At 40.3% G+C, this 144,179-nt stretch overlaps 2 protein-coding genes across 2 annotated transcripts; both read right to left on the bottom strand.

Annotated features, from left to right (window-relative positions):
- Window positions 1-75,779: 75,779 nt before the first annotated feature.
- Window positions 75,780-91,628, bottom strand: Pou6f2 (POU class 6 homeobox 2). The gene is made up of 3 exons (XM_074058080.1): window positions 91,556-91,628; window positions 83,711-83,879; window positions 75,780-80,283 (listed from the first exon to the last, which is right to left on the bottom strand). Exons 1-3 carry the CDS (start codon window positions 91,626-91,628, stop codon window positions 79,779-79,781), a joined length of 747 nt encoding a protein of 248 aa, XP_073914181.1. The 3' UTR covers window positions 75,780-79,778.
- Window positions 91,629-91,707: 79 nt separating this feature from the next.
- LOC141418072 (POU domain, class 6, transcription factor 2-like) lies at window positions 91,708-132,574 on the bottom strand. Its single transcript, XM_074058074.1, has 4 exons — window positions 132,482-132,574; window positions 105,188-105,394; window positions 92,289-92,451; window positions 91,708-91,838 (listed from the first exon to the last, which is right to left on the bottom strand). Exons 1-4 carry the CDS (start codon window positions 132,572-132,574, stop codon window positions 91,708-91,710), a joined length of 594 nt encoding a protein of 197 aa, XP_073914175.1.
- Between the last annotated feature and the right edge of the window lie 11,605 nt (window positions 132,575-144,179).

Raw genomic sequence — 144,179 nt, 5'->3', positions numbered from 1 at the left:
TTCCTAGTTATTAAAGAAGAAGAGAGGACAGCAAGCATTTAGCTTGAGGCTGATGTGTTCTGTAAGAATGTATATTCTCAGCAAGTTGTTTGTGATATTTTTTCTTCTGTACAGCCAGAGGAGCAGAGGGACATATTTCAAATTTCCATTGGCAAGGAAGGGCTCCCTGTTCTTTTCTAAGGATTTGTAAAATTCCATCCCTTTGAAACTTGTCAGTGATCACTGGACATCCTCCAGGCTTTCTTTCATAAAGCTTTCAACGCAGAGAGCTGAGTGGGCTGGACAGAGGAAGTATATGTGAGTGTGTGCTTGCCTGCACATGTGTGTGCGTATGTGCCTATCTGAAGCTCCTTGATTGAAATGCCAATATTCTGTCACTTTCTTGTCTGAATTTACTACAGCAATAAAATGGAAGCATCCCCTGGCATAGTGAAGAGTAGCAGTTGAGCTCACCATTTATTTAGTTGGGTCAGCTTAAAAGCCGGTCAATGCTCAGTTCTTTTTGGTTCCTTTCTTGTTTCTCTTCTTTAGAGCTTCTCATCAGCTGTTGAGTTTAGGAGAAAGCACTTCCCTGGGGCTGTGACAACTTTCCATGTGGGGAAGGGCAGGAATTGCATTCAATCTTCAGGGATGATAGATATGAGCAGAACTGGCCAAGATTTTATTGTTTGAAAGTTTGAAAGTGTCTGCATTTTTCAACTTCTTTGGGAAAGAATAAATCACAAATATTGGCAAGGCAAAGTTTTTACTTCTTCCCAAATCATCAGATAATGGGTAATGGAGGATGTCAAATTATACAAGTTGGTTTGGGGTCTGCAGGTTCAAAAAAGCACTTCATAATTGCTGTTAGATCTTTGCATGGCCTCATGCTTATGAGGTTTGAGAGCAAATGACAGAAAAGCAATATTAAACTATAGTCATCTTACTAGGAGGAAAGGTCCCAGCTATATTTTTTTCTTTGGGGGTTGATTTGGATTCAAAAGTTGCCAGATCTGGTCAGCCAGAATTCTTGGCAGAAATATAAATTCAGTGAGAGGCACATTCAAATACAGTCACCCATCATATAATGATAGTTAAATCAATGATCAATCACATATATGATAGTACTCATGTAAGAGTAGAGCAAAAGATCACTTAGTATTTTCACTGTACCTTTTCTATGTTTAGATATGTTTAACTATACAAATACTTACATGGTGTTATAATTGCCTACAGAATTCATATAGTAACATGCCATACAGGTTTGTAGTCTAAGAACAATATGCTCTACCATAAAGCTTAGGCTAGGTTTGGATAAGTACACTCTATGTTGTTCCACAGTGACAAACTTGTGTAATAACACATTTCTTATAATTTATTCCTGTTATTAAGTGACACATGGCTGTAGGTTTGATTTCCCTCAGGGCCTCATGTATAAAGGAATAGAGTTTTTCTATTCCAGTTAGCAGATTCTGTACATGCTCACTTCAGGGGTTAATTTTGCTTTTTTTTTTGGCAGTACTGGAGTTTGAACTCGGGGTCTCATGCTTGCTAGGCAGGCCCTCTACAACATAAGCCATTCTGCCAGAACCTAATTTTGCTTTTGAGGCTGGTAGGTTTCATACAGCACCATGGCAAAATTGACTTATTCTTGTATTCATTCAGTGAATAGTAAGTGCCAAATACCATACCAGAATACGAGTACAAAGGTAGTTCAAACATATGCCCATAATTTGACTGTGAGCTCCTTATAAGTAACAGGATTATAATCTACTGGGGAAAATGCTTGTAAACATCAGAAAACCATGAAACAAACAGAAAGTGAACTGCCATTAAAACAGATGAAGAGCGGTCAAAAGCTGAATTGTTCCAAGAAAGGAAAGATGATGTTTAGCAGAGAGAACAAGGAAGATTTAAAAAAGGCATTTGAGCTTAATTTCAAATTTATCAGAAAAGAAAGCAAACATATTCCACGTGGTCAAAAACATACATAAAGAAAAGCAAAAGAGAGAATTGTATATATTTCTTGTGGGTGGTGGGTGGGGAAGGTGAGGGAAGGAGAAAGGGCCTTTTTGAAATTAGGATTTATGGGGTTTATGGACAACCTCTGGGGTCCAAGGAACACAATGAGGGTAACTGGCAGGTGGCAGTGGTAAAGAGTTTGGGTCTCTGTGGCATTTTCTGATACCACTTCTGATACCAAATGTGTGTCATTTTCTCACACCAATTCCCTGACACTAACTGGGTGTCCAGCAATTCAGCTTAACTCTGATACTATCTACCTGGAATTAATTCCATATCCCACAATTTAAAGGGCTCAGTTCCACAAGACTGCCCTTAATTTTTTTTCAGCTACCAGCCACCACAATTCTACCCAACCATCTATAAATTTGGTAATTCCTCTGCCCTTCAACCCAAGCCTTGGTTTGAGCCAAAATAATTCAATACTTTTCTAGAATGACTCACAAAACTCAGGAAAGCTTACCTGTAATTTACCATAACAATTTATTATAAAGGCTATAATTCAGAAATAGCCAGATATAAGAAATGCACAGTGGGGCAAGGTATGAGGTTGGGGGGTTCAGAACTTCCATGTCCTCTCCAGGTGTGTCACCTTCCCAGCATATCCATGTTGCTCACCACCTGGGAGGTACCAACCCCTGTTTCTTGGAGATTTTTATGGACGTTTCATTGCATAGGTATGATTTGTTAAATCACTGACTATTGGTGACTGAACTCAATCTCCAGCCCCCTCTCCTCCCCAGAATGGAGTGAAGGAGAGGGAATAAAAATTCTAACTCTTCAATCATGTAGCTTGTTTTTCTGGTGACCATCTCCACTCCGAGTTAACTCGTAAGCATATAAAAGACAACAAATTCCAAAGATTTTAGAAGCTCTGTGCTAGAAACTTGGGACAAAGACTAAATATTTATTTATTTTTATTATACCACAGAGATAGAAACCACTTAGTTCACAATCTGACCGAGGAGGAGGGCAATGGTGAAACCAGGCTTGAGTGATATGAGCAGTTGCAAGGTCAGAGGTACCACCAGGTAACACAACTTGGTCAAGATTGAGTGTGTGATGTATGTAAATGGAGAAATGATACCTGTTGAAACTATTCCAGGAATAGAGGGAGGGCAGATAAAGGAGAATGGTGGAGGGGGTGAATTCAAGTATGATATATTTGATACATTATAAGAACTTTTGTAAATGCCACAATGTACCTCCACCCAGCACAACAACAACAACAACAATAATAAAAAGAATACCTAGAAAAAAAAATAAGATTGAGTGTTCGAATGGCTGTTCTGGAACAAGGATGGGTGAGGTGAGGTAGAGCTGATGTGGCCTTGTTAAAGATTTTTTCACAATGTCAACTCTGCTTTGGAGCTCTAACATAAGGCAAGTTAGAAGTGAAAATGACTTTATTCTACTTGTCTTTCTTGCTGTTTTTAACAGATCATTTCTATGGTTGGAGTGATGCTCTCACTGAGAGATAAAACTAGGCCCAGCTAGTGTCAGTTCTGGGATAATCATGTACAGTAATTATTTCTCTGCCTGGCTAAGGATGATCCATCTTGTTAACAGCTGAAGTGTAAATATATGTGTAGAAAGATTTGGAGAACATGCCAACGAGCTGACTTGAATCATTTAAAATGTTCACACTTTTTCTTACTGATGCTGGCCGAGGCATCTTTGAAAGCCAGGACTTACTGGATGGTCCCAATAGTCAAACAAAGAAGCCAACTCTGGACTCGACAAAATTGAAGGTTAGCCTTGTCGTTTTGTCTCACAGACTGCTAAGACATCAGTAAGTGTAGCACCCCTGGAAGCCCCAAGGAATCAATCTTAGAATCTATTTTGCAGACACTCAGTGTCTTCAAAATATAGTTCAGGACAAAGAGCTGCCTGAAAGAAAAGAAAGCCACCTCCACAGGAGCAGCATAGCAAGAATGAAAAAGGGAGAAGGGAGTTACCTACCACATGCCAGGCTTCAGGATGGGTGTTGACTTATTTTATCTTTTTAAATTCACCCAAGAGCCCTCCTACCTATGCCTCCCTTGTAGCTGGCATTATAGGTGCATACCACTATGCTTTGCTTATTTGTTGAGATGGGGGTCTTGTTAACTTTTTTTCTGGGATGTACTCAAACCATGATCCTCCCAATCTCTGTCTCCCAAGTAGCTGAGATTACAGATATGCACTGCCATTCTTGACTGGGACTCTGACTTTAAGAAGGACTTTTTTTCCAGTACTGTAGTTTGAACTCAGTGTCTCACACTTATTAGGCAGGTGCCCTACCACTTGAGCCCCACCACCAGCTATTTTAGAATTAGGGCACACAACTAATATTGAAAGAGACTAGAAAACTATATTTAATAATTATCCACTCACACCTATCTGCCCATGTGGTCATTTGGTTTTGACTTTACTTCCAGTCAGTTCAGAGGGTCAGCTCAACTGAGAACTGATTCCATGATTCTGAAGTTCTGCAAAAACAGAGCAATGAGAAGGAGGGTAGACATGGGCAGAGTATGAAAAAGAAGATTAATGGAGGAGGAAAGACTAATGTTATGAGATATTTAGAGTATTGTAAATCTACAGTAGTTAGCTACTGTGACTCAAGAATAGAAATACAGATCAATGGAGAGAATATATCTCCTAGAAGAAAACTCTAAAACTTAACGCCTCATAAAGGAAGCATCATATGTTATTAAGAAAATTAGATTATTTAATTAATATTCTTGAAAAATTTAGGTAGCTATACAGACAAGAATCAATAGAAATCATGAGCTCATGTAGGATGCCAGGTGCATTAGTGAGCTATCTTTAAAGAGTAAAAATACTAGAAGAAAAGTAAGAGAAATATTTATCTGAGCTCTGTGTGGGAAAGGGCATTCTAAATAGAAAACCAGAAGGAGATATTACAAAAGAAAAGATTTGTGTCTATTAAAAATATCATAAACAAAAATTTAAAATAATTGATAATTTGGATAAATGTTTACAAGAAATATGATGACTGATCAATAACTTTAACATATAATGTTATGACTTGAATATGAACTGTCCCCCAGAGGCTCATGTGCTGAATACTTAGTATGCAACTGGTGGTGCTATTTTGAAAGGTTCTGGAAACTTTAGGAGGTGGGGCCTAATTGGAGGAAGCAGGTCACTGGGGGGCATGCTTTTGAAACTCCTTTTTCTCCTTCTCTCTTTCTCTCTTTCTTTCTTTTCTTTTTTGTGGGACTGGTGCTTTAACTCAGAGCTTTGTGTTTGCAAAGCAGGTGCCTACTGCTTGAGCCAACTTTGGAGATGGAGTCTTGTGAACTATTTGTCTGGACGGACCTTGAATCACAGTCCTTGTGATCTCAGCCTGCCAAGTAGCCAGGATTACAGGTGTGAGCCACCAGCACCCAGCTATACTTGCTCTTCAGTCTCCTCCTCACTCTCTGCATCCCATCTGCCATGAGGTAAAGAACCTCCTCCACCACACTCTCTTACCACCATGATGCTCTGTCCAAACACATAGGATTAGGTAATCATGGACTGAACCTCTGAAAACAGGGCCCAAAATACACCTTTTCTACTTTAAACTGTTCTCTGGTATTGTGGTCACAGCTATATGAAAGTAACTAACATGGAAAATTGGTACCAGAAAGTCTGACTAATATATAATGTACCTGCCCAAATCAATAGCAAAAATTATTAAGGTCCTGGAATAAATGGGTCAACTATATGAAGAAATAAATTATAGAAGAGAAATTATAAATAACTAATACACATATATTTTAAAATATTCATCTTCACCAGTAAACAAAGCATTGAAAATAAAAATTCTCAATCATTGAGAATAATAAAATTTGAACCTGGTGTGGGGCATGTGTGCTCCTACATTGCTTGGGGAAGCAGCTTATCAAACTCTGACATCAGGCTCATCTCTGACATTTTGGAGCCCAGAACATAAGAATAAATGTGAATTCACGTACCACTTATTTAAAATTTTAAACTACATAATAGAATTCAAGGAACTGAGCATTCGAACATATCCCCATTAGATGTGTAAACTAGGAGATAAAAAATTAAGATGCTGTCATATATGTAGATATAAATGGCTATTCTAAAGTATTCAGAATTATCTATTAAAAGGTAAATAAAATTATAGTTAATGAATACAAGAACTTAAAATTATTTAAATAAAAATGTAAACATTTAATGAAACGATCAGCAATTCATATTTCCTAAAAACAAAATTCAGAAGTTGTTCAATGCCAATGTCCATTTAGTTGCTAACTAAAGGAATTGTGATCACACTTTTGCATGTTCTCTCTATAGCTACAGAGAAACAAATTTAAGATTAGGATAAAGTGGTTGATTTTACACGGTACTCCTCAAGGTATGCAAATACAGCACCACTTCCTGGGTGATGTAGGAGCCAGGAAATGGAGCCCAGAGGAAAATCAGAAAACAGATTCTCAGTACTCCTAGCAAATACTTTTTGTTTTCTAAGAATGTAAGAGGAAGGGCTTGTCAGGTTAATTTGTCATCCCTTACTTAGGTACTTCCGGGCTCTCCAGAGTTTGTGTTTGATGTGGCAGTGGCATAGCTCAGAAACTTATTCAGATGCAATTACTTTGTGTTTTAAGGACTTCAGGAAAGAGAGGTGAAGCTATGTGTCCTTGGGGTCTTAGTGGTCTCATTCATGAAAGTGGATGGTTAAAGTTACAGATTGATAAAGTTTGGACATTAAATGTCCCAAAGGCCCTTGTGTTTCTTGGAGTGACACTATTGAAGAGGTGGGACCTAGAGGGAGATCTTTGGGTCGTTGAAAGTGTGTCCTTGAAGTGCCTTCCTCTTTCTCTTTTCTTACTTCCCATCCATGAGGTAAGTGGTTTGGCTCTGTCATGAGCTTCCTGCCATCACGTGCCATCTTGCCTCAGGCCCAAAACAATAGGGCCACAGACCACAGACTGAAGCCCCTAAAACCGTGAGCCATTTCTCTTTATAAGTTGATTACCTCAAGTATCTGTTCCAGTAATAGAAAGCTGACTAAAATATACATGATGCTGTGCCTGGTTATCAAGGCACCAATGTCTTCTTAACAAATGCATTTGTGTGTGCATGTGTGTGTGTGTGATAGGTAGACCTCTAATGTGTCAGGCTTAGCGCAGGATCCCCTGATATGTGGGATCAGAGGCAGTATTAATATATATCAAAAACCTTAAACTATCCCTTTGAGCTGGAAGTGATAGAGTGCTTGCCTAGCAGGCACAAGCACCTGGGTTCTATTTCCCAGCTCCACAAGAAAACTATAATGATACAAAACAAAACAAAAGTATCAGTTTGACACAATTATTTCATTAAAGAAATCTACCCTAAGTAAATAATGAGTGAATACTAGAAAATATGGACAAAGATTTATATGCTACATTGCTTATTATAGCATTATTTAAAATGCCTAAGAAGAATGCCAGGCACTGTGGCCCACACCTGTAATTCTAGCACTCAGGAGGCTGAGGCAGGAGGATTGTGAGTTCAAGCCCAGCCTGGGTTACATAGCAACACCCTGTTTCAAAACACACACACACACACACACACACACACACACACACACAGAAAGAGAGAGAGAGAGAGAGAGAGAGAAAATGCTCAAGAAGAAGGGAATGACTAGACATGGTGTAATATCTAAGTGATGGAATTTCATGTTGATATTAAATATTTCTGAAGATTGGTCTGGCAGAGTGGCTCAAGGTCCTAGCAAGCAAAAGGTCTTGAGTTCAACCCCCAACAGTCCCCCCAAAACATGTGGGAAAAATCCTTATGGTTATAGTGTTAAAAGGGAAAAGCAGTATACTAAACTGCATTAGATAAAGCAGGATACCCTTTAAAAAAATTATGTGCATAGAAACAAGGACAGGGAGGATATTCTATAGTGGTTATCTCTCAGTTGTGGGAGTATGGTTGTATGTGGATTTTCTTAGTTTACTACCACAAGCACTTACTTCCATAATAAAAGACAAAAAGCCACTTAAAAGAGAGAGAGCTTTGCTGTTAACAAAACAGAGCCTGCACAGGCTGATGGGAGTCTCAGACACATGCTTAATTAACATACATGGGGAAGACTCTAGTCTTTTTTTTGTTCATGATAAAAAGGAGACTTGAGATTAGTACAAGGCTTTCTTATTTATCTGTAGTATTAAGTAAGTTTACCACATTCATGCTAAGCTTTTTATTTTGTTTTTTTGTTTTGGTGGCACTGGGGTTTGAACTCAGGGCCTCACACTTGCTAGGCAAGCACTACTCTACCACTTGAGCCACTCTGCCAGCCCTTTTTTATAGGGTTTTTTTTTTTGAGATAGGGTCTTATGAACTGTTTCCCCAGGCTGACGTCAAACCGAGATCCTCCTGATCGCTGCCTCCCAAGTAGCTAGGATTACAAGTGTGAGCCACTGAATCTTCGGTTTTGATTAGGGCACATTGTTTTTGTTGTTATTTCTGTTAGGATGTTTTCAGGAGATGCCTTAAAATCCCCCAGAAAAAACCCAAAAAGGTGAAAGATCCCGTTTGATAGGTCAAGTAGGCATGCCTGAGGGATGATGGAAAAGAGCTTCTTAGCTTGGCTTAAAAATTGGAAGGCCAAGATGGCTTTAATTTTAGCACTGACTAAATATTATACTCCACTTTAGGGTTAGGACAGACATTTGCCTCTAACTGTTACATCAACACTTATGTAACAGTATTAGAGAGAACTAGAGACCTCACAACTCCTTTCTCTGACCCTAATTTCTCTTAACAGAATTGACAAGGCACTTCTTCATAGCTGGTAGATTGATTATGTTCTGTTTTCTTCTAGGCCAAACCTCTAACATGTAGAGGAAGCACAACCCGAGGGTTGAGAACTTATGCTTGAAGACATGCAAGTGAAAACAGGAAGTCAAAGAGAATAATTCATAGTTTAAACCAATTGTTGGAAAATAATTTCCCACTTTGTGTACTATGTTAAGCAGTTTAGGTTAGGATATAATACAGTAATGAACAGCCCACAAATCCCAGTGGCTTAAAACAGGAAGGTGAGTGGATTGCTCATGCTGCACACTGCCTGTAAATTACTTGTAGGTCTGTTTTACATCTTTTTTTTTTTTTTGAGACAGGGTCTTCCTATATTACATAGTCTATGCTGGTTTTGGAACTTGCTTTGCAGCCCAGGCTGCTCTCAAACTTGCAATCCTCCTGCCTCAGCCTCTCTAATGCTGGATGCCTGCAGTTTTAAGTTTGTTTCAAAGCAATGTACTGTGTGTAAGATTTTAAAAACAAAAATATATATTTTTATTTCTTAAAGAGGACATCTGACTACCGGGCTCTACTCTGTTTCAAATATATAGAAATAATAGGTAAATCATTTTAGATGCTAAAGTCAAAAGCAGTAAAGGAAGTAGTTTGATTTCAGAGGCAGGTAAGTTTAAGGTAGAATGTGGCAGAAGAAACTAAGAGGTACACAGGGGACCTGGACTGAATGCAGGCCATAGGGGCTGGAGTTTCAACACACAAACAAGACTCAGTGGAGAGGACTTAGGCCTGTACAGAAGAAAGACAAGTGGATTTCCCTAATGGGTCAGAGGTAGGAATGTGCTATTTTTTTGTGAAATGGCACCTTAACATCCTACCTACTAGCACTGTGTAGTCACCAGATGTCTGCCTCATGATAGGGGTGGAAAGAGCAACTTGAGAAACTAGAACCATAAGTCCTTATTGGTGTGAGGTGGGAATCCCAAGCTGAGGGATTGGATTAACAACAAAACCCTGTGGGGCCCAGATAGATGCCACTCAGCATCTCCTTGCCTCTCTCACGGCTTCTATACTCTAAGGCACTGGAGAAAAAGTTTCCACAGGCAAACATTTCCATAGAGATAAATTCATAGAAGATAAAATTCATAGAAGAAGCTCCAACATTATATCTACTAGGATTCTAGTGTGAGATAATAGTTGGAAGAAATAGTCAAGGATATAATTACTGAGAATTTTCCAGAACAGGAGGAAAAAAAGACTCATTAAAAAAAAAAAAGAAAATACCCATTAACTAGGCACAGTGGTGCACACCTATAGTCTCAGCTACTGAGGTGGAAGGATCACTTGAGCCTAGCAGTTGGAAATCAGCCTTGGCAAAATAGTGAGACAGCATAGCTAAGTAAAAAGAGGCACGTGGGGGTGATTTAAAAATCTATAAGGCAGCAGTCAGTCGGATGATACATGCCTGTAATCCCAGCACTGCTGAGGCAGAGGCAGTAGGATCATGAATTTGAGGTTAGTTTGGGCTATACAGCCAGACCCTGGCACAACCAAACAAACAAAGCAACCACATGACCTATCACAGTGAAACTACGGAGTGTGATGGCAGAGAGCCATGGACAAAGAGAAAATCCTAAAAGATAAAAGATAACCTATAAAGAACAGCAAAGACTTAGAGGAATTTTTTAATTGGCAACAGCAGATTCCAGAGACAACAGAGACGTCTGTGGTGTTTTACTATAATAGCTCGTGCTTCAGCTGCCCTAAATGCTTAGGATTACAGATATGTTCCATCATACTGGTTGAAGAGTCTTTAAAGTTAGAGAAAACAATGTAGGAACTAGATTTTATACCTAAACAGAGACTTAAAACACACACAAGAGCACCCCTTCACACACGCACACATGCTGGAGTCAGACAGACCTGTCTGAAATGCTGATTTTTGTCACTCAGTAGTTATTCAACCTCTTCACACATTTTCATCAGCAGAGTGCTGTTAGAATATTATCTTACCTGTTATGTATAGATGTACAAATGTTAGAGAATTTTACTGGGAATTCCATCCAATGTACTTAACAATCTATTTATATATTACTTTGGTGAAGAATGCCCTCGAACAGGGACAGTGCCAGGTTTAGCGACAAAGTAGAAGAGAAAGGAAGCCAATAGATACAGAATTGTTGATGTTTTACCAAGGAGGAGTCATCATAGCCAAACTTCCTTTTAATTTAAGAATCACAAAAGTAGGTCTTATTTTAAATTATTTAAGATATTTTGGCAAGCAATTCTAAAATTAAATAGTCCCATTTAGCATTCAAAAAAGTTAAGTTATGTTTAGTTATTTTTGGTGAATAATTACACGTCCCTTCTAGTTTTGTATCCGCTTTCTCACGTAAGCATTTCAACAGTGTACCTAGGGACCACCGTCATGTCTCACTTGCTATGACCAGTTCAACTGGGGCTGGCAGCATTCTGTTAGATGTCCAGCTTGTGCTGGTTTGGAGCTTGAACTTGAACTTCTCACTCTTTGTTCCTGATTATGCATTCAAGATCTAAAGGCTGAATGAATTTGTTCATTTAGACTGATGAAGACATGAAAGATATTGCCAAGTGTGAGTAATAAGGTTCAGTGGAGATGAAATAATTTTTCAGAAGTACAGAACAATCCATTTCAGCAAGGAATGTGTTCCATTGAGCTCCTGACTTTAAGGACATTTTATTTATTTTTAACCCTAATATAGTTTGATAGGTTACTATGTAACATTATTCAGCCCACTATTCAATTTTCTGTTTCATGTGGGATAATACTTGAATTTTCCTCCCTTTAATGAGTAGCTAGGGATAGATTCCCATAAGATACTTTTGATAGCTTCCTAAGCATACATTTCTTCAAAAATACCCTTTAGATAAAGATGTTGAGGAGAGCATAATTTTATAATCAAATCAGTCCATTGGTGTACAGGTCCTCACTGGCATAAGAGAAGTGAGGACCTGCCCAGTTGGTCAGGGAGGGAAGGTAGGTCCAGGAGTAGGGCTGGAGATCAGGTCCTAATAGGTTTTGATCATCATCTTTGGGAAGTTCACTCACCTTCTCTCTGCCTCAGTTATATCAGCTGTAAGGTATCTTCTCTCCTTTAGAGGGCTCTTTGGAAGATCTTTTAAGATCATGAAGGTAAAAACACACTGTAAACTTAAAAAAGTGAAGATTATATTTTGGGTCACGGCATAACTTTTGCTTTATTATTTAGTTGAAGGTTCATTTTCTCCCTCTCTTGAATGATGTAGATATTTATCTCAGCTCTTAAGTTCACTTGATGTAATTGTATAAGTATAGAAAAGATCCTAGCAACAGTAGCTTCCTTGAGAAATCCTGTTTGGGTACCATGGTCATTTGAGTAAGCAAAAAGGAATGCTTTCTTTAAAAAGTTTTTTTTTTCTTTTGTTTTTTTGAGGCAGGGGCTCACCATGTAATCCACGTTGGCCTTGATCTTGTGATCCTCCTGCCTCAGCCTCCCAAGTTCTGGAATTATAGGTGTGCACTAACACACCTTGCCTTAAGTTGCATTATATAGTAACAATAACACCTACAGGAAAAAATTAATTCAATAATTGTTAAGTATTTGACATTTTGTCCTTACATTGTCCAATATAGCAACCACTAAGCACATGTGGCCATTTGACTCTAAATTAATTAAAGTTAAATAAAGTTAAAAGTTGAGTTCTTCAATTGCTCTGGCCACATTGCAAGTGCTCAGTTGCCACATGTGGTTCATGGTTATCACCATGAATAGCACAGATTCTTTTCCATCACGTCAGGAGATTTTACTGGAGGTCACTGGTACAGAATGACTATCTGGATACACAAATACTTTTGGAGGCCAGAAATGAAAAAATACTCATAATAGATGGTCACATCCTCTATAAGGAGGTCTCAGTATTCCCCTCCCTGTTCCATTGTTTAGAAAGCCAAACATTAACCTTGTAAATAAATAAATATGTAGCAAAAATAGTGAGAGGTGCTTGTTCACAAAAGTGAACAAGGGGATAGGGCATAGGGCATGAGGGATTCTGGTGTTAGCTGGAGGCTGAGAAGTCCGACAAACCAGTTCCTGAAGGATGACCATGAGTAGCCAGGTAGCCTAGGGAAGGGTGACAGTGGGGCATTTTGACAGAGGGAGCAGAGGGAGTGAGTGTGTAGGCAGGGCCTGAGTCAGGAAGAAGGGGTTGGTGTATTCTAGGACCCGAAAGTAGGTCAGTGGAACTGGGATTTGATGAACCTTGTTGTGACAGCAGGTGGACTTTCAGAGATAGGCAGGGCCATGTCTCATGTAATGAAGTGTCCCTGGGTACGAAGTTTGGATTTCATTTGATTGTGTAGAAAGTTTTTTAAGCAGAGGCATGAGGTGATCTCCTTCCCATTTTAAAATACTATTCTGAATACAGTCTGGAGACTGTCTTAGAGGGAGGTCAGTAGTGAAAAGAAATGGGTTAGGAGTCCTTCTGGCATTTTCCTGCAACACCTGGTGCTTATTTAAGTGTGAAGTACAGTTGGTCCTTCATATCTGTGCATTCTACATCTATGGATTCAACCAACCATGGATGGAAAATATTTTTTAAAAATTGCTGAACATATGTAGACTTTTTTATCTGTTCATTTTTCTCTAAATAATATAGTATGAGAACTATTTACATAGCATTTACATTAAATTAGTATTAAAATTATCTAGAGGTGATTTAAAGTATACGGGAGGGTCGGTGTAGGTTCTGTGTAAGTACAACACCATTTTGCTCAAGGGTCTGGAGCATCCTTGGACTTTGGTATCCACAGCGTTCTTGGAAACAGTCCTCTGTTAATACTGAGGGACAACTGCACTTATTAATTATGATCACAATTTTCTGTTTGCTTGATGTTACCTCCATCAGACTAAGAGTTCCTTGAGTGTAGGGATGGTGTCTTTTATCTCCATGCCATATAATAGGTGTTCAATGGATATATTTTTTGAGACATAAAAACCAAGAATCACGTTCAACTTTTCTTCTCTAGGTCACTCATCTGAAAAAAAAAAATCTCCATTAAGAAAGTATCTAAGCTTGGTGTTGGTGGCTTGCACCTGTAATCTTAGCTACTCAGGAGGCAGAGATCAGGAGGATTGCGGTTTGAAGACGGACTGGGCAAGTAGTACATGAGACCCTATCTCCAAAAAGCCTATCTCAAAAATAGGGCTGGTGGAGTGGCTCAAGGTGAAGGTCCTGACTTCAAATCCCAGTACTGAAAGAAAAAAAGAAAGAAAAGAAAACATCTAGCTATAAAATTCTGTGAACCATGTTTGGTGGAGAAGAAAAGAATTTATTTTATTTTATTTATTAGCATATTATAGTTGTACAGGGAATACATTGTGACATTTACAAAAATTACTTACAATATATCAAAGGATACTTACAATAAATCAAAGGATTTACCCTCTCCATCTTTCTCTTTACCCTGCTCACCCACTCAGAATAGTTTCAACAGGTCTTGTTCCATTGTCATACACGAATACATAAAACTTCCACCATATTCACCCTCCTGCACCCTGCCTTATGCCCTCCCCACTGGTACCAGCCCCTGACAGGATCCGTTAATCTTCCCATCCTTCATTTTTTTTTTTAAAAAGACACTTTTGTTTGTTTATGATAGTTACACAGGGGGCTTCATTGTGACAGTTCCATGTGTATATGTATATATATATAGATATGTGTATATATCTATATCTATATATATTTTTTATACCCCAAATTGGTTCATTTCCTTCATTATTCTTTCTACCTTAGGCCCCTTCTTATGGTGATTTCAATAGGGTTGAATGTTCCATATTCATACTTGTACAGAAAGTACCATATGAAAAAAGGAAATTTTAGATGAGATTTCACACTAAGAAGTCTGAAAGAGAGCAGGATGAGCAGGTACGTACATGATGCATGTGAGGTGTGAATGTTAGATAAAGTAAGAATTGCTTGTTGGCTCAATAACAATTTTTAATTGTTGGAGTTCTTTTTAAATCATAAAAAGACTCTAAATGTTGAGAGAAAAACAGCCAAATCTTCCCCCATTCATCTGCATAGAAATAAGGCACATATCCTCTAAGACAACACCCCTCTGAGAGTCCACTTTGACGTCTCTACCTAAAGCAAGGTGCTAGCAAGCTCTTAGCTCTCTAAAGTTTGTGCAGTGAGAATTTATACACCAGGCATCTGTTTCTGCAGAAGAGCACAAGATGTAAAATACGAGTGGGGGGTGGATGAAATTAAAGATACATATGGTAAAATAAATTTGGTGTTTCATAAACTCATTTTGGGGGAGGGAGAACTCATTAGATTGTAAAAATGAATCACAGTGAGAGCAGGGTCCCATTGGCAGAGCAGCACTCACTGCAGAGTAATTCTGCTGTTGTCGTGGGGCTCTGCGTGGAGGGTGGGTTGATGATGATCCCTTCTTTATTGAGATTTGGGCTTACGTCTCATTTAGGTGTAGGCCTGCCACACAGCAGTGCCCTTCCCTGTCATTGTATTTCTTTGCTGTTTCTTGATCTCTGAGACTCCAGTGCACAGAGGCTGAAATGGTATGGTATGTATGTGCCGGAAATGCATTGATAAACACTACAAGAAAAAGATGATGCCAAGGGCAGGAGTTTATTCTACAGGAGAACGGGGCTGCAGCTAAGAAAGGGAAAGATTGATGTTCAATATCAGGAAAGATAGCCTGAACATTCAACTTCGTGAATAACCTCCCAAGGAAAGCTTGAAAATCCCCCTGCTCTAGGCATTTGAGACTAGATTGGATAAGATACTGAAACTTGTCTTGCAGGAAGTTAAACGTACTGTGGCCCAGGGAGTAAACCAAAATAGCCACAGGACTTGCCACAAAATTTCAGAATGGTCATGTTCTGGAAGTCCAACCAGATCTTTGCTTTATTGAATCCTTTACTATAACCATATGGATTTCCCCAAGGTGAATTGAAGGTTTACAGTTTTGGATGCAGACCTGGGTGGGCTTGATTGCCCATGGCCTGGCAGCTAAGAGGCTAGTCATTGTGGCATGGTTGATAGCTTCACCTTCCTTCCCCCATTCTTCTTTCTCAGCCCCAGAATGTGTCATTCTGGTATGCATGTTGGAGCACTTGCCCTGTCACTTACTGCATTGTGGTTAGGCATTTGGGGAAATATAGGTTTAAGCCCATCAGCATCAACACAAGGCATGGAAGATACTGAGGTTTGCAGGCCATTTCACAAGTGAACAAGCCCTGTGATATTGTAGATTTGCTGTGAAAATGCCCTCCCTGATTCTGCAGCAGAGTCCCAGAGTTGGTCCTGGGGATCTGGGTCTTCTCTGTGTTACAGTATTGTTAATGGTTTGATGTCAGTAGAAGGAAGTTTTAATTCTCTAAAGACATATGAAACCTGTCCTTCAAGGTCTTCTCTAGGAAACCCCAGAATGAATCTGTTCAAAGACCGCTGCTCATTCTTCTTTCCTCTCATTAATTGCAATTGATTTACAAATGTGTTTGAGGAAAGTCTGAAACTGGAGCCAGGACAAGTTGCTGAAATGATCACAGATCTGAGTCTGAGGCAAATACAAGGGCAAGTCAAGAAGCTGAGAAGGGCTTGAAAATCAGTTCTTGTGTGGGGAGGTTCCTCCTCATTGGTTGAATTTATTTCATACTTTCTCATTGGATTGGGATGTACAGAAATTCCTTACCTCTAGTAGATTCTAGCCATCTATGGTTGAACGTTTACAGTTTCAACTACTTGAGCATGAATCAGAAGCCCATTCTCTAAGGTCAAGTGCATACTTTTGCCAAGGCATGAATTTGAATTGTCACCACTTCAAGGGAGTTGTGCCTGAGAGTGTTACCTCTTAGACAGACCCAACTTGTTAACCAGGTTCTCTCATATAGCAGCCCTTTCATTCTTTCCTCATTGCTCTGTGTGAGAAGGCTTGGTGGCAAAGCCTTGGTATACACCATGTTTTTTTTTTTTTTTTAGATGGTGCTCTTGCTATGTGGCCCAGGCTGGCCATCGAACATACTTCAGCCTCCTAAGTACTTGGAGGATAGGCATATACTGTCGTATCAGAAACCATGATTCTAAATGCCTTCTGATTGTAAACCTACCCTGCTCAGCCTTCCCAAATATGTACATATAAAAGACCCAAAAAACAGTAAGAACAGGGCAAATCTGAATCTATTAAACATTATGTATTCTACTTTTATTATGAGTCAGACCCTGTGTTTGGTGTCATAAGAAATACAAGATAACTCCATTCTTGCCTTCAAAAAATATAACCAAGTAGGAAGAAAAAAACTAGAACACAAATGACCATGTTAGATGATAGATGATAAGGCTAAGTGACCACTCTAGAGTACTTTCCAACTCCAGCAACCAGTTGTCTGATTGGCTGGACACTAACTGGATGTTCAACAATTCTCTCCTGGTGTAGTTTGGGTGTGCCCCTCTCATTGCACATGGATGCATTCATCAATCCAGAAGCTCTGTGAACCCCATTATTTAAGGGTGTGTGTGTGTGTGTGTGTGTGTGTGGTGGTTCACTATATAAGCATGAATGATTAAGTTACTATCCATTGGTGGTCAACTCAATCTCTAGCCTCTCTCCCTTCTCTTTAGGTTGGAGGGTGGGGCTGAAAGTTCCAAGCTTCTAAGCAAAGCTTGGTCTTTTTTTGACAACCAGCCTCGCCCCTACCCCCATTTTTAGTGAAAATACTAAAGAGTGATTTATTAACAAAGCAAAAGTATACCTGGAGGGAATGAGGTAAGCAGTTCAGGTGAGGACTGTGTGTGGAAGCCTTTGGGGGTTGAGGTTTTATACAGTAGGATGGGTTTACTAGGTTGTGTGAAACTGACGGCCTCCACTTGTAGCCCCTTGCCAAATTGTTTGACCACTATGCAGTGACTGCTGGGGTATGGAAAGATAAATGCCTGCACATTTGATCCTTTTTGTCCTTCCCATTTGACCCTCTTTTGCCCTCCTGGTTTAGCTGCCAGTGGAAGGACATATGTCAGTCATTATGCCTTCAAGTTCCAGCTAGGAGCATAACTCAAGTGGTAGTGTGCCTGCCTAGCAAGTGCAGGACTCTGGGTTTGAACCCCAGTACCACCAAAAAAAAAAAAAATTAAATCCAGTTGCATGCCCAATCTTGGTAAGGGAAGTATGATCCATAAGGACATCGGGCTGTTAGCTTCATCATTGGTCCAGGTGTGGGCCATTTAGGGTTTTAGAATGGAATCTTACAGCCCAGCCCTCGTTCCTGCTCATGCCTACCTAGATACCTAAACTAACATTCCCCCCTTATGAGTTTAGGATTCTTTTTAGATGTGGGTGGTGAGGTTGATCTCACTGCTTCCTGCTGACAGGAAATGACAGGGGTACTCAAGGTCTAGAGTCTTGCTCTCTGTCAGGACTTGGGAAAGCTGATTAGGGTCAAGAGGTGAGGGGTGCTGAGAATATGGCATTTCTGTTGTTGGCCCATCAGAACTACGGTTGCCATGAAATGAGGAGGCCATTATATCTAAGGGTGAAAAGGTATTACGTAGTCTAGAGGTGAGAAATTCAGTTTTTTGCACATATTACCAAGAGCAAAATAATATTTTTATGACAGCCTTGTTGTAGTAGACAGAGAATTAGGTTAAAACCTAGGAAGAAAGCAATCTTCACTGCCATGCATGAGAAGAGGGAAAGTAAACATTTTGACTCATCTTTGGGGTACAGACACGAGCTTTATGTTTGATTAGAGGAAGAATTGAGGTAGGGGATCTACCTACCTCTTGAATGAGGGAACTAATTTGTCTCTGTGAAAGTGGGGGCTTCTCATATTAGGAGGTGGTGAGCATGTCAGATCTGAGAGAATGGCCAGATTACACCATTTCTTTTTTTTTCTTTTTTGCAGTACCGGGGCTTGAACTCAGGGCACCTTGAGCCACTTCACCAGCTCTTTTTCTTTTTTGTGATGGGTTTTTTTGAAATAAGGTCTCTTACAAAAATCGTATATTCTCCCTCATATGTGGACATTAGATCAAGGGCAAACACAACAATGGGATTGGACTTTGAGCACATGATAAAAGAGAGAGCACACAAGGGAGGGATGAGGATAGGTAAGACACCTAAAAAATTAGCTAGCATTTGTTGCCCTTAATGCAGAGAAACTAAAGCAGATATCTTAGAAGTAACTGAGGCCAATAGGAAAAGGGGACCAGGAACTAGAGAAAAGGTTAGATCAAAAAGAATTAACCTAGAAGTTAACACACACGCACAGGAAATTAATGTGAGTCAACTCCCTGTATAGCTATCCTTATATCAACCAGCAAAAATCCTTGTTCCTTCCTATTATTGCTTATACTCTCTCTACAACAAAATTAGAAATAAGGGCAAAATAGTTTCTGCTGGGTATTGAGGGGGTAGGGGGGAGAGGAAGGGGGCAAAGTGGGTGGTAAGGGAGGGGGTGGGGGCAGGGGGGAGAAATGACCCATGCCTTGTATGCACATATGAATAATAAAATAAAAAAAAAGAGAAAAAAAAAGAGAAATAAGGTCTCTTAAACTATTTGCCTGGGTTGGCTTTGAACTGTGATCCTTCTAATCTCTGCCTCCTGAGTAGCTAGGATTACAGGCCTGAGCCAACAGTGCCTGGCTTGTTTTTTGTTTTGATGGTACTGGAGTTTGAACTCAGGGCCTTCTGCTTGCTAGGCAGGCATGCTACCACTTGAGTCATACTGCCAGCCCTTTCTTTTGGGTTTTGTGACCTATTCCTGAATAATGGATATTCTATCAACCTTCTATAGGATAGGGTTAATTGTAGGGTGGTGTTCATATCCAGGGACCCATTGCTGGACCAGGACATCCCATCTGCTAGGGTAAATTGGGGCTGAGCCAAACAAGATATTTTTGTCTCAGGACTGCAGGTTGATTTTTTTTCCAATGATATAAAATACAATCTAGGGGTGATTCAAGAAGTGTTCCCCAATTTTTAGAAGAGGGCTTGAGAATATTCCCTTAGAGGTAACCTCCATATAAACCTATCTATGGGGGAAGCAGCCTTTCTTCCTGTAGTAACCTGAGGCTGGGAGGCATTCCTCTTGGTATGACCCTGAGGCTAAGCCATTAGGCTAGGGTCCCTCTTTTGTGATCTTTCTCCATCTGCAGATTGACCACTGAGTGTATGTTTTGTGGTCCACGATTATTCTTGTCACCCCTGGATGCACACCCTGCAACGGGGCATCCTTAAATCCCACTGTCCCTTTGAATAAATGACCCACAATATTTGTTGGGAGACCAGGGCTTCCAGTCTTGGAAGTCTAGGGAACCTGTCTTGGGTCTCTTAGATGTCATCTAATTTGTATTCAGTTCAGGTAGAACTGAAATGTATATTTTCCTCATATATTCTCTTAGTTTCTACCTTGTCACCTTGGAGGAGATGCCTAATAGGACAGATAAATATTAAGGAGTCTGATTGCATGGGGTTCCAAGTTAAGGTTGAAAGGGGGTCACAGCCTATGAAACCTGCAAAGCATTGACACATGGAGTGGGAATAGTAAGTGAGGTCTTGACAAGTATTGAGACCCCATTGCTATTCCAGGAAGCTAGGAAAATATTGGTGTTTAGTTCCCACAAAGACTAGGCAGGGAGGGAGACATGATATAGGCTTGAAAGGAAATAGAAGTGCAAGAGATCAGAAAGCATTCTTAAGCCACCAGAGGGGTAAGAACAAGACTTACCCCTTTAGCAAATCCAAGTCACAGTACCAAAACATTACCAGTGGTTGGGTTGTTCCAGATTTTCTTGTGTTCTTAGGAACAATATCTAACCTTAAATATTGTTCCAAGATTAGATGCTGCCCCAGGTACAACAAAAGAATCACAAAGAGTAAGAAGATACTAAAGAGTAATTTATTAGCAAAGCAAAAGTATACCCTAATGAGTGAGGTGGGCAGTTTGTTTGAGGATCAACTGTCACCAGCTCCAATCTCGAAGCTATCTAGGGATCTCCAGCCACCAGCAATCTCATTAACCTACACAAGACACTAACCACTGTGGAGACAGCGAGGGTTTTAGGAGTTGTATAATAGGAATACAGATAAAGACCAAATATTTATTTATTTTTATAATACAACAATAAGGAAATTACAAAGAAAGTGTTATGTGGTTTCAAAGAGAAGAAAGAACCCATCCATTTTAAGACCTCATATTGTAATGCTAAAGAATGCAGACTCTTCCTGTCCAGGATTTGATATTGGGGTGAATCTCACAGCCAGTTTTCTGCCTTCATTGATCTTCTCAATTCATGAATAGAACATCAGTTCCCCAGAAAGAGACAGGACTGGGGCTTCTTGCTGTAGAGTCCTGTTTTATTTGCCTGTCTGTTCAGTCCTTCATAGAGCTTAACTCCATTGCCATTTGTTTTTACTTATTTCCAGAAACCACAATGAGATGAGAAGATTACTGCTTGAAACTTGCAATCCCATTATCTGTCAGCCTAGGAAAGATAAAAAGTGCCACCAGTGTATCCAGAAAGTCATTTTTCAGTAGCCACAGGTGACAAGAATTACATTTCTTTAACCAGGACATCTTGATGTGGCATATCATAAATATTCAGGTTCTGTAAACTTTAAAAAAAATATATCTCATTTCTTGTATAATACTAGCTTCAAAGTCAGATTCAGCATGACTCAGAAATAGGAACTAAGAATTCTTATATATGAAAAGAAAGAGCAGTTTGGGAGTGGCTGAAGGAGACTGAGGAAGTAGAAACTGAAAAGTGAAGTAGGCTTGGGCTCAGAAATCATGTGCTGAAGGGTATCACCCTAGGATCCAGGCAAATGGAGCCCTGGTTCTAGTCCTCTTCCAACTGTGCCTTATCTGTGGCATGAGAAGTTCATGAGACCAAGAAGTATACTCACCTGGAGCCCATGTCCCCCCTATTCTAGACCATGCTCCAGGGATCAGGCACTTGGAAATTCCTTGTCCAAACACCATGGTCTGCATGAGTTTCTCCCTCAGGTCTTCTTTTGAGGGCTAACAGCGCCAACTGTATGCTCAAAGAATGGCCAAGGGGTGGCTGTTTGGCCGGGACAGGTGAAGGGGTAGATAGAGCTTTGATGTGTGAGAAAAAAAAGCTTCAATGTGAGAGCTAGGTTGGCCATAAGCATATGGAAAGTTCTTTTATGATCTGGGAGGAACCAGGGAAGGCAAGAGAGGAAGGGGTAAGTTTTGGGCCCATGTATTGTTATACCAGGATGTTTGGGGTTGACTTGTATGGGAGTCCAGGTTTATAATTTTTCCAAGCAAAAGCACTGAATTTGCAAATGGTGCCTGTTAGGAAAAATGCCCCTCACAAAGAAAGCTCACAAGAAACTCTCACGTCCAAGGGCAGGATTTAATGACAGGCAGGAGCCATCTGGCTGACCTAGGAAAGATGGCGCAGGAAGAGATCGAGTCTGGGCCAGGCATGGCTTTTTATAGAAGAGGGAGGGTAAGAGGTTGGCGCATGTGCAGGGGTCCCTAATGGGGGTGGAGCTTGGGTGGAGCTTGTCTTGAAGCAGGGAAGTTTTGCTAAAGGGCTGGGCTGTTATTGGGAATGGCTCCATTTTCCAAGAGGTGAGGCCTGAGGATAAAATGGCCACTGGTTTAGAAAATGGTGGCATTATTGTTCTATCAGTGCCTAATAGAATTGAGCTGCTTGCTCCTTTGCTGCATTTAACTCGAAGAGTTTTTAACCTCTCTAGCTTTTGGTAATAGTACTTGACCCTCTAGTCTACTGAGTAACAAAAACAGAAAATGACTGGTCCAGAATTTAGGAGAATTCCACTTTGTCCACATACTGTGGGAGGAAGGAGTGGTGTTTCTTCTGAGCATGACTCAGAGACTCAGAAAGCCTCCTTGTGGAGGCTTTTAAATCAAGGAACAGCTGGGCACTGGTGGCTCATGACTGTAATCCTAAGCTACTCAGGAGGCAGAGATCAGAAGGACCACCCAGCCTGGGCAAATAGTTCTGTGAGACCCTATCTCGAAAAAAACCCTTCACAAAAAAGGGTTGGTGGAGTGACTCGAGGTGTAGGCCCTGAGTTCAAACCCCAGAAAAAAAAAAACTCAGTGAACAAACTGGGCCCCTGACATGGGCTCACACCTCAAGGCACTTCACTCTTTGGAATCAGCAGTGCCACAGGTGGACTCCTCAGTCTGTACTGGGCTGCATGTGAATCCCATGTCTCCACTTTGGGGAAATCTCTCATCCTCTACTGCTCTATATGTAGGTTCACCAGATGCCCCAGGAGCTCTGAGTCTTGTGCCCAGTGTCCTCTTGGGCCAGTGGCCTGGAAAGCAGATAGCTCCTGTTAGCTGAACAGTGTTTCTTCATATTGTGATCATACAAAACTGTGCTGCCAGACGGTGTCCATGTTTTAATTTTGGTAACTCAAATAGTTTATAGAGACAGAAATCCTGAAAAACAACAACAACAACAACAAGAAAATGCTTGCTTAGTTCCCACACACTCTAGAAGCATCCCCTATCAAACACTTACACAAATGTCAGTCTCCTCCTCTAATATTCCTTCTAAATCTATCGACCCTGATACTCTGTCACAAAGACTCAGATTCTGTATGGAGCAAAAACTAAGAGCCAGAGGAAAGTGTTGGTATGAAATGCGCATGTGTCTTCTTTGATAGAGATGGCATAGCACCCTCACTTGAAGGCTGCATGGGCCTTGCCTCCAGTTTCCACTTCCAACAGTGGCCTGGTAGAACTCTACAGATAGGAAAATGGTGGATGCCTCCGCAGTGTTGAGGGTAATAATAGTAGCTTTACAAAAGACAATGTCTTGGGTGAGTGTAATGGTGCATGCCTAATTCTAGCTACTTGGGACGCAGAGATTGGCAGGATCATGGTTTGGGGTCAGCCTGGGCAAAAAGTTAAGTGAAACCCTCATCTCAAAAACAACCTGTGTGGGAGATTCAGGCAAAAGGGTTAAGGTCCATGGTTGAACCTCGGTAAAAGCAAGACCCTACCTGAAAAATAAACTAACAGCAAACAGGGCTGGGGGTGTGGCTTATGTGGTAGATTGATTACCTAGCAATTGCAAAGGCCCTAAGTTCAAACCTAGAACCACCAAAAGAAGAAGAAGAAGGAGGAGGAGAAAGGGAGGAGGAGGAGAGGGAGGGGAAGGGGGGAGGGAAGGGGGAGGGGGAGGATGTCTCATCCCTAGCAGAAGTGAGGAGAGGGCTGACTTGAAAAAGTGCTTCTGTCAATAAAACTGAGTTCCCAGCACATTCTGCTATGTCCAGAATGAATCCACCTCACCACCCAAAGCCTTGGTTGTTTCTGCTCTTAGAAAGGTGTTATGGTTTGCATCTTAAGTGTCCTTCAAAGGCCCATATGCCAAAAGCTTGGTTGCCTACCTGTGGTGCTATTGAGAAGGGTGGAACTTTTAGGTGGTGGGGCCTACTGGAAGAAAGTTAGGTCTTTGGGGTTGTACCCTTGAAGGGGATATAGGAACTGTGTCTCCTTCCCGTCTCTTTTTTTTGCTTCCTCTTTGCCATGTGGTGAAAAGACCTTTTCCACCATGCCCTCTTGCATGGTGCCATAGGCCTAAAGTGATGGACCAAACAACCATGGATTGACACCTCTGAAACTGTGAGCTAAAATAAATCTTTCTTCCTTATAAAGTGATCACCTCAGGTATTTTGTTGCAGAAATGAATAGCTAGATAACACAAAAGGGCACATGGAAAAGAGAAGATGAGAGATTGAGTAGATGATGTCATAGTGATCCCTAATGTGGACCGCTAATAATAGCTCACATTTTCTGGGCATGTTATGTTCATTGTCCAGTTTAGTCCTAATGACAGAGTTTGAGGTTGATACTGTTTCCATTTCACAGGCAAGGGACTAGAGGCCAGCTTGGGAAGTAATTTGTTTAAGATTATTAGTTAGTGGTGAAGTCAGGATTTGAACCTAGGTTCATCCAGCTGTTTGTGAGTGAAGGGTCATTTCATGTGGGTTGAGGAAGATCTATCAAGCAAGGGAAAACCTAGGGCCTTGAGGGCCTTGCTGGGGCTCAGGAGAGAGCTCTCGGATGGGCTCCTTTAGCAGTTTATAAAAAGCTTTGAAGTACTTTCAGTGAATGATTTCTCATTCCAAGTCAGAATCACTGAAGTGATTCTTAAAAGGTAACTGAAAAGTGGGTGCGAGGTATTGACATTTTTTTTTTTAAAGGTCGTATTAGGGTTTTTTTTTTTTCACCCAAACACTTCAAAACCTTTCTAAAATTCCTCATGGGAAATCTTGTTATCACACTTTACAGAGTGACTACTCACCATGCTCATTCAGGAAACCCAGGGCAGATTAAGTTTGACTTGGAGAAATTGAGAGACCTCTCATGGGGCAGGTCCAAACCAACCCACAATCAGCTGTTGGTGTTACAGTCAGGTGATTCAGTCTGGTGTTTCGCACATTTCTTTTTAATTAACTTGCTTATATATGCATATAATACATATTTAAGAAGGCTTATTTTAAGTAGAGATTTATAGAGTCTTAGAAAAGAATACTTAAAATTGTCTAGCTAGCATAGGAGCATAAGAAAGAAGTACAAGAGAGGGAATGAAATGGAATCAATTACAAAGTAAGCAAACAGACAAACTTGGGAGCTTGTTTTTCTGGGGTGAAGTCTCAAAGAAGCCTGCAGCTCATCCAACTTCTTCCAGGGAATGCTGTGTTCAGTAGCATCTTTATATTTAGAGATAAAAATTAGTATGCAGTTGGCCTACATACTTCTCAATTCCAATTTCAGATGCAGGCAGGTCTGCTTCAGACTTAGGTTTAGGGCTGGGGGCTTGGTTAAAGTGGTAGAGTGCTTGCTAGCAAGCATGAAATCCTGAGTTCAAATCCCAGTACTACCAAAAAAAAATCAAATCCAGGGTTAAGCTTTACCGTGTACTTTTGAACAAATTATTGAAACTTTCTGAGCTTCAGTTTCCTTATCTTTAAAAGAGGAATAAAATTCCACTGCTTTATATTGTTTGGAGGCCTAAATGAGAGGACAGATGTAAAACACTTAGCATTTGTTTGTTTGCAGCTCTGAGCAGGGTTCTATGTTTCCCTTTTTCTGTCTTTCTTCCCTTCTCTCTTTCCTCAAGTTTTTTTTTTTTTCTGGGCTTTAATCAAAGTGATTTCATCAATTTGATTTTTCTCTTAAAAGTATTAGGGTTTGAAATCAGGGCCTCATGCACTAGGTACCTCTTGAGCCACTCTGCCAGTTGATTTTTCTCTTAGAACTAGTTGAAATTTAAACTGTTCTCCCAGGAGAGTACACAGGACAGCAATACTTTCCTGGAGACTGTGTGTGTAATAGTATTTGAATTCCTAGGCATTGGCAGTTCCTGAAAAACATAAGTCCTCAGGTGGACCTCTGTAGCACGTTGCCATGCAGATGCTTAAAGGGATGGGTTTTGGTGGTACCCAACGAGTTCTCAGAAATTGTGAGCAGTAGCTCTTCTGGTGTTTGCTGACCTGGACCCTTGAGGTTAAAGGCTAATGGCTTCATTGTCTGAGAACACTGAAGCTTATGGATGTAGGCTCTAGAGGCCAGAGACTTCTAGTTGCTCAGGTTGGAGGCTTATTTCTCTTGGCTTTGATTGTCAGTGGCCTGGCACTGGGCAGCTAGTGTAATCCTCAGCTCTTAGCAGCAGCTAGAGGCCCCAGCAGTGAGTGTCAGTTAGTGTTATAGCTCCAAGCCTTGGGTGTCAAGACCTGTGGTCCTTGGGCTACTGGGTGTTGGGACTCTCAGTCTTATGGTTTGCCAGCTCTCTGGGACTCTTCCAGTGACAAACACACAGTCTCTCTTTAGCTGTGTGTTTGTACCAATCACAGCACAGTCTTTCATGAAAAATGAAGGACTGTATATACATCTATCACAGACCTTCTGCTGGGCCACCAAGGGAAGTGCACCCCTTCTATTCGGGGTGAGAATAGCCACTGGATAAACAGGGTCATCCAGAGTTCACCCAGGCTTGTCTTGCTTAGAATGCTGCTTTCCACAGCTGTGGCAGGCTGTCTGGAGTGATCACGACTGGAGCCTATCTTTAGTCATGGTTGTAATGGTCTTCTGCAGCAGTTGGATGTCCTCAGAATGACTATAAAGTGTCCAAAACTGTGCAGTGCCATGAGGGCTGTCTGGCCAGGTGCCAGCAAAAGGGCTGCTTGGCTGACAGTTTCCTGCTCAAGACTTCTGGACATAAGGGAAGGGCCTACAAACTACCTGCTCAGTTTTATTATTTATTTTTCTTATTTTATTTTCTACTTGCTCAGTTTTGATCATTCATGGAAAGCATTAAAAGCATTTTATTTTATTACAATAAAAACTTAAGGAAAGCCCAACACAGAACTAACAATTCTAATAGCATTTAACAATGCTTAATAGTGCTTAACTCCTGCCCCAGAGCAGCAGCAGGAAGAGGTGAACCCCTCTCATATGTTGAGAGGGAGAGAGGGAGAGACAGAGAGAGAGAGAGAGAGAGAGAGAGAGAGAATCAGAGGGAAAGTCTACCTTTACCATAAGACTTGCTGCTCACTCTGAAGGTTAAGAAACTAATTGAGAGAGACTCCTCAAACTTTCGGTATTCATTGAAGACCAGAAGAGCTCTTTACCTGCTCAGAAATCCCTTGTGGGGAATGAGGCTATAAGAGAAAAAGTGTACAGGCTTCTTCGAGAAAGACCCTTGTTTTTCCTGCGTGAAGGGCTCTCCAGAAGTCCCTGCAAGAACTCAGGCCTCTCATTTCCCTTCCGCCTCTTCTCCTTCCTTTCACCTTGATCTTTGTTCTCCAGCCTCCCCCAATCCCCGGCACATCACTTCTCTTGTTTCTGTTTCCTTTCACTCTCCTCCTCCCTTTTCTTCTTCGCTTTCACAATTCTTTGCTTTTCATGCAGAACAGAGGATGCTCAACAGAACACATCTCTATCTCTCTTTTACTCATATTCCAGCATGGCATCTCGGAGGACACTGAGACACATCTGTTTCTTGGTCTCCTTTTTCTGGAAACCATTATTTATTTAATGTTTTCCTATGACTTAATGAGGCTCCTCTTCTGTGGAATGGGCTCACAGACAGAACTTCAAAACCTACTGTTCTCAGGTACTATGGTTTTCTTTTCTTCTATTACCAGACAATTGTCAACTTCCTTCACATTAGCAAAAATGTGAAAAAAATACCAGAAGAACACACCTACAACCAACCCACAAATCCTTGCATGACACAAGGGTGGTTTTAAAACTTAAAAAAAAAATTTACACAAGGTATTATTTTCATTCTTGTTAGTCATAGTCTTTATATAAACACATCTCCATTTTAATAAATATAAGAGGAATTAGAGTCCAAATGGTCTAATAAGGATGGACATGGATTCTACTTTTAAAATTATTTACAGTTTGTCTGTGCCTGAGGCATTCAATTATTGATGCCATGATTGCTACTGTGGGTGAGACAAAGTCCTTCTGAGGAGGCAGAGGCATTAGTAGCAGCTGGAGGGTTCAGAGCTTGGTTCAGTTCCCCAAACCTTCTTTGGCAGGGGAGCGGTGTCATTGCCACCTTCTATAACACTAGTATTTCCCGGTAGAAGCATTCACACAGTGGGCTTCTAGAAGGTTGTTATGTTTCTTTTTGTACAAGTGGGTTTAGGGTTAGTAACTCAGCTGCTCTAAATATAAGTTTTCTTGTCTCTAAAATATGGAAAGAATCCTTACACAAAAAGTTGCAACTTCCTTAACTATGTGCTTAAGTACAGAGCTCAGTGCAAGCACTTAGAAAATGTTTAATCGTAGCTGTGCAACAGAGGGAATGCATCTGAAGCCAAGGTCTGCACCTGGCTCTGGGCTATGGTAAGTGTTAAGGCAAATTTTCTTAATTGTGTCCTTTCATCTTTCTTGAGATATGATGAAACCTACTATAAGGTTGGTGCTGAATGGCTGAAGAGTCTCTTAGTGGCTCTGAATCAGTAGTAGAGAGTGGATGCTTCTGTTAAGGTGGTAGGCAGCACACATCCAAACTGTTAACCCACAGAACGGGGAAGTGTCCCATTCAGTGTACAGCCACTGAAATCCCTAGAGACCAGGCTTTTCCTCCTGTCCATTTATGTCCTGCATGAGGTCATTCATTAAGTCCTGCCTCTTTTTTCTTCACTCAACATTGCTTGAATTTTCTTCTTCATTCTGTTTTTGCATTTGGCCCCTGCCCTTATCCCTTTCTGAGTTATTGACAAAGACTTTTCCTCACCTTGTACCACATTTAATCTATAAAAAATTAAAGATAACTTCAATTACTTTTTATTATATAAACAAAAGATTCATTGTTTATATTTTATTATATAAATAAAAAAGATTTATTTTCATTGGGACAATAAAGAGAAAAGGAAAAGATGCAAACAAACATTCCTCTTAGTAATATCTGTGAATTTTTCTATATACGCACAGATTTATTTACTTATTTATCTGTCTATCTGTCTATTTTTTGGGGGACTGGGGCTTGAACTTAGGGTTTGCATTTGCACAGCAGATGTTTAACACTTGAACCACGCCTCCAGTCCATTTTGCTCTGGTTATTTTGGAGATGGGGGTCTCACCAACCATTTGCCCAGGCTGACTTCAAACTGTGATCCTCCTGAACTCAGCCTCCCAAGTAGCTAGGATTACAAGCGTCAGCCATTGGTGCACAGATGTCCTTTAAACAGAAATGGAATCATAGTGTGCATAATGCTTGGCCCTTGCTTTTTCACTTAGCAGTATTACTATTGTGGCATAACAAATTACCCAAATCTTAGCCTTGTCATCTCACATGATCTGAGGGTTGGAACATTCAGGAGTGACCTAGCTAGTGGTTCTGGCTTAGGGTGTCACAGGGAGTACAGTTAAGATGTTAGATGGGCAGCAGGAGGCTTGGCTGGGATTAGAAGGATCTGCTTTCAAGATGACTTCCTCTCATGGTTGTTTATTGGAGGTTTACTTCTTTCAATATGGCAGCTGACTTCTCCCAGACTGAGTGATTCAGAAGTCAGGAGGAGCAAGGCAAAAACCACATTGTCTTTTTTTAGGACATATTTTGATACATGATGATTCACATATCATTCAACTAACCCATTAAAATATATAACCCAATGCTTTTTTAGTGCAGATGTTTCTTGACTTACTATGGGGTTGCATTCTAATAAACCCAGCATAAGTTGAAAATGCATTTAATACTCTGATAAATAATACCCCGGATAAAGTCGAAAAATTTTAAGTCCAACAACCATAAATACAGATGCCCCAGAGCTATGTCCAGATAAACCCATCATGCAGTTGAAAAGTCTATAAGCTGAGCCATCGTAGTGAAAGGGTCACCTGTATATTCATAGGATGTGTGATTCATATGATTCATATGATGTATGATTATTTGGTCACCACCGCTGTCTAGTTCCAGAGTCTTTTTTTTTTTTTTGTCATTTCAAAACACAAAGCAAACACTTCCTATTCTCTCCTGTTTCTACCTTCTGGCAACTACTAATCTACTTTCTGTCTTTATAAATTTGCCTATTCTGGACACCTCATATATCTAAGATCATGCAATGTATAGCCTCTTGTGTCTGAATTCTTTCATTTATCATAATCTCTTCAAGGGTTATTCATGCTACTGCATGTACAAGACTTTGATTGCCGAATACTTGTTCATTGTATGAATATATCAATTTTGTTTATCCATTCACCAGTTGGTGGACATTTGGGTTGGTTCTACTCTTTGTCTATGATTTCTCTTATTCCCTTCTGTTTCAAGGCCTCTATGAGACAAAGGAGAAAAGGCAGTCAACTGTCCCACTGTCTTTGGTTTAGAGCTATGAACATTATGTACAGATTTTTGTGTGTACAGATTTGCTTTCATTTTTTCTAGTTATAGACCTGGAAGTAAAAATTTTGGATCATATGATAACTCTATGGTTAACATTTTTAGAAACTGTCTGTTTTCAAAAGCAGTAGAACCATTTTATATTCCTACCAGCAGTCTTTTGTTATTAAGTGTTAGGAGTTCCTTATGTATTTGGGGTATTAATACCTTATTAAATATATAGTTTGCAAATATTTCTCCCATTTTGTAGGTCTCCTTTTCACTCTGTCGCTTGCTTCCTTTGCTGAGCTGAAGCTTTTAAATTTGATGTAGTCCTATGTGTTTTATTTTTGCTTTTGTTGCCTGTGCTTTGGGGTTCATAGCTAAGGAATCACTGCCAAGATCAGTGGTTATAAAGCACATCAGTCTCTACCTTTTGAAGGGAAGAGAATCAAAGAATTTGTGGATATATTTTAAAACTACAACATCTGTTAATACTTACATTAATATTTAAATATTTGTATATTTAGTGCCTATGGAGTAATCCATCAGCTTCCAAAGTAACTAGAATTGTGACTTTAGCATGTGATTGTGGTGTGATCTTGGAAAGATTTAATTCTTGACTCCTTAGTTGTAAGGGATTATGTTCCTTAGGGGTAATGATGTATGTTTCTGTTATAACATCACACTATGCATTTGTAAAAATGTGTACATTCTGCAAAATCGTGCACTAAAATTAATAGGCCAAGTGGGATAAATAGGTTTGGGCATGCCATATAAAGCCTAGGGAATTCTATAAGTAGAGTTCCAACAAAAACAGCAATAAGCCAGGTGTATTGGTGCATGCCTGTAGTTCCAGCTACTTGGGAGGTGGAGATAGGAAAATCATGAGTTCTAGGCTGGACCTGGGAAAGTTAGTGAGACACTGTCTCAAAAAAGCAAAATACAAACAAAAGGGCCAGATCATAGCTAAAGTGGTAAACTACTTGCCTAGGAAGGACGAGGTCATGGGTTCAATATCCCAGTACCACAAAAAACAAAACACCCAGTAGAAATTCTTATGAGGGTACTCACATACCTCACTCACATACGGGGATTGGCACCTAGAATTTGCAAACTGTCATACACAGATCTTTTGTAGCCTTTGACTCTGGGGCTTGTGTTACCTCCTCCCAGGTGTAAGTGTTGGAGGGCACTGATTCTAATCTTCATTGATCTACCACTTGAATAGGAAGATGTAGTTTCACTACCTTTCATTAGCACTTGTAACTTTGTCAAAGGGATCAACAAAAGGAAAATTCAGTGATTTTTGAAGCTCTACTCCAAGAGTCATTTGAACTAAAGAAAGGAACTTTTATCTACTTCAATATCTTTTTTCTTCAAGTCTTCCCTTACTGCTAAGCCTCCTCTTTCATTGCAAGCAAGCTTGTCCTGATCACCTTAAAACATGAATATGTTTAAATTAATACTTAATTTAAAACATTCAATGAAATATGGACTATTACTCTCTTGTGTACAGTTATGTGTGGATTAATTCATAGAAAGGATCAGGCTCTGTAACAACCTTGTGAGGTCATGAAGATTAAGTGAGATGGTGCATATAAAACAGCACAATGCAGGGCGAATAGTAAGTGCTCCAAAAGTTCGTTATTTTGATCACAAAGATATTTTATTAACCAACCCCCCTTTAGTTTTTCTGCTGTATTTATAACAGTGCACCACCAAAAAGTTTATTTTTCAGAAGTTGTGGGTATCACCATTGGATAGTTTCGAGCCTTCCTCAGTTTCTTCAGACTTTGAGTGCTTGGCACTGGTTGTGTGAGAATTTACAAGTGTATTTACAAAATGCATTCGTATGCAGCACAGTCTGGCTTTTATGAATAGAATTACTTTCCTGCACTTGATTTTAGGGAAAAGTATAATGATAAAACACCTTAATATGCATCTTGAATTCTGTTTCTCAGGCTTTTTAATTATTAGATATTATATTTTCTTAAAAATAGACACAATTAGGTTTTAAAATAGCTATATTTTTGCCTAATAAAAAGTCAATTCATTGAAATAGCTACTATATCTTAGATAAGTTTTCCTACATTTACCTCTATTGAACTTTCAGTAACAATAACCATTGCAACAATAACACCTGATTGTACTACTGTTGTACTTGTGATTCATGAATGAACAACATGCCGAATTGTCTTTTAGTCTGAACTTTACCTACATCTACGAATTTGGCACAGGTGTTAATTACACTTTTGTGTAGTTCGAGCTTTGAAAAGTTTTCATTTGGTTAAAAGACTGCTTAGAGTAGTTAACACCAGGTGGCGCTAAAGGACTGAACTTGGAACGGGCCCATTTTATCCTTTTATCTGTGCTCTGGGGAGAGTGAGGATCTTTAAGTGACGAAGGTCAACCATTGCCCTGGCTATCCCTGTAACCAGTGGAAGCTAAGGACTTTCCCTGTCAAATTCTGTGTTCCACACATGCATGGATCACATAGTAACTTTACTCGTTTCAAGTGGCTAAAAAATATTTGTGGTTTTTCTAAGGGAAAATGAAAATAAACCTTACATGCAGTTGCTTTTGGGAATAAACTCAGTGTTGCTCTCATTATTTTAGGTATGCAAGAATGCATATTAGATAAAGGTACCAAAAGAAGAAAACAACTCCAAAAATACCTTCATTCAGAAGTAGACAGGGTAAAATCTTTCCCACCAGCTTAGGTTTCATTAGTGCAATTCCTAGAATTCCTAGAATTCTCCAAACTGCTCATAAGTATTTTTCTCTAGGGCTGTTACCAGGAGAATAAAACCTCAAAATGGACACCATAGATTTAACAATGAAAGAGATCCTTCTATTGACCTTCTAAGGGGATAGAAGAAAGAGCAGGAGGTGAAGTAAAAAGTCCCGCTACCAGAGAATGTAAACCCCATGAGTCAGAAAAGCAGAGGCAACCAAATTAAAGAACAGCAAATACTCCTGGAAGGAGTTAGGTATACAGGAAGCTGCTTCTCTGGGCTGAGTTACTGAAACATTAAAAAAGAGGACGTATGGGAAGTGTCTTTTGGGGTGGATGGGAAAAGGAAGAATATTTAAAATGTGCCCAGTGTTTCATCATCAGCTCTTCCTTTTCTGAAAGTCAAGTCTACTTAAAACATAGGCCAATAGTTGAGCATCTTACAATTACCTTAAATCAAGTTGATCACTTGATTTGCATGAATCTCTTACAAAATGGCAAAATGGGGATGACTACTCTCTTAGTGAATTAGAATGCATCTCTCTGGCGAGATATATATTTACATATATTCATTTATATGTGAGTTAGAGGTCAACCTAGGCTATATAGCAGATTTAAGGCCAGCCTGGGCAACTTACCAAAACCCTGTCTCAAAATAAAAAAAATAAAAAGGGCTGGAGTGTAGCTCAGAGGTAAAGCACTTGAGAGGGCTTGGATTTAATCTCCAACATCACAAAAAAGGTTGAATCTAAAGTTAAGCATATGATTAAGATGACCTTCTCTTCCCATGTGTAGCCAGTGGTTTTACAGGAAACATACCTCTGTCCACATTGTTAGGTTATCTTTTATAAAAGTCCTCGAAAGGGTTCTATAAACATGTGCTTATAGAAGCTGAAGTATATGGTAGATTTAAGATGAGAAAAATCATATAGAAAAGGAACAAGTATTTAGAGTCCAAAGCAAAAGTCTTGGCACTAATTTGCAGTGGTGCAAACTCTCCAAGTGTCAGCGTGTAATGCAATGGAGGTATTCCCCTCACCGTGGTCATCCCTCATTGATCACTCCTGCTTCTCTGTTCTGAAATCCAGCCTTTTTAACACACAGGGAGACTTTCCACTTACCATTTGTAGGAATTACTTCAACCTACTGGGGTTGATATTATCTAGTCATTCTATTCCCCACAGACTGCCATTTCTCTAACAAGGAGGAGGAGCTACCCAGACCCTACAGAGAGGAGCTTGCAGGTCTTCTCTCAGGGTGAATTTTCAAGGATAAGCAGTAGCTCCTTTTACCAGAGGGGCCTGAACCTCCAGAGGAATCCCTTCCTCATTGCCCTGATGCTGCTCTCCTGGTGGCCTTGGTGTCTTAGGTTGTTAACTTTAGCAGTTAGTCCTTTCAGATTTTGCACAATGATTTCCACTGAGGCAACTTACTATTTGGTGGTTACAAAGAAATGATAAGGCAGGAGAAGCCCTCTCTATGTTGTCCTGAGGTGGTTATGATCAAACACCCTCTCTAAGAAAAAGGTACCCTAGGAAAGGCACGTGATCAGATTTTGTGTGTCTCCTGGCAAAGCCACCACAGATAACATTTAGAGGAATGTCCTTCACTCTTATTTCAAAGGTACCCGGGTTCTTCAGATTTCCTAACAAAGGCCTTGATTCTTGTGGGAACTTCTCCCTGAATAGATTTTAGTAAAGGTATGACACCCTCCCATACAAATTAATACTGTACTACAAAACTCCATCTCTCTGGAGGAGATTTGGACCTGGAAGTCAGGCAGGGAAAACCAAGAACTCCAGGGACTTGACTCTCTCTTCTGACCACTCACAGTCCAATGGAGTGACAGCAGGTACTATACTCAGTGCACAGCACAGTCAGCACTGCATGTGTAGAGTTAAACGATGTTCCTGAAACATCTAAGATCACTGTATTTTTGAGCAGTATTCTAAAGTGATGCTTTTGATAGTTTGTGTACGTACTCCAGGTCTGTTAATAACTATAAAGTCATAAATACAATGTGCTATTTGAAAGTCGGCCCATTCAAGCTACTCTGTGCATGTATGTGTGCCTGCATGCGCTTATGCTCATGCATTGCCAAGCTGTTTGTATTTAACGAGTGTATTCATAATGGCAGGGGCCATATTACAGATGCATTTTTTTTTCTTCCATCACTGGAAGCTTTTAAGGAGTCAGAAAATTTGAACTAATAGAGATAATGTCTTATGTAGTCCCTCAGTGCATCTGTTGAACATGTAGTCAAAGGAGTTCATTGAAATAAATGCTGCAGTTGAATTTTTAACAACGGCTGCATAAATATGCAGCCATCTATAACCTTCATGCCCATGGGAGCCAGGAAAATGATCTGTATAATTAACCCCTTGATTGATCTGGTCTTTCAGCTGTCAGGGTGGAAAGTCTGATTTTCCACATGGAGCAGGAGGTCCCAGTGAAGCTCAAGGTAGAAGAAGGAGGAAGTTTATTTTAGGCACTAAATAAATATTCACTTGACAGAACTCTTTTCTTTTTAGTTTATGGTGCTGCAGATTGAATCCTGGGACTTTTGGATGGTAGGTAAGCGCTCTACCACTGAACCACATCCTGGCCTTGACAGAATTCTTGAATTATTCTATCTCCTTAAACTTCTCAGCCTACATGGAAGAGTTGGGAGGCATGGGAGACTCATGTGGGATCTCAATAGCTATGGCAAGTAGAATTCAGAGATGGCCTCTGTCTTAGTCCATTTCCTTTTTAGAGACAGTGTCTCTCTAGGTAGTCCAGGCTGGCCTTGAACTCACAAGCCTCCTGCCTCAGTCTCCCAAGTGCTGGGATTATAGGTACGCACTACCATGCCCAGCTTCTTAGTCTATTTTGTTCTGTTACAACAAAACACTGGAGATTGAGTGTTTTATAAAGAATAGAAGTTGATTTGACCCAGTATTCTGGAGGTCTGTGCTTAGCATTGGACGAGGGCCTTGTTGTATTGCAACATGGCAGAGGGTGTCACATGGTGAGACACAACAAGTATTCTAGCTCAGGTCTCTCCTCCTCATGTTATAAAGCCACTAATGCTGTCATGGGTGTTCCCACCCTTGTGACCTCATCTAGTCCTAATTTCCTCCCAAGGCTCCACCTTCAAATACCATTACATGCGAATTTGAGGATAAGTTTTCTCCACATGAACTTTTGAGGGACATATTCAAATATAGCAGCCCCTAAGATTCCTACCTCCTGTTGCACACATCTGGTGTGATCCCCTTTCCTCTAGTGTGGATAGGTCCTATGAATATGATGTGGTGTTAGTCACTGGACTGGGTTACATTGCAATGGTGACGAGGCCATCATCATCACACGACCTTACAGTTGCATTGTATTGTCAGTGGTTTCATCTTGGTAGATTGGAGAGATATAAAGCAAGAGAGATCTCCTGCAGGCCTTAACAAACCAAATTCCTATGTGGTAAGTGATGGTGGGTACCCTCTAGGATCCGAGAATGGTCCCTGTCAACCAGCAGGAGAGTGAGGGCCTCAGACCTACAACTGCAAAGAACTGAACTTGGAAGAGGACTCCAAGCCTTGGTGAAATTGTAATCCCAGGCATCAAACAACATGACTTCAGTCTGGTGAGGGCCTGAGCAGAGGACCCAGCATCCTGTGTCCTGACTCCTAATCCATGGAAACTGTAAGGTAATGCACATGTGCTGTTTTGTGGAATCTTGTCATACCGAGATAGAAAACTAAAGCTGTAAGCTCAGGATGGAATCTGAGAATTCCCACTTGCAAGGTAACACTGAAGCTGCTGGACTGGGGCCAACCTTGGAGAACCACAGTGATGGATCATCTCCTCCTAGCAGGTGATTTTATCAGTGATGTCACAAATGCACACTCACTGGACTACAGCAAGGGTTAACCAGAAGGGATTTTGTAATATGTTTTAAGCCACAAATAAGTGTAAGCCCTACAGTTTAAGCCTTTAAAAATAACTTATATGTGGTCAACAAAAATAAATACAAAATAAAATATTGAAGAAAGCAATTAGGATCAAGGCTGAGGAATGAGGGTAGGAAGAACATGTACTGTAAGATGAGGTGTGAGGCTGCCACACAAGAATGTGTGCTCCATTGTTAGTTCACACCTGTGTGGCAAGAAGAACAATTATTTATCCCTTGTTTCTTGCAAGCACTTATAAAGTAGGTACTCTACCACTTGAGCCACACCTCTAGTCCATCTTGGTCTGATTATTTTGGAGATTGGTTCTTGTGAACTATTTGCCTGGGCTGGCCAAGAACAGCATCTCAGCCTTCCAATTACAGGCGTGAGCCACGGGTGCCCAGTATTACATAAACTTTCTAATGTCTACTATGATGACAACTATGAAACATGGACTACTCATTTGAGTTTTCTAAAACGTTGACAAATTCTCTGGCGTTGCTGAGCATATATGGTTGTCAAAAGCATTTCAGTAGTAGGCCTGTAACTCTGTACAACTATCTTTCCACCTATTCTGTAACCAGATTCTCTGTCCCCTCTCTTCCCTGTTCTTTTCCCTTGGTCCTCTCTTGTTTTTGTTAAGTAATTTTTGAGGTTAAGAACATTCAGCTCCATTGAGGTTTTTCTAGTCGACCAAAACAGCCAGAGCCTTGCTTAATCCTGGGGCATTTTACTTCTCTCTTGGTAATCTCAATCCTCCCCCTGCCCCCACATATAATACAGGCTTACTGCTGTGACTCCATTAGCTGAACCATCTGGATTGTTGTTTAATACTGTGCCTATCACCCGAATATGATGGTTTTGCTCTCTTAGGCACTTCTACATTTATAAGATATTTTACATAGCCATGCCAAGGAACTCCAAGGAAAAATATTGAACTCGATTTCATTGTTGCTTGGTCTAATGACTGCCCTGCCCAGATCTGTTGGAACAGGAAGTAGGAGTTGTGAGTGTGTGTAAATTACTGTGACTGTGAGTGTGTGCCTGGGACAGGGTAAGGATCAGCCAGGAAGTGGAGGGTAGCAGTAACCACTTGTGGTGGGAGAGAGCGCCTGAGTAGCATTGTGGAGTTATTTATACTTCTGGGATATATATTACATCCTTGTATTCAGAGTCAAAGGCAGGCTAGCTGGTTACGATATTCGTTCAGCCCTCTTATAATGGTAACTTTATTTTTATAAATTGTGTTTGAGATACAGACATTCTTTTCTGCAGCTCAGATGCAACACAGAAGGTAAGAGTCTCTGGGTCTTTCATCCCACTGTGACACCCTGAGATTTTATATGTACCAGCTGTCTCTCTGGAGCTAGCATCTAGTTTTAGTCTGTGTGTTAGATTAAGAATTAAATTTTATGTTTCTGAGTGACATGGGAGGTAGGGAAGAGCTTTTGTTATATAACTTTCATTGTCCTTCCCCATTAATAAAACTGTACAACAAAATGATTCTGTGTTTGGGACAACTCCTGGGGCTAGGGAATCATACATAGTTGCTTCTCAGTACCCACAAGGGATTGGTTCTAGGACCTACACAAATATCAAAATCAGCGGATGTTTAAATCCCTTATGTAAAATTCTGTATTTGCATATAATCCACACAATCCTCCCTTATGCTTTCAATCACCTCTAGACTACTTATAATATTGAATACAAGGTAGATAACTTCTATACTGTAATGTTTAAGGAATAATGACAAGGAGAAATGTCTGTATGTGTTCAGTACAGATGTAATTTTTTTTTTGAATCTGAGGTTGGTTGAATTCATAGATGCAGAGCCATGGATATGGACTGCTGACTGTCTAAACTTGTTGGGCGTGGTATGATTCATCTGTATAGAACCCATAAGGCAGTTGGATTGCTTGTGATGCTCTTTGTTTTGTAGGTTAGAAATGGAGGCATGGATGGATTATTAATTTCCAGGTTAGTGATGGAGACACTGGTCCACATTGCCAGTACAGGTATTTGGAATCAAATACTGGATTTCTGTATTTTGTTGTGAATTTCAGTATAAGCATGTAAGATGGATGACTTATCACGCTATTTATGGCTTAAGTAATCTGAATTCCAAGCACTATGGTTATAGTTCACTTGGTAGAGTACTTGCCTAGCATGTGCAAGGCTATGGGTTCAATTTCCAGCACTGGAAAAATAAATATGTAAATAAATAAACAAGTAAATAAATAAAATAGAATTCCATTTCCAATTTGAAGTATGTATTTGTCCCTAATAATCATGCTTTTTAATAGGAAAATTTGTCTGGAGTGTCTACATTAAAATTTCAGAATATTGTGTCCAAACAATTTGCTTGCTTAGTGATGGTGAGTTGAAGGCAAGTAGAGTTAGGTTGTAGGTGGTGGCTAATAGAGATTTTAAACTTTATTGAGCTAATTTGGGTTGGATAAATCCACTCATCTAATGGATGGAGACCTATTCTCTGTAGGAGTAACTTCTCTGATAATGTCTCTTGTCACTGGATATTGGCTTGTCAGTCAATATCCACTGGAAATATATAATCTGCTGACCAAGAAGGTTGATAGGATATCTGAGTTGTGAGTTGACTTTGGAGAACAGATCTGAGGTTTACGGTGTAACTGCTATTTAGTCTCGTGAATGGTGCATTGATACCTGGCATACACTGTTTTTAACCTTCAGCTGCTATTAAAAGATATTGGACATTTATCCAGAAATAGCTTTAAGAGTTTTCTGGCTGCTAGTTTGGCCGTGGTTCAGCCCAGAGATAAGCACTGTTTAGAATATGTCTGAGCTCCTTCTGAACGAATATTTGACAATGTGGAGTGGAGCAAGGCTGCTCAGGAATTCCTAGGTAGAGGCAGACATGATCCAGCCTGGGCTAATCACCTAGAAACTGAGGGCAAGAAGAATGTTGGTATTCAGTAAAATAGCAGGGAGATGTAAGGTCATGAAACCAGCTTGGAATTTCAGCCCTGGCCCATGATGGTGCTGATTGGCTATGAGGGAGCGAGTAGGCAGAGAACGGACAACTGACATCTCATTTGAATCTTTCCCTAGTCAGGTTTCTTGAACTGTGCTCTGCCAGACATTAAGGTTTCTCAAGATATCAAGATTTTTCCACTTGCCACTCTGTGTAATGTTCCCATTTTTAAATTTATAATGAATCATTTAATGATTTTTGACAAGATTCTTCAGAATAAAAGTCTATTTTTTTTAATTGACCATTCACTTCACTTATTTAACCATGAGGATACCTTTAGCGCTTAGTCCATTTGTAAACGAGGAAGGCCTATATTCAATGGGTAAGTAGACCTTTCTTAGCCCAGGTTTATAATCTTGTGTTTTACCACTCACCATCTCTAGATGAGTCTGGTTACCTGAGGAGCGTGGGCTAATTTACATTTTTATAAGAGCCAGTTAACATTAACACTGACAATCACTGTTCTTTCTTTCCCTTCCAAGCTTACAGTGACTTAAATTTTTGCCAGTCTCTTCAGGTCCCAGCAATTAAGAAGATGAGTAAAATATTCTCAAACCCTGGAACTTTGAATCTTTTCTGTCACATGCTACTCTAAAATGCTGAACAAGAACATAAGGAAGAAATTATAAATACCATTGTATACATCTAGAAAGAACATTTTAGTTGGGGAAGAAAGCAATTTCTATCCATTTTTGTAATTTGTCACATAAAATCCAAGTTATATATTACTCGTTTATATTAGGGATGTCTACTGCTTAGCAACATTCAGTCCCCTTTTTCTTAGGGCACACTGATGAATGGTATTTCCCTGCTTGCAATGAGCGATCCACATGACTGCTTCTGGCCAAAGTGTTATGAAGAGAAGTGGTGTATAATTTCCTAGCCGAAGCATGCAATTGCTGGTGTGAAAGCCTACAGCTCTCTCTTCCGTAACTTCTGTGTATGTGTGTGTGGATCCCTGGGTCTCTTCGTGGAGCATGGTGGCCCTGGAGAATTCCCTGGATTCATAGCTGAATTTGTGTGAATGAGAAACATTTTTATTCTGTGTGTGTGATGTCAGTGATTTTTGTGGGTTTCAGCTATTGAAAAACCTAGCCTATCTTGAGTTATTGTAAAGACCAAATGAGATAATCCAGTTCTACTTTTAAGATAGTCTTTCTTTTCATAAAATGTGGCAAAATATTTCCTAACTACAGGGATCATGAGGATTAAATACCACAGAGCATGTAAAACATTTATCATGTAGGTCCCTAAAAAAATCTCCATGACAATTAGTAGCTAAAGTATTATGATTCTTATTGGTTTATTTTCTGTTTTTTTTTTTTTTGTTGTTGTTGTTGGCTTATTTTCTGGATACAAGTCTTTTATCTTGTAATTATATTATAGTATAGTTTTATTATGAAAGATACATGGAGGGCCAAGTCTGAGAGGGATTGCAAAACTCCTGAGTCTTCTTTCTGTGGAATTGGGGTGTATTACCCTCCTAACAGGCCACATTATTGTGTTCCCCAACCAGGAAGCTTCACTGAGTGTCAATGTCCAGAGTTTTTACTAAGGCCTTATTACATAGGCATGATTAATTAAATCATTGGCCATTACTAATCAACCAACGTATCTTTTATGTTATCATAAATAGTAGTTTTCGAATTTCAAGTTATAACTGTTCATGGCTAGAATGTAGAAATAATATTCATTTGTATATATTGATGTGGTACTTTGCCACTTTGCCAAACTCATTAATTAATTCTAGAAGCTTTTTTATAGAATCTATAGGATATTCTATTTATTATATATTTTCTCTGTATAGATACTCTATGCTATCTATAAGTAAAATAGATTTGATGTATTCTTTTCCAAACTGTATACCAAATATTACTTTTCTTCTTGTATTATCGCATTGGCTAGAACCTTAATCCAGGAAGTCCATTGTCATGGCTACCACACCTTATTTGATCATTTGTAAAAAGGAAAGTATTGGATTTCAAGGTTTGAACTGATAGCCTAAAAGTGTGTTTTATTTGGGAGTACAGTTCTACATTCTGTAAAAATTGTTTTCTTGTATTGAAAACTATTATATTTCATTTAAAAATTGCATGTGTAGATTCTGGTTACACTGATTCATATTTCTGCATAGCCAGAGTCAACCAGAGCTGCATAGATGTTGTGCTATTTAGATTGGTCTCTATTTTGTCACTATCCTAACCCACCTGGTTTCTTATTTAAATGTACCAGCTAGGTTTCTTTATTTGAACTCTAGGCACTCATTTAAAGGAAGAACTTGAAAACCAGTCTGATAAGGGATTATTGGGAGAGTGCAAATATAGAAAGTTACGATTAGGAAGGGAACAATAAGAAGTGGTCAAAGGACATGACTAGATTGTTCACAAATGACATGCAAACAGCTGTACAAAATCTTATAATTAAATTGTATAAATACCCTCAATTATATTATCTAGAAGTTAAATGGTGCATCTTTGAAAAGATGACTTACCGTCTAGAAAAGTTTTGTCAGTGAGGTTAGCCTGGCTCAAAAGACCAAAAATCGTATGTTCTCCCTCATATGTGGACATTAGATCAAGAGCAAACACAACAAGGGGATTGGACTATGAGCACATGATAAAAGCGAGAGCACACAAGGGAGGGGTGAGGATAGGTAAGACACCTAAAAAACTAGCTAGCATTTGTTGCCCTTAATGCAGAGAAACTAAAGCAGATACCTTAAAGCAACTGAGGCCAATAGGAAAAGGAGACCAGGAACTAGAGAAAAGGTTAGATTAAAAAGAATTAACCTAGAAGGTAACACCCACGCACAGGAAATCAATGTGAGTCAATGCCCTGTATAGCTATCCTTATCTCAACCAGCAAAACCCCTTGTTCCTTCCTATTATTGCTTATACTCTCTCTACAACAAAATTAGAGATAAGGGCAAAATAGTTTCTGCTGGGTATTGAGTGGGGGAGCGGGAGGGGGTGGGGTCAGGGGGGAAAAATAAACCAAGCCTTGTATGCACATATGAATAATAAAAGAAAAATGAAAAAAAAAAAAAAAAAAAAGAAAAGTTTTGTCAGTTTACACTTCCAATAGCAAGGTATGAGGATATTATTTTATTGAAATTGTGCAAACTCTGCATCATACCCTCCTCCCCAATCTTTGCCAATTTGAGAGGGGTCAGGGCGTATTAATTACTTTTGCAAACTTGTGACCAAGTACTTAACAAAACAATTTAAGGGAAAAAGGATTTATTTTGGCTTACAATTTCAGAGGGGTTAATTCTTTGTGGCTGCCTCTATTGTTTCTGGGTCTATGGTGAGGGAGAGAATCATGGCAGTGGGATTGTGTGGCAGAAGTTGTTTACGTCATGGTGACAGGAAACAGAGAAAAATAGGGCAGGATTCCTCCAAGGACTCTCCCATTTCCTCCAGCTAGGTACCAGTTCCAAAGTTCTAGATCCACCCACTTGCTGAGAACTGAACTGTCAACACCATATGAACCTCAATGGAGGATTCTTCATGTCCAAACCATGGTATTCTAACACTGGCCCCCAAAAGGCTCATGCCCATCTCATAATGTAAAATGTATTTAGTCCATCTCCACGAATCCCCATAGTCTTAACCATCCCACCATTGTTCAAAAACTCAAATTCAGTCTCTTCTGAGATTCAAGGCAACTCTTAGTTGTGAGCCCTTATAAAATTGAAAAGAAAGTTATATGATATAATGTCACAGAGTAGACAGTTCTATTCTAAAATGGAGGAACAGGGGAAGAGCCAGGAAAGATTAGACAAAAAAAAAAAAAAAAGCAAACATTAAATCCTATAATACCACCTCTGACATCCAGGGCATGTGGTATTGTGATGTAAGTTCCAACAGTCTTGGACAGTGATTGTCTCTATGGCGTTGCCTTTTGTAAATCACATGGCCTCTTTCTTGGGAAGTTTCATAGCTAGTTCTTGGACTTTCCTCAGCAGATGTTCCATGTTCCTGGCATCTCCAATATTCTGGGGTCCCTAATGCAGCTTAGACTTTACCCTTACAGCTTCGAACCTTACTGTCTTAGAGACTGCCTGAGGCAGCTGACCCTGTCGCATATTGCCTGCCTCCAAGACCTTCATGCAGGAAGCATCTTGCAGGAAGCCTTCAAGACCCTGTAGCTCTTGCTTTCTGCATGCCTGCAAAACCAACATCACACGGATAACAACAAGGTCTGCCGTCAGCTGAGCAGGAGCCAGATCACCTTGGAGCATGGCTAAAGTGGCCTCTGAGTTCCTGGGGAACAGAACGTGGGAAAACACTTCCCTGGGCAGCTCAGTGCAAGTAGGGCATCCTGGAGTCTCTCTCTTCTCAAAGGAAAGTCTTTCAGATGAGTTTACAGTTTTGCACCCTGGAGCCTATAGTGGCCAAATTCCTGAGATGCCCTGAAAGCATCTTTCCTGTTGTCCTGGTGGAAAGTTCCTGGAATCTTTTTAATGACATTATTCTCTAATAACCACCCTCCTTCTCCACAATTTTAAACTCTCTCCTTTTTCTGGCCAGACTACACTTTTTTTTTTTTTTCAAATCTTTTCACTTTGCTTTTTCCTTCTGATTCTCACTGTAAATCTGGCTAAAAGCACCCAGCAATAATGCTATGCTGTCTTAGAATTTTCTTGGCCAAATTAACTCATCTACATTTTAAAACTTGGCCTTCCACAAATTCTCAAGGGACAGACACAAATGTAGACAAATTCTTTGCCCAGAATATGACTTGCATAGTCCTAGTCTAATTCCTGACAGAGTCCTTGTTCCCATCTGAAAGCACATGAGCCTGGTCTTCACTGTCTGTAATTCCTATTGGCATTCTAATCTTTTGAGCTGCTCCCCAAGACTCCCCATTAAGTTTTGCTTACAGCATTCTAGGCTTACTCTAGCTTTTCTGAACTTTTCAAAATTCCCTGACAAACCTATTTCTAAGATTTAAGAATCATGTGGTCAGGTTTAGTCACAGCAACAGCCCCATTGCTGGTTCTGATTTTCCTATATTAGTTACTTTTGCAAAGATGTGATCAAATATTTGACAGAAGCAACTTAAGGGAGGAAGGGTATATTTTGGCTCATGGTTTCAGGGGGTTCAGTCTATTATGGCCAGCGTCATGTTTCTGGGTCTGTGGTGAGGCACAGCATTATGTGGTGGTAGGAGTGTGTGGCAGGATTTGTTTTACATCATGGTGGACAGGAAGTGGAGAGAAAAATAAAGGAAGGGACCAGAGACAAGATACTCTTAAGGATCTACCCTCCATGACCTACTTCTTCCATCTAGGCTTCACTCCTAAAGTTCCCAGAACCTCCTAAAGTAGCACCACCAGCTGGGGACCAAGCTTTTAACACATGGGCCTTTTTGGGGGACACCATAATCAAACTATATTATAAGATATCTTTTTATTGCTTTAATCTGTACTTATTCTGTTACTGAAAGTTTGTTTTTAGTTGCAATGAGCCTTATTCTCAGTATCTCATTGATATTCTGTTATTATGGGTATTTATTTGGGGAATTTCAAATTCATGATGTCATAGTGCTTCCCCTGACTCATAGATTTCTTACTTTTCTCACTAAATATTTAGTAGCAGGGCATGTTAGTCTTTCGAGAGCAGATACTAAGACAGGACTAAAAGGATTATGACTTATCAGGCTGAAACATTTGTGTGAAAGGAAACAGGGAAGGTGCTAGACAATGCTGAGAGGGCCATCAGATCACAAGTCTTTCTGATCCTGTGTGAAGAAGAGAAGGAAGGAAGGAAGGCCAAGTAGAAATATCCCGAACTGCCATACAATCCAAGGAGAGATCAGTATGGCTGTTTGGGCCAAAGGTGTTTTTTGCAGCAGCCCTGTATTTCCCAGGAACAGACTTTCCTTAGTATTCATACTGCCCTGGGTTGTTGGCTGGGGGTGTGCCAATGAGAAACATGGATCTGACAAACACCATGATGGATTCCATGTGCTTAGGACACTTCCTATATGAAGATCCATGTGGCCTCTCTCAATTTTTGCTTAAATAATTCTTCTTTCATAGGAGTTCTCTTCTAGTGGAGCAGACTTATTAGAATACTATTTGTAGAAGTGATTAAAGAACCTCTTGAAGAAGAACTCATCCTAAAGGAGGAGACAGCTAGCTCCAGTGAGCTGGGCACAGACATACTTGTGATGAGGGAGAATTTTGAGTATGGCCTCCTACCTAGCTTTTGGCTCAGACCAAGGAAGGTATAAGAAGGGCTGAAGACCATAGGTACTAACCAAAAGAGTTGATCCAGCTAAAATTTCTGAAGGACACAGCAGTACCAGTTTTTTTTTTTTTTATTCTAGTAAAGTATAACACAAAAAGACAGAGAAAGGTTTCTTCCTTCCTTATGTCTCAGAATCCTGAACAGCAGCTGCTGTGCAGGGCCTGGTGGAAAGTGGTGATGTCCAGGGGTATCATCCCTCAGTCCCAGGGGGACTATCTGGCCAGTAGAGAGAGCCCGGGAGAGTCTAGAGATGAGGAAGAGGGGAAAACCGACTCCTGCTAGGACTCTTTGATGAGCCACAGAACCAGGAGAAGGAAGCTTAAGAGTGATCTTTCCTGCAGGGTGACAAGGTATGTGGAAATAGGAAAAACAACACTTTTTAAAGAAGTGTTACTGTGTGTGGTAATGTTCCTTGAGAGATTCAAGAAACACTTAAAATTCTCTTTAATTATTTTGATTGCTCCAATGTGTGTATTTGAGCATAACACCCTATATTGAAAGTAGTCTGGCTTTCACAATCCTTTTTAAAACATTGCCTTCTGCTGAAATTCTGGTTGTGTTTGTTACTATTCATAAAGGTAATCCCTAAAATAATACAGAATGACTTTTAGGCCACTACAGATGGGGAAGGGTTTTGAAGATTTGAGAACAGTCCTTCATTCTGGTGCTAACAAGGCCAGAACAATACTTAGCACATGATGGACACTGAAGAAATCTACAGTGAATTTATAGTGTTCATGAGCCAGGTAGGGAAATGATGTGTTGGAGAGGTGGGAAGGAGGGGCTTTTATTTAAATAATTTAAAGTATTAGTTTTGTACTTGTTCTTTTTGGAGAATACAGTGGTGGGAAGAGAAAATTTTAGAAAGTGATTGTAAGAATAGGGACTGAAGACCTGGTCCTACCCTTTTTCTCATCTTTGTAGCTTATGAAGTCATAGGTTAATCTGTTGGCCTATGAATTGTAAGGCTATCTAGGACATTTCAGTGGTTAAGTGTTAGGTAAAATGTCTTGAAGACTGCAAATGGGTTTTTAAGAGGCATGTGACGAACAGCTAGATAGATCTCAGACTGAGAGCCTCATGATGAATGAGCACCTGCTTTGGCAGATGGCCAGGGAAAAGGGTTCAAAGTCTGAGTGTCCTTCATAGGAGCATCTCATTGTTTGAGTTCAAAATTTCAAGTAGCAAAACTTATTGGTGACCCCATTTGTGTTCCTGGTTGGAGCAGGCCTAAAGACAAGCAACTTTTATCTAAACCATTTAAGCTTTCATTGCCTACCTTTCCAAATGACTTTTTTTTTTTTTTTTGAGACAGGATCTCACTATGTAGCCCAGGCTGGTCTTGAACTCATGATCCTCTTTCCTCTGCCTCCTGAGTGCTGAGATTTCTGGTATGTGTCACCATGTCTGGCTCCTCCAAGTAATCTTGACTCAGACCTGATAGCATATGGATACCCTGCTGAATAAGGAAATCAAGGTTGTGTGTATGAGTGAGAGCATTTAAGACATGACCAGTCATGAATACAGTATGCAGATAAAATCGTATGTTGAATAGTTGAAGGAAAATTTTATTTTAAATTCTTTTTGAATAATAGCATATTCTCAAGACATCCCTAGAATTAAGTATTTTTGTCAATTATTTAGTAAGTGCCTAATTTGCTCTTGCTAGGGAAGAAAATTACATGGTTGTTCTTAAATTATTAAACAATATTTTGATGGCATTGACAGAGCAAGTAGCAAGGTATTGACCAATCTTCCTGCTATAAGGAAAACTCTGGTACAGCTCAGTTTTGTCTTGCGAGGTGAAATTGAAGAGAAAAAAGTCATTAACTCTTGTGAACTACATCTGCAAACTGATGGAAAGTCACACATAAAGTTCATTGTCCTTCATGAGACAAAGTAGAAAAGCTCACAGACTAATTCTTTTAAGAAATGCCTAAATGAACTTTAAAACTGAAATCTGATTACTGCAAAGTTTTATGTCTGGCTTCTGCAGGGAAATTTAGGTTGAGGGGTAAGATCTCACTCAAATTCTTCTTTATGAAATTTCATAATCCAGCCAATATTTAAGTTCATCTCTTCATTCTTTTCAACAGCTAGAACAGTAAATAAGTTATCCTTTTCTTAAGATTGTCTTCCTTGCTGAATCCTCTTAGGAGGAAGAGTTTGGGGAGAAGAGAAAGATAGAAATTAGGATTATAGGTAAACCCTGAAAATAAGTCTTTTGACTCAATGAATTTCTCTAATAATTTGGTTTAGTTTGATGTATGGCTCACCAAATTGTCCTCCTTTGGGTCAGGGACTTGCAGTATTCAGTGAATGAGAAGACAGGATATTCTGAGAAAAGTCTTGATAAAAAGCCTGGAGGATGGCCCATTCCTCTTGGTATTAAGGGAAATCCAGAGCATTATTTGGATACAGTGTGCCAAAATGAAAGGCCCTATATTCAGAAAAAGATGATTCTTAGTGCTTTTGCTAGGTATTTATGTTTTTGGTTTTCACATAAAAAACCATGGGATGATTGACTTAGTGAATTTCAGCCCCAGTTGAGGAAGTTGGGACTTTAAGAGACCAGATAACCTGTTCCAACTTTTACAGGAAGGGAAGGATTGGTGGACAGAGGGAGTTAGTTTAAAAACAAATTTAAAAGCTGTTATCTACTGCATCAGTTGCCTTAGAAATACCTTATAAGAGGTGTGGTCCCCGCATTTGAGGAGCTCATAATGAAGTTAGAAAGAAAAGAAATAAGGACATGGAGAAATGTCCAAAGTGCTGGATTCTATAAACCAGTGCCCTCACTGTTAACCTCTTTATCCTTTTGAAATAAGATCTCTGTCTCTTAGATAACTCATGGGCCAGGAAGATAAGCTATGTAAATTTAAGTCCTTTTACTAAAAATTTCTCATTCAGATTTGGTCTCAGTTCAGTTTGATTCCAAATCTTATGACTCCCTAAGTGCTTCATGCTTTGACTTAGAGCAAAGACCTCCAGAATTTATTGTCGGGGGCAACGTATGTCAGTGTGCTATTGAGATGGAGGAAGGGAAAGTATATTCAGATGATTTCATTGACAAAGGTAGTACTGTGTGAGCCAATGTAGTATGGGAGGTATAGGGTGGGGGCACAGCCTGGGTTTTGGCTCTGAGGCCAGTGACATAACTATGCTTTCTGTAGTTGAGGAAGCATCTTAGAAGGTGTGCAGGGCCATGTGTGCAGTGTGCACATGGTGTGTGGGGTTGGTGCTCCCAGCATGCGCTCTGTGGAAGCTCTTCTTCACAGTTCCGTTGTGGCTTTAAGACCTCTAGCCTGTAAGTGTGCACAAGAAGTGAGAGGACAACAGAAAGTTGGACACATGGAGGTTACCCCTTTATGTCATTTTGGGCTGTGTGCTATTCTGTCTGTGCCTATCCTCTCGGGGTACATCTCTGCAACCCTCACAAAACAATGCCAAATATGGAACATTCCAGATCTAGTTCATGGTAATGGATGGCTTGCTAAATTTTACTGCTTTCCTTTGAATGCAGTTAATCAGGCAGACACTCATTGAAATGACTGAATATGAGTGCTTCAAACAAATCAGTAACTTTTTTCTGATGATACAGATGGAGAAGAGTAGACAAGAACTTTTTCCAGAAACAAGATTTTCATCTTGCTAGTCTTAAAATTTCCACATTCTCTCTATATTGTTTGGGAAGAACAATCAAGAATTCTCTCCTTTTAGGATATTTATGGGGACTTTTTTGAGTTAATGGCAGTTACATCTTGAATATCTTCTTTCGCTTTCATCACAGTTTCAAGGTAGGTTTGGTTCAGGTTATCTGAGTCTAAACAAAGGTTGTGTGCAGGCACTGTTGTTTAAGCTCTGTCAGCAAACATTATTAGTCAATTGAAAATCTGGCTTTGAGCTAAAAAAGTCAGAGGAGAGAGACCTAATCATTGCTTTGGGTAATCACTTACCCTTCAAGAGCTATCATACTTAGAAACCCACAGATTTTACCTCAAATACTTCTCCTCAATAAACAAAATACAATATCCTCATTGTATATATGTGTACAAAAACACTTTTTCTTCAATGTGTCTTCAAAAGGAAATACCAAGAGTTCTGAGAACACAATCTTTCTAATTATCTATGGTTTGGAAAAGTCTAGAATTCATTAGAAGACTCTAGAATTCTGGAGCTTAGTGGAAGACTTGGTCAAAGGATCCAAGTTTCTAAATTCCTTATTCTGGGTCCTATTTTCTATATTTTACTGTGGTGAAGTTGCACATGGGAGAGCAACATTCTAAAATAGAAATAAAAGAGTGATTTTCAGCCACTGAACCCTAGTGTTTAAGACCTTTGTATGAATGCAGAAATAACTATAATGCTAGATTCTTTAATACTGTGGTCTTAATTCCATTTGAATCTGTATTGTCAGGTTTAGAGGGGAGCTGGATATTGACAGTTCTCTTTCCATTATTCAGAAATCTTACTTTTGCTTTATGATACTTCTGGCTTATCCGCAACCATTCCAAGGATTAAACGTGATTGTTATTTGTTACTAGAACATATTGGTGTTTCATGTAACTGATATATTCCTCTTTCTATTTGCAGGTAAGAATAAGGGAACCTGTATAACATTGTATAATCATTTAGTTTAGTAATGAGACACACTTTTGAAAGCATGAAGATGTATAGAATAAGATTCCAGGAATAATCTTAAATAATCATAGAAGATTTTGATGTGGTCACACCCTGGGATGACTAATTCAGTTGCCTAAAGGGCTTGAGCTACTCTAGCAAAAGGAAATGTTGGAGTCACAGGCTCATGTTGGATCTTGGGCTGGTGTGCCATGCTTTGGTCCTTTTTCTTTTGAACATGGACTGTTGTCAACAAAAGCTGTAGTTCAGAAGACAGACAGTTCTCTGTGTCTGGAGCACTCATACCTACACAGCAATTTTGAAGCTTTTCTTTTCTAAATGCAGGTTTCAAGATGATCTCCTGCTGTCTCCATTTATTCCTAAGTAAGGATTCTAATGAAGTCACCATGGGTGATGAGGCTCAGCCCTGAGGTCCTCTCCTGCTGTTGCCTGGTTGTAAGCTGTGTGACTGCTGCTTTTGTCTTTGGTATCTGCAGAGGGAAGGGGCTCCAAGAAGGAGGTGAGCGTCACCTTGGCAATTTCTCTCCCAGAGAAATGAATACAAACATGGAATGTCATGACCCCCCTCCAGTTCCACGCATTCAGCATGTTCAACACTGTTTGCAGCCCTGGTATGGGCCCAGAGAACATCAGCAAGTAGATTAAAATGTGCTTTTCCATGGAGAGATGAAGCCTGGGTCTTGGGCAGAGGCAGGCAGGAGCTGGAAGCTTTAGTGAGGATGGTGCAGGACCAGGCTTGCAGGGGTATAGGCATGTACAGATGATCAATATGTGAACTTGTCTTCGTCTTCCTTTAATTTCCCTTTTCTCTTCCAGAGAGTGAGTGGGGAATTTATGCTCTCTTGCCAAAAAGGATGGAAAACACCAATGGGTGTTGGAAAACAACTCCTTTGGGGTGGGGATGTAGCTCAGTAGTAGGGAACTTGCCCAGCATGTGTGAGGCCCTGGCTTTGACTCCCAGCACTGGAAACAAAACAAAACAAAAACCATTGCTGAAAACAACTCTTGTTCTTTGTGCTGGTTTTTGCAATGATGAACATGCAAAGAGAGACTCAAGGCAGAGGAGAGAGGGTAGATGTGTGGAGACATGTGGAGAGCACACAAGAAAGGGAAGCCTGAGCCTTGGGACCAGAACTCCAAGGTTGACAAGGTGTTTTGTACCTGAGGAAGATAGTGGGTCCACTGTCTTCAAGGAACTATGTGAGCTTGGTCTTTGAGGCTATTGGTGATAGCCAATGTGGATAGAACATCTGGTCTGTCATAGGTCCTGGGGGCCTTTTCCTCACCTTGGGGAAGGTGAAGAAATATTCTTGGAGAATATTTCTTTTTTCTTTTTTCATTTTTCTTTTATTATTCATATGTGCATACAAGGCTTGGGTCATTTCTCCCCCCTGCCCCCACCCCCTCCCTTACCACCCACTCTGCCCCCTCCCTCTCCCCCCACCCCCTCAATACCCAGCAGAAACTATTTTGCCCTTATTTCTAATTTTGTTGTAGAGAGAGTATAAGCAATAATAGGAAGGAACAAGGGTTTTTGCTGGTTGAGATAAGGATAGCTATACAGGGCATTGACTCACATTGATTTCCTGTGCGTGGGTGTTACCTTCTAGGTTGATTCTTTTTGATCTCACCTTTTCTCTAGTTCCTGTTCCCCTTTTCCTATTGGCCTCAGTTGCTTTAAGGTATCTGCTTTAGTTTCTCTGCGTTAAGGGCAACAAATGCTAGCTAGTTTTTTAGGTGTCTTACCTATCCTCACCCCTCCCTTGTGTGCTCTCGCTTTTATCATGTGCTCATAGTCCAATCCCCTTGTTGTGTTTGCCCTTGATCTAATGTCCACATATGAGGGAGAACATACGATTTTTGGTTTTTTGAGCCAGGCTAACCTCACTCAGAATGATGTTCTTGGAGAATATTTCTAATGATGACCTAATCAGGTTTAATTTGATTTAAGGGGATATAGGGAATCAAATTCATCCTCTGCCAATCTCACCATACAGGTCAGGAAAGGCCCTGAGGCCAATGATACTGGCACAACTGAAGAGGTGGTACTTGCCTCTTGCCAAAGTTTTGAGTTGAAGAAACCTAACAACAAAGAGGGGTGTGAAGAGAGTTACTTTATATACGACAAAGAAATTACACTGTCATTAATATTGCAGGCCACTGCTTCGAGGGGGGAAATACCTTTGTTTTATTTTAAGATTTTTAGGAGGGTTTATTCTAAGGCTTTGAAAACTCAGGAGAGTCGGGCCTTCCAGACAAATGCATTTGCCTTGATGAAACACATTTGCAATAGCTCTCCAACAATGGCCTAGAGACTACTCCCAATTCACATTGGACTTTAAAAAATATATTTTTTTATCCTGGTTTGAAAATGGACCAGGTTTGGGGCACTAATTCACACAGCTACCACACCCACTCTTTCTGCCCAGACACAGAGGAGAATGAATGGGTCAATCAGCTGACATATTTCCATCCAATTTCAAGGACAGAATGTGTTCATTTTCTGACTAATGGCATGTCATTTTGCAGAAGCCTTTGGTCGCGAATTAATCCTGGAATCAAAACAGATTTTCCGGGGAGCAATCTTCCATCAAGTATTGATTTTTTTACACTCATGGAGTCTGTACTCCCTAATTTAACCTGACAATGATTCTGCACAATGGCCTGGGAGCACCTTGGCAGCTCACTGGAGGAACTTTTACTGTCTTTTCTTTCTGCAAAGTAAAAGGGAAAAAAAACCCAAAACTCCATACCAGCTAGCCCACTCAGTCACTTGTGTGCACTTAGGACTCGATACTTCACTTCTGGTGATTTGAAATGGGCAGAAAGCTGCCTTCTAACTTTGAAAGCAGTGCTTGGAGGAAAAGCTGTGCCTTGCAGAGACCCTGCTCCAAAGAATGTATTTTTTTAAACTATCAATATTACATAAAACTGCAATATGTCCTTTAGTCATGGCCAATGTTTTCAAGTGCTGCCACTTTGCTCTGTCCACCAAACACAAGAATATGGGAGACACTTTCTGAAGAGAAGTGCTGGCATCTAATTTTTAAAAAATTTTTGCTTTTTTTTTTTTGGCAGAACGGGGGTTTGAACTCAGGGCTTTGTGCTTGCAAAACACTCTACTGCTTGAGTCATGCCACCAGTCCATTTTGCTCTAGTTGTTTTGGAGATGGAGTCTTGCCAACTATTTGCCTGGGCTGGACTTGAAGCAAGAACCTCCCGATCTCAGCCTCCCAAGTACCTAAGATTACAGGCGTGAGCCACCAACACCTGGCTTGTTGCCTTTTAAAAAATATTCTATTTTGTTTTTGGATTCCTCCATTCCTTGATCCTTTTGAACTCAGCAAACATTCTTGAGCTGGTCTAGGCTTTAAAGGAGGCCTTCAAGAGTTATCAAATAAGACAGTCCTATACTTCAAGGAGCTTAGGGTTAGGAAAACCAAGATAAAACAAGCACGTCCTGGATAAAAAAAACATGGTCTGTATACATGATGGAATATTGTTCAGTTACAAAAAGAATGAAATATGTCACCTATGGCAACATGGATGGAACTGGAGAACATTGTGTTAAATGAAGTCAGCCAAGCACAGAAAGAAAATACCACAAGACATTACTTGAATGTACAAACTAAAAAAGTTGACTTCATAGAACTGGAGTAAAATAGTGGTCACTGGAAGTTAGGGGGTAGGGGGAAAGGGAAAGAGGGAGGTCAGATAACAACTACCAAAGCACAATTATATAGGAGGTGTGAATTCTTGTGTTCTTCAGCACAGTAGGGTGGTTACAGCTCACAATGATTGTTATATACTTAATAAAGCATTAGAAGAGAGGAGTTGTGTTGAAGGTTCCCAACACAAAGAAATAATGTGTGTTTAAGGAGAAGGAAATGTTATTTGTCCTGATTTGATCATTACCAGAAATACATACAATTATTTTATGTCAATTAAAAATAAGCAGACTCCATCTATGTCACAGAGTATAAAGCACAGAGGACATGGACATGGGCCAATGAGGAGGCGAGAGCTTGGAGTGAAGGTGTGGCCATATCTGTTTGGGGAAGATTAGATAGAACTTTGTGGAAAAAAGTCAGTTGAGTTGGATCTCAAAAAGAGTAGTATGTCAAAGACCATTTCTAAATGCATACTGAATGTCTGTATGTTCCCCTATGCTTCCCAGCTCCCCTTGCAAATGGGTTAGGACCATGTGACCAGTTCTGGCCAATGGACAGTAATGGTAGAGACAGGAGTCACATTCAGGTGGAGGCATTTTTCCTCTTCCATCTACACTCTTCTGCCACAGTAACTGGACAGAGGAAAACCTTGCTCTCTGAAGTCCAAGCTGAACTTTGTGTGAGCAAAATATAACCTTTTACTTTACAAAATTTCTAAAATATTTGGGTTTACTTGATAACACAGCATAGATTACAGAAATGAATACAGATGGTAGGATTACTTAATACAGAATGATACCAAAATCCTAAGTCAGGTAATTACTAAGGTTTATTTATAGATAAGAATTTTGATGGACCCAGGAGCACTGGGCTCATAAAAGTATTTAAGTAGATCATAGAAAGTACTTGCAGGTTTTAAGTGAAGTTGAATGATATTGTACTTATTGAGATATTATTTGGGAGGAGGACATGCATATTTATTACTGATGGAGAAAAGAATCAATATACTGGCTGAATAATGCATTGAGCAGCTTAAGTGAATCCCTGAGTCATGGGTTCCCTGATAGATTAGTGTAGTTTGGAAGTTATTTCCTTTGGGTTCAGTATCGTCAACTGAGATAAGAATAAAATGATCATCAGTGCATTAACTTAACAGGAGAACTGGCAGTAGAATTTTGGTTCTTGAAGAACTGATGGTACAAGCACTATACAGAGTAAGGAAAGAAGGCAAGTGAGGAGTAACCAGCAAGAGGGAGGAGTGTAGCAGGCCAGAGAAGATTTTCTGAAACCTGAGAGCTGGATTCAAGAGGAAGAAGAGTTTTAGGTTGGTGAAAAGGAAGTAGACAGATTGTCACATTGGAGTGAATGAAGGAATGAATGGCTAGTATTGCTGATGGACAGAATCTAGGGAAAACAATTGAGATATCCTAATCAAAGGGGAAATGGTGGATCTAAGTGGAGCAAGAGTGAAAAACTCTCCCAACATTTTCCTAACATTAACTGTTTCTTGCTAACCTGAAGAACTCATGAAATGGGACATGTGGTGGCCATTACTTTGATGAGTGGACACCCTGCCTATTAAGTCTTTTTTACTTTCTCTCCCTTTGGTTATGTATCAGATTGTTATTGCCTGTGATAGTCACAAAATGATTGCATAAGGCCAATTACACATCTTAACCAAGCCAAAAAGATGGCTGTAAAAACTCATTGCACTGCGGTCTTGTGGTGCAACCCTCAAGAGCATTAGTTTCTTACCGAAGTGAGAATTAAATTACAGAAGATAATTTGCATAATGTAATTAGTATAGTATCAGCCTTTGATAGATTCTTAATCATTGCTAACATTATTACCAGTCGTTTGATTTTAATCATTAAGTTAGAATACATTTGTATTCATAGAGAAAGCTCTTTGAGTTGATGATAAAAATGAAAACTCTGCTTTAAACTATTTCATGTTATGTTTATTTGTCCTGTTGGAAATCCAAAGTTCCACACTATTGAGGACAAGGTCATTGCTAATAATTATGACTTTCAACGATTCACTTTCCTTGTTTTTTTCCCACGCATTTATCAACAGAGTAAAGAGCCTGTTTCCATCTGTTCCACAAAGGAGCAATGAATATACCAACTCAGCTTTAATAATTATTTTTGGAAATTACAAATTTTCACAAATAGGCAAAATACATCAATTGCTGTTTGGGATTCTCAGAGATCTCCATCTTCCTGTGTGCCTTCAAGGTGAGAGGCTGTCCAGCCTTTTCACCTCAGAGGAATATTGCAGTTATTATACCTGATTCTCTTGTATTCTTAAATTTTCAGTTTAATAGCAAAATGTTCCATTAAGAAAAATAGATCAAATGTCATTCAAACAACTTGAGCAGTATAGAATGAGTGTTGAGGAGGTTAAGCTGTAAGTTGTAACAAATGGGCATATTAATCCCTTGTGTTTGAAACAGTGATTGGAAATAGCACATTTCAACAGCGTCACACAGATGTTTCAGAAATGAAAGAAAACTCCTGTTCAGTTGAAATAGTACCACCTTTTCTCTTCCATCAAAGTGTGCCTGCACATTAGTGAAGCATGTTAACAGCCTGCACTACACATGAGCACGAAGTGCTCTATTCTACGCAAGTGTAATGGAGGTAAATAGCACTTTTTATGAAATTCAAAGCTTCCCCCTTTAAAAACTTATCAATGTTTCTACTGCACAGTACAGACTTGAGTGAAGTAACTTTCACATTCTCAAAAGATTTTGCATTTCATTGTATTTGTGATTTGAGCTGCATCTATGGAACCAATCTTCCAAACAGCTAGAGTAGCTAATTCTTCCTTTTTATCTACAGGGTAGGAGAAGTTTGCATAAGCACTGGTTAGCATCATTTTACTTCTTTTCCTTTAACTCCCAGATTTGAGTGATTGTCAGAGATTACATCTGAAGAGTCCTCTTCATTGTCCATGTTGACCCTCCACTTTGGGCAATTCTAGAAGCCTCTGAAAAGTCAAAACTTAAGAAACATATTCCTTGAATTTCAAGTAGAAAGGACAGTGGTGATTCTGGGACAGAGGCCTGTTTTGTTGGGTGAGTAGCAATAGAGTAAGAGTGTACAATAAATGCAGTGGGTTTTAGGCAAAGAGATTCAGGGCCTGGACTGTGACAGGGTCTTGGTACATTGCCCAGGCTTGCCTTAAACTCCTAGATTCAAGCAATCCGGTACTACCGCCCCAAAGTGTCTGGGATCATAGGCATGTGCCAAGTGTCTGGGACCATAGGCATGTGCCATTGTGCATGGCTACCTGGACTGCTAATCAGATAGGCCTGGATTTAATTTATACCTCTGACATTTTTCTTGGGTAAGTTACTATGCTAGTCAGCTTTCTGTCACTGTGACAAAATACTTTAGAAAATCAGCTTAAAGGAGGAAATGTTTCTTTTGGCTCATGGTTTCAGTACATGTCCATGTAGCCCTGTCTCTTGGGCCTATGATGAAGCAGAACATCATGATGGAGAACACATGGTAGAGGAAAGCTGCTCATCTGTGGCAGCCTGAAAGAAGAGAGGGTAGGTAGAAGAGGCCAGGGTCCCAGAATGCCCTTCAAGGGCATGTCCCCAGTGACTTAATTCCTCTAATAAGGCCCCACTCTTAAGGTTTTTATCACCTCCCAATAACATCATCAACTGGGCACCAAGCCTTCAACATATGAACTTTTGTGGGACATTTAAAATCCAAACTATAACAGTTACTTAATCCTTCTCAGTTTATGTTTTTCCCATCTTTATGGTGGAGATAATAAGACTTCCTTCATGGAGTTGTGAAAATTAAATACATACCAATACATGCATACATACACATATATATTCACATGATTTTTTGGTGAAACACTTAGCTTAGTTCCTGGCTGAAAGAGTTTAATCAATGGCAATTATATATTTTTTTATTAAAGCTAACTAGCATTGCCCATGCTTCTGTGGTGGCCTAGAGAAAATATTATACAGCTGGTTCTCTATGTCCACAGATTCTGCATTTGTAGATTCAACCAAACATGAATCAAAAGTATTTGAAAAAAATTGCAGCTGTACTGAACGTATACACTTTTTCCCCTTGTTTTTATTCCCTAGACAGTACATGTAACAATTATTTACATACAATATACATTGCCTTGGGTGTCATACATAAGGAGGATACATGTGAGTTATATGAAAATTATACACCATTTTATGTAAGGACTTGAGCATCTGTGGATGGATGTCCATGTGGCACCTTGAATGATTGTAGTCGGATAAAATACAAAAATCCAAACAAAAATTGATTGCTCACAATCCAGTCCTCAGTTAAAGCAGAATAATACTTTTGACGAGGTCTCTTTTGTGGCTTTATAGACTGTGGGCTGCTTTGGCTTTCTTATCTGAACATTATTTAAAACAGAGACCTGACTCTAGAATAGAGAGCTCTTATTTATTTTTGTTTTCTGAACATCTGCACTGATGCTAGAATTTAACTGTGTTTAGATTGTTGAATAAAAAGATAACATTTTGGATGAAAGCCTACAGTCAATCAGATTTTGTGTTTCAATGAGCTTTATTCTGTTCTCAGAGGAATGATGGTCCCAGTTTGAGTTGTGATACTAGAAAAACCAAACATTTAAAGCACATTGACACATAGAATTGATTTGCATAGTTCAGAGAAGGGAAGAGAGGAAGAATCAAAGCTTTGTGTTTCATTCTGATTTGGCTATTTATTTTTTCATTTGAAAACCAATATTTAAAATGTTGGGTTTTTGTTTTTTAGACTCAGGGTCTTGTTTTGTTTGCTGTTCTCTAAAAAGCTTCACCTATTCTCTCTAAGTGTTAGGCTATGATAACTTAAAATGATGGAACTTAGAATCCTATATAAAACTATTTAGTCACATAATAATAAATAACATTTAAAACTTTGCAGAGGTCTATATCAGAACAAGGAGAGATGTGAACTCACAAAATACACTTAAAGAAACTAAGACAGAAGACAAAACTAACAAATGTGGGTTTCAGTCTACCAGTCAATATATACAAAACTCTATAGTAATTACACAATAATGCATTTTCAATTAGAATGCTCCTAAATGTTTGCATTTTAATTGGGGGATTTGGATCCTGTTTTATCAAATAAAATTCTCCTAACAAAATTTGGTTGATTTGAGCAAAATGTCTGATGTGCAATGGGAAAACAAGAATCTCAGATGTTAGAAAGAAATCATCTTTGTGGATTTAATTGCCATTGACAGAAAAGGCCATTGGGCTGGAAAGATAATCATTGTGCAGTCAAAAAGCATTATATAGTTTGAAATTAATGAAAAAATTCTATTAAGCTAAAACAGCTGGAAAATGAAATCTAATAAAGAAAATATTTAATTTAAATGATTATTTTATTATCTTTTTGGTCAGTGAACTTTCTTACTGCACATATATGACTAAACATGTCTAGGCCAGGTAGAAATTGATATTTATTGATAAATGTCAATCTTGAGAGAAAAATAATGAACATGCTGCTTTTAAGTTTATTGTCTTTCCATGTCAAACCATGCTTTTTTTTTTTTTTTTGCCATGATTTAAGAGGAACCCTAGTTTATCTTACCTACAGGCCTAGCAAAACCATTCTCCGGGATGATATTTTGATCCCACAGTTCACTTTAAAGGGATTCAGACAAGATATCCAAGGAGAGTCCTTCTCTCTTCCTCAGTGAGCCCTCAGTTCAGGTGAGCTGTCAGTCCCTCCCCTAAACTGAAGCTGCCGCTGTGGCTTGGTTTTGAGTTTGTGGAGCTCCTGTTTGTCCTCTTTTTCTTGCTGCTTCTCTCTTCACCAGCTTTGTAGTATCCTTTCAGTGCCTGCTGCAGGCCTCCCTCCCCATCCCCAACCCTCGTACTGGAGGACCACAGCAGGTAAGGCTTTTCTAGGTGGATATGTGATTTAAAAAATACTGTGAAGTGTTGATGTAGACATAGTCTGCATTTGAGTGAGCTTCTCCTCCATCCCCAGAGTCTGATGCTCTACGCTGAAGACAGGCTGCATCTCTCATAGTCACTCTCATGGATCTAAATGAAGTCCCTAGGTCACTATTATTTTAGCTATTGCTATTGTCCAACTGAGCTCTATAACAAAATATTTCAGACTGGATAAGTTATAAAGGACAGAAAATTGTTTCTTACAATTCTGGAGGCTGGCAAGTTCAAGTTCAAGCCACCAGCAGATTTAGTGTCTAGTGGGTGCCAATCTCTTCATCTAAGATGGTGCCTTATTGCTGCATCTACATGTAGAAGAAGGCAAAGAAGCAAACGGGGCAAACAGTTCCTTTCACTTGTTTTATAAGATCACCAGTCCCATTCATGATGGTGCTCCTGTGTCATTCCTGTGACAGTGACACAGGTAAAATATTTGGCCTGAGGTATAGCTATCAGTATACAGCACAGTGCTGGGTGTGGTGGTTTATAACTGTAATCTCAGCATTTGGGAAGCAGAGGCGGGAGTATAGAGAATTTGAAGTCAACTTGGGCTATGCAGCAAGGAAACCGTCTCCAAAAAAACCTGAAATCCAAACCAACAATAGCAAGAAAGACACAGAATTTAACCTGAGGTGGTTGAAGACAAGGAAGGAAACTGAGAAGACTGTACCCGTCTCTTATAGCCTTTATTTTCTCCATGAAGTAGTAGATAAATTTAGCGCTCCAAGGGAAGGTTCAAATGAAGAAACGTAGAAAAGTGTAACCCATGTCACTTCAGCTGCATCTCTGTTTCCTTTCATGAGACACTCAAAAACCCCACAAGTATTTGGGGTTTTGCTGCTTCATGACCAGGTACAAAGGCCTCTCCTTGACCTTGTACAGTTCCTCTGGACTGTAATCCCATCACTGCTCCTTCTGACTTGGCAGTTTCCTGCTGCTGGCCCTTTGAGTGTTCTCTGCTGTCATGCTGCAAAGCTGTTAGACCCTGACAAGTTTCAATACCAAGAGAAACAGCTCTACCAGTTTTAATTCACAGTCTTCTTTCTCCTCATACACAGATAGCACCCAAAGACTGACTTAGGTGTACATTTGAATAACAGCCACCTTGCTATTCTCAGAATCCCCACTAGTGCTCCAATGACAAAGGCAACATCACTTGCCTTACAAGATTTCTGTTTTGAAGGGATCTGTGGAATCCATCATTTTCACTGTGTGTAGTCTAAACCCCAGCTACAGACACATTCTCCATATAAGCAGACATTTGAGGCCCCTCTTTTAATTTTCCTTCAACATATCCAGACACACTGGAACATGACAGCAGCAAACTAAACAAGTTAAACTCCATTCCAACAAAGTTTTTAGAGCAACTACCTAGAGAGCAGAGACTGTACCAGACTAGAGAAACTTAGGAAATTGCTGAACTCCACTCATTGCCCCACAGAGACCAAAGACCTTCGATCGAAAAGGTAGCTGTCCAGCCTGCATATGCAATTTGTCCAGCACTGCTGGGCAACCCAGGAAAAAAAAGGGAGATTTGAATTGAATCAGGGATGAGGATGAGCAGGGCTGGTAGGGCATAGTAATACAGAATGTGAGAGAATTGAGAAAGTTTGTAAAATTGTTATTGAAGCGATCAATTTTTGAAGCTCAGCTGGGTGGAGCAGACAAGGAAGAAGGGGAGTCTGAGAAGTTGAGAGTCATTTGTTTAGTAAGTATTTATTGATCAGTGACAATGTGCTAGGCAGGCTCAGACATAGGTTCTGGGAAAACTGCCCTTGGGAAACTTAGAAGCTAGTTGTAGAGGTGAATCAATACATGGTATTGCAGGCTAACTTCCATGACAAATCCAAGGAGCTGCGGGAGGACAAAAGAGGGGCAGCTAACTTTGTCTTGGAGGACTGGTTGCAGGATATTATACCTACATGGTAGGAAGCAAGGAGGAGTTAGCCAGGAGAAAGGAGAAGGAAGTGTGCTCACAGGCAGAGGGACCAGCTTGGGTGAAGGCTTGGAGGTAAGAGAGAAAGAGATGACAAGTTCCACAGAGGATGTCCGGAGCACAGCTGACTGTAGAAGAGCAGGGAGGATGAGGCTGACCGTGTAGGTAGGGGACATGTCGGGAAGAACCATGGGGGTCTTGCAAGGAATGATCAAAGCCATCTACCCAGTCCAGTCCCTGACCATGACTAAATTGCCTTACCATCAAAGGTAGAGCCCACAATGCAAGTGTGTGTCATGTTGCTTGTGCTGCATAAGTCATAGCCCATTAGACCTAATGATCAAGTTGGTTTGTCGAGAAGTTGAACCGAATCAGAATGTGCAGAGAGAAGGGGAAGAGATGGGGTCGGGGGAGAGAGAGAGAAAGAATTATTGAGATTGTCCCTCCCTTTAGCCCTAGGATGTTCTCCTATCTACTTGTAATTCCTCCTTTTTGCACTCTCTCTAGCTCAAGTGGGTTCTGTTTGTTGCAGCCAGTGGTCTTTTGACCAGGCTCACCAGGGAGAGATTGTAAAATGAGAGGAGAAGCTCCAGGACAGAACTCCTAGGTGTGGCAATGTGAACAGTTGTTTCACATCTCATAGGTCACAGACTTTTCCACTCTGGCATGTGGTTTCCTGACAAGTGTTCTCAAAACTTAGTAGGATTTTTATTTAGGTTAGAGATCAGCAAACTGTGGTCTGTGGGCTAATACTTATTTCTGAGAACAAAATTCTGTTGCAGTACACAGACATCCATTTTTTCACAATTCCTGTGTCTGCTTTGGCAGATATAGCAGAATTGAGTAGTTGTGACAGAGACTGTATGGCCTGAAAAATTTAAAATATTTACAATCTGTGCCTTTATAAAAATAGCTTGCTGATAGCTAGTTGACTTCTTTCAGTTCCATGTCACTACATCCACAACTGTTTTCTAGATGTATTTCTTAGATTTTTCTATGATTCTTTGCATTCTTATATCCATGCTAGCTGTTTCTTTCTCTCACTCTTGTTGTCTAGGACCATAAGCTTTTACAGGTCTTTATTGAGTGAAACATTTCTTCTAATAAAAGAATTTTTCTGGGCGTCACAATCTTCACTCTGTATCACTTAATCCACTCAAAGATTTTTACCAATGGGTTGGCAGCAGTGTCAGAGAGAGACAGAGGGAGAAGGAGAGGGTAAGGGAGGGGGGAGAGAGAAAGAGAGAGAGAGAGGAGAAAGAGAGACAGAGAGAGAGAGAGAGAGAGAGAGAGAGAGAGAGAGAGAGAGAGAAGAAAGAAAGGAAGGAAGAAAGAGAAAAGGGGCTGGGTCCCAGTGTCCTGTTCAAGGACACAACAACAAATAAGCTGGGGAGAAGAGTACACAAGACCAGACCTGCCTTCTTCCCCAAGCTGTGGGAGGGAAGAGATGTAATGCTAAATCAGTTCCTGAATTGAGACTGTGCAATATAAAGTGACCATTGGATTATGGCCCAAGGGGAACAGGAACTCAGTGGGCTTCTGGAGTACAGAGGAAGACTGTGTTCACTGGAGATGATGGTGAGGTATGTTTGGTTTGTCATGACAAGCTCTTGTGCACCCTTGTGGTGACATCCTGTTTACTGTCTTTATGCCACTAGAATGTGAGCCTTACTAGCATGAAGAGTTGATCTTTCTTGTACAATACTGTATTCCTTCTAAATTTAATGCTGGGGAATGTAGTAGGCAATCAGCAAATAATTCTACAAAATGAATGAATGAATCATTCCCCCATCTTCTCTCCTCTTCTTATTTTTATTGCAGTCACAGTTGTTTGTATCTTTGATAGTGGCAGCCTGCCTAGACTAGATTTCCACCAAGAAGGAGATGCTGATTTGGTTATTGAATGAGCCAAGATGCTCCATTTGCTTAGATCTGGCCTTGGGTCATCAATAACTTTTGATAATTAGTGACCATAAATGGTTACAATGAAGTAATTCCTTGACTTGGGCCTACTTCAGCTGTACAGAACCTTGGCTATATTTGCTCCATGTCTGAAGTAATTAGGTCCAGCCTGAGAAGTTTAACTACAGCTGTCTTGATCTACGTTGCATGTTTAAGATGGGCTTGACAAAATCTATTAGCCTAGAAGTTCTCCATCTTGGTTATATGTTAATATCACCTGGGGAGTCGTTTTACAATATTCTGCTCCCACTAAAAAGCTATTAAATCAGAATCTTCTGGAGGTAAATCCTTGGAATATTTTTACTCATCTCTTTAAAAGGAACATAGATAAACCAGGAGTTTTCAGACATGTGTGAAAAGTCCTATATGGTATGACCTGTATTACAGTTATAATATACTAGGACTACATATTAGCTCATGAATAAAGTTGCCAGATTAAATACAGGAAGTGCAGTTAAATTTTAAGTTTAGATAAAAAAGTATTGTGTTTATTATGCTGTTAATGCTATTCAAGCTGCTATTACACAAGGGATATATTATTGTTTATCTGAAATTTGAACTTAACTGAGCTCCCTGTATTTCTCTTCTCTAAATCTGGCAATTTTACAGGAAGGACTGGGAAACAAGATAGCTGGTCCTTCACAATAGTTTGTTTGAAACATCCAAATGCTGGTCAATGCTAATTAGGAAGGGGGTCCAGTCAGGGCTGTTGGCTGCAAGTACTCTGGCTAACTGAAACAGAAAAGGAATGTGTTGGAAGGATCAACAGTAACTCACAGAATCAGTGGGGAGGATGCAGAATCAGGCTAAAAAAAGGAGAGGAATCAAGAGGGCTGGAAAGTTCAGGGTATGGTTAATGCCATGGTGCAGAAGGGTCTGTTTCAGGAGGTGCCTCTGTAGTCACTGTCTCTTCATATCTCTATGGTGTCTCTCAGTTCTGATGCTATCAGAATCTCTACTAGACTCTGCACCTCTGAGTTACTCCTTTAAGAGTCAAAGTCTGGCTGGAGGCATGGGTTAAGAAGTAGAGCACCTGCCTTGCACGCATGAAGCTCCAAGTTCAAACCCCAGTACTGCAAAATAATAATAATAAAATAACAATAGTAATAATAATAATAAATTAGAAAAAGAGCCAAAGTTAGAAAAAGAGCCAAAGTTCCAGGTGGGAACATCTGAACTGCTTGGCTTGGGCCATATATCCAAACCCTATAGCTGCCAGGGAGTGGGAAGAGGAAAGAATTCCGCACTGGCTATCTAGGAAGTTGAGCTCTGTCTTCCACCAAAACCTAAACACTGTGAAGGATTCCCCAAAGAGGGAAGAATTTTAAATTTGAACTATCAAGAAATGACAAATAGTCAATACCTAGGACCAAGGTGGGGTTCTGAGAACCCTGGAAGTTTAAAAGAGGCAACATGGAGTTTTGGGAGCAAGGAGGTTTGTGTCTCCATCCACACTGTGCCACTAACTAGCTGGCACCCTTAGGAGTCACTCGGCCCCTTCTGAGCTTCAGTTTTCTTATCTCAAAAAAAAAAAAACCAATGGTGCCTAGATTTGAATTTCACTAACCAAAAACATTTCAAAGGAAATTTTGGGGATTAATTAACTTGGGGGGGTTAATAATATATTAATCTTGGGCATCTTGTCAATTTTTTGCTTTGTCAAGTAAACATATTATTAAAAATAACTACCAACTACTATCACCATCATTTTATAAAAGAGAGTACATTTTAATATGGAAAATTAGGAAAAATATCATCTCAGAATACGGATTAGTTCTTTAAGTTACTTTTAAGGAAAACTTCCTTTGTTGGATTTTTTTCCATTTTTTAACTTCATCTGGGCAAATGAAAGACTACACCATGGGTTAGTGTTTGGGAACCATCAGTAATGGCTTTAAGGTCTTTTCTAGGATTTTGAATTTCTGAAGACTGGACTGAGGGTTTTTTGTGTAGACTTCTTGTGGCATAGTAAACTTTTTCCTTTTGATCCCTAAGCAAACCTTATTTGAATGACCTTCAGTGCAATGGCATAAAGTCTACCATTTAATGGACATTAAAAGCAACAACAACAACAACAAAAACCCAACTCTTCAAAATGGAAGGGGTTGAGCAGACCAAAGTAAAGTATACCCACAGTGCGCATACTTTGAGACACCCCTTTGAACATCAACTTAAATATTAATAATGAGAACCAGGGCTGTAAAATAGATACAGTGTGTGTGTGTGTTGGGGGGAGGGGCAGGGAATAGTGGAAGGGGAGGGTGAAGGAAGGAGATTAAGTTGACAATATATGGCAGATAGACTTCATATACCTAAGTTAAAAAACCTCTTGCACTTGCTTTAAGTGGGGTGAGGAAGGGGTTGAGGGGGAGAGACGATGGGGGCAATGTAAATAATGTACAATATAAGTCTAATTGGAATTGTCACTATGAATCCCCTCCCTGTATAATGAATGTATCCCAATAAAAATTTTATATATATATATATATAAAAAAACCACAAATCTCTTCAGTGGCCAATAGGAAGCCTTTGGGACATGAAACATGCACTTCTTTATGTTGCTTAATGTTCCTGTCGTAGAAGTGCCCAGAGACCTTGGCAGTGAGTGCATTTCTATAAATCTTAAAAATCAATCAACTAATCAATATGAGGGAGGGCTGGTAGTTGTGCCCACTTAGGGGACTAAATTTCTTGTCCAGCTTAGCCTTTCTCGTTGTTGAAGAGACATTGATAAACCGGGGATATCCAAACCATCATAAGGTTAACTCTGGCTTTCTCTTCTTCCCATTCTTTTCAAAATCATGCATTTTGAAGGCATCTGGGATTCAGGGACTCGAATATGCACTTTGAGGGAATGAAACCATAAATGCATCTAAAAACATGGAGGAATAATAATGGAAGGGAAGGACAAATTAATGATCATAGTTAAAAGTATATAGAGAATAGTGGACATTATCAGAATGGGGGAAATTTTTCAGCTCTAAAGATCCAATTTTCTAACAATGGGGGATGGGGAGAGGCCTGTTTCTGGATGTTCAGAGCCAAGCAGATGAAAGGGGTTTAACACAGTGAGCCGGGCTGCCTTCACCAGGGGCTTTATATGGCCCCAGTTGTTGTTTTCAGCCCTAAGATCTATAATTCTGTTTTCCTTTGTAGACTTTGTGTTGGTGTATTTTGATTCTTCCACTTCTTCCCTCACCTTGCTCTCCTTTTCCTGTGGTTGTCTCTTTTTAAAATTTTATCCTGCGAGTCTAGTTTGCTTTCCTCTTTGTGCTGATCGTTTTGATTCATTGAATGCATGTTCATTGTGCTCATTCTGATGTTTTTCCCTGCACCTCTCTTGTGATGGCTTAGATGCTAACCAACACAATCACTGCCCTTTATAAGAGAGCTCTCTTTTATTCAGTTTCCTTACCACAAGTTACTTGTTGCTATTTTTTAGAAAGTTCAAGACCAAGAACATTTGATTGGTTGGTCATTCTACCTTTGTACATATTACCATACCATGATTCCCTCTTTCTTCTTCCTGACACACAGTGTCTCCCTTCTGGCTGCTCAGGAATTTGCTAATTCTTTCTGCTGGACCTCTTCTGATCATAGCAATCTTCACTCAAGAGCCCCCCTTTCTCCTTCCAATTTGAGTCTCAGAGGGAGCCCTACTTTCTCAAATCTTCTACAGAGATATTTGAACTTCAGTTACTGGCTGGGTTTGAGATCTTTTCTTGCAGGGTTCCTGGGCCCTATGCACATGTAGGGATGTGTTTAGGAAGCTGGATCAGGATCTGCAAACGCTTTGTGGAGGCAAGGAGTGTCTGGAACATTCCAAGATGATGCCCTAGAGATGAGGATTTGGGTGTAAGTGATTTATAGGAAAACCTTCTAGGAAAACCTGGTAAGGTCTCAGAGAAGCAAGGCAAGCAAGGGAGCAATTTCAGGCAGACTCCTGAGAAAGTGGGTACAGCCTGAGCCTTCAATATGGGTAAATTTAGAACATGCATGAGGTTCAAAGGTGCTTAGAGGCGGGAGGACTGGCCTGACCTCTGCTTTCCCTGGACTGGGGGCATAAACTCCCAGGCACTTGGGGTTTTGTGTTCCTGCAACATAAAAGCAACTCCAGTAGCTAAGAAAATCCTCCAGAAGAATCGTGGGTTTGTGATTTGGGAGGACAAACCTTTTTGAAGCAGGTGGAGGGGCACACAATGATTAAGAGAATCCCAGGCGTTCTCAATGGTGCTATGACAACATCAGTACAATGTCCAGACCATGGGTCCATGTCCATAGCCCATACAAGACTTATGGGGACTTTTTTGGCCCCCAAGCCAACTTATCCAGGGGTTCAGCAAACTGCATTCCCTGGGCCAAGTCCAGAGAATTGATTTGTTTTCTTTTTGGTGGTGCTGGGGTTTGAACTCCAGGCTGTGTGCTTGCTAGGCAGGTCCTCTACCACTTGAGCCTTGTCCCCAGTGTGTTTTAGTTATTTTTCATGTAGGATCTCATGATATTTGCTCAGGCTTGCCTTGGACCACCATCCTCCTACTATGCCTCCTGGGTAGCTGGGATTACATGCTCAACTTGTTTGTTTAGATAGGGTCTTGCTAACTCCCCCCCTCCCCCATCACCATGGCCTCAAAACTCCACCTTCCTGATCTCTGACTCCCAAGTAGCTGGGATTACAGGTGTGAGCCACCAGGCAGTAATGAAGTTTTATCAGAGCACACCTATTCCTATTTGTTTACACATGGTGGACATATGGCTATTTTTGTGCTACAACAGCAGATAATGGGCCTTGAACCCTAAAATATTTACTGTCTCCGATCTTTTAAAGGGAAATGTATGCCATCCCCTTTAATAAAGCCTTATCTTGATCTGAGCCATAAATTGCCACTTGCATTGTTATTTTAGTCTCAATGTTTAGACTTTTCATTTGGCCCCTGGAGGCAGATCAGGCTTTGGATATGAGAATGGGGAAGAAGTAATAGGTCAAAAGAATATTAAATGTGGTAGAGTCCCTACGATCTAGATAAACCTTTAAAAAGTTGAGAAAATTGAGGGGGTGTGTCTAGGAAACAGCAAATTGAATTTTCTGGCTAAATTGGTAATTCTTCTCATTCTTTTAGTTTTTGGGGGAAAAAAGAACAAAATAAGTTTAAAAGAGAGAAGAAGGAAACAAAGGACTTGGGAGAAGAGAGGCAAAGACAAGGGAAAGGCAGGTGGCATTGGTCTGTCATGTTTTTTGTATCTTTAGGAAATATAAATATACCCCTTCAGAAGTTCATGCTTCTTCTGAAGGGGAATAATGGAGAAAGTTTGGCTCTTGATGTTTTTGGAGCTTTCAGATATATTTGTTTTTCCTCTTGAGGAATCTGATAGTTCTAGAGGCAGAAATAAAGAATATGTGAGTGTTTGAGCACACATTAGTTTTTGAAAAGACTTCTTGTACTGTGGCTTTCCAGGAGCAGAACCAGGGGCCTGTGTAGACTCTTCTATCTATTTAAAGCTGCTCAAAACTCAGAAGTAGGAATTTGAACATTGATGACACAATGGGAATGCATTACGAAGTAGGTATGAAGCGTATGCTGTTGGAAAGAAGCTATAAAACATTTTGACAAGTGGGCGTTGGGGTGTCTTGCAAAAATTAGACAGCAGAGAATGGTTTTGATGGGTTTAAGTCTTTTCTCCATGACGTTATATTACAGGCTGGCTCTGCATTTTGTACACACATATAAAGCTGAGTTTGTGCATGATGTGGTCTTTGAAGGTATTGACAAAATTTGGACTCACATGAAGAAGGCCTCACCTTAGCAATGCTCGAACTCCTTCTGTGTAGCTATTCCTATCTCAAACTAGCAAAAACGCTATGTCTTTCTTATTATTGCTATGTCTACTCCTCAACAAAATTGGAGAAGAGGGCAGGACAGGCTCTGCCTGGAAGAGAAGAAGGTAGGGGGTAGGAGGAGGGGGGCGCAGGGGGGAGAAATGGCCCAAACAATGTACGCACATATGAAATATGAATAAATGCATAAAAAACGAAAGTGTTCACAATTTCAGCCACTACAAGCCCATCAGTGCCTGGGGATGCCTGTTTCCATGACTAAAACCAACTTTTCTTCACACGTTCATCTTACTTGGTTAACAAAGCCTTTGTGGAACTAGGGAAACAGTCTCTGCTTCGTTCCCCACCCTGGGGCAACCAGGGGCTATTGTGTTTTTCCACAAGATGAACTCATGGTGGTAGTGGATCTAGTTAGGATTCTGGGTAAACACTTACTGAACTTGGCAACCCATGCAGCAATGACATTTTACAGAGATGGGTCTTCAAGAGATATGTCCCATTTTTGTTTCCTAATTTACCTGCTATCTTTAAAGTTCAAGAAAATCACTTAAAACAGCCCACAGAAAAGAGAAGTATAAAGAAAAACAACATAAATTATGTAATTATAATACAGTATATATGTAAGCTATGCCACTATAATATACTTAAAATGACATTATTTTTCTTTATATACTTTAATTTTTCTACAGTAAGCATAGATTACTTGTATAATAAAAGATATCAATAACAACAAAAACTGGGAGAAGAAACAAGCAAAAATGTTTCCTGATTGCTATCTTTTCCTTCAACTGTTGCCATAGATGTGGCCCAAGGGTTACCAGATCCATGGATCCAAAGTGGACTTGTCTGAGGCCCAGTGATCCATTTTAGACCTCCTAAATGTAAGAAGTCTTAGTGACTCTTCCTCTATGAGAATATTTATTAGTGGTAGAACTATGTTTAAACAGGCCTCACATCTCAGATAACAGCAGGACATTAGAAATGGGGACCGTATCTAAGAAATGCTGGTCTCTTTTCTGTTTTTATCCAGCATCTGACTCAGAGCATGTGCAAAGGTCTTCAATATTATGACTGTGATGGCATCCAAATTTCTTGCTCTTTGAAGTTCAGGTTTTGGAACTACTCCAGCTCTGGATCTATTTGGTTATATTGGCTTTCTTGCCATTGTGTGTATACAAATAGTCAACCCTGCAAACATCCCCTCTTTCGGAGATGATAGCCCAGTGACCTCAATAACAAAGCCCTTTGTACATACAGGTACTTGGTATAGGTAAGGAAAAGGCAAGAATGTGATCTGTTTCCACACGACCATTTCAGCAGGTCTGGTAAAGTTGTTAGTTCTTAGCCATCAGGAGAACAATAAAAACTCTTAAAATTGGCATAAGGGTACCACAAAAATTTCTGGAGAGTCCCCTTGTCCCCCCACCAGACCAGGTCCCAGGCCAAATTCCTGTTTCTACACTACATGCTCTTCATTTGTGGTGGGATTAGCTAAATAACTTCTAGGATCCACTGACTTTCCCTTTCACTTTTCAACTGATTTTAAATTTGTTTGCCTATGGGTTACAACTTCCTGTATTCTTACCTGTAGGCCCTGAACCTTAGTTATTTAGTCATTTCTAATTTCCCTTTATGTATCTTTTATTATTTCTGCCAGGCACTAATCATTCAGGCTAAATTCACTTAAAACTTAGTAAATTAGATCATTGAAATTTACATCAAAAACAGTGAGTCATTCCTGAACTTTTAGTGTATATCGGATATTATACTTTTCATTGGTGTTTTAAGGGCACAGTGGTACCACACACCATTTTACTGTGGTTGGTTGTGTGTTCGCCATGGTGAATATTCTAATTCCTAATATATTCTAGGGCCAACTCTACTATGAACTCTGGGATCTTAATCAAGCCTCTTGATTTTTAATTTTCATCTATAAAAGAGTCATCATCACACTTCCATGGTCTATGTTAGGAGCAAATTAAGAGAGCTTTGGAAATGATACAAATATGAGGTTACTGTTACTCTTATTAGGCAAGAAAGAGCTGTCACATAAAACGAGAACTGGTTAAAAATATGTATTGTTGAATCTGTTACACTCATTGGCAAGCTAAGTCCACAGGGCATTCAGACATCTATGGCAGTGACTTTATAACAAGTAAGTGCTGGCTAATAAATATTCAAACTTGATCAGGTTGTGATGAAGGAAGCACAAAGCTTGGCATGTCCTAGGAGTCCAATAACCATTTGTTGAATTGAACAGCATTGAATCTTAAAGAATGAGTAGTCATTAGGTAGTTAAAACAGTACAGTGAAGGGAGGTTCCATGGAGAGAGTACAGCACCAAAAGTGCATTGGACATTGGAGGAATTTTAGGAAGTTTGTCAAGGCTGGAACACAAGTGTGTACCTGGGAATTGATGAGAGATAAGGCTGAAGAGTAAACAAGGACCAGGTCATGAAAGTCACTGTGTCCTGTGTTGAAGTCTGTTGTTCGTTCTAAAGGTGATGGTAAACATTGGAAAAGTTTTCAACCAAAGGGAAATATATTCACATTAGCCTTTCAGGATGGCTACTCTGGTGGCAGATATATGGTGAGTGAAGAGAAGAGGAGGCACGTGTCGTGGTTATCCAGGTGAGAGGCAGGTGGGCCTGAACTAAGGATTAGCAGTGGGAGATGGAGACCAGAGGCAATGAATTCCAAAGGAATTCATGAGGCAGAATTGCCAGGATTTTTGTTGGCTTGGGGTGTGTGTGTGTGTGTGTGTGTGTGTGTGTGTGTGTGTGTGTAAGGGTTGCTGTCTATCCATTAACAATAAAGCAAACAGGAGAAGGTCTACAAAAAAGAGTAAGTTATATTCATGATCTACTTTCAGAAAACATGGAATATCTGAGATGGTTTGGAAAGATTTTCATCCAGTATACTGAAAACTTCTTAGGTGTCTTTTGTCATCTTTTTCCTTTGACCATGGCTTTCCTCCATGTGTAGTAGATAAGTCACATTGGTGCTGTTGGTTTGGACTCCTTCCAAAAGGGCAGGGCAGTGATGAGGAGCCCAGATCTATGTTTGTTAACTTTCCAGCTATAGATTTTTCATCAAACATATCAACCATTGCCCAGGTTGATACTTGACACTGAGTAGATTTGTGTATATGTGGTTGATTTAGTAGAAAAGAATGGCTTTTGGTGATTATCTTCTGAACCTAATGTCTTCCTTCCTTCCTTGCTTCCTTCCTTCCTTCCTTCTCTCCCTCCCTCCCTCCTTCCCTCCGTTCTTCTGTTCTTCCCTTCCTCCCTCCCTCCCTCTCTCCTTCTTTCCCTCCCTCTCTCTTTCCCTTCCTCCCTCCTTCCCTTCCTTCCTCCCTCCCTGCCTTCCTTCCTTCCCTTTCTGGGGGATACTGGGGTTTAAACTCAGGGCCTTGTACTTATGAGACAGGTATCCTACCACTTAAGCCATGCCTCCAGCCCTTTTTCCTTTAGTTATTTTTCAAATAGGGCCTCCCTTTTCGCTCAGGCTGGCCTGTATGGTTTATGTTTTCTGTGTAGTTACGATGACAGGCATGAACTACTATGTCCAGCTTACTGATTGAAATGGGATCTCGCTAACTTTTTCTCAGGTTGGTCTCAGGTTGATCAAAAGGCTGATCCTTTTGATCTCTGCCTCCAAAGTAGCAAGGATTACAGGTGTGAGCCACTAAAGCTAACTTATTTTTCATCATTTTAATTTTGCAATTTATTTATGTATTTATTTTTTGTTTTTTCTCTTTTTGGTGCCAGGGATCAAATCCAGGGCTCATCCATCCTAAGCAAGTGTACTGCCGATAATGAAAATTATTTTTGTTTGTGAAGTATTGTAATAAACAACATGGGGTGATTTTAATGTCTAGAGAAATATTAGTTTTTGCACAATGAGGGTGACTTTCTTGGAGACCAAGTTTCTTTCTATTTCTGAATCCTTAGCCAATGGAATTTCATCATAGGAAGTGCTTAGAAGATATTCATGGAATATGGAAGGATTGAATTTAAATGACTATCTTTTCAAAGAAGACCTTTTAGAGTTTCCTAAGTCAAACATAATTTATAATAGTAGGTAGGATCTTTGCCCAGCAAATGTTTAGAATATTTTACATGGAAAGAAAGCTTAAAAATGGCTTTCTTTAATTTCTTCTCCACCCCCTGTCACAGGACAGAGATGTCACTATTTTTATTTTTGGCTCCTAAAGTCGATCTTGGAGCTTCCTGGCCACTTATTTGCCCTGCTATAATACATAGACACTCAAGATTTTTGGTTCTGTCACTTGCCTCAAAGTACTTCTTATCAATCATGGATTTGATCTATCGATCTCCACGTAGCATATGAAATGTTTGCTGAAAAGCCACTGAAAGTATGGAGATTGTAATTCTAAATATTATGTTTTTTACTGATATAGTTGCTCCTGTCTTTCAGATTAGATTATACATAACTCGCTTCTCGTACCTGAATTAAACTTGAAGCAGGAGCACATTCGAAAATTTCTGGAACATGGAATTGTAGCCATTACTTAAGAGCAGCAGAACACTGTCTCCTGGCGGAGCTGTCTACAATACCCGGCACACAGCTGGGTGGGTGTTCTTAGCAGATTGTGGTGCTTCTGGCTTTTATCTGCCCACTACCATGTCTCATCTTCTGTCTTCTGGTTCTTAGGGAAACTACTCTCTCATTCCCATGGTCCTGTGGTATTGTCATCATGAGGTCCCCTGTTCTTACCACAAACAGGGATGAGCCTATGACCCTGAATGGCTGATTGAAGTGTACCATCTCCCAGCGCCACTGCTTAGTCAAGAGACAAGGGCCTGGCTCACAGTCTTGGGGCAAGGAGGAAGCCAAGTGGGACAGGTTGATGACATCCTGGAAACCACGGCCTCCAGCTAAGCTCAATGTCCACAAGAGAACTTCTCCAAAAGTCACACAACATAGAGTCTTATCATTTAGGCAAGTTTGAGTTGGACTTCTATAACTTTCAGCCAAAGGTTCCCTAATGAATTAATTCTTCATTTGAGGAATTAATCATGCCATTAAGCAGTCCATCTCAAACCCCTTCCATTTCTTGATATTTGGGGTTGTAAATGCTTAGGTAAATGCTTACAATTAAAGTGAGTGCAAGACACACTTAGTCTAGAAGCTCATGTCAAACAATTCTTTATTTTTTATGGTACAAATTAAAAGTGACAGATCTGAAGCTGTTAAGAAATACACAAAGTGCAGCTTTACCAACCATACAGATATTGCTCTAGATTAAGTACAGTTTTTTATTTTTATTTTATTTTAAACATTAAGCAACCTGTGCAGATAAATCAGCTTTGGTTTCAATGTCAGAGCAAGTAAGGAGCTTTTAAATATCCAGTTTGGCTTCTTGGTCACAAGTCTATCATGTCAACGTGTCATCGCGATGATATTTCTAGAACAACCCAGTCTGTTTCCTGCCCTCCCTCCTGCTGCCTGCTCCAGGCACGGAGAAGCAGATCTCTTTGTGGTGCCTCATAAGTGACCCTGGTGACCAGTCTAGATCACAGCACAAAGGACAAAAAAACAAAAAACAAAACCAAAAAAAATCACTTTCTTAACAAATTAACTAATGTGCCTCACATAATTTCAAGTTGAAGACAAGCAAATCACGTGACAGAAAGCTCATTACAAAAGGTTATCCAAACAGATTTTACAGTCAGACATGGAAATGAAAATCAGGTTCCTTTTTCTCCATTTTTTTTAAGCTTGGTCATTAACTGGGTACAAGTAGAGTGCTGAGGTAAAACATTGATGAACAGTTTGTATTTCTTTTTTTTTTTTCTTAAAATAGGAACAGTTTAGTATTGCGAGATTGTCAGTAACATTTAGCCATATCTACACAATGTGCATATACCTACAAATATTGAGCTTTGGTCCAGCGTAGAGAAGACGAGCAAAGGCATTTTACGATTTCTTTTTGGTTATAGCTTGAGTTCTTTGATACGCCTCTACTTGTTTTGTTTTTTTCCTAGCTCCTTTTGCTTTTTTTTGTTCTCTCTTTTGTAGTGTATTGTGTTCTGTGTGTGTATATATGTGTGTGTGTGTGTGTGTGTGTGTGTGTGTAACTGTGTGATTATGACATAAAGAAACCAAAACTTTACAAATGGAAGTGAAACCTTTAACTGTTCAGTTTGTTTTTGGTCAAAAGAGGAAGAAAAAACCCCATAAACAAGAGTAAAATACAGTATCTGTTGTCATTTTTCATCAAATAACAAAGAAAACAAAGATGATAATAATTTAAAAGTATGTGAGATATTGAAGCTTGAAATACAATCATGTATGCCCAAAGTGGCTTTCATTTTTTGTTGGTGACAACCTTAACCTTCAGTTCTTGGAAACATTAAAGACACTCAAATGTCATTGGAATATGAAGTTGTTTGCAAGAGGAAATAAGAAAAGTTATACTAAAATGAAGCAATAGATGTGATTCCAAAGACTAATGTGTTTGTACAGTATAATTTATATTCCTAAGAATCTGTTCAGGCACATTTTTATGCCTTATAGCAAAAAATTTATCTGTAAAAAATTAATATAAGAAGCATTACAATACTTTACAAATAATTTATAAAACAATACAAAATTATAAAACTATAAAAAAAATCACCACGCATGAATAGTTTTATGACTGTGGGATGAATGTATTTCTTTTTTGTTCTACTCTGAATGATGACTTTGATTTTATATTTTCACTATCCTAGTTATACCCTCCCAATTATAGATCTCAGAACTGAGCAGGCCGTTTGTGACTGCTGCTGGTGTATATTTAAACATTTAGCATCCACCATATGTTATCTTGTTAACTTCTCTTCTTGGGGAATTTTTCCTGATGGAATTTGGAACAGGTGCTAGGAGAATACACAATCTGTTTAAATCAATAAAGTTTTGGGGTTCTAGGTTGTTGATATTTGTGCAGATTTTGTGGTGGTGAAATGGGTACCACGACATTGGCATTGATCAGGCTAGCTGTGGTCCAATGGCATCAGACTGGTGAAATGGAAACACCTTACTTAGTGACTAGTTCCACTTCCAAGGTTATAATTATGTTTAAAGAGTTTTCTTGTTGATAGACTCCTGACTGTGGCATGAATCATTTGAGGGGACAATTATTCTGTCCCATTTACACAAACAGGAAAGGTGCCAATAGGAAAAAAATAAATAAATAAACCTAGAACCTCTGAGAGGAAAGGTTGTGTTAGGGGCAGGAGATGGCAGTTGTGTAGCTTGAGGTGGGGTTTCTCCTTTTATTTTGTCATGATTTTCCCTCTAGATTACACAAGCATGATTATTAATCACTTAGTCATAAATATTTACATTTTGACTGGAAGCAAATTGATGGTTCATTTGCCTCCTCATTTGACAGCACACGTTCCCCTGCACTTGGTTGACGACATCAGCTGCAGGTTCCAAGTGACACCTCCCCAGCCATCTTCATACCTCAGCACTTTCTTTGGGATTCTTAAGGTATTTACACCCCACAGATGCTTTGGTGGAGTTGTTTTTTAACAATGAACTAATCTTCTAGTTCTAATAGTGAAGGCTATTCTGATGTGTTATGTGAGCTACCTCTATGTGTTTTTTTTTTTTAAATGGATACACTTCAGTGCTAAAGCTTCCTATTTCCTCAAGAACCCAGTCCTCAATTCCAATTGTTTAAATTTCCCTGTCACTTTCTGCACCATTTATATATCCCAGGAATGATTGCTCCCCTGAAAAATATCTGCCACCACTGTTGTATGAAAGAAGTGGCAGCAAAGATGAGATTAACAGGGTCCTTGATGGCCCTCAATGATCCAGTTGCTATCACTTTCTTTGTGGCCTGTGTTTTTTTGTGGGTGTAGATGAGTGTGTGCATGCCTGTGTGTATTTTGACTGAAACCTTGAGACATTTCTTTGGCTATCAGACTTCTGAGAGAAATTGCTTGCACAGAAGCATAACATAGATGTAAGTATTGAACCAAATGTGCAGCTTATGTTTATATTACAAAATTAGTTTTGGTCAGCTCTCCATGTACGTGGCCAACAGACTGAGAAAAATCCCAAGCTCTGGTGTGGACAGTGAGCACAATTACAGCTTATGCCAGTGTTGACAGTTCATTGAGCAAAGCCCTAGTTATTTTGGAATCTCTCCTGCATTTCAGTAGGATCTGAGTGGAAAAGACACTGTTCCTCCCCACTTCTTCAGCCCTCCAGCATACTCTGGAGGCCACGCAGGAAAGAGATGGAGAAATGGGGGGAAAAATGGGAAATGTGAGCTCCATTTTCTTTTCTCAAACCCACAAGTCATAGTGAGAAGAAAGCAGTGAATGCTTTGGCACACGATCCAGGATGCCCCCTTTTAAAACAAATGAGCAAATGAAACAAAACCAAAAACTAGGAAAAGAAAGAAGCCCCTCCAGCCCCCACCCTCCCAAAAAACAAACCAATAGTGAGCCTCACAGAATGGCTTCAACAATGGCACCCACCACCCCGTTGGTGGAGATAGCAGATGGGCGAGATGGGAGAAATCAGGCTTCTTACTTTTCCGTTAGTACAAATGTAAAAATTCCTAACACAAATTTACACGCAGAGAAGAGTAGACAAATGATCGCGTTTGCAATGCCATGTTTCTGACTTTGGTTAATAGGTTTCTTAGTGAATCAGCACTTAGGCCCTGACAGGATGCAGTTGCTCCTCCAGGTGGCAGGCTTGTATTCGCTTTGAACAGGTACAAGTTCGTGGTGGTGGTTTTTTGGTTTAGTTTTGTTTTTCTTTTTCCTTAAAATGTGTTCACATTTTTCATCATATACAGAAAAAAGTATGTGGTTATTTGGTTTGCTCTAAAAAACTGGCTTTGGGGAGACAGGTCAGGGGAGAGAACTATCCTACCACGCACCTTCAATGTGGTGTTTTTCTTGCTTAAAAATTTGCAAAAAAAATTTTCTTTATCTTTTTGGAAAACCAACAGACATGTATAAACCATTCTGTCCGCTTGGTAGTCTTCTTAGTCTTTTACATACAAGGATGATGATGACTGGGGGTGTTTTTAAATTGAACTTTAATTTTCTCTCTTCTTTCTTTTTTGGTGGCGTCCCAAGGGTGTCATTTAGTTTCTGTAGATTTTCCTCCTGATGATGGGTGGGCATCTCTTTAGGAGTTTTCTTCTAGAGAGTCTGTTAAGGGCTCCAGAGGGACTGCTGTGGCCGGCTCGTGCTGTTTTAAGCGTTTGATTGTGTTCTTCAGGGCTTGCCTCTTATTGCAGAACCAAACTCTAACTACTTCCCGGTCATAGTTCAGCTTCTCAGCAATTTCGGTCATTTCCTGCCCAGAGGGGTGTGTGTTCTTCTCAAAGTGGGCATTGAGGATCTCAAGGGCCTGGGGTGTGAAGGAGGTGCGCCGCTTGCGCTTTTTGGATGGTTCACTCCCGATAAACTCGGTCAGGTTCTGCATACCTGCTCGATGGCGGGCCTCAGCCTCAGCCATCCACCGCTCAAGCACCGGCTTGATCTTCTGGGCACTTTTAGGGGTGATGTCCAGCTTTTCAAACCTGGCAGGATACAAAAGGCCAGGGTTCAGTTTGGCTGTCAGACTGCTAGCTATAGTGTTCTCTTGGGCTTCCTGTGGTAGGAAAAAGTGGCTTCTCAGGATGGTGTGTCTGGGGGGAGAATTGAGAAAGAACAGTCTTACACTGAGTCCTCTGCCAGGGTGGGCCTCCTGCCTGCCTGCCTGACTGCCTGGCAGGGTGAATTCACTCCACATTAGCAGCCAGCTGCAAGGTAGCTAGCCCCAGCCAAGCCAGCGTCCACCCTCCCAGCATGCTCCATGCCAGGGCATGCAAACCACACAGGCACACAGACAGGGAGACAGACTGCAGGACACGCACTGTCACGATCGATGGGAGCACAAAGCAGCTGAAAGAACATCCCCCTCTAACCTCTGAGATTTAAGCTTTGCTTCAACTGTATAGCAACATCTCCCCAACCTTAAGGCAAATATAAACCCAAGGAAGTGACATCTAACATGACAGTTGTCATGTCCTTTTGTGTACAATGATTATATTTTACATTTGGTTTTCCAAATGTTACATGAAAATGTTACAGCTATTATCATAGTCTGTGATGGCAACTGAGATAAAGTTCCTCCTTACTGCTCTCTTTTTATCTCTCCTTTGGGTCTTCAGTTTTACTGCTCTCCCTCTCTTTCTCTCTGGTAACAATTTTCACCATATGTAAGTTAACAACATGCCCTCTTTCCAGGTAAAACATAGCCCAGTTGTTACTTTACAGTTCTGGCTTAAACAGCTGGACACATTGTAATTACTATGGAATACCCCACTCCTGGATGTGCTAAGGCCACCTCATGCCTTCCAATCACCATCCAGTGTAATGGTGTACTTTGTACCAGGGCACCAAGCTGTGTTTAATGTGTGATATCTGCAAACTGTACTGGAATGATATCATTTTCTGTAAATGAGGTCTTCTATACATCAATTGCCATCAGCAATTCTTTGCTACATTGACTTTAAAAAATATGAAGCATCCTGGACAAAATTATATGGAGTGTTTGAAGAGGTCTTTTTGGTACCCACTTCATACTCACTCTCAATGAAATATAAAAAAGGGCCAGTTACTTTTTTTCATTTGTTTGTTGATTCTAAATCCAAATTCACAACTGACAACTTTGGACACGTAGAATTCATCCCTCTCTTTTAAAATGTTCCATGCTGTTGAAAAACAACTGTCTGACTACAGAGTGCATCTTATTATAACCATCTGTTCTTGCAGAGCTGAAATGAACCTGTGTTACTACTCACGATATGTTTTATGAGGATGCTTGCAAAAAAACAGCAAGAGGTAAGCTTCCTTTATGTGCCATAATCTTATTTTTTGGTAGCTCACTTTTAGATCTCTTATGTTGTGATAAGCAGCACAAATAGTATTAAATTTTAATGAGAATTCCATGGCATTCTCTTCCATGTACAGTTTAAGGAAGTATTTATTTTTGAAAAATCCAACTTTCTGTACTGGTAAAGGAGGAGAGAAGATTTGTTTTCTGTACAAAGTGAAGTAATTCTTGAGTGTTATTTAATGAGCTTGTCACTTGTGGCAAGACCCCTCAAAGCTCTCATTGTTATGATAATTAGCTGCATACTGCATTTTGTCATCCTTCCCCATAAAAGCCCCAGAGCTTGAACTCTTGGTGGCACCACAGTTGGCTGAACAGTGCCATAACACTAGGGGACAGAGCGTGTGATGGTGATGTTTCCTGTTTTGGTGGCATCTTTTTCTCTGTGACTCTGATAAGGAGGGACTCTTGCAGCACCTAGGAGTCACTCGGCTAATTAGGGAACAGTGACACCTGTGTGTGCAGGCTCCAGTGTGCTTTTCTTCCCACCCTTGGAATTCATTGCAATTGTTCCAATGTAAGATCTTGCTGTCTTTCAAGACTTTTATTTATTAATTAATTTATTTGGGTAGCTAGCTCCTAAGATGACTTCACTGACACATTGGAAGCTGGAGAAAGGCCCCAAAGTCCAGGTATCTGATTGGTTGTATGATATCAGAAACTCCCAAGGGCTTTCCATCCTCTAGCTTTTTGAGCTCCGTTTGGAGTAAGACTTTAGAAATCAACATGTCTGATTAAGGCATGCCCCCCAAACAAGTAGGTATATGAGTTAAAACATTAGATAGCACTTCAGTCAATAAAAGTAAATCACATTTTAGGGCTAAAAAATAAGCCAAAGAGAAATTTAGCAAGAATGGCAAATTGTCCACGACTTAAAAACCTGTGGCTGCCTTTATCACAAGGCTGTCAAGATGAAACAAAATTAATGTTTCCCGACAGGGAGCAAGGCATTCGGATCATTGATGCTGCTTGTTAGTGTTGATGCCTCTGTACATGATGTGTGGAATAACATATACAAGCCTGGAAACAAATTTCCCAGCAGTGGTATCCTTGTATAGACTGAATAAAGGTTATTTTCTACAGGGAGGTATCTTATAAGAAAAAACAGTAGGGGAGACCATAGAAGTGAGAGGATCCTATGGCGCTTTTTGTATTTAACAACAATCAATGGGTTTTATGGAAAATCATTGAGCAAAATGTGAGCTGCAAGCTACTACCCCATACTGATGTTATTTATAACCTTAGTCTTAAACTGCAGGAAAAGTACACTTCCGTCCTTTGGGGAATACATTAAAAGTATAAAGAGCAGATAAAAAGACAGCATTTCATGGATCACCAAGAACAAAATCCACTTAAATGAGTTTAGAGTTGGTTCCTTGGCTTTTCCTGATGGAGGAGGGCCCATACGGCATTGCCCCAGAGGAAAAAGCTCTTGCCAGAGTGCCTTTGTTACCTCATGCATAAACATGGGATTAGTGCAACACACACATGCACGTGCGGGGTCCGCTCTGACTGACAACTTAACCCGGATCAACTTGAGCACAACCAAGGCTGGATTCTGTCATTTATTTATTTATTTTTTGGGGGTGGGAGGGATGGGCACTGTTAGGCCAGATTCTCACTACCCTTTTCTGAGCCATTTAAAGCAGCTGCTTCTGTTTTAAAAATGGGCTTTTAAAGCTGTGCCTGGAAAAGGCAAGTTAAAAAATTCCTTCAAGGTCACAAGATGGGTATTTTTGCTTTTTTCAGTGTGTTTTCTTGGAAAATTGCAATAGCCATCTTTGGAAAGACATAGTGGGAGTGTAACACAGATGAGGACTGGCAGCTTTACAACATTTTCTCAGAATACCTGTGTTCAGACAGGAGTTGGTGGCTCTCAGCTGCATAGGAGCATGGACCCAGAAAGGAGGCCCTCTTCCCTGGGGTAGTGCATTTCCAATGAGACAGCCTTGGAAGTCCTTGGTGAGTTGACAGGAGTTACAAAGCTAGGACCCTTCAAATTAGCTTTGGTATTCTCATCTGCATCAGCATCACCAATTCCAACATTACAGCTACCCCAAACTTTGTTCCCATGCTCTGCCCCTTCAGCTTTGACCACCCAAAGAAGAAAAGCTGAGCTGCAAGGACAAAGAGGCCCAGGCCAGCCAGGACAGTTGACAGCATGCTGCACGGGTTACCTGCAGATGGCCGACTGGCTGTACGCGGGGCCCTCTGTAGCACTGAGAGCTTGCCCCACCTGAGTCTGGGTCAGGCCAAGGGACAGGCGCCGGATTTTAAAAGCTTTGGCAAATTCTCGGATCTCCTCCAGATTAACCCCATCCACCTCACCCGATGCTGTTTGAGGATCTGTGGAGATGTTTTTAAAAATAGGATCAATACGTCAACACACCACCGGGTAATATGTGTTTATTACGGTGTCTAGGAAGAGGCTGTCTCTTAACTGCAGAGCAATGGGGAAACCAACATCACAGAATGTTCTCTTTGTCTCCCAGGTGAGGCACCATGTCCTCACCCTCAAACACATATTACACCTTCACAAATCATCACAAATCACCAAGGTGTTTCTATCCCAGGCAAAGCCACACCCTGCTTACACCGCTGCTTCTGCCATGCAAGAGCCCATTTCTTAAGGCTTAGCAAAATGATAGCCAGCCAAGGGGAGGGGTTCGACAGGAGGCTGCAACTCCATTTTACCCAAACATGTTCATACATTGTGCAAAATATATATAAAATTGAAAAGGTTCCATGTGAAATGTTTTAATTGGAATTTTTAGTGCTAAAACTTGGCCTTAAAGAAAACAGTATTTTGTGTGTTTCCGTCACCTGATCACCATGCAGCCAGGCTCACGTATGGAAATGTTGCCTAATTTCTTCTGTTCACGTTAGTTCCTCAGAAGCGCATGTTTATGAAGCTGTGAGAATAATATTGTCTTTTTTCTCCCCCATAGCAGTTTACTGACACAGCTGCCTTTGTCCCCTGAAAGGGCACGTAATAAAAAATGCCTACCACAGGAAGGCTCCTTTGGTGCCGGATAACGCGGTCAATTTAGGACTTATCAAGGGAAATGACACAACAGCTGGAGAATGAAACTTTTCCCCCCCTGGCTACTGATCCCTGGATAAATGAAAGCATACACCAAGCTGGAGACAGCATGGGTTGGGGACAGTGGAAGATTTCAAAGTGCTGCTCAATCCTGCCTGTAGTGAAGCCATTCTCCCTGAGAGCTGTCTCTATTGTTCTTCACCTCATTCTTTGGACTTGGGTGAGAAGTTTTTTCTTCCTCTTTCTGCACAATAACCTATCAATTCAAGTTCAGTAATCCAAGTTCTTGTCCAAGGACTGTGGTAAACTATATTATTCTTCTGGGTTCAGGGCTATACATACTCTGGTGGTTAGGAAAAGACACAAGCATTTGCATCAATTTCTAAAGGACTTTTAAATAAGGATGCTAATATCTGTGGGGAGGCTTGGAGCTTGGCATGTAGAGGCTCTTGGTATTGGGGAAGGATCCCTCCAGCCTATGGACAATTAGCAATACAGGTGTTTCCTTTACCTTCACACTTAACAAAAAAAAGTCTATTTGTGAGCTGGAGGAAGAAGGATTCTGAGTTTGGGACCAGCCCAGACAGAAGGTAGCAAGACTTTATCTCAACAAACAAACAAACAAACAACAACAAAACCTGTACTGGCAAGGCATGGTGGTGCATAACTATAGTTCAGCCACTTGGGCTGAGGCTGGAGCGTGGCATGAACCCAGGAGTTCAGGGCCAGTCTAGGAAGCACAGTGAGACTCCCATCTTTTACATAAAGAGCCTGTAGAAGTTTCATATCATTGGTCATAGTTTCCTTGTGGGAAGATTGAGTAGAGGTTTGACCACTGCAGTCAGTCTAAAAGTATTTTTTAAGTGACTCTTCAGGGGTTCTAACTGAGTGAAGGGAAGAGGCAAGAGATACATAAGAAATAGTTTCAAACTTTATGGAGTTTACATTCTATTGGAGGCTAGGATCTAAAACTAATGCATAAAAATAATTAGAGAAAAATACCAGGCAGAGGATAATCAAGAAATAGTGGTGTAACACCCAATAGTGTGTAGAGGAGAAGGGACAGCGGGGAGGAATCACCAGTTCTTATGAATGGGCAGGTCTCAGAGGATGGAGGGGCCTTTTTCTGGTCAGTGGAAGTTGTATGCAGATAGATACAAGTGGCAGGAGAAGCAAGAATGTGGGGATGTGCAGGTTAGTGGCTGCAGCAGGAACTCAGTCTAGAAATGGTAAATATTTGAGTGTAGTACATTGAGGATCTATGTGCATGGGTGGAGCTTTGGGGGGGCGGCTTGCTGATAAAATTGGATTGATTGTTAAGATGAATTAAAATCCTATTTTTTCTCCCTACACTCCCCCCCAAAAGTCTGGCAATACTTAGTTAATGAAAGACTTGTTTGGGTCACTCCCAGTGGAGGCTGTCCTCTGGATCTTAAATCCCACCAGCATAGTGCATGGAATGACTTCCACCATCCATTAAGGATTCTGGGATTTTGCATCTGTGAGCACAGTAGCCTTCAGTCCTTTCTCTTATTTAGTCATTAAAAAATACCCACAGCAGGAGTTGCAAATGAACACCATGGAAAGGAATCCAGTTTTCTAGTGCTTACACATTTCCTGAATTATTTGCCAACATTTAAACATCGAATTCTAAAGGAAAAGCTAGATTTTCCCATGTTCTTTTGGGTACACTAGATGTACATTTGTACTTGGTAATGTCTCGTCAGCTGAAAGTGATTCTGGCTGACCCTTCATCTCATGGTTATCTACTCTCCTCAGACCTACTACCTGCCTGAGTGTGCTGTGACTGTGGGTGCCCAAAGGTCAGTTCTTGGGGGGAAGCTGGAAAAGTCTTAGATATACAATAGTTGTGACTCCCCAAAGGGGAAATAAACAGAACAGATATACAATATATCTGAGGCATTAAAATTTCATGGGAAAAGGAGGATTGTTAGGATTTTTAAAAGTTTAAAAAGCCTCCTTGCAGGGGGTTTGGGGCAATAAAAAGTAATAGTTGAAGAACCTTGATTTAGAGCAGAGAGGGACAGCTGGTACAGAATGGTATAGTGACAGAAAAGAAGGGCTTAATCTCTCTCCAAGAGAGGGAAGAAAGTTTGACAGCCTTGTATGAGTAGATAGTGGAGGTTCAAAAGGGGGCGCGGGTGGGGGTGGAGTGAGGAACAAAAAGGCAAAATTGGGGGCGGGAGGAGAGGGCAGTGAGGAACAAAAAGAAAGCCAGGGACTTTCCTTGCCACAATACAGCTTTTAGAACTGTGGTTTTCTTGACAGGCAAAAGAGTCATCTAGTGGGGCCCAGGGGTATGTACTTATAACAGGTAGCACAGGTGTTCTGATGCAGAGCCTCTGCTGACACTACTTGCAAAACTCTTTCTGAGTGGTTGTGGCTTCAGCAAGTCTGGGAGTGACATCCTCTGTGTGCCATTGTTGTTTTTTTGAACGTTTTACTTTTATTGTTCAGCAGGTTTTCTGTGCAGTGAAACCTGTACAGGACTGATAGGCCAGGAAATCCTGGTGCAGAGGGGCTCCTGAGTAGGCCTCTCACCGTCTTTTCTTCACTCCCTCTGAACCAAGTATGGCAGTGGTATGTGAGTCAGCAGGCTGGGAATGCCAGTGAGGTCTGTGGGGGGAGAGTTTTTCTCTGTGAGAAGCCAAATAATTCTTGGGAAATAAATTTTTGCTAATAAGCCTCATGTCTAGATCACAGAATTAGTGGAGTACTAGGAATGCTAGGGTTTGAACTCGGGGACTCGTGCTCGCTAGGCAGCCACTCTACCACTTGAACCATGCCTCCATCAGTTTTTGCTTTAGGTTATTTATTTTTAGGTAGGGTCTGGTGTCCCCCACCCTCTTCCCTGGGCCAGCCTGGACCACAGTCCTCCTACTTAAGCTTCCTCTGTAGCTGAGATGACAGGAATGTCCCACATGCTGGACTTTTTCATTGAGATGGAGTCTTGATACTTTTTGCCCTGGCTGACATCGAACCTCCATTCTGCTCATCTCCGCCTCCCTAGCAGCTGGAATGACAGGCATGAACCACTGTGCCAAGCTCAAAGGACCAGTCTTTAATCTGGAAGGATTTCCATGGTGCTGCCGCAGCCATAGTACTGCAGTATTAGGCGAACTTACGACTTGCGCAGCAATTTTATGTAAATTTATCTTGTCATCTTTCTTTTCTTCCCCCGCTGCGTTTATTGTTTATGTCTCTTTACTAATTCCTTGAGCCTAGGAATTAACTCTGTATGTGTGATTGTGCAGGTTGCTTTTTTGCTAGGTCACTGAAAATAAGCTGAGTTGAAAGGAAAGCTGTGGACTCTAAGTTCACATGTGTTGAGCAGTTTTGGGGAGATGACTGAACCTTCACTGTCGAGCTCAGAGAAATGGGTATCTGGCCGGGATCCCAGTGTTTTCCATGAGGCCTCCACAAGCACTCATCACTCCTTCTTTCTCTTATGCACTTCTCACTCTTGCCTTTTCTCCTGGTACTGGTTAGAAAGGCCATGAGAGGAATTCTTGTGAAATTTACACAGGGTGATGTATGGACAAAAGTCCTGATAGGGGACCTCAGCATCTCTTTGTTGTTGGCTGGAGATGATCTGCTTAGCTTTCTTCATATTTGTGTTCTTATCCATAAAACTCAGATGGCAAAATGTATCACATGGTTTGCCCCATGGGTTTCAAGATTGCAGAAGTCTCCCTATCCAAAGAAGGGGCCCATTACTGAAAAAATATTATTAGGGACTTGTCCTCAGACATTAGAAGAATTCTTTAGATAGTATCTGGAAGATGCCAACAAAGCAGAAGAGTGTGCTATAATATATATTTTTTAATTTCAAGTTTGTCTTGAACTCCTGGGTTGTTTCCCTGTTGGAGTTGCTCCCCTTTCTTGAGGGATATATGCTTTTCTGCTTGAGGACAAGAGGCGAAGGTGGTAAATGGAGGCTTCCATGGAATAGTACTTTTGCTCTCAGTCTATCTCAGATGATCCCTACCCTGGGATAGGTCAATCCGGCTTTCTGTCATCCTTTCTCCTGGTTCTGGGGAGGTTGAGTTGATTTTAAGGATGACTCTGAGGCTACCTTTTTGGGACCACAAGGTAGAGCTCCTACAAGGTGACCTAGTACCTTTAACCAGCTCTAGGACAACCCAGGTTGGAGTTTCTCTGGACTGAGGAGGAAGTAGCACCTTTTATAAAAGCTTGCTCCAGATTAAGTCAGCCCAATACACTGAGTTTAGGATCAGAGAGCAACAATAGTGATGAACAGAGTGCATGATGAATCTGACTCTTGCTCTAGAATGATTAACTGAATTGGGAATATAGGATAAACTGGCTTGAAAATTGGAAGTGATTCCAAAGTATAATGATGATGTTTCCCATATCAAATCTGGAGTGCATGATCTGAAAAGTAGAAAGATTTTTATGAAGCTAAATGCAAACTGTGTGAAACAACCCTATTCTGTAGAATCTGGTGTATGGTCACGCACCCGTGTATAATTGAGTGCTCAGGATACACCAGGAATAGATTTGCTGTTGTTGCATTGTTTTGGATTTTAAATTTAGCTCCTTCTTGCTGTTAGCCTGGGTATTTGTTGCTAAGTGGTTGAACAGTCATCTGACATCAACATCAGCTTCTGTGACCCCTCTTTGTGTGACTGTTATAGGAGTAATAGACATCTTTAAAGAAGCTGCCAAAAATATGAATTAAATATCTTATTAAACATCTATTGGTTTTTAGTGCTATTCTCATAGCAAATAATGGGCATGTCTGCCACATATTTCTGAAAAATAAGAAACCATTTGGGAATAAGCAATGCAGTTTGGGAGAACAGTAAACTTGCAATATGGCAACTTCATTGAGTTGTGGAAAATGGCATGAATTATGAATCAGGGGTTTCACTATGCTATAAGCTATCACCATATTTATGTTACAGCTTTGGTTTTCTGGGAGTAGTTAGCAGTTCTTTGTGGTCTAAGAGTCAAGGTTACAAGTCAGGAGTTTATAAAGAGTGCACTGAAAAAAATTCCCAAAAAAAACCAGCAACCAAAACCAGCAAATCCACCTATTTTTAAAAAGTACACTATAAAATCTTAAACCAAATTGGAACATTTGTTAAGTCATTGTTTGGTTTTTCTTCTAGACTTCCTAAAAACCCATCTTATAAAACTGTGATGACTGACTATGGAGGCTGAGCAAAGCTAACACAGGGCAAGATGTATAATGTTGTACTGTTCTAGCAAGGATGTCTGTTCAGTACTTTTGAGCCTGGATGAGGTATTCTTTGCAAATGAAGATCCTGTTATTGTTACTAAGGCATTAACTTGTCATTACTTTGCCTGGAGTGGGCAAGATGTTTAGATGTTCTTTGTTGGTGTGTGCCAGATGGCCAACAGTAGGGGAGAGTCTGACACTGATATGGATAATCCATTACCTGTAATTTTGACCAAAGGACCTGTGATATTGTGATATAATAAGATGTGTATTTTTGGTCTTTGTTTCTGGTTCCTGGTAAGTGCTCCTAAAACTCTTATAATATCTTAAGTAATAGATGTGCTACCAACATCTTTTGCTCTATTTGGTCTTCATGGTTCCTGACACAAAGTACCTAAACTCCTTGAAATTTCTTGCCTGATAGGATCATCTTTGGTTCTAGTGAGTGACTGTTGGTGGGCTTCTTGATAGCTTTAAGATGGAGGCCATGATAAAAACTTGGGAGAGAAGAGAGGATCTAGAGATTAAGTTAATAACCAATCATGCCAATGTAATGAAGCCTCCATAAAAATCCCTGAAAACAGGGTTTTCAGAGAGCTTCTTGGTTAGTAAACACATTTATGGGCCTGGAGGGTGGCATATCCAATTCCACAGGGGCAGAAGTTCCTGCACTCAGGACTTCTCAGACCTCACCTTGTATACTTCTTTATCTCACTGTTTATCTGCATCCTTTATCATATTGTTTATAATAAACTAGTAAACATATTTCCCTGAGTCCTGTGAACCATTGTAGCAAATTACTAAACCAGAGAGATATGCTTCCATAAATATACAAATTCTGTAGTTGAGTTTTGAGACAGAAGAGAGATAAGTAAACAGCATGTTCAAAATCTATAGCAATTTTAAGTCCAGCAATGGGCTTGTGCAGTATGACTCCCAGTTGTTTTACTAGACTCTCTTACAAAGAAGACTGAGCTAGTGTGGGCTCCTTATTCAGGCTCTGCATACAAGTTTAGAGTTTCCTATTTCAAGTGCATTTGGTGAAGGGGTTTCTCTCTCCCAGGATTTTATACTTAAGATCACTCATCCTATGCCCAGAACATAGAAATCTCATTGGCCACTACACAGTTGAAATCCTATTTGTATTACATAGCTGTTTTAATGATTTACGAAAAAGTTAATACTTCCTCATGCACATTGTGATAAGTGACCAGAGAGAACTTACTTCCACCTGTCCACTGTCCATCCATGCATCCATCTCTTTAGGCATCTAGCATGGATTGAGTAAAGAATTGAGTAAAATGTAATGTATTATGTAAAAATGCTATATTAGGAGTAGTTTGTACCTTTATTTTATATTTAACTTATTTCTTTATTTGACTTTGGTCCTCCACCTTTTTTTTTTTCAGGACCAAAGCTTGACAGTTTATCCTAAACTGATGACACTTGTTGCCATTCAGAACTGTAATATTTTCAGAATCTTATGCAGAATATTGAATGCAAGCAAATTTTTAGTGGGTTAGTTTGTGTTACTAGATTGCCCTATGCTGTGAGGATCCCTGCCCTTCCTGTTGTAACTCTTGACCTTGATCAAACTCACATATATTCTCACTTAATGACACAGATGCCTATACAGCATGTTAGCCTTTAAATCATAGCTATTGGAGTTTTAGTTCCTGGTAAATTATGATCTATGTACACGTTCTTTGATTTTATTTATAAGTAAAATTATACTAAAGGTGAATAACTGACATTTAATCAGACGATTGTTCCATTCATCATAACGTGCTTTTCTATTTGCATGTGACAAATATGCTGTCTTCATCTAGGGCCAAATACTATTTCTAAAAAGCATATGTATAAGTATTTGTGGTGTGCTCAGGAGGCACACCTGAAGGCTTGTTTCATTTTGTGAATGGTTGTGCAGAGATTTCCCATCTGAATCCAGCCCCTGCGGTGTCCCCCACACGCCACTGGAGGTGGCTCCTTGTGCACGCTCGCCCATGGGCATGCTCTCTTTTATTTCCTCTGACACCTACAAACAGAATGGCAGGGGACTTCAAACACACAGAAAAGCAGCTTGACCCATGACTGAGTGCCTGTTGTTGGTTATTTTAGTTCTGAGCAATGGTGGCTCAGCTCTGCAAGCTGATCAGTTTCTACATTTGGAAGTGGCAGGTGTGACTCAGCACATCAGGAACTCATTAAGATGGAGCCTGGCCCTGGCTCCTACTTAATCCTGGTGTGCTTTGGAGGCCTGCTGGCTAAAGGAGCCATCTGACCGTGGACATGACTTTGCTCCAATGTTGGCCTAGCAGCACTAAGAAATTCCTCTGCAGAAGAGAGAGAGAGGAGAGAGAAAGAGAAAGAGAGAGAGAGAGAGCGAGAGAGAGAGAGAGAGAGAGAGAGAGAGAGAGAGAGAGGAGAGAGAGAGAGAGAACAAGAAGGCCACCATGATTTAAACTGAGCCAGAAAGGATACTTACTGCTGACTAACTGGCCCACGCTCAAAGCTGAAGAAGAGGAGGATGAAGAGGAAGAAGAGGAAGCCTGCCGGACGGGACTCATGGCTGCTTGGCCATGAGCGAGGTGCAGAAGGTTGCCTTGGGAGGCTGCTTGACTCACGGACGTCTGGGAGGGTTGGTGGAGCTACACAGGGGATGTAAAAATACACAAATGAATGAAACAGTGGGGAGAAAGTGCCAGTTTCATCTGGGGTTGAATTATTCTTTTCTCAAGAATATACTGTACACCTCTCAGGAAGAGCATAGGACCTATGCCACAGGCAGGAATATAATTTCATTTTATTTTTTGTATATAATATGTTGCTGCTTGCTTGACAGGCATTTTATTAGTAATTCTAAATATATTATTAATTCCCTACTCGGCTTGCTAGAGCACCCAATTTTCTCCATTTCTCAGCAGTGGTGTGTGGCTGGACTCTTTCTGCTGTTCATACAATTACTGTACACCTGACAGGCTTGTCAAGCACATGTACATAAAATGTAACACAACCAACTGGAACACAAACTCATACTAAAAGGTGTGGCCGTGTTCCACTGTCTGTTTTATCTCATGAAACTCGTAGTTTGGGGAAAGTTTCAACTTAGGCTGAGTGTATGTGGGAACTTTCTGCTCTCCCAGATCCAAAAGTCTGGATGGATTGCTATGGAGTTGGTAAAATGGTATTTATCTCTTCCAGAAAATTAAGAGAGAATTGAGTCAGGACAACAATATCCCATATCTGTAGTTCTCAGTTGTAAGTTTCTTACCCTGTGCCAGATATGCATTAGGGGCATTTATGTCCATTTTCATTTAATAGTCACATCTGCCCAAGGTGTGGGCACTATTTTTTTGTTTATGAAAAATGAAGTGGAGGCATGAAGAGATTGAAGAATTTTATAGACTCATCCAGCTGGGGTGGAAGAGCTGGTCTCTGGACACATGAAGTCTGGTCCTGAGGTCCAAGCTAATAGTCACAATGCCACAAGGGAGAATTAATTTAAATTTTTAAATTTTGTGTGTATATAGGAGGACTGTCTTTATGTCTGTTTGTTTGTAATTCCTTTACAGGTTATCTAGAGACTGTTGCTCTGAAAGGTGAGAAAAACGTGGAAGAGGAGAGGAAGGAAAAGGAAAGGGAGAGGAGGCAGGTTTCCACTTAGAGGCCTGGGAAGTATCTGTCTCTCCATGTTGTGTTGCCCTTCTAGAAAGATGCACTAGGGTGGCCCAGGACTCTGGGAATGTGGACAATTAACATTGGTAGTAGCCACCTTTGTCAACTGGAATACAGCATTTTTTTGTTTACAAAGTTCTTTCATAACCATCATTACACTTACAGAGGTTTGGCGAGCTTTTTAAAAAAGGGGTCAGCCTGGGAGCATAATTAAATCAGGTCCTAAGCTTTGGTGGGAGAGCTACCCATGGCTTTACCACTGTGCATGTTTTTTTTTTAAATTTAACTTTGTTGAGAAGGCAATAGATTCATTTGGAATGATTCTAGAAATGGAATCATACAGTCTGTACCCTTTTTGTGTCTGGCTTCTTTTGCTTATTATATTGTTTTTGAGATTCTTCCATTTTGAGGCATGTATTAATAGTTCATCTCTTTTTTTATTGCCTAATGGTATTCCACTATATAACTATATACATATATATGTATGTGTATATATATAAATACATATGTATGCATGTATATAATGTTTATCCACTATGTTAGTAGGTATGTGGGATGATTCCAGCTTGGGGTTACTATGGCAATATGATCAATAAAGCTGTAAAACACGTGCAAGTCTACTTGTGTTTGATTCTTTTATGGAAATACCTAGGAGTGGCATTATTGGTTCCTACTGCAAATGCATGTTAAGCGTTCTAAGAAACTCCAAGACTAATTTCCATAATGGTTATACCATTTTATATTTCCATCAGCATTGTATGAGAGTTCTAGTTGCTCCACATCATCACCAATCTTTGGGATTACCAATTTTTAAAATTATCTAGAGTGCCTTTGACAATTAAGTTAACAACTTACCTTGAAAGCATTGTTAGTAAGGAACTCCTTACTAAAATGGAAATGCACTTAAGGTAATTCCCCGGCTGTTCTGTTCCCATGAAGCAGATATACCTGCTGCCATTATGATAAGTAGATGGTTGGCCCAAGGCCCGGTGGCTGCTAAACATCACAACCAGGCTTCCACTCTGTGGCTTAGGCCCTTTGCCAGGATGCCACACTGTCCCTCCTACTGAATTGCCTGAAGTTACATTTCAAATGAACACCCTTATTGTGACTGAGCTAGCTAAATGGTGCCTAGATGATAAACAAATGATGCTCTTGACAGAGGAACCCAAATTAATATGCATCAAGCATCTGCCTAGGGTAATTAGGCAATCTGCTGAGCATATAATCCAGCAAATTTTATACTGTAAGGACACCTATTAAAGATTAAATCTGCTTTTAATTTACTTAATAGAATCTAATGGGTATTTATGTGTCAATCTACCTCTTCTAACCTATTGAGTTGTCCTTCTACAGACTGTTACTTGCAAAAGCTGTTTACAGTTTTGAGTTACTGAATCATGAGGTAGTCGGCAGTTTTACCATTCCATCAATATTTTATTGGCCCTGGGTGGGGTAAAGAACCATTAAGAACTGAATAAGACAATAATCAATTTGAATATTTCTTCCTCAGACAGGACTTAGTAAAGAAAAAATGATGAGGCAGCAGTCTCACTTAGGAATCACTAAACCAAGCGGGGCTTACACTCAGTGAAGCTATGCAGGGGAAGAAATTCGAGAGAAAAATAAAATGGTTCTTTTAAGAACGTGTTGCATGTCTACATAGTCAAAGGGAGAGTAGAATCTATTAAGAATCTAAGAAAGATATTTTTCTTTTAAAGTAAATAATAACTTCTTTTTAGGACACCGAAGTCCTGATTTCTCTCTAGAGTTTAACCAGACAGTTAAGAAACACTATAAAAATTCTTAAAGGTTCTTAATTGCCAAGAATCAAAATGATTACACATAAAAAGAGCAGAATTGTAACGGAGCCTATATACCTCATTTTTCAGGTGCGAGGGTAGGCACAGGTCTGTTACGTCTAGAAGCACTGTGAGCCTTTGTACACGACAAATCAGCCCAGACATTGACCTCTCCTTCTTCAACTTTTTTCTTCAAAAGGATGATGATGTTAGAGGTACCACACCTTTTACCTTCCATCCCCAAACTGTAATTCTTTTTTTCAGGTAAACTCTGAAACAGCATTATGTCTTTGATACTCTTACTTTAATGAATTTAGTGTGTTAAATTTAGAAATTTTTGCTTAAAATGCTCAAAATTGAAGAAGAGACAAATTAAAGAAGAAAAGACAAAGCAGAGATTTAACCTATTTCATGAAACAATTCTGGGGATCAGTTTAAAATTTTAATATACCTTAAATATGCAGCATTAGAAAAATGTTATGAGATTTAATTATGTTGTATTTTTTGATACTGACAATCTCAAAAATCATATGTATTTTAATTGTATAATTATTGGCAAAAGGAATAGATGTATAAATCCCAAAACATAACTGGCCACAGAAATTGAAATAGTTCACCAGAAGAAAATGAGGAAGTTGGGAATAACTGGAAGCCTAAAGGAAAAGCTTGTTCCTTTCCATCCTAGAGGGAAAGGGAAAGCGAGAAGCTTCTCTGGAAGCAGATGTTTTGTTACATTGACTTAATCTTGAAAGGACAAATCTGTGGACACTCTTTATTGGTCGTTTTCTACATGTTTTTGTAAGAATTGTTTTACATTCTGGCAATAGCCTTCTTTCTTAGGTGTTGGTGATATTACAGAGGAGGAAGCAGAGATTTAAGGACATGAAATGACTCACCAACACAGCTGGAGTAAGTACCCTATGAGCGCAAGTAAGTCTGACTTCTGAGTCACCTCTCCTTCCATTAGGCCTCACTGCTCTCAGTGCTGGGCTAGCACCCAGACAATATGGGTTGCAAGACAGCAAATGGCAGAAAGGAGGGAATGAATGAGATACGTTCAGAAAGGTAGGTCAGTGAGCCTTACTTTAGAGTCCAGGATCCCTAGTATAGGTCACTAGGTTCTATCCGTGTGACGATATAACACACTTATGTTTTAATATGAAATTTAGAGTATTTTTATTCTTTAGGAACTATTCTCTACAGATCTGTAAGTATTTAAAATTTCATATTTTTAAGAAAATATAATACTCTTAAGTAGCTAGAGGAATATAAAAAAATGTTGTTAGGATTTTAGTGTTTTCTGGGGACACATCTCAAGTTTTCCTTGGCTGGTAGAATTAATTCTGGTTATCAATAGTATTCCAGATTTAAGTTTTCTTGGCATTGTAACCCTTTTGTATCATCATATTTTCCATTTGCTCACTATACCCTCACTAGACTGCCTAGAGGAGCTGAAGTTTACCTGTGTCTGAGGTCACATGATCACTTTCTTGCCCTTTTTGGAGCTGTGAGCCAGGTGCAAATAGGCTGAGAGCATGGGGAGTGAACACACAGGGACAGTTCTCATTAGCCTGGGGAGGGATGATGTCACATGGAATGGCAAGCAGGGATGACAGGACTCAGAGGCTGAAAAGCCTTATGTTTCCTGCTGGCTCTCACAGGCTGGCTTCATTGGTTTGTTTGTGTTGGTTGGCACAGAGATTGAAATGGCAGTCCATGGGAAAGGCTTATGTGACTTTCTGTGCCACTGCTCCTGGATATCTTCCATGTGTTATGTTATATATTCTTAATAATGTTTTAGTGCCTGGAATAAAGCACCTACTAATTAAATCCATAATTGATGTAAAAATATGGGGGGGAGGAGGGTGACAAGTATCTTGGAAAATGGAATAGAATGCTGAATATGCTAGACAAGCTGGGAAAGAGTGTCTATGAGCAGTAAGATTGAAAAGGATTTAATGCAGAGAAATCCATTTGATGGTGGTGGTGGTGGAGGGGGGGAACTCTCCAAATCTGCAAAGGCAAAATGGAGGTGGTCTGGCTCTGTACAAATGTGCTGGGAGCCATGATGAAGCAGAGACTGAACCTGTGTATGGTACGAGGACACAGTGAGTAACTGGAGCATTAGGGAGGGACCTCGGGACTCATGTCCTCTCCTTGAACCGGCTGGCATCTTTCTGAATCATGCATACAATAGATTAGTTTGAAGAGAAATGACATCAGTGCTATCAAGGTTTACCTTCATCAGAATCTCCTGGAGGTCAGTGCTGGGGCATCTTGGCTGTTTCCATAACTTGGCTATTGTGAATAGTGCCGCAATAAACATGGATGTGCAGGTGCCTCTGGAGTAACAGTCTTTTGGGTATATCCCCAAGAGTGGTATTGCTGGATCAAATGGTAGATCGATGTCCAGCTTTTTAAGTAGCCTCCAAATTTTTTTCCAGAGTGGTTGTACTAGTCTACATTCCCACCAACAGTGTAAGAGGGTTCCTTTTTCCCCGCATCCTCGCCAACACCTGTTGTTGGTGGTGTTGCTGATGATGGCTATTCTAACAGGGGTGAGGTGGAATCTTAGTGTGGTTTTAATTTGCATTTCCTTTATTGCTAGAGATGGTGAGCATTTTTTCATGTGTTTTCTGGCCATTTGAATTTCTTCTTTTGAGAAAGTTCTGTTTAGTTCACCTGCCCATTTCTTTATTGGTTCATTAGTTTTGGGAGAATTTAGTTTTTTAAGTTCCCTGTATATTCTGGTTATCAGTCCTTTGTCTGATGTATAGTTGGCAAATATTTTCTCCCACTCTGTGGGTGAATGGATTAAGAAAATGTGGTATCTATACACAATGGAATTTTATGCAGCCATGAAGAAGAACGAAATGTTATCATTCGCTGGTAAATGGATGGAATTGGAGAACATCATTCTGAGTGAGGTTAGCCTGGCTCAAAAGACCAAAAATCGTATGTTCTCCCTCATATGTGGACATTAGATCAAGGGCAAACACAACAAGGGGATTGGACTATGAGCACATGATAAAAGCGAGAGCACACAAGGGAGGGGTGAGGATAGGTAAGACACCTAAAAAACTAGCTAGCATTTGTTGCCCTTAATGCAGAGAAACTAAAGCAGATACCTTAAAGCAACTGAGGCCAATAGGAAAAGGGGACCAGGAACTAGAGAAAAGGTTAGATTAAAAAGAATTAACCTAGAAGGTAACACCCACGCACAGGAAATCAATGTGAGTCAATGCCCTGTATAGCTATCCTTATCTCAACCAGCAAAACCCCTTGTTCCTTCCTATTATTGCTTATACTCTCTCTACAACAAAATTAGAGATAAGGGCAAAATAGTTTCTGCTGGGTATTGAGGGGGGGGAGCGGGAGGGGGTGGAGTGGGTGGTAAGGGAGGGGGTGGGGGCAGGGGGGAGAAATAAACCAAGCCTTGTATGCACATATGAATAATAAAAGAAAAAAAAAAAAATCTCCTGGAGGGCTGAAAAAATCCAGATCACCAGGCCCTACCTCAGTGATCTCATTCAGTCTGAGGTTTAGGCCTGAGGCAGGGCTTAAGAATTTGCATTCCTAACAGTTCTCAGGTGCTGCTGCTGGTGATTGGGACACCAGGCAGGTTTTGAAAGGAGCTTTTGGAAAAAGTGTGAAGAGAGTAGATTATTGTGTCTAGACAAGAGAAGCCAGAGTCCAGATATCATAAGAACTGTTACTAATTTGGAGGATAGAATGAAGGCCCCAGTCTTATTGAGGAGTTCCCTGTTACTGTGGATAGGGCAAGAGTGGAGTACTCAATTTGCTGAGGGATTTTGGGTTGACATAAGGATTTTGTTTTGAGGACCTGGAATAAATCAGTGGAGATTTTAGCTGTCTCCGAGGGCAGTTTGCAAAAGCAAGAAGGAAGCTATCCTTTGTGCAGGTTTGGAAACTTATTCCTTCCAGCACTATTCTGTGACTCTGAAACATCTCTTTAACTTATATAGGAAGAAAGCGCCACGTAGAAGACCCCAGTACATACCCTCCTGTCTGTAGGGGAGTAAGTAGGTCAGAAATGCCAGTGGATTCAAGCAAGAGAGAGGAAAGGCAGGCATAATGAGGGTGTGAGGATGTGACGAGAGAAAAGAGAATGAGAGGAGGATTTAATGGAGAGGTTCAAACACTGGCAGGATGACTAAGTCAGTCATTGACATTTGAGGAACATGCAACTGGAGCTCAGAGGGGACATATGAGGAAGCGGGAGGGGATTTTAGTGCAGAGCAGAAAATGAGGGATTCAATGCAGCTGAGATAATAAGGTGGGAAATTGCAGAGAGGGGAAAGGTTGAAGTTCAGAAAAGAGATCAAAAGAGAAGACAGCACTGTGAGGAAGGTTTTCTCAAGCTCTCTTGGAACATACTGGCAAATGAAGGAAGACACTGGAAAGACACAAAATGGAAAAGACCTACAGAGCCTGAGCTTACCTTCTCAGGAAGCATGGCTGTTACCCTAGACAGTGAAATACTATGATTTAGTAGCAATTCAATGAATCACAGTTGACTGACCCCCACCATGGGCTGGGGCTGTAACTGTGGTCAGGACTGAGTCAGTTTGGTCCCTGCCTTTCAGGTGTAATGACAGCAGTTTGCTGAAAGTGAATGAAGTGTGCAGGAAAGCAGGGAGGGAGAAATGTAGGATGGCTTCACATTGGAGGGACAATGGATCCACATCCCATAGGACAGATGAGCAGGATTTGTTAGTCAGAGAAGGTAGGAAAAGGTGCAGCAGGGCACAGAATGTACAGAGAACATGAGGCATGCCAGCTGAACTTGGTAGGAAGTGACAGGTAAAACCAAGGATGTGAGATGCCCTTCCATGTGGCTGGAAGGCCAAATTGCTCATTTGATTTGGAATCTAGGGAAACCCCTGTATATTATGGATGGAAATGCCTAATTTATGTCTCATTCTGGATGACTCCAAGAAAAAATTGGGAAACAGTGATTCAGGCCAGGGCTGAGAAGTGGAAGTTTGTCTTGAAAAAATTGATAAGTAAGTAGAATTTTGTATTTACTTGAAAAAAATTGAGGATTGTGATGATCACATGGCATTTTAAGAGAACTAATTTGAATAAGCCACCTCCCATTGGCTTTCTGTTAACAAGATTGACTTTTGAAGAAAAAGTGAGTGATTTCATGGATAATAGTCTCCAAATATTACAGATATGGTACTTAATTTAATTTTTGAAAAAATGTCAATGTTTTGATTTTACAAGGTGTAACATTTCCCATTTCCCTCTCATGTATCTCTCCATCCTTCATGATACTAAAAACTTCCCTTAACTTTCGTTGGGATTTAGTCAAAGAAAGAAAAAAATATACACAAAAAATGAAGCCTGTATGGGCTTATGAAGAAACCGTTAACTTAGTCATAAGGACAATCAGGGGAAATCACAGGGGATTGGGAATCATTGGTTTGACTTTTAGTGGGGGTCACCAAAAGCCCTGTGTGGGTGCTGTCAGGAGCCAGCACAGCTGTAGAATCCTGAGGTGGGGGAACAAAAGGTTACTTTTGAATTCCGTTGAAACTTTTTGTATTAAGTATTTTTTTCATGCACATAAAGATTTCTCTCTCTCTCTATTTTGTGGTATTGGGGTTTGAACTCAGGACCTCATGCTTGCTAGGTAGGCACTCTAAAAACTTGAGTCACTCCATCAGTCTTCTCTCTTTTTCATCTAGTTCTTTTCAGGCTTTTATCTTCTTGTGCTGTTCACCAAGGATCTGTGATGTGATATTGTGGAAGCTTTATCTAGGGTTATTGGATCCTGGTGTATTTTTTTTTTTCAAATATTGTTTGTATTTCAGAATGACAGCTTTGTAGGTTCTTCTTAATCTTTTATCACTGGAATAAATTACCGTCAAGAGTGGTGAACACTCCATTCTTAGATTTTATTCAGGCTCTTTTAGTTAATGGTAGGTAGTTAGGTAGGTGTAATACTTAAGAATGTAATTATTATTATTTTTTTAAATGAAAATGAATCACTGTGGGTCATCTGGTCTGAGAGCTTTGTAATGTACTTTGTGAAAGTGGACTTCCTTCTGAATGTGGATTAGGGAACACTGCTTCTGTAATTTATGGCATATTTTACTGTCAGAACTATGTTCTTGTGAGATCAAGCATTTAGCATAAATCACTTGAAAAAATAAATTGAGAAACTTCTCTACTGGATGATAGAAATCCTTTATTTTTTAGTGGTTGTCTATATTATATTTCTTCAATGTAAAAGGTAATATTTAAAGAAAAAAATTGAACACCACAATTCTTAAACCTCTGGTTCTGAGCTTTTTACTTTTTGACTCTGGCAATTTCATGATCCTTATATCTGAGACTCAGACTTGCATATCTTCTGTTTATGTGCTCAACTTGTTACCTATACTTCACAATCTAAAATGTTTCAACTAGAGATAATGCCAAGAAATAAAGCCACTCATTTAATTCCACCATCTCTCTGATATTTCTGACCAGGTTTGCTATTGGTTCCCTTGGTGTTTCTGGGATTAGGATAGACTACTGTTCTATGTCTTGAACAAAAGGCATGTTGGGGCCTGCTGTGACTTGTGCCAGCTGTGCTCATTTATTCTTCAGTGTGCATGCAATTATACCTGCAAAGGGAATCCCGTTACTTGGGATGCTGGTTGACATGAGTTTGTAAGGTGCACTCCCAAGAAACTGGTTGTTTCTTCCCAGTTGCTAGATCTCAGTTCTGCAGTGAGGAGCAGGTGTAGTGGTTAGAGCAGCAGAGGATCATTTGTTCCCTCAGTGGTAACAATGCTTCATTCCAGGGTTGGGGGTGGGGAGCAGGTGAGGAAGCTCTGGAGGTATGTCTGTGTGCTTGAGAAAGACTGTGGGTGTGGGTTACTGATGGCTGTTGTACCAAGGAGTTGAAGAGTGGCACCATTCCTTGCTTAGGCCCTTCTCCCAGATAAACATTGTAATGCCTCAAATCTAGAGTGGGAATTTTATGTAACAAGTAGTCTGTCACCCACATATCCACTTTTGAAATTCAAGGTGAGAGTGAGAGCTACTTTATATTAAATGTTAATTTTTTCTAATTAATTCATCACTTTTTAAGGCAATTTACAACTTGATTTTGCTGACAGAAATTGTTTTTAGCAGACTGTACAAAAAGAGGCAGGTGGCATCTTCTCCCATGTGATAGTAATGAACATGGTTGGAACAGGTAGAACTAAGGTTTAAGAAGCCAATGAAAGAGAGAATCTTGCCTTATGTTTACCATTTACAAGACAGAGAATCAAATGGACCCTTGTAAACAGTAAAAGAAATAAACCAGCTGAGAGATGGGGATGGATAGTACTAAGTTTGGCAAGGACTTCTTCACTGCCTGGGATCCAGCTGGGGAGGAAGAAGGGTCATGGGACCTTGGTTTCCTAAGCTGGGAGTTTAGATTTAGAGCAAGAAGACAAAGGTCTTATGTCTCCAGGAAGTGTGTTCAGATCTGGCTTGGTTTTTCTTCATCACCAGGCAGTGTTCCCTTGCTGATCATTGTCCCGAATTCCCCTCACTCTTTTCTCATGACACTTGCTGCAGATCTTAGGAACACATCTCTACAAGTCTTTGATGAATGTGCATCTCCTTTGTTAGACTGTAAACTCCATGAAGGAAGGGCTCATGGTATCTGTCTTGCCCACCAACACAACCTAGCTTCCTGGTACAGTCCCTGATACATGGTAGGTGGCCAATAAATATTTGCAAGAACAGACTTTTAAATAACAATTGAACAAGCAAATTGATTTTCCAAGCATAGTCTCCAAATGTCATCAAGAATGTGCTGTTTATGTCTTTAGATCAAAAACCGAATGGATGCAATGGCTGAGGTATCTGGAAGGAGTTTTTTACACTGCTGTAGATAAATGATGACATTGGTGCTTTCTTTTTCTCCTTCCTTTGCATTTTATTTCCTTGCTCTCTGTTTTAGATTATTCAGTCTCCCAAACATCACATAAAGCTATGTACTCTGTCACTCACTGTTAGTCTTCATCATTCCATTCCACCATCTTTCTTTTGTTAGTGTTATAGCTCATCTTTAAATCTGGGCCTTCGTCTGACCCACCTCTTCTTGATTTACTCAGTTAACAGGCTATTTGTTTCATAGTGTTTAAAGATGACCTCATTTTAAAACATCACAATGAAGAAACAGAGGAATTGGTGTTTCTCCATTGCTTTACTTGATTTTCATCTCTGCAACATTTGATACTTGTTTTGAAACCCTTGGTTGACAGGTCACTGGCCTCTGGGTTTTTTTCCTACCTATCCTACCATTTCTTTTCTCCCCCTTCCTCTCCCATTCCTTGTAAGAACTGGTGTTTCCCAGATGACCCTTGGGTCTTCCTTTCTTCTCTTGATCCTTATGCTTTCTCTGTATGTCTCATTTCTTTTCAGCAACAAAAAAATGTCCTTGTGACTCCCAGATCTAGTTCTCCTGTCCTAGGCTCTGGTAAGACCCCAGGTCATTCTTTTCAGATGTCCAGCACATGTTCTCAGTAATTCTGGCTTTTGTTTTACTACTGTACCCTAAGTGCTTTGTTTACAGTAAAAATTTCATCCCTTCAACCTTCATAGTGCCATCAGAAATGTTTTCTTAAAAACAAACAGAAATAACTGAGTATACCTATCCCCTTTTTACATGCTTCCTGTAGATTCCTAGGGTAAATGATCTTCACCACCACCATCACCACCACCAACACTACCACAATTAAATTAGTGCTTGCTATGTGTCAGGCCCTATTCCAATCACTTCATTTAATCCTTACAAGCACTTTTTGAGGTAGGTACCATTTTACAGACAGGAAAATTGAGCACAAAGTTGACATGTAGCATAATCAAGATCACACAGAGGCAAAGCCCTTTTTTTTTTTTCTGGCTTGATTATAGAGCCCATCTAGTCTCATGAATGGCTCTCAACATCCCAGCCTCTGTGTCTTAGCATTCCCTCTCCTTTTTCATTGCCCTGCCTTGTGCCTGCTATTCCCACTGCCTGGATGTTGCTCACTATTTACCTGGTTAAGGTGTGCCCATCCTGCAAAACTTCATTCCCATGCCATTTTCTCTGGGAGGACTAACACTCTTACCCATCCTGTTACAGGACAGTTTCTGCTTTATTGCATAATGGAATCTGCCTATATATCTGTGACTTCTACCAGATGAGGAGCTCCTTAATGAGAAAGCATCTCTCTTTCCATCTGTGTCTTAGTATTTAGCTGGGGCCTGCTGTATAGTAGGTTATCAAAAAAATTCTCATTGAAGGAACCAGTTAACCAGAATCTCCATGAGGCCAGGGACTGTGTCTTCTTCAGAACTGTATACCCAGCATCTCCTCATATAAACCTAGGAAGTGCTCAAGTGATATTTGAATGAAAAAATGAACTGTTATCATGGTTTTAGCAAAATTGACCAAGCAGAACTTCCTATTTTTTGCTCTGTTATTTGTAGATAGCAGTCACAGTAGCATCAGTTTGGGGTGAGGGCAGGGTTCTCTTGGTGTTTAATAATTTTTTAAATTTGTACTTAAGGAATAAGCAGTCTTGGTTTCTTTTTGACCCTACTTCAAAAAAATCTGAAAACTCAGTATATTAAACGTAAATAAAGGGGGACACATTCTAATTGGCTTTTAGGTCACTATCTCTGTTTATAATTTAATACATTCTTATTTTTAGATTAGAGGGCTAAATTACCACCTATATTCACTAAGAAAGAGAAATGTAGCTACGTGCCATAAATATTGATATGTTAGGATTAGTGAGACTAAATATTTTGTAATGCAAGCATTACTTTACATTGATTGACTGAAGAGGAGAAAGGAGATAAGGAAAGCCATCCTGATGGGATGGCTACCTTGGCATGGGGCCTTTACCTGCTGGCCTGGCTTGATGGGGGAGAGTGTGATGCCCTGGGTGTTGATCACAGGCAGGATCTGGTTCCCGATGACTGTGGCGATGATCTGGCCCTGGGCATTGGTCAGGAGCTGGGGGGTGATAGGCTGCACTTGAAGGCCCTGAGTGCCGCTTGCTGTTTGGCTTGAAGGCCCAGGGTTAGGCATCAGTGGAATGGTCCCAATAATCTGCAAGAGACAGGCCAAAAGGTGAGGAGCCAGACTCAGTTCAGGATCTGCACATACAATTGAAAACAACAGGGGCACTGGTCATGTAGGAAGCTACTGGAGCCAGTTCAGAATCTATGAATATGTCATGAGGTGTGGAGGTGTGGAAGAAAGTGGCAGGGATGGGCATTTAGAGAAAAGAAAGCTGCACATAGACTGAGTTCATTGAGGAAAGAGAAAGTATCTCACTTAAAAATAATAAAAAAAAAACCAAACAAAAAACCTGGGGCTGGTGGAGTGACTCAAGTGGTGGAGTGCTTGCCTTAGCAAGTGTGAGGCCCTGAGTTCAAACTCCAGTACCACCAAAAAAAAAAAAAATCAGAAACTGGGCATGGTGGTTCACCTTTGTAATTCCAGCACTTGGGAGTCTGAGTCAGAAAGATCTCAAGTTTGAGGCTGGGCTACATAGTAGGAAAACCAGGCATCAGTGACTCCATAAATGTGCAGCTTCTGCAGGGAGCTCAGACTTCTGTGTTCTCTCAGAGCCAGAGGAAGAAAGAGAGCTCAACTCTCAAGACTTCATCTGCCTGGGGAGTGGCACCTTTTCCCCAGGAGGATGCCACATATCATGAGCTCTAGGGATCCCCTGTCCCTAGCTTGTTCCCTTACATCTTTTCATCTGTCCCTGCCTTTTACCTATATCCTGGTGTCTCTTCAGATGAGGGCCAGCTTCCTGATACTCCAGTGAGATAAGAGGGCCTCAGGCCTCCTGGTGCTCATGGTGGTTGAGAGACTGGGCTCCGGTAACAAGGAGATAGGATTCTATTCACAGCTGTGCCACCCACTAGCTATGTCACATTTGTAAAGGGACCTAAGCTTTCCAAAGGCTTCAGAGAATTAGGATCATAAATAAATGATTGAAGTTCTTCAAATCGAGGAGACGTGACTACTGGAGACTGCCCGAGGAGGTGAGTCATTGCTGGGTTTTAAACTGGGGGCCTAAGCATTAGAGGTTTGGGCCTCTGTGGTGGGTGAGGGGAGCCAGGACAGGCTTTTCTCCACCTCCAGGAGGCTCTGGCTTCAGTGACTAGATCATGTGAACTGTCCAGGGTGTCTATATAATCTGGAAATATAGACCTTACTCATACATTTTCAGGGTTTAATCTGCAAAAACCCAAACTATGGTGTGTTTCCAACTGTTATGGACTCCTGCTGTTTCTCATGTGTGCACCCTAGGACAGTTAGGCAGATCTGCTTTGCTGTTGTCATCAAGGGCTGCCTCCCAGATGTGAACCATGGTGACCTGGCCTAGGGGTCACCAAGACACAGTAATTATGTCTCAGGAGGTGTTTTCACATGTAAGATTTCTTTCGTCCTATAGTCTTATAACAAGTCTATGAAGTGGGGATTATATGGAGGTGTAAAGGAACTCTTTGAAGACACTTGGTGGAGGAGTTTGTAGGTGACTGAGTTGGAACTAGAGTCCTGATCTAGTTGTCCTTAAATGCTTGCTTTTCCATTTGCCTCCTGGCTGTCACCACCGGGAGGACATTGGACCCTGGAAGACATGAGCTCATAGACAATGCCCCGATCCTAGTTGCATTTTCCCTCTAGATGATAAGCTGATGTGGACTGGGTTTATGAATGACACTGCTTTCTATCCCCACAGCACCCACACAGAGCTTTGGACATAGTTTCTCAGTCAGCTGTTTTTCCCATTCGGCTGTCACTGGGACTCCAGATTCAACAGGGAATGGAGACCCTCAAGGCCAAAGTAAGTGGGGACACACTGTGCTGGAGAAAGCCCCACATGGCACTTCTTCCTCTACAGAAGCCCCTGTGGGATGGCGCTAATGGAGGAGCTCTATGAATATCAAGTATCAATGGCAGTTGCCAATGGATGCTGATAAAGGTCAAGTAATTACTGCAAGAGTGGCCAGCCATCCCCCAGGGAGCAGGCAGGCCTGTAGACTCCTGAAGCAAGCCTGCTACTTCTGTCCCACAGCATCAACAATGAGCAAGTCTCATCAGTGTGAGCAAGGTCAGGAGGAGTCCACGTCAATAGATCATAGTGCATAAGTACTTTACTGATGAGTGGTCTTGCATTAAACAGCCCAAGAGCTGGTTCTTGTGATCCCCACAGGCAATATAAGAGAGGCCTGGGGAGCAGGGCTCCTGTTCCAGGCTACATTGGATAATTCCCTTTTCCACACATACACAGTGAAAACTCAGCAACCAACGCACCCTCTCTGGCTGCTCCCAGTGTCTTAGACCTTTGCCACCCTGCTCCATCTTCTTGGTTTGAGCTGAAAGCCTGAGAAAGATGAGTGCATTTAGGTGGAGGGTTGTGAGTTCTATTTTAGGCAGGATGTCAGTGTATTTAGGAGCCTGTGGGAGTAAGTAGCCTGAGAGAATGCCTCTGAGTGAGCCACGGCTCATGACAGGTGCAGAACACCCTGTGATAAAAAGAGAGGCATCCTGCCCCGAGATGATTGACATGAGTCTGTGCTGCTTCATGGTAATGAGGTGTGCTTTCTGGGTGGAGGAAGAAACAGAAAGGCAAATGCAAGTGAACACACCATCCTCTCCCCTAGTTACAGCCTCACGTTCCAATGCTGAGCTGCAGCATTACTAAAACACGTGCCTCTTATGTCTTTTCCATCCTTGCCTTCATTTTTCTCCCTGAGCATCGCTTATCAAGGATGGGACAGCAGCAGGGTGAGAGGAAGAAGCGTGTGTAATGGCTCAATGGAAGGAGCCCTTTAATAAAGAGAGTTTGCCTAAGAGGTGAGGGGTGGGGTTAGGAGTGGTTCTAAAGTCAGGAAGCCTTTGATGAAGTTATGCATTTCTCATTTTCAGGGGCAGTGGGATCACCATCTCAGCATGCCAAACACTTGTCAGTGCATGTGGGGAATTCTGTCTTAGTCTTCAAAATATAGAAAAATGCTGGTTGTAATTTGTTCCCATTTGTTGAAGGGTAGGGATGATCACACACTGGATTGTCTAAAAATTCTCTGATGAGCCTATTACATTTAGGCTGGCTCTGATTCCCCTTAGCGTCTTCACACAACAAATTAGAACTCCCCCATGGACTTCGACTTCACCAAGATCACAATAAGGAGCTGAGAGGAGTTGAAGTACAAAGTTACCAGTGGAAATCATGTTTATTACAAGCCTTTTGAGACTCAAGGGTAGTATTTGCATCTATATATTTCAATGAGGTCAAGAAATTAAAACAGGTTTGACAAGGAAATAGGGAATCTCTGGTTTGGGAGCAAAGAGGATTCTTTGAGACACTTGTAGTCTTAAAACTAGAATTTTGGAGAGTTTGACTACCCAGCTCCCCCAAACTAGGGAAGCTATGACTCCTACTCAAGCCATTCAATTTTTGAAACTAACTCACAATCTCTTAAAATGCTGAGGATCCTGGCAGAGCTACTGAGTGTGGTAAATTTCTCTCCATGCACTGAGTTCTGCACCATGTAGCCTGCTGAGAAGCTGTGGTTGGGACAGGGTGGGGGTCATAAGATATGGAATGCAAAGATTTCACCAACTCTAGGGAAGAAATAGGCACTAAATGAGTGATTAAGGAGAATCTGATAAAAATCTCTATGCCCATACAGGTGGGTGATCAAGTATATTGGGACTGAATGAGTTAATTCAGAGGAAGAAAGGAGGGGCTGGTTCAGGAAGACTCCACAGAAGATACAGAGTCCCAGAAGGGTCTTGGAGATTTGGTGAATTGAAATAGGCCAACCGGGAAAGTAAGAGGTTGAGACCAGCCAGCCAAGAAGGGTCAAATTCCATCCAGTCAAGAGGTTACAGTGAATGGGTTTGGATGGGGGCTGGAGAGGAAGGCTGAAATGAAGCGATTTCAGGTGTGAATGTGGTACTGTGACATATTGAACTGAAGCAGCAAAGACTACAGACCAAGAGATCACTTGCTAGGATGCTATTGTAACTGTCCAAGTGTGAAGCAAAATGCCTCAATGAATCGTTGGCATAGAAATCATTAGTGTTTATTAGCACACATATTAAAAGATCCCCTGCTGGGGGGTGTGGCTCAAGTGGTAGAGCACCTGCTTAGCAAGCACAAGGCCCTGAGTTCAAACCCAAGTATAACCCCCACCCCCACACAAAAAAGATCCCTATTTCTGTAAGAATTTGGGTGGCTTATATCGAACTGGGACTATTATTAATTTAGTAGCAATTATAATTTAAACTGCCATGAGATGATTGTAAACTCCTCCAGCTCAGAGCCATGTAGCAACTTTGGGTCCTCAGGCTGTTGTTTCAATGAATGCCTTGGCTAGCTGAGATATTCATAGGGTTGAATCAGGACTGAAGGAATGAGTGCTCTGAATGTATTTGCTCTTGACATGTGGGTGTCATCAGCAGCAGTCACAGAAGCCCAGGCACCCAGACAAGTCATCGGATGGGCCACATGTTGTTATAGTCTATGATATGCTGTTAAACTCTGCTAGGAGGATGTGATTGCAGATGTCAAATTGACAAGTAATTTTGTCGCCCATGTCTTTAAGAAAAGGAAGGCCGTCAATGCTGTAAATCTGTGACTTCCTCAGGTCTTTCAACGCATCAGCTGAGACAGTTCACCAAATATTTGTGTAACCTCAGCACTTTTTGGTCAAGAGGCTTTTGTTAACACTAGTGTCACTTTGTCCATACTTGAACAAAGAGAGCTTAAAGCAGTTGAGAGACGAGGAACTGGTGGGGAGTGGGGAGCGCTTACCTCATCGAATGAAAGTACCTAATCATTATCTTCTTTCTGGTCTAATCACAGGTATTTTCCTTCCTCCAAGAGAGGATTTCGTCTTTTTCATATAATGCATTCATTATGTATGAGCTCATTGTGCTCTCAGGTTTAAGGTTAAACTTGCTTAGAATTGTTTTGGCAGCTCTGATTAGGGCATTGGTTCTAGACAGAGTAAAGGGATGCCATTATTTCATGAATAGAACTTATTTTTCAAGGTGCAATCTAGTGTCTTCTTACATTTAGCTATGCCCAAGATGGAGAATAAGAGAAATGTGACTGTAAAGAGGGACTCTCACAGAGAATCAGAATCTGAAAATGGGAAAGGCATGATGATAAATGCAGATGACAGCATCCAATTAGAGGAAGACACAAAGCCAAGGACGAATAGGCTTAATCTTGCTTGTATGCCCATGGGTTGGCTCTGGCATCCAGAAGGTCTGGGAGTTTCAAGGTGTAGAAAGAAGGAGTGCCATGATTGATTAACAATATCTGGCACGGGCAGAGGGCAGGGAATAGCAATGTGCTCAAAGGTGGAATCACCAAAGCGCAGGACACAAGACAAATAAGCCAACTTGCAAGCAATGGACAACACACATTTCTTTAATGAGAAACAGTATTTTAAGATGTACATTTGAATGCTTTTACTATGGTATTTATAGGTACTCTAGCCCCAGAAATATCCACCTACTTGATATATTTTGCAGTCAGAAATAGGCCCAGTGGGTGCTCTACAGTTTTGTTTCAACTTGTGAAACACATTCACAGACAAAAGCAAAGAATGAGAGGTGTCAGGATCTTTAAAATGGTACTTTCTGTTACATCACGAGCAGAACAATTTGTAGGAAAACTGATGTTATAAAACAGCAATATCTAGGCTGGCACTTGCCTGAAACCCTAGAGCTTTGAGGCAGGATGATGGAGAGTTGGAGCCTGACAGTGAGACCCTACCTTGAACAAAGAAGAAAACAGCCCAAACAACAATAAAAATAATCATCTTCCCTAGAAACCTCTTAACGCTGTTCTAGGCAATTCACTCTAGTCAGGTTTAAGATGTGTACATAGGGAGCAAATTCCCCACTGGCTGGATTTAAACCCAGGCTTTTCCATTAACCAGTGGAAGATCATCGGTGAATTAGTTTGCCTCTTAGAAATTTACCTTCTCATCCATAAAATGGGAATAATAATGTTCACTGTATAAGGCTATTGTACTAAAAATAAAATAATCCATGAAAAGCACTCAACACTGTGCTTTACCAGTCAGTAAGTGTTCATCAGATGTTCATTCATTATTTGATTTTGTTTACATGCTTGTGTGGGAACTTCTGGACATTTGCACCAAATTGCACATTTTTTTTTGATGCTACTGGGCTTTGAACTCAGGGCCTCACACTTGCTAGGCAGGTGCTTTACCACTTGAGCTATGCCCCTGCCTTGAACCAAATTGTGAAAGCTCTTTTGATTTCTTGTTTTTGTTTTGAGATGAATCTCCCTATGTAGCCCAGGCTGAGCTTGAACTTGTGATCCTCCTGCCTCAGCCTCCCAAGTGTTTGGATACAGGCATGTGTTGCTACACCCAGTTTTTGGATTCTTTTGAATGTTACAATTTCACCATGGAAATAGTTTATCATCATAAGAACAGAAAATAGTAGCTTACCATGGAACATACTTAAATCTTTCTTGTGTTATAAAGGAACACTAAGTTGGAAATTTTTGAACCCCAGGGTTCAAAAGGTGTTGCATTACAAAGCGGAGACTAGACCATGTGCTGAATATATAGAAGTCTCTGAAAGCCATTTAGACAACTCTAGCACTAAGACTTCCACAGTGAGGGTAGGCTCAAGGAAGTTCTGTATATCTTCCTCACCCCAAGAGGTGGGACATGGGGAGCTTTCTCCTTAGCTCGAGTTTAATAAAAGTGACTGGAATAAGAATTATTGTACCTTCAAACTTGGGGAACATACACTTGAGGAATGCAAACGTGAGACATTATGGCTTTTGAACCTAGAGGAGAGGAGTCAGAAAAAGACAGGTAGAGGAAGGAGAGAGTCAGAGACGAGAGAAGAAGGACCAGGTGGACAGGAAGAAAAGAAGGAGGAGGAGGAGAAAGAAGAGGAGGAAAGTAAAGGAGGAGGAGGAAGGAAAGAGAGGAAAAAGGAGTAGGAAGAGTAAAAGGAAGAGGAAGAGTAGAAAAGAGATGAGGAGGAGGCACAGGAGGAGGAGATAGGGAGAGAGAGAGAAAGAGCACTTCATAGCATTGGAACTAGATGTACATCCACTGATAGCAAGGCAAAGATGTTTCTTTAGATTTAATGTCATGGATCTGAGGCATTTAAAACTGGTCCTAGAGAACCCCCTGGGAAATGGGCACTGGAACAGTACCAGAGAAGGGTTTGGTGAGTAGAACTGGAGGAGACAGAAGTGGGTAGCTGGAAGAAAATACATTGCCCAAAGTAATGTGCCATTGGAAAGTGCCAGTCAGGCCTGGGAAGAACTGATGAGAGTGCCACCAAGAGTTGTTTTGAGTCATCTGCTCTCTGGGCCAGTGAATGGATGGGGTCATTTTTGTCCCCTATACCCACAGCTCACCTGGGGGGACCAGAAGTATCATTAGCAAGCTGGAGGAGGAGGGGAAGCCTTCCAATGGAGACAGAAAGAGGGACTGGCAATTGTTTCCCACATAGTAGGCAGCAGGAAGGAGGCTTAGTTGAGGACTGCTGCTGCTGTGGGTGATATTTCATGTTAGGTTTGCAGTTTTGATTATTGTCAGCGAACTGGACGTCTTATTTGCAACCAGAGAAGATGGCATTACCCAAGAGTTCCCAGAGAAGTCATGGAGCAAAAACCTGAACTTTGTCCAGGGCAGAGAAAGGAACATTGCCGCCACAAGGTTGAAAAGGACTGCCTATCCCTCAAAAATCAAGTCAATAACACTAAAAAAGATGATTTCATAGGTCACCATGTCAGAGCTTTGTCAAATAAGAATGCTTGAGAAATAAAGGAGAAAGGAAGGCAAGAAGGAGAGGTGGGAGAAGAGAGAAGACAGATTTAACAAGCTACCAGAAGCAAAGCATTTTAAATGACGAGCAGAATATATATTTTTCATAAACTATGAATTTGGCTTATTTCTGAGAGAATGGGCTGCAATTTCTAGTACTGATTGTCGAAGTTTCAGCTTTCTTAAAAATGGATATTATTCAAATACGTTAGTTGCTAAACTCCCTCTGCAGTTTTTAACAATCTTAAAGTTATAACAGAGAAAGCCAGCGCCCACCAAAGGAGACAATTGTGACACGCTATCTGAGAAAAGAACAGAAAAGTCAGGAGGACTTTTGACCTGGTTATTTATGGATCAAGTTCAAAAGGTTTCTCAGAATTGATTAGCACTATTACTGAGGTAATAATAAGGTATAGTAAAAATATGTTTTCATAGGTCTGTTTCCTCTCTTACCTTTAATTAGACACAAAACTATCCCAAACTCCCACACACACTTTTGAACACATTTTATTTGTTTGTTTGTTGTTTGGAATGAAGAAATCTATTGTGTTTTCCAATTACAAATGATGAAGCAAGATGAAGGAGTCCTAACAGATCTTAATGACATAAGACAGGATGAATAATGTCAACTCCAAAGGTGATTTGTAGGAACAATTTGCTTATAGAGCACAGGCTGGTCCCTAGCTCTGCAGCCTATTAGAGCAAACATCTTACAAGAAACCCCACATCTCAGGGAGCTGACAGGCCTCCCAGGTAAGAGTCAACTCAATTGATACAATGATCATCCTTATTGGACCTGAATTTTTCTCGGGTCCTTTGGCAAAATGAAGTTAGCAGCCTGGTCCCATTTCTGAGCTGTTGACAGTTGGTACTACAGAAATACCACAACTGTATCTAGAGTACTCCACACTTGGGAGGTAGGTGGTTTTATTGTTCCTTAAATTTTTATTTTAAGATGCACCATAATCTGTATTTACATATATCATTGCAATTGTGAGATTTGCTATTTTTAAAAGTTTTTCTTTTATTTGCATTCCCACTTAAGTGTTAGGAAACATTAATAGAAAAAAGACTTAGTAAAGGGCTCAATTTACACAGGTGGCATTACACTGAGTTGAGAATTAAGGGATGAGTCATTGTAACTGCCTTTCTAGTCTACTCTTGGACAGCCATCAGTGTCCAGGAAACGCATCCTTTCTTGAAAACAGTACAGGTGCCTGCCATCAACACATGGTTTTGTTTTATTTTGAGACAGGGTTTTGCTATGTTACCCAGGCTGGCTTCTAAATTCTCCTGCCTTAGTCTCCCCAGTGCTGGGATTATAGGTGTGCATCATTGCTCCCAGTTTTTACAAGTTTTAAAATTGTGTATAAACTATAGTCTACTATGTTGAAAATCACATTGGCAAATTCTGGATTTTATAGGAGTTTTTGGTTTCTGCATAGGGCTGTTTTACGTCTATTGCCCTGCATACTTTTTATTTTTCTAGAAGGAGGACAGGAGAGGGGAAGCCAGTTTTGCAAAACATTATCTCGAGCTATTGCAAGATTCAGTTGAGCAGTTTGAGAGACTGAATCTTTATGTCCTCCAAACTCACGTGTTGAAACCTATTTCAAATGTGATGGTATCTGAAGGTGAGACCTTGAGAAGTGTTTAGGTGGAAGAGCTCTGCTCTCATGAATGGGATTAGTGTCCTTATAAAAGAGACTCCTTCTACTAGGTGAAGACACAGCAATAAAGATGGCCACCTGTGAACCAAGAAGTGGCCTCCTTAGCTGGGCACTAGTGGGTCACATCTGTAATCCTAGCTACTCAAGAGGCAGAGATCAGGAGGATTGCAGTTCGAAGCCAGCCTGGGGAAATAGTTCATGAGAACCTATCTTGAAAAACCCATCACAAAAAAGGGCTGGTGGAGTGGCTTAAGGTGTAGGTCCTGAGTTCAATTCCAATACCACAAAAAAAAAGTAGGCCCTCATCAAACACTAACTAAATCGACTGCACTTTGATGTTATACTCAGCCCAGAGAGCTGTGAGATGTAAATTTTTGTTGTTTATGAACCTTCTAGTCTACAGTAGTCTGTTATAGTGGCCTGAATAGATTAAGACTGGCATAATGTTGGAATGAATGTTGACTGGTTTCAGCTGTGACTGCGGATAAATTCTTAGTGATACAAAGTAGTTCTCTAAGAATCAAGAAAACAAGGCCCTCATCAAAGGAAGAGAATTTGGAGAATCTCAGCAAGAAAAAGAAAAATAAATTTCCAAATTCTCCAAATTTGGGGATCTCAGAAAGAAATGAGAATTTGGGCAAGGAAAGAGGAGCTTGGAGGAGTCCTTTTGGAAATGGGTAGAATCTGCCATTTTGTTCAATACTTCAGAAAGTCTTTTGCTAATGGTTAGCACATACATTTCCCCTTGGAATTTTTTGCTTGTGGTAGCATATACTTAAAGGCTTTGAGCATACCTGTTTGACTATTGTTTGTAAATGTTAATATTTTACACATTAAAAGTATGCCAGTGTGGGTTGTAATACACATATGCATGGAAACAACACAAGGAATCTCCCTGTATAGCTATCTTCATCTTGAACAAGCAAAAATGCTATGTTTTTCTTGTTCTCTTTTATGTTTTTTCTTCAACAAAATTGGAGAGTAAGAGGGTGGAACAGGTTCTGCCTGGAGACAGGGAGGAGGGAGGATGGTGGCCCAAATAACATGTACACATGTAAGTAAATGTAAAAATGATAAAATTTAAAAAAGTATGCCTGTGTGTTTATATATATAGACATCGACAGCATTTTCACTGGCAGAATCCCTCTGCTTTATTGTAATAGTTCAGAACTCAGAGGGTGTTTTACTCATGCACTTACTCAAGCACAGATTGATCACTCAAATATTCACTTATTCACTCATTCACTCACTCACTCACTCACTCACTCACTCACTCACTCACTCACTCACTCTGTATATCCTTTCTGAAGGCCTGCTGTATGATTATACTGGGCCATTTGCACTCATTTCCACTGTAGAAGACCAGAAAATTACCCTGCCATGTAAATTTGTGCAAACCTTTTCGTTTGGATTAATAGAATTGCTTTGTACATCTTGCTCTCACATGGCACCACCAACCCACCAATAGAGAGAGCCTAAGCTCCCAGTAGACAGAACAATCAAGATGGCAGACCACAAGAGTTCTCCATGCTCTCTTCCCTCCTGGAAACCTCTGCAAATGTCAATGACTTTGGGTATCTCCCGAGTTCCCTCCCTTTGAAGACTGATTGTCTACATGCTCAAATGTGTCACTGGATAGCTATGTTCATTGAAATAAGTTCTTATTCTCTCTTGAAAAGTGGTAGTTATTTTTTAAGAAAAATCTTTGAAGAAGGTCAATATGATTGAAAATTCTTTTCAGTATTGCACTTATCAAATGCCTACTGTGTGCAGGTACTGTTGAAGATCTTGGGAAGTTGAGAAATATCTGACTATTCTAAATCTTGCCTTTAAGTCATAATAATTATAAAAAAGAAACTGGCTAGGTAACAATCAAGACTGGGTTTATTTATGGGGGTAGGTGGGAAGTTGGTCCTTTGGGACTGCTGAGCTCCCAGGAAAATTGAAACCTCTGCTGGGTGCCAGTGGCTCATGCCTATAATCCTAGCTACTCAGGAGGCAGAGATCAGGAGGATCATGGTTAAAAGCCAGCCCAGGCAAATAATTCATGAGACCCTATTTGGAAAAAACCATCACAAAAAAGGGCTGAGGAGTGACTCAAGGTTAGGCCCTGGGTTCAAGCCCTAACATCACAAAACAAAAACTAAAACAATACAAAAAAACCCTCCGGTTTCCTACTGAATAGTAGAAGCAACAGGCATATGGTGGTGACTGCCTTCACACTTTGCAGAGAACACCACACCACAGTCATGACCTCTATACATCTTGATTCCACAGTAAGGATTCTATAACTCTTACTTGTTAACAATGGTTCTGCTTCACCATGCTCTCACAAAGTTTCCCCATCTATGTGTATATTTTAATTTTCCTATTTCTAGAATTCCTAATTGAAATGTTAAAAATGGACATTTTAATTCATAGTTATTTATTTCAAAGGCAAGTGGATATCTTACAAGAGTAAATTCCTTCAAGCCACATGACCTTGGTTTTAATCTGTAGCATATCATGTTATTTATGTTTTCTCACTTTATTTATTTATTTGGATATTATTTATTTTTTGAATATTGTTTATTCAGTAAGATAAAATGAAAATATTTATACAGATGATCTAATACTTTAACTTCGAATTCTTTTTAGTGATTTTCCATTTTCATTTTGTTTGTCTACTACAAAGTTTAAGAATGTTCTATGAACTTGGAAACAGAGAAATTCTTCTTTTTTCTGTTTGTTTGTTTTTTGAGATAAGGTCTCCCTACGTAACCTAGGCTGGCCTGGAACTTGTGATCCTCAAGACGAATTCTCTTTTTGGCAGTATTACGGTTTGAACTTAGGTCCTCATGCTTGCTTGGCACGTGCTCTACCTCTCAAACCATGCCCAGACACTTTTTGCTTTAGTAATTTTTCAAATAGGGCCTCTTGTTTTTGCCTGGACTAGCATTGAACTCTGATCCTACAGATCTCCACCTCCTGTGTAGCTACTGTGCCCATCCTGAAGCAAATTCTTAAGGATGAACTAATAACATTTCTTTTTATTAATCTTTCTCCCTTTCTCCAAAGATTACAAATTAAACCATGAGTTATTTTCATTTTCTCTACAGCTACCAACAAAATGTTGCGAAAACATTTTTTCCTTCAAAGAGTATTATAACTTTGGAAAGCCCAACTTTGTAAGCCTTTTCATGGCTTTGCCTAAGATTTTAAGTTTTAATACCAGCAAAAATACCTAGAATTTGGAAAGTATTTCTGCTTCTATCTGTTGATACCAGATCGACTAAATCAGATTAAAGTTATTTATTGCTTGGGAGAACACCTTGACTCAAGGCTTGTCTTTAGAACCTTTAGGAAACATTCCCAAATGAAACCTTGGAGCCATGAACTGTTTACGTTATATATCTTCCCAAATAAGAGGGGGAAAAAAAGAGTTATTGAAAAAAAAAAAAAACCTGGGACCACAGATCTCCAAATTGACCCCTCGTTGAAACAGGTTCTTATTCCATGGGAACTGGTGAAGAAAATGCTTGGCAATTGCTCAAAAAGTGCCATACATATTCAACATCTCCCAGCTCTGTGTTTATACTCAGTGAGCACATTTAGACTGTAAAGCTGAATTTAAATTAGGATAAGCAACAACACAAGACTCTAAGGAAAAAAAAGGTGGGACTGAAACCACCCCAAGTGCCATTTAAGATGCATCACCCAGTTCCACGAGTCCAAGATGATTCACATGCTTTTGTGAAGAGAATGGCCATTGTTGTGGCAAAATTAAATGTAGTTTGATACTCACATGCAATATTTATCTATCTGCTCAATCAGAAAAAAGTTGTCCTCATCACTCTAATATATATTACTTTTTCAATTTCCTGTTAGTAATGTTTCCTGACTGTTCTTTAGGGTGAGACCACCAAATTTCTCATTTCTCACAACAAAGACCACACTCATTAGAATTATGCTGATGAGTTTTTCTCATAAAATTCCATCCTTATTTTCATAGGTGACCAATCTGTGCCCATATCCCTAAAAGTCAGGAGGTTTCTGATAGATGTGCTTTTCCAGCTGTGGCTTCTCACTTTTCTTGTTCCTTCTTTAAAAGTCCCTCAGAAATATACATACTGCTACTTCAAATTCGGTCCTGGGGGAGATGTGATTTGTCATCATTAATAAATCACTAACAATGATTTTCTGGCCATTCTGTTCTAAGCTAGAAGATTTACAATTTATGCCAGTAGCATGAGTTTTGGAGTTTTTAATTCCATAAGTTAATTTTGAAGTATAGTCTTACCACAAACATGTTTCTTGCCAGATAAAATCATTCATAGACTAGACATATGTATTATTAACAAGTGGAAAATATATAGTGATACCTTGCATTAAAAAACAATTGAGATATTTAGTTACAAAACCATTTATTTAATCCATAACTCAGAGTTCAAAAATAATATGCTTAACTTTTCTAAAGAATTTGGAGCATTACCAGCAGTGTTTGCAGTGTCAGATTTGGTTTCTGAGAAGCTAAGTTCTTAGATTCCTTTGGATTCATCTAGGTTTTTTTTTTTTGGTGGTACTGGGGTTTGAACTCAGGGCCCTATGCTTGCTAGACAGGTGTTCTACCACTTGAGTCACTCCACCAGCCATTTTTTGTGATGTTTCTTTTCAAGGTAGGGTTTTGAGAACTATTTGTCCCTGGCTGACTTTGAACCATGATCCTTCTGATCTCTGCCTCCTGAGTAGTTTGGATTACAGGTGTGAGCCACTAGCACCTGGTCATCTAGGTTCTTCATTGCAGGAATAAGTCTCTGTATGCAAAATCATTGCTCACTATCCCCATTTTTATTGTCTTATCTTTACATGTGCTGAAAGGGGCAGAAACTCTACTTTTTAAATGCATATGATTTTTTTCGGTTTCAAAAATCAAAATGAGCTGGCCATTTGTGGCTCACATCTGTAATTGTAGCTACTTGGGAAGGTGAGATAAGGAGGATAATGGTTTGGGGCCAGTCTGGGTTAAAAAAAAGTTTGTGAGACCCCTACCTCAAAGGGAAAAAGATGAGTGTGGTGGTGAGCATTTGTCTTCCCAGTGATAGTGGGCAATATAAAATAGCAGAATCATGGTCCAGGTCAGCCTGGGCAAAAAAAGAGACCTTATCTCCAAAATAACCAGAGCAAAAAGGGCTGGAGGTAAGGCTTACTCAGTAGAGCACCAGCCAAGCAAGTGTGAAGTCCTGAGTTCAAGCCCTAGTACCACCAAAAAAACCAACAACCAAAATGAGTTCTTAGAGTCCTGAGTAGCACACCATGTCACTCCCATTTGCATTCATTTAAGTAATTTGTTCATCACCTTTTTAAGTATGAACGTCCTTTCTCTCAAGGATGTTTTCCTTTATATTAAAAAACTAAAGCGTTCTTTAATAATCCAATGATACTGAGAAGATGCTCACATTTAAAAAGCCTTCCATTTTAAACTTGCAATCAAGCCCTCAAATTCCTTGTGAATTTAAGACAGGTTTTGTTTTTGTAGCTTTTTCCTTTCTTTCAGTTTCTGGGATGGCTTGCTAACACTATTCATAGATTTACTGAAGGCAGATGGGGATGTGTTTATTCTAGGCATCAGAGGAAAGGAAGAGTATTTAAATGAACCTAGGCAGGTAATACATCCTCATGGAGCTGCCTTTTGATTAAATAAAATTCAACATTTTGTAATGGAGGAAAGTGGACACCATTGTGTCCAGCTGCCATATAGCCATGCTAAGGGAGCAGGCTGGACACCATGTAGCCTGATTGCTGTTAGCTGATAACCTGGAGAAAGCAAGATTTTATACCTCACTGATAATGTGGGCTATAGACTCAAAACTGTCAAACTGGTCCTCTGAGTGCTGGAGGAATCATGGATTCAGGACAGGTGTGGTAAAGGGAACAAGGTGGGAGGGACAGGACGTGCATGGAACTCACATGGTGCCTTTAATATCCCTTATTACATTTGCTCCATAGCAACTGTAAAGTGTTAAGAGAAACCAATGAAGTTAAGTAAATAGACAACTGCCATTTTCATTAGATATGGTGATGTCGAATGATCTACTTAAAACTTTAGTGTATTAAATAGACTTTAGATCAGACACCCTCAGAGGATTAAATATATACCCATAAGCATTTCTGGAATGTTTTCTATGTGGCAGGCACTGTGTTAGGCACATGTATACATTGCTGAAAACAGCTCTTAGAGGAAATCTGGCCTTTGAAGCAGCCAGATCTGGGCTCAAATCCAGATTCCATCATCTGCTGTGTGACTCTGGAAAGCTGGCTAACTTTTCTCAGCCTCCAGCTCATCCATCAACTGCAAATTGAGATAATAGTGCAAGATCTCTGTGAGAATGAAATGAAATGCTGAATTTATATTAAAAAAAGGCTTATCGAAGAGCATATTAGCATACATGAAATACTTTTCATTCAGGCCACAGATTTTATTACTATATTTATGCTCACTATATGCCTGGTGCTGTTCTCACCACTTGGGATTTATCAAGGAGAAAACAAGAAATTTTAAGTTATTATTAGAGCACAGTGATGAAGAGCAGTATCTGATAGGTGAAACTGATCTTGGATCCCGCGCTTTCTGGCTGGGTGATCATGGAAGTCCCCCCCACTGCCCTTTGTTTTGTAGTACTGGAGTTTGAACTCAGGACCTAGTGTTTGCTAGGTTAGCACTCTACCACTTGAGCCATGCCCCCAGCCCTGGAAGTTTCTTAATATGTGCAATGTTGATCAACCATATTGTGTGGTGGTGGAAAAGATGAAGTGACATAATATGTCAAGTGCTGAGTGCTGGTTGGCACATAGACAGTGCTCAATAAATGCAGCCATTTACTGACTTTCTTATTGTTGTCTATACTAATCCTCCTACCAGCCCTGGAAGGAAGACATTGCTGTCATTTCATAGAAGAGAAGACTGTCACTGCTGTGGGGGATTAGCTTTCTTGCCTGGCTTGCAGAAGTGCATCAGGATGGAGTCAGGATTTAGATTCTGTCTGTCTGATTTGAAAGCCTGTTCTTTATCCTGGGCTGCTTCTATATGAGGACATAGACACTCACTATCCACCTCTGTTATTTCAATGAGACTAGAGTGTTGTGAAAATCTGTTCTCAAGTATCTAATCCAGAGAGTGTCACATTTTTTTTCTATTTGTATATCTAGGCATTGTTTGATTACTGTCATTTGCCTATAAACTTATAAGTATCACATCTTGACTTCACCATAGTATCCTGAACTCTCTACTTTATGACATCTTCTCAAGATCTGCTTATGTTGTTATATATTTAAGGTAGAAAAGGTTAGGTTTGAGATAAATAACAATTTGGAGCAATGTCCTCTAGCTCATGCATTAAATTCAGTTGGGTCAGGGAAAGGCCTACTTCTGTACTTTTGAACTTGAACCTGGTATCTTTTGCTCTGAGTTGTGACTTTTCCATTCATCCCTCTCTCTGATCAATTTCTCAGTGTTTTCTCTTGTCTGATAATGCTCTGCTTAACTATAAAAATAGTTGACAGAAGAGCAGATGTTGTTCTAGGAATATTAAATCAAAATTCAGCACTTTCTTCCTTTCCTTGCCTCCTAGATTCAAATCAAGTTTGTCATTCTTTGGTTTGAAAACAGAGATATAAACAGCTTCTGTTCCCATCCCTGACTTTTTATTAAATACCAAATATTAAAAAGGGGATAGTTTTTCTGTTATTAGATCTGGTTAAGGCTGTTTATCAAATAAATAGCATATCTCCTCAATTATAACACCCCTTCAATTATAAAAATTCAGTATAACATTTTTTCCTATTTTGAACGTATGTGAGTTAGACTACTTCTAACAATTAATATATTTGTCTAACATGGTATGTTAAAAGTATTTTCTCTTTCCCCTCAAAAATGGATAATGTATCTTTAGGTGTAATTTAAAATCAGTGGTTTTTTAGACTCAAAATACAGTAGAAGATATTTCTTCTTTTGGAAGGGCTTACCTCATTGGAGGAGCAGCTCTCCAAAGGAAAGTTCTGGAAACGTGGGGCCTTCCCATGTTCTGAGCTTAACCAATTCTAACATAATTTTGTTGTGTGGTGCTACTGCAAAGCCCATCAGAAGACTGAGGCGGATGAGGCTTCTCTGAAAGGTTTGCTTTGCTGAGTGTCCAGATGAAGCACACACCATGGACTTTTTTTTTTTTTTTTGCAGGTCTGGGGTTTGAACTGAGAGCCTACACCCTGAGTCACTCCACCATCAGCCTTGTTTGTTTTTTATATTGGGTTTTTATTGAGATAGAGAGTCATAAACTATTTGCTCAGGCTGGCTTCGGACTGTGATCCTACTGAACTCTGCCTGCTGAGTAGCAAGGAGCCACGAGCAACCGGCTGCACCACAGTCTTCTTTGCATGGCCAGGATGTCTTGCTTGGAGGCAGGAGACCTATGGTCCCCAGGCCCTGACACACTGAGGCAGAGATTCTCAAGCAAGATAAAGTGCAGATAAGAGATCGACTTTTCAAGACTGACTCATTGCTTTAGAGACCTGAAACTATCACTCCAGTTCCTGTGAGCAGCACAAATGAAAACGGTGAGAACATAAAGTAAAATACTTTGTAAGGTTTATATCTAACTAGTTAACTGAACACTATATGTACACACCTTCAAGAAGGTTGTAGGGCAAGAATTACAGTTCCCATTTGCAGATGGAGAAATGAAGGTTCTGGAGTTTCTGACATGACTATGGAGCACCCAAGAAATTAACCAGTTTTTTGAACCAGAGAATGGATGTAGACTGGGCAATCTCAATTGTGCCATTTAGTCACCTAACTCTTGGCACCTTGAGAGTGTGCCCATCTTCACAGCTGGGATCATCAAATCTCTTGTGCAGTTGTTGATGACACCAGTTCTGCTGTGAAGGCTCAATGAAAGGAAGATACTATTTTCATTGTTTCTTTCTAGAAGCCACTTGGTCTGAAGGAACATTCAGCTACAACCTAGCACTCCTCTGAGAATTAAGATGATTAAGATGATTAAGATGATTAAGATGATTAAGGGATTATTGTTGATAACATTTTCCCCTAAGGGTGCCCTAATTGGAATCGCCAATGTGCTAGAGAAACAAAGATTCCAAAAAAGCCAGGTCATTCTGACTAGCTCTGGGGACTCTGTGAATGGCATTCTGTAACTCACTTCCTGTTTAGAATTAGAGCTCTGAATTCGGATGTGTCAGCAGTTCATTGGCTTCTCTCCTAAGCCTTAGAAAGGACGTGCCCACAGTTCTGGGCCAGGAACCCACAGAGAAACCATTTCCCTCTTCCCCGAGAAATGAAATACTCATGGATGAAGACTTCAAAACAAAACAAAACAATAATGCAGACGTGGCAGGGCTGGGGGTGGTGGAACTGATGGCACAACAATGTGTTTTAGATGAGGAAGACCCTGGTCCTCTGGGCTCAGTCTCAGGGGGAGTTCCCTAAAGGAGGTTTTAAAATTTTTAATCCTGCCCAGCCCTTTCATTGCACTTGACAGGCTGCGGCAAGTTTTGCTGGGGAAAGTAGGTAGAAAAAAAATTTCAGAGGGAACTTTTTTGTTCCCTCTGATTTTTTGGCGGAACTGGAATGTGAACCCAGGACTTCTCACTTGTTAGGCAGGTGCTCTACCACTTGAGCCACTCCGCCAGCCCCAGAAAAGACTTTTAACGTGTCCAATTTTGGGGAGCTGGTGACATTTTCATTTCAGAAATCAGGGTGGGGGATGCTAGGGTGGAGTGGGAGGGTGAGGAAGGGGTGGCCTTTGGCCGGGCAGCGAAGATCTGGGCTGAACCAACGCTGCCATAATGCGAGACAGCGCCATGCTTCTGCTGGTGCACGGCCAGTGGCCTCGCGAGCCGGGCTTAGTCCCACAGCAAAGCCACCCGCGTAGCCACGCGTCCCAGTGACACTGCGCACCGGGGCTGGAAAGCACCATTTACCATTAAGAGGGTCACAACTCAGGCTGGCAAGGACCTGAAGGCCCGATCCCCATTGATTCCATCGACCGACCCCTTGGTTGCTCCCTCTGACGTGTCATTGCAGATTACAAAGCTCCAACCAAGGACAGCGCCACTTCCGCGAGTGCCAGGGTACAGCTGCACCTTAATTTGCCTTTGAGTTGCATATCATAAGTCCCTGGGGGATCCTGGAACAGTTTGAGACCCCTTATGTCTGCAAACGCGACAGGCAGGCGTCACAACAGTGGCTCAGAAGTCACAGCAAAGCCCCGGTTGCAAAGCAAACTTGTCCCCCTCCTCCCCGCCACCCTCAAGAGGCTCTTCTGTGATTTTAGGATCACTTGGCATTTAAAAACCATGCACAGGCAAGAATGAGTGTGAATTACTCCCAGCAGCACAAAAGCGCGAAAGACGGGGTTCGACTTCCGGGGCCGCCCGTCTCCACTCAGGACGACGAGCCCGCGGGTCACTGTCACTCGGGACGGGAGTCCGCGGCGGGCACCGCGCAAGACGGCCGCGCTGATCAGGGAACCCTCATTTGTGCAGCATCGTGACGAGCTCCTAAGGCGCACTTAGGGAACCAGTGCATTAATGCGATTGCCTCTCCTGAAACGAGGAAATCAAGCCCCTAACTGGGCACAGAGGGCAGATTTGATATGTTAGCGGGAAGAGTGAGATTGTTTATTGTTGTCGTTTTATCTTTATCACTGGGATGAAGTCAGGGCAACTTTCTTGTAATGATGCTAACTTTGTGAACGCGTATTTCTTAGTCTCTAGACAGAGCCAATTGCAAACGTATTCTATTCAAACACTGCTGCTTGAGGTATAGTTCATTCAATGGGATTTAATGTCTGTACATTTTACTTATTTATTTTTCATCTATTTGTTGTACAGGGGGGAATTCGTTGTGACAATTCCAAATAGGTTTATATTGTACATTGGTTAGATCACCCCCACTGTCTCTTCCACGTAAAACTATTATTGCAAGAGGTTTCTTTGTTCTATTTCGTGTATGAAGTCTATTCCCTCACCTTAATCACCATCATTCACCCTCCTCCTCTCACAAGTACCTCCCTCCCCTATTTTACAGTCCTGTCTTTCATTATTAATTCTTGAGTCAATGTTCAAAGGGATTTCTCGATGTATCCCCACTGTGAGTACACTTTACTTTGGTCCATTCAATCCCATCCTGTTACTCCCCTTTACCCCTTCCTTCCCACCCCTGGTTTTTCAATAGCTTTCAATACCCCTCCTAATACCTCTACCTTCAGGATGTTTTATGATATTGTTGACGCTCTATCATTCTCTTTTCCTTTCCTTCCTTCCTGAGTTCCACAGAATAGTTTCACTATTGCAAACATCATCTTGCTTGTTTTGTGTATATGTCTATATCTTTTATAAACAACTTCCTATCATGACATTTGCAAGTGAGAAAAGAAAATCTTTTGTCAGATTGTTTGGAGTTTGGTTCACAAAGCATTGCCAAAACCGTTAGTAAAGCATGTTTGTATAAATGATTGCTGTGTTCAGGTTTGTGAGCAAACACACATCCCAACTTGGAATTTTCAACAAAATGTCTTTGAGTCTTATTTATGCAAAATGCCTAAATATGTTTGGTTGCTTCTTGTATTTTAAAAATGATATTGTTCTGTACATGGTTTGTATTTTGGCTTGTTGATTAGTACTTTGCAATAAAAAGTGCAAAACTTGTATGAAAAAGAATCACCAATTTTATCACAATAATCACCTTGGGAATGAGGAGAAAGTTTTGATTTTGTTTGTAATGTTTCAAAAATAAGCAAGAGAAATGAAGCTAGTCTGGAATATGCAAATAAGAGTGTTTTATGTTTTTTTGTAAAAAGTTATTTTTATATACATTTAATTTTCATTATTAAAAATGATATAAAGGAATGTATGTGAAACTCCCTAAATTCTTTGGGTGGAAATTCCTCATGTACCTTGAGGCTTTGGTCACATGATTAGAAGTACTATTTATTTCTTTAGCTTCGTGGTTTTTTTTTTTGGCAGCATCGGAGTTTGAACTCAGGGCCTCACGCTTGCTAGGTAGACGCTTTTACCACTTGAGCCACTCTACCAGCCATATTATTTATTTATTTTTCAAAGGGTTTGAAAATTGTCTTACAAATGTGTGTAGCTACGGCTTTGTTAGTTCTCTAAGCAGACCTAAATAACCCCCCAGAGACACTCAATAGAGACTTTTTAAAATAAATTCATTACCTCCCAATTCTTTGTCAGAGATTAGTGTTTATTACAGCTTTATCTCTGCCTTGTAGTGATTTGCTCTAAAAGATTCTCATCTTTCTATTTAAATTATGTGCTAAATTACTTTAGCAACCTATAAGCAGGGTCAATTGCTGGGTTTTCATCCTAAAAAGAATAGCTGTAATTTATTAAATGCCTCAGACATATCAGGGACTGTGCTAAGTATTTTTTCTATTATCACATTTAACCCCACAGCAAATACATGTGAGAAGTCTTATTATTTCTCTTTTACTGGTGAGAAAACAGGCCTAGGAAAGTTATATACTTTTCCAAGGCTACACAGTTAATAAATGACAGCATTTGTGTTTCAATAAAAACCCATGTTCTTAAGCTTCTTTATTGCCCTCTGGAGATGCTATTTAGTTCATTAGTACAATTCAGAGGAACATCTGCACATGAACATATGTTCCTTTAATTCTAGGAAAGGTTTTTTTTTATTTCCTTTATTCATATGTGCATACAATGATTGGGTCATTACTCCTCCCTTCCCCCCCCACACCCTCCCTCTCCCCCCACCCCCTCCCTTTCACCTCCACCCCCTCACTTCCAAGCAGATACTGTTTTGCCCTTATCTCTAATTTTGATGAAGAGAGTATAAACATTAATAAGGAGGACCAGGGGTTTTTGCTAGTTGAAGTAAGGATAGCTATATAGGGAGATTCCTAGTTTTGCTTCCATGTACATATGTGTTATTTTCTAAATCGATTCTTCTCGAACTAAACTTTTCTCTAGTTCCTACTCCCCTTCTCCTATTAACCTCTGTTGCTTTAAAGTTACTGCAATAGTTAGGAAAGTTATTTTTAACCGTATTTGACAATGATGCTGTTGGAAGGCCTTCCAGGTGGTGTGCGCATGTGCAGTGCTGGTGGCCTGCGTCACTATCTATCCCTCACCAGCCAGACCTGAGCAATAGAGGCTGGCCACAGTCAATGGCTTTGTATAGTCAAGGGTATATCCTCCACGCACGGTGCAAAGCCCACTGTTAGATCCAGTAGATAGCTTTTCTTTCATCATGGCCTTTTTCCCATTTTAGGAGGCAAATCCTGCTGTCTCACCCAATATGTTCTTCTCAGTCATCCTTCAGTCATATAATAGCTTGTGTATTGTTGGATAAAGTGTGTAATAAGTCTCTCCTTTTTTCTTTGTTTTTTGTACATGGAAATAAAAAAGCCACTGTCTAATAATCATAGCTGAGGCAGGAGCATCTCAAGCTCAAGCCTAGCCTGGACTACATACTGAGTCTAGACTGTCTTCCAAAAAAAAAAAAAAAGAAAAGAAAACCCCCAAAAAAACACCACAAACAAAGAAAAAGGAAAAAAATGTAATGTTGTTTAGTTGCTTTTTTATTTTTACTTGAATGATTCTTTAACTTGACTAGCTACCACTTAAGAAAACTTCACAGTGGCTCAGGACTTAATTTCATCAGGAAACATTCTGAGTTTCAGTTAAAATGTAAAATGCTTTCCTTAACCCCAGGATAAAATAAAATTTCATTTGCTTTTACTTTTCTGTAATAATGCCAATAAGGAGATATTGCCAAGGGCACAAGGGAAGCCAATTCTATAGCTGAACAAATCGATGGCAAATCTACTTGCCAAATCCTGAACGTAGTAAGCGAGTGTTAGGAGCACAAATGCACTCACATCACCACCACCACAACCCCCGAACCACCCAGGCTAAGAAAGAGCTGTCCCTAATGTAACATGCAACTGCTAAGACCCTCACACTCCCAGACTCCTCACACATACACAGACTTTCACACAGGCTTGTGTGTGTGAAGTTATGAATTGAAAACACCTGCCATCTTGATTAACAGATAGCATTTATGGAATGAGAGCAGTGAGACGTGACTATTCTAAGTCTGATCCTATTCTAAGCACCTTCATCCTAAGAGCTGATGTTATTATTCGCCCCACTTTTCAGATGAAGAAATTGAAGCACACAGAGGACTCACAGCTAGTGAATGACAGTCTTGCTCCCTTTCTCTTTTTACACTGTACTACTGCCTCTTGCTGCATATCTAAACTACAGTTTTCCAGAAAATGCTGGATGATGATGGTGGTGGTAATTATGGTGGTAGATAGTGATTTATTGAATCTTTACCTGTGTACTCAGGCATCGAGATAGGCTCCCCCCACCCATTATCTCATTCAATCCTCGCAATTTAAGGGCTTAAATTTTATTATTCTTATTTTGTAGTCAGGAACACTAAGGCGCAAAGGGCTCAAGAAATTTTTTGGAGGTCATTGGCCAACCTGGATTCAAATCCCATTTTTAGCATTTATTCTGTTGCCTACGCATATGTGCATAAGTCCCTAATCCAGTAAGTAAAGAGAACTAGAATATTCCCAGTAACTCCATAACCAACGTCAATTTCATGACCACTAATTATCAGGAAGATATTTACTAACTTAACACATTAGAGCAAAGTTGGGTATAATAGGATTTTAAATACCCTAACATCCCTGGGTGAGACATGTGTGTTGATCTTAGACTGTAGTATTACTATTAAAATGAATAATTTTATTGACTAGTGTCTGTCCTTTAAATTAATGCTTATGAATGGGCAGAGTTAAAAAGGTGTGAAAATGATTGAAGTTTTTCCTCTGTGCTGGGTAAAAAGGAGCAGGAAAAAAAGAATCTTCAATATATTGAGATTTTCCATCTTTTAAAATTTACTGGAATCCAGTTAGTAGAAACAGAGTCAGATTTCAAAACAGAGAAGCAAAACATGTCCCAGTTGGTGGGATTGCTTCCTGTTGAGAGCTGAAGGGCACTAACCTGAAGGAAGATTCTGGCCCAAAGTCATAAGATGAGAAAGAAGTGGAGACTACACCCAATCTCAGGTAGGTCTGGGTTCTTTTGTTTCCAGATAGCCAAAAGAATCTTAGCAAGTGGGAAGCAAGGATCAAATGCCCCTGCTTGATACAGTCTCTGTATCCCTAACCTCACCAGCCTATGTAACTATTAGTAAAATGGGCTTTTCAAGCTTACGTTTCGATTTTAATATTATTGCTCCTGGGAATACTTTCAAATGTAAGAAATAGTTGATGTTAAGAACTCTGATAAAGAATAAGAACTGATGAAAGAACCTAAATATATATGGAAATTTTTAAGAAATTGAAATTGAAAATGGGCTAGGTGTAGCAGTTCAGATTTGCCATGATGTTTTGAGCAAGGCTAATTGTATTAACCTGGTTCCAAACATATTCTTATCTTTTGTATCACATTTACACAAGTCAAAAGAATACACACACACCCTCAGATAATTTTTGCCTGTTCTTTTTTAGGGATAGGTGTTCAATTCCAAAGATTAAAACAAAACCCATAGTGTTTCATGAATGGACCAGTTAGTTCATCTGCTGGAAATGTGCTGTAACTCTTGGACACTTTCTGCACCAGGAGGAAGACAGCACACCACTGGAAATGTGTTAAAACCCAGACAAGGCTACATGAGTAGGCATTACTGATGGACTTGTGAATATAAATTTTTTTCCACTTTAGGAGGTTTGTGTGCCATATCAAACTATCATAATACAGTTCCTAAAATTAAAAAAAACAATGAAGGTAAAATCAACTCTTATTCAATGTATACAGAATATTAATCAGTGTTCTACTTTGGATACCCATGGACTGTGAGAGATATCCCTAGGACTCTGGCTAGCAAAGGATGAAATTCTAACCCCTGAGAATTTGTAACTGGCTAAAAGATCAGCCACAAAGTCATCAAAAGAGTAAACACTTAATGATTCCTTCTAAACAATAAGCCTTTTTCTCCATCATAGTACTACATCTTCCTTGAATGTTGGAACAGGGGAAAAAAAATTTCAGAGGGAAATGCCAATCTGTGGAAGAGGCTTCCATCTTGAACTCTTAAAATTTACATCTCAAGGGCCACCTGCCTGGCAGGAGTGAAGTGGGGTGTTCTATTTCTGGGCACAGCTCTAGGAAGCAGTTTCCAGCACTGACCTGATGTGACCATGAGTTATAGATATTAAAACCAACTTTTCCTCCGCCCAATACCCCATCCCTCCAGAAATCTTAATAGGCTTTTGAGAGCCTCCATTTAGAGCCGGCTGCATAAAATGATCCTTTGATGAAAAGGGATTGAAACAAGGGTTAAAGCAGACATTGAAAGGTTATTGTAGAGGGCACAGTGTTCATACAACCCTCCTTTAATATGTGTCGTGTGCACCTGTGATAAGATGATTCATTACATGGGGCCTCTCTTTGACAAGCTCCATCGTTCAGCCCTTGGGCTTCTGACGGGACAATCCTGTACCCGCCCAGGAAATATAACAAGGTCAGCTTTTCCTTTCCCTGGGACGTAGATGGAGATGGTTTAGCTTATAATGCATCTTTGTTTACTCTTTATGTAAAAAAATAAAAATGAAAAGAAAAACAGTGTTTAAAACATTGCAATTCCTGCTCTACAGAGCAGACCAAGCAGAGAGTACAGCATGTAAGCACATTGCTGGGTAAATAAATAAATAACTCTTGGAGGGGAAATATTTGTGAGGATGCAAATGTCCCAGTGTTTCATGGCCATAAATGTCCACACTGGAGACCAAAGGGCCCCAACCACTGAAGCTGGGCTCCGGGTTAGGTCACCGATAGGAGGGCACTCATGCCAACATCTCCAACTCTGGTTTGTTTTTTATGCAACTTTCAGGTTTATTGGATCAGCTGAAACTCTGTCAGCATGTCACCTCAGTGAACATGGCATGAGTGCATTAGCAGTGTAAGGAGTAGACTCTCTCATGACAGGTGGATGGCTTACTGGCCCTGATAGACTAAAGATAATCTACAAGTATGCAAGAAACTTCCCAGCTCCTGGGAAGGAGGCAGAGACCTGGAGGCTGGTACCAAGAGGCTGGGATGGTGGGGCTGACCGGCAGTTGGTCTCTTTCTGATTCACTTTTCTTTGTAGCTCTGACAGACCTTCATTACTTTCTCATACATTCAAAAGTTGGCTTTATTGAGGCTGGTTTAGTAATCTTACAGCAATTAGAGAAGGAAACTAGCTAGCTTCCCCACTTATATTTACATTTTTTAAAGTGAAACTTTATTTCCAAAATTTAACTTTTTTGTTTGTTTCAAGAAAGAATACCCCAGAAACGAGATGGAGCTTCTTCAACTACAGTCATAACACAAGTCATCATATAAAAATAAAAACAAAATAAAACTTTAACATTCTAGGGGAAGGAAAGCAAAATCTTGCTTCTAAAATATAGAAATAATTCCCAACCCTTCTCCTATTCTTGACATTGCTAGTAAACATTATTTATTTGCCTCGAATAGATGCGGTTACATATCACTGTCATGCAAAGAAATTCATTTCCTTTCCGAGTTCAATCTGCCATAAAAATTCACTCTTGTTTCCATCTCCCACTCACCTGTCCTTGTGCATTAGTAACTAGTTGACCTGTGACCCCCTGAAGACTGGAGAGGGCATTGCCAAAGGCCTGTGAACTTGCTATGGAGCCCATGGCTGCTGCAGCCGCTGCGGCCTGACTTGCTAGAGGATTATTAACCAGCTGCAAAGAAAGAAAAGATCAGGGTGAAAACCACCACGAGGCACAGGAACAGCACACGGACACAACATTCACTGGGGATGTAGTTCTTGTCCCAATTCGCTCATGCAAAGGGCCCTGAACCCACTGGAGGGGCCTGGTGAGCAACCCTGCTGAAGCTCTGGGTTGGGGGGAGGCTGGAAGGAAAGCTGGAGGGAAAACCTTCTCCACCAACACTGGCTGCCTAGTGGAGCTGATTAGAGGAGTGTGGGTTTAGGGCTGGCCCAGGGGAGAATGAGCCTGAACTTGAGTGAGGTGGGCTAGTAGGATCTTCCCAGGAAGAGAAATAATTCCCTGGATTTTGTTCTCTAGACTAAATAAAACTCCAAGGAAATGTCTGCTTTCTTTGAAATAATCATGAAGTAAAGGATGATGAGTTGGGGCAAGAGACGAATAGATTTTTGTGCATGAATTTATCATTTGTGAATTACAGTTTCTTTTAGGGTCTCTGGATGAAACAGGTATCTCACCTGACTACCTTCTTTGAGGAAAGAAGAAAAGCAAAGTCAGCAGAAATGAAAATTCCAGCTTCTGTGGTCTCAGAGGGCAAGTTGGGACATTTTGGGGGCCCTCACTCTGTCCATGGGAGTCAAGATCAGTGGGAAAAGTCCTGTGTTGATTGGAAGGTTGACATCTGCTTGTTGTTTTAGCTAATATATGGCCTACCTTTCCTGGGATAAGAGTTAAACAGGGAGGAAGAAAGAGTTGGGGGAGAGAGACCAGCTTGGGGAGAAGATTATGGCTGCCAAAATGTATTTTTCCATGGAGACCAATTCAATATGCTTTATCCTGCCAATTTTCCACGCCACAGGTTTTCAGGCCTTCTGACCATGAGGCAGAAGTGGGGCTTGAACTAAAATCTGCATTTAGGTTAATGACTAGATATAAATTCAAGAAACATTTAAACTATTTTCACAGTATTGGTTTTGATACATGAATTTCATTTGTATTTATTCTAGGGTGTTATTTTTTCTCACATAGTTTCTCTCAAGTACAATTGTTGTGTATAATAATGCATTTTCCATCACTAGTTTCCACATCCACGAAATTCCTGCATTTTAGCAGAAACCTGCCAAGACTAAGACTTGGTGGAAAAAAATTAATGCCATACTTAATTTAAGTCCTGGAAGCTCTGCTGAAAATGCCTCTTTTTTAAAAACTTTCTTCTTTACTTTGATTTCCTGTCTCAGTCTCCTTTTCTCTGTCCTTTCCTGTTTCATCTTTCCTCTTTTGTTCTTTCTTTCCCTCAGAGCATGTTTTGTGACTTAACTCATTTGGAAATTTGCCTAGAGTTTATATCATCTGATGACGAAGGACATCCTGATGATCAGAGAAAATGAAAAAGGATAGGAATTTAATAATTCTTTTTTCATTAATAGGATATCCTTATCTTATTGGTTTTATATACTTATAACAAAATCTCAGCGAGCTAGTTCTATAGTAATTCCATTGACCGAGCACATTGTTTTAGAAACAAAAATACAATTTAAGCTCATTACTTTATGCCTTTTGCCTTTATCTCTCTTCTAAAAAAAACAATACTGATTCTCTTTTTAAGAGAAAAAAAATTTTCATTCTTTGGCCTGAAGAGAAACCCTGTTTTATCCCAGATTACCACCATGGGATTTAAAATTCAAATTGGCCTTAATCTTGGTTTTCTGAGTTTGTTTTTAGAGTGGATATGAGGTGACTAATGGTGTGTGTAGAGAAAACTACCTTTGGTTTAGCTTGTTTACCTATGAGAACAGTCCGTATTGTATTTTTCTTTCATTGCTAAAGAGAGAAGACAGCTTGAGGGGTACAGCTCCCCTAACACAGAGTGCTTGTTGGTATGCCATTCTCAGGTCATCTGTCAAACGCTATGTGTACATTTCTTTTATGCAATGGAAGCTGAAATCATAATGAAATCCCTGAGTTCCAGGAAGATTTCAAAATAATCTTAATCCTCAAAGAAAAATTAAATTATGTGGTTTATTTTAGTGTTTAATAGGCAACTTTGTTCATGAATTTTGGTGAAAAATATGAATCTATTCATAGAGAATGCTCTGTAAACAAGATAAGTAATTATTTTTATTTAATTAAGAGAACATGTTTTTAGTAATTGTAAGGCATTTCTCTAATATCTTGTCAATCAAAAGTTCCTGTAGGAAAGCTCAGAATTACTATTTGGATACAATACAATATTGGAGGTGGACACTGGTGTTGTTAGGCTATAACTCCATGCATTTGCTGTAAATTCAGGTATAAAAGATAAATAATTCTGAAAAGCATCTACCTAAGAAGGGGTTTCTGAGTCTTTGTGTCTGAAAGCTACAAATGGATACATTTCAACTTTTTTGGAAGGTTGCATCAGTAACCACAAACATAGGTCTTGCTTAAATGTACCATTTCTTTCCTCTGTATCCTGGTCCTAGGTTAAAACCTAATTAGTTCTTCTTTGTTGCCTTTCTGTCATAATGGAGCAAATGCCAACTTGGATGGATCTCTACCTCCTATCTGGCTTCTTGGTGAGGCTGTGAAAGGCATCTTGGCTCTGGGAAGATGCCTGACTGGCCCTGGCTCTACAGCTAGAATACAGACACCGAGTGTAGTGTGTACAGACAGTGGGTACAAGTCAGTTCGTAATGACAGCACTTCAAGTGACCATGGGTGGTGTTGATGGATACAGCTTCATAAATTCTTTTTTGGCTTTTCTGTCTGTGACTGCCAGAACAGGGATGTAATGTACATTAAGATACGTGGCAGGAAGGGAGAGGGGATGGTCAGGAAACCATAAGTGTTTTCCTCATCACCTCCGCTCATGTCACTGTGTATTGTCCCCAGTCATGTCATATTAGTAGTGTTCCTGTCAATACTTCTTCCTGATTGGAGACTCAGGGTGGATTTGGACAGCAGCGAGGCCATGCATGATAAATGCACACAATGAGCATGTTAACATTCCAGGGCCAACTGAGTATTTTGAAGCTACTGCCAAGCTTATGCCTTCAGATCCTTCATTGCCAGTGTATCTAGCCAGCAAGGGATGGCCCATATGAAGTCTGACTGCATTACACAGTAGTGTTTTCCACAGATCAACCAGAAGGGCACACTGAATCCCAGTGCATGCATGCTTGTTTATAAATGCAGAAGGTCTCAAAGCAAGGATTTGCGAAGGTGAGAGCTCTTATGTTACATCCAAATGGTTCTGAGCCTGAATATATCAAGCTATAATTCTGGAATCCACAGCTAGTCTAAAAATCCACTCATAGAAGCACTGATTTCTTAAGATATTTTTCTTCCCCTTCCTAGAATCTTACAGAAAAAAAAAAAGGATTTTTAAGCATAGTTTTGTACTAAGGAAGTAGGGCTGCAAACCTCACATTCCTCCTGCCCAGACAGGAGGGCTTTAGCTCTAAAAGCACGACTCATTTTCTCATGGGTAAAGTGGGTGTGAAAATAATACCACTCACAGGGTTATGATGAGCAAAAGTTTCAGCATGTATCATGTTCCTATTTATTTATTTATTTATTTATTTATTTATGCAGTACTGGGGATTGAACTCACAGCTTCATGCTTGCTGGGTGGGCACTCGTCACTTGAGCCATGACCTCAGTCCTCTTTTGCTATAGTTATTTTTCAGGTAGGGTCTCAAATTTTTGCCTGGGCTGGCCTCCGACTGTGATTCTCCTACCTGTGGCCCCTGAGTAGCTGGGATCACACTTGTGTACCCTCACCCTCACTCCCACCTAACTTTTTGTCCAGGCTGGCCTTGAACTACAATTCTCTGGAGTAGCATAGATTACAGATGTGACCCACCACACCTGCCTATGTATCATATTCTTAATAAATGCTAGCTAGTATTCTCACAGTTCATATTGTGCATGAAGATTTTGAATGAATCAGTCTATCACAATTAGAACTCATCTTCATAGACATCTTCTTAACTTGGAAATAATATGAGTAAGGATAATTATTCTCCATTTTTATAGTAATTTTACTTTAGTGTTTTTTTTTTTAAAGGACAGGTTGAAGGAAGTTGTTAGCCAACTAACATGGTAACTAGATGAGGCAAGTTTCATGACTAAAAAGACAAATATGCTTTTTAAAACTATTTTAAAGTAGAGGGTATCCCCCAAAAGTATATAAACATGACTTCCCTGCTTGTCTTGGGTCTTTCCTATTTGACAAGACTCATTCATTTATAGAGAAAGTAGTGTTTTAATTCTGAAGCCAGGACTGGTAGGTGACAGACCACTAAGTCTGTACATTACTCTCAGATTTAATTTGTAGCATTTGTTAAATTTTCTTCAGGACATCCATTTTGGAATTCAGTTCCTGCTTTGTGTCAATATTATGAAATAGTCTATTTTACAGTTGCTTATTTGATAGTGAATGCATGCAATAAAAAGATTCGTAAAAAAATTTCCCTTAGAATTTGCAAGATTTATTTCTTCATTCCCATGTTAACATAGGTGCTCATCTCATAATGAGAATAAATCAGTATTTCCAGATCTGTATGCTTTGTGCATCTCTGCTGTCGGTGGACACTAAGTGGTGATGAAATTAATAAAGTCTCCTCAAGGAGTACCCTTTGATGACGTCATATGTATGGCCACCCATAGATGTCACCATTGATGATGTCATCACATGATGCTGGAGTGCTTCTCTCCAAATCTTGCCTCACACTCTTTCTCTGAGAGACTAACATTCTGTGTCCTGGTAAAGAATTCAGGTTTCTTAAATCTGAACATTAGTAGTCATGATGTCTTTCATGGAAATGCAATGATTGCATTATCCTATTATTATAAATCTCATTTACAAAAATGTGACAGCACAACATGGCAATTTAGCTACTATCTTCCGGTGTTTATTATGCTTTTATTCTGAGAGGGCTTTATGAATGCCGCAGGCTGCAAACCTTTCTTTGGAGCATGATTGCCCGTGATCTATAGTTCTGTCATTCTCTTCATGCACTATATATGGGTTGTACAGAGTATGAATTTGGAGCAGCTCTTTTTTGTTACTAACTTTTCAACTTTTCTGGAACTACTGTCATTTGCTTTTAAATGAAGATATTCAGAAATACATTTATCACAATTTATTCTTCATTTAAGGTCCAAAATAACTCACAGCGATTGCCTAGAAACAAATGTGGCCTTTTTTTGAGTTCATTTACATGTATTAGAACCTTGACTTTCTCTATTTTCATATGTGTGAGAAAAATGTGTGTCTTGTATTCTTGGAATTATTTTAACCAAATAAGCAATTCTACTCCTTACTCTCACGTCTCCCTGTCAAAGATCAAGGAGATACCAGCAGACAAATATTGCATGAGTGGCCATATTCTTCTCAACGATTTATTTGATGTGTATTTTGTTTTACTAGACTCCCTCCCTCCCCACTGGATCTCATGATTATTCTTATGTAGGAAACCCTCATAACAGTTAGAAACCAGTTTTGAGAGTTTTACTATTGAGTCAGGCTTTGCCTGTGGCTCCCTGCCCCCCACATTCCTGCAGAGATGGCAGCATGTTAGGTGTTGACCATTCAGTGTTCTGCCAACTAACCAAGTTTCCTGCATCTGGAGTACTTGAGCTTTGCAATGATGACTTGGAGGCATTGCAACATCCTAGAATATTTTGAGTCATCAATGTAAAATCACATTGATTTCTATATAATTTTGAATTACATTTGCTTTTGATGGTAAAATTATAAATGTAGTAAATTGCTACTAGTCCTCTAAAACTCAGCCATATTGGCTAACAGAGGAGTTTTAAAAATAATCTAATGGTTTTGTTGAGTTCCCCAGAAGCAAGATGGGGAAGAAAATAATTCTGATCCTGCAGGGGCCTCTGAGTGTGAACTGGGCCTCAGAGTTGTCCCACCCCCGAAACTAGGCTTCACTCTTCATACCCATAATCACTGTTCCCAGTCCCTGGGTTGTAGGTAACTGTTGGCAATCCTTAGGCATGGCAGGCTCTTTGCTCTTGCTGAAAAATGATTCTGAAGCCTAGGGGAACTCTAAGAAGACTAGCTGCAGGTACTGGTTGTGATAGCCCAACACAGTGGGGATAACTCATGGAAAAGAGGAATCCCAAGGGATCTGAGTGGAACATTATGATTTTGTGACATATTTTGGTTATTATTTCTCCTTTCCTGGCACATAGCTCCTAACCCCTTGAAATTTCTGAGTGATAGGGATAAATATCCTTATCAACACCACCTGAGTTTATGCTAATGAGGGGGCCCTGAAGGGTGGAGCTTGTTGCCAGAGGAACCAATCAAATGAGTAGAGGTTTGGAACTTTCAGCCCATTCCTGACCTCCAGGGAGGAGAAAGGGACTGAGAGTTCAGTTACTCACCAATGGCCAAAGATTTAGTCATGCTTACATAAGGAAGTTCAGAGAGTTCCATGTGCTGGGAGCGTGCCATAGCCACACTGCACAGGGACAGAGGCTCTTGCACTCAGGACACTTCTGGTCCTTGTCCCATGCATCTTTCATCTGCTTGTTCATTTGCATTCTTTATGGTTTTCTTTACACTAAACCAGTGAACATGTTTCTCTGTGTTTTGTGAGTCATTATAGAAAATTATTGCACTTGAAAACGGTATGGTGATAACTCTCGATTTACAGTCAAATTGGACAGAAGTGTGGGCATCCTATGGCACCCACTATTTATAATTGGCATCTGAAGTGGGGACTATCTCGTGGGACAAAGCCATTTACTTGTGGGGTCTACACTAACTCCAGGTAGTTAGCGTCAGCATTGAATTAAACAGTAGGACACCCTGTTGGTGTCCACAGAGAACTGCAGAATTGCCTGGCGTAAGGGAAAAAACCCCATGTACGTTTGGTGTCAGAAGCACTGTGAGTAACCAGTTGTTCTTTTGAACATTATTATTGTTTACTACAGTGTGGACATCACTTTGTTTTCACTTATTAATTTCTTCAGCCTGCAAACACTTATTTAGTACTCACTGTGACAAGGACACTGTGTAAGAGGAGACAGTGAATGACTTGGGAAAAGTTAAGTTAGCCACACAGCAGTTTGCAGTCCTGGAGGGGAATGGTAGCTTGGGGTGACAAGGTGAGAGTGGGGTTTCAAGAGACCTGCCTCTGAATCTATGCACCTATGTGTTCAGAGTTACACAGAAATGTGACCTGCTGTTGAGTCAATCTACCTTAACCGGGGAAGCAGCACAGTATAACCATTAGGTGCTTGGATTCTGGAACCAGATACTAAGGCTGCTCTTAGCTAGATGTCCTTTTCTGTGCCCTCACTTCTTCAGTTTCAGTAAAATGGGAATAATGGTAATGACTTCATAAAATTGTGGTAAAAAAGATACAGAGGCCATGGCTAGGGGTGTGGCTTAGTGATAAAGCATGTGCTTAGCGTGCACAAGGTCCTGGGTTCCATACCTAGTACCACCACCACCACCACCAACACAACAAAACAGCAAAAGCTGTCTATCCATATGCATCAATGCGTGCAGAATACTAGAATAGTCTCTGGCATATTATTAGCACCACATAAGTTTTACTATAATAATTTTGCTCCTCATAGTCACTTCTGGTCAGTGATGTTGTAGGATGGAGTCCCTTCAACACCCCCACTTCCCTCCAGGATAGCCTCCCTGGCCATTTTGCTAATCTTAGCTACCTCGGGGTTTCCATGTGTTGTTTAGTGTGGACCTCTTTCCCATTCACACATCTCATTCTCCCAGAGCACCTCTACAGAGACACTTTCATTGACTACTTTATCTAAATAGCATCCCCTTTCAGGTAGGAATTCATCCAATACAGTTACAGGAGATGAAATGATGCCCAGGATTTGTTTCATGGTTCATTGTGGGAAGGCAGTGGATATGGAAGATGGTTTGGGGTTGACCTGTGTAGAAGCTGGAAGGTGGGTGGCTCATTAGACTATTTTTTTCTATTCTTATGTGTGATTGTAATTTCCCATCATAAAAGTTTTTTTTTTCTTCTCTCAGTGGTACTGGTGTTTCAGCTCAAGACCTTGCACTTGTTAGGCAGGTGCTACACCTCTGAGAGAAGTCACACCTCTAGCTCTTTTTTAAAAAATTTATTTATTTTTCAGTCTTGTGTTTTTGCCCAGGGCTGGCCTTGGACCATGATCCTTCTACCTATGTCTCCTAAGTAGCTGGGATTGCAAATATGTACCACTTTGTCCAGCTTGTTGGTTGAGATGGGGTCTTGCTAACTTTATTAAGTCGCCCCCCTCAACCCTACAACCCTGCCTCAGGGCCAGTCTCTAACTATGATCCTTCTATTCTCTGCCTTCTGAGTAACTTCATAAAAGGTTTTTAGAGTCCTTTCCACTTTTTATCTAGTTTTCTTACTTTATAGCATTTATTAGAAGCTGATATATTATTCAATTGTTTGTTTATTCTCTTTCCCTCTCTTTTTAGACTATATAGTTTGATTTGCTGTCATAGCTTTGGCTCCTTTCTCAGTGACAGGCACCCAAGAGGACCTCAATAAATGCTTATTGTGTGGGTAGGTGAAAGATTGAGTCAAAAATATCTCTCTCAGTCCTGACTGAGACTCTGGCGGGAGCTCTACCCTTCAACATTTACAAAACATTTTAGAGACAAACTTGTCTAATTTTTTTCTTTTAAATAACGCACAATTTATAATTTCTCATGTCACATTGGACCAATTGGCCTGAACTCAAATGTGGGGTGACAGTGCTAAGAGCGTCTTTGTAATCCCCTAGTATCCATGCATCATGTGTATGAGCATCAACAAACACAGCTGTGCAGGCAGATTCTTGCAAGGTCAAAATGGGTCCCCAATGGCCCTTCTTGGGAATACTCCAAGGCAGAAAATTCAACAATGGCAGCTGCCAAAGATGAAGGCTCAGCTCTGCCTTGGACATCTTGAACCAAAATGTCCCTGACACCTGTAGACATTGCATGTCTGGAATTGGATGAGGATAAGGGTAGCTAGAAGGCTTAACTCCTTGGCTTGAGGTTATGTTTATGTGTTTCAGTGATGAACTGCATATAGGATGGCAACCCCATAAGACTATGATGGAGCTGAAACATTCCCATCACCTAGTGATGTTGTAGTTGTCATAATTTCATAGCACAGTGTGTCACTCATGTGTTTGTCATGATGTAAACACACCTACAAGTCCTGTGAAAGTATAGCACATTCAATTATGCCTAGTACATAATACTTTATACTGATAATAAAAGGCTAGGTTACTGGTTCATGTATTTATACTACACAATATATTTAATTGTTATTTTAGAATGCATTCCTGATTTTGAAAAAAACTCACAGTAGAACAGTTTGCTGTGCTATGCAGGCAGCAGTCTCATCCCTGTCTGTTTACTGCATCTTTTGATAGCATGGAGAAGTCATGACCAGTGGATAACCTATGCCATCTAGATAGGTCATCCTAGATCTGCACAGCTGTGTTTGTTGATGCTCATTCACATGATGCATGGATACCAGGGGATTACAAAGACGCTCTTAGCACTGTCACCCCACGTTTGAGTTCAAGCCAACTGGTTTAGATAGGTTTGGCACCTAGATGTAATGCTCACACAATGATGAAATCACCTAATGTCATATTTCTGAGAATGTAACCCATCAGTAAGCAATTCATGACTGGTTGGGAACTAAAGGTTCAAGTGGCAGTGAATGAGGCTTTTGATTTCTTTTTGTATTATCAAAGTGTGGTGATAAAGATGGAAGATGGAGTCAGGCTATGGTGCATACATTCCTCCCCGCCCCCCGCCTGGCCTCTAAGACTGGAGCAAAACCCTGTGTAGACAGTGGCATGGGTGGAAACTGAATGGGCTGCTTTCCCAAGAAGAGGATGGATTCTATGTTCCAGGGCAGGAACAATGCTGCTTGAAGTGTGACCTCAGTTAAAGAGCAGTCCCTCTCTTCCTGGTGTAGCCTGACTATAGTGGGACTTCACAGGATATCAAGCTGCTTAGACATTTAGATGGCTCATAGCACAGGGTGCTACTCATGTTTGTGGTGATGCTGATGTAAACACACCAGCATCATGGAGGTCTTTGGATGCAGAGTCAAAAACTAGGCCCCTTCAGATGGCTTTACAAAACCTAGACATCATTGAATGTAGACAGAGGGGACTCCCTGAGCACACACGGACACCCTGGACACTATTCTAGTGGGAAGAGATAGATAGTGCAGGAGACCTGGTTGTAAGTTATGCAGCATACTGGATGGGATCTGTACCTTGGGAGCTCAGGGCCACCACATGGAGAGGAAAGTTAAAAATATACAAGTCTAGCCGATACACTGTCATTTGGTGGCAAACTGTTAGCTCTCCAAAAGGATACATCTATCTTTTGTTTTTAAATTTGCTGATAAAATAGTCAGGCCCAGAATTGAAGCACGAAACTAGCTTTCAACTTAACCCAATACATTGATTTGATTTGGAAGCAGTTGGAAGGAGGGAGGTCAGCATTATGGAAGCAAACCTACTCTAAATCAGATTTTATCCAAGTTATATGTAGAAAATACTGTGTTGCTACAAGCCTACAGGTCCTGTTTCCTTTTCCTGTCCAGTCCTCCACTTAATAACCTGAAAAATCCATCTTTTTATGGAGTTTCATGCTATTTTCTTACATAAAATGGTGTAGTGCTACTTTTGCCAATTGTCTATTGTCCCAGCACATTAAGTGAATTTGTTGATATTTCAAAATTACCTTTTCTTTATATTATTTTTTAGTCTATCATCCAGTTTAAACAAGTGATTGGGACCACCCCTGCAATGAAAGAAAAAGGGCAATACTCTTTTTTTTGGAATAAGTTTTTGTCATGGTGCAGAACTTAGTATCATTCCAGTTTCTAGATATGGAGCAGTGCAATACGCTCCTTACTTATGCATACCTACTTTACTTAAATTAGTTACCAGCCCTGTTGAGTCCCTACAAGGGAAGATAGCTGCTATGGAGAGCAGAAGAAAGACAAGAGTCAGAGAAAGCCAAGGCACAGTTTCAGCCTTTATGAAGCTTCAGGACAATTTCCTTCACTTGATGTTATTGGTTACCAAGGTGCAGGCTGCGTGCCATGCCCCAAGAATAAGACAAGAACATCTTGAGAGGAGCCACTTCCAGGCTAGTTGCATTCTGAGGCCAGTGTTGTAAGAAAAGGGGACAAGAGGCTTCTACGAGGCCTCCTTCCCAGGGCTGGGGAAATGGATTTCTTGGGGAGTTTCTTTGGAACTGAGTCTTCCCATATGTCTAGGAGTTGATTGTCGGGAAGGTGAGAGAGGAGGGGAAAGGCTTCTCAACCCAGGGAGTAGCTAGTCAAAGATATGGAGTTGAGAAGCAGGATTGTGTGTGTGTGAGGCACTTTTCATACTTAGGGGAACATGAGTGGAAGGAGGAAAATAGATGACGAGGTGAGGTGTGTGCTATGGAGAGGGGACTCAGTATATCAGTTAGTGGGCTGGTCTTTTTCTTTATTGGCAAGAGTAGAGGGACATGACTAGATCTGAAGTTTGGAATTATCACTTTGGAGACTAAGTTGGT

This window comes from Castor canadensis, chromosome 2, assembly GCF_047511655.1.
Source record: "Castor canadensis chromosome 2, mCasCan1.hap1v2, whole genome shotgun sequence".
Classification (NCBI taxonomy): domain Eukaryota; kingdom Metazoa; phylum Chordata; class Mammalia; order Rodentia; family Castoridae; genus Castor; species Castor canadensis.
Note: the sequence above shows the minus strand (reverse complement) of the source record. Positions and strands in the feature narration are given on the sequence as shown.

Excerpts from the sequence above, each read along its gene's own strand:
- LOC141418072 (XM_074058074.1), bottom strand. The coding sequence starts at position 132,574 with ATGGGCTCCATAGCAAGTTCACAGGCCTTTGGCAATGCCCTCTCCAGT. Across the intron at positions 92,452-105,187 it reads CCATCAAGCCAGGCCAGCAG|CTCCACCAACCCTCCCAGAC; the intron begins GTAAAGGCCCCA and ends TCCCCTGTGTAG. Across the intron at positions 91,839-92,288 it reads CGTGGGCCAGTTAGTCAGCA|GTGTCAGAGGAAATAAAAGA; the intron begins GTAAGTATCCTT and ends TTCTGTTTGTAG.
- Pou6f2 (XM_074058080.1), bottom strand. The coding sequence starts at position 91,628 with ATGAAGACAGCATATTTGTCACATGCAAATAGAAAAGCACGTTATGAT. Across the intron at positions 83,880-91,555 it reads GAACAATCGTCTGATTAAAT|ATCCTCAAACAGCATCGGGT; the intron begins GTCAGTTATTCA and ends ACATCTCCACAG. Across the intron at positions 80,284-83,710 it reads AGCCAGTCGGCCATCTGCAG|ACACACCATCCTGAGAAGCC; the intron begins GTAACCCGTGCA and ends TTCTCCCCCCAG.